At 43.0% G+C, this 144,179-nt stretch overlaps 3 protein-coding genes and 1 long non-coding RNA gene across 9 annotated transcripts in view; 2 read left to right on the top strand and 2 right to left on the bottom strand.

The window, feature by feature from the left end:
• The first annotated feature begins 7,816 nt into the window (after positions 1-7,816).
• On the top strand, positions 7,817-12,751 carry LOC310707592. The gene is made up of 3 exons (XR_014526605.1): positions 7,817-8,660; positions 9,159-9,459; positions 11,183-12,751. It is a non-coding gene; the product is annotated as an uncharacterized lncRNA (long non-coding RNA).
• Positions 12,752-58,118: 45,367 nt separating this feature from the next.
• Positions 58,119-72,033, bottom strand: ZNF365 (zinc finger protein 365). Of its 4 annotated transcripts, none has more exons than XM_083502778.1 (5): positions 71,780-72,033; positions 68,129-68,872; positions 62,658-62,838; positions 60,303-60,340; positions 58,119-60,180 (listed from the first exon to the last, which is right to left on the bottom strand). In XM_083502778.1, the coding sequence occupies exons 2-5, from the start codon at positions 68,857-68,859 to the stop codon at positions 59,928-59,930; spliced, it is 1,203 nt and encodes a 400-aa protein (XP_083358904.1). In that variant the 5' UTR covers positions 68,860-68,872; positions 71,780-72,033; the 3' UTR covers positions 58,119-59,927. The 4 variants fall into 4 exon arrangements, with proteins under 4 accessions (XP_083358904.1, XP_083358905.1, XP_083358906.1 ...); XM_083502779.1 differs by having other exon boundaries at positions 58,119-60,177; positions 71,780-72,031; XM_083502780.1 differs by having other exon boundaries at positions 60,037-60,180; positions 60,299-60,340; positions 71,780-72,031.
• A 16,855-nt stretch (positions 72,034-88,888) lies between these two features.
• On the top strand, positions 88,889-121,051 carry RTKN2 (rhotekin 2). Its single transcript, XM_083502656.1, is given in 14 exon segments — positions 88,889-89,696; positions 91,101-91,300; positions 93,334-93,392; positions 97,554-97,607; positions 98,689-98,806; positions 99,977-100,180; positions 104,723-104,817; positions 106,140-106,246; positions 108,603-108,672; positions 108,675-108,733; positions 113,205-113,370; positions 114,140-114,247; positions 115,845-116,289; positions 116,291-121,051. Coding segments are annotated over 14 exon segments (1,833 nt in total). The 5' UTR covers positions 88,889-89,639; the 3' UTR covers positions 116,382-121,051.
• An 11,984-nt stretch (positions 121,052-133,035) lies between these two features.
• Positions 133,036-144,179, bottom strand: part of ARID5B (AT-rich interaction domain 5B) — a 182,715-nt gene continuing 171,571 nt past the window's right edge. For all 3 annotated transcript variants that reach the window (XM_083502392.1, XM_083502393.1, XM_083502394.1), the window contains exon 10: positions 133,036-140,748. In XM_083502392.1, coding sequence (XP_083358518.1) covers positions 138,607-140,748 — 2,142 coding nt within the window. In that variant the 3' untranslated portion in view covers positions 133,036-138,606. The remainder of the gene's footprint in view (positions 140,749-144,179) is intronic.

Genomic DNA, 144,179 nt, shown 5'->3' with positions numbered 1-144,179 from the left:
AGAGCAGGCAGAGAGGAGGGGGGAAGAGGGAAGACAGAAGTAAGGGTCAAGGATGAGAGAGAGAGAGAGAGAGAGAGAGAGCCAAGCTTGTATGTCTGAAATGCACACAGGAAGCTGTGCTGTGCTTCACTGAACAGACCAAGATCTGCTGCCACGACAGGAAGTTTCAAGTTAATGTTTGTTGTTTGTTTGTAAGTTTTTTGTTGTTTTTTTAAAAAAGCATCCTCAAAGCAGTTGACAAAATTAGTGGCAGAAAGGCAGAGTAAGTCAGTGACTGATCCTGTAGAGGAGGGGCAATATAAGCAAATTCACGGGGTATAGGCCGGTAGAAAAACCTCCCTCACAGGGTTGTTGTGAGGATAAAATGAAGTGCAGTCAGAGAACCAAATACACCACCTTGAGCTCCTTAGAGGACAGGTGGGATAGAAATGTAACTAATAAATAAATAAAACCACCTACTTCCTGGAAGAACCTGCTGGGTAGGGTTGGGAATACAATGCTGAACTAGGTGAGACCCTTGGTCTGATCCTGCATCTCTCCTAGTGAAGCAGCAGTCTTTGTGGTTTTTCGAGGGAGAAGCCATGACTTAAGCAGAGCTTGTGCAGTCTGCAATAATAGTATTGCTGCCATTATTTAGACTTCCTACCTGTGCTTCGCTACGAGGTCCCAGGGCAGGTTAAAACCATTTAAGAAGACAATATCAAAATCCGTTAAAGACAAAGTACAGTGCGGAGAATAGGACAGGCCCTAGAATCACTCTCATGTGCCAGAGGCCAGGGCAAAGAGGCACCAGTTCACCATATGATGAAATTTACATAATGAAAGTGCTGGACGCTCGCCTAGAGAGGGATCTCCACAGATATGGGGCTGCCACAGGGGCTCCCAGAGCACCACCCCCCTGACCTTCTGAGGGCAGTGGAGGGTCTGCAGGGAGGGGAGAGAGTCTTCCAGATATTTTGAGAAATCACACAAGATCCATCATGGGAACTGGCCCTGCCTATGACACCGATCTTTTGCCGGCAGTGACTTAGCATCTCTGTCACTGTCCTCCGCCCCTTCCCTTGCTGCAGTCACTCAGTTCTCCAATCTGTTCTCAGAAGCTAAATTAATATTGTGACGGGTAAAGAGATCCATGTAAGGCACTTTTACTACCTTTAAAAATAATAAAAATCCTGGCAGTGGAATCAAACCTTAATCTGTCACAGAAGTAGTCAGCTGGGTGACAAATGCTCATTTCTGGAAGCTGAGCCAATCGGATTGGCTTGCCGCTTATGGGGATGTGCTCAGGGGAGGCGTTGTGTAATGAGTTCCGCTAGAAATTCCTGCTAGTTATATAAAATTGGCTATTAATAGCACATTATTTTAGTTAGGAAAGTGACATACTGTTCGCTGTGACAATGATAATGACATGGCGCTGATGGTTGACTTGCATAACGCTCCTTTGCCGCTTGAAATGGTTTCTTTGAAAGTCTGGTTATGCACTCAGAATCTCAGGTATTGACCTATACAGCCTATTTTCCGAGTGACTTTAAAGATTTAACCCAGACTGTTTTCACACAGAGTGCCATTGCAAGCAAAACTGCGAAAGGGCAAGTCCCACTGAACTCCGTGAAGCTTATTTGCTTCTGAGAGTAAACATGCTTTGGAGTGCAGTAAACAAAAACGTTTCTGAAGACTGCAGGAAGTGAGTTATATACTAAGTCTGACCATTAGGCCATCTGGCTCCCTGCAGTGGGCAGTATGGAAAGTGGTGGCACACACCTGACCTCCCAACAGCTGAGTCGCTGAAGCTTACTAGGAGGGGCAAGGTGTGGACAGGTTGGCACTGTGTAAACACGTCGGCAGAGCCAATGCAGCATCTGCAGCAAGTGAGAAGTTTGTTCTAACAAAAGCTGGAGGTTGCCTGAGGCCTTACGCCCCCCCCAGTCCAAATGACTGCTCCTAGATTCCATCCCCTCTGCCTAAGGCATGTGGCCTCTTAAAAGGACAGCATTTTATTATTATTATTCCAAATTGGACGGATGAAATGAAGAGAGCTTAGAAGGAAACCCTCCTGGGGGCAGGGTATATCAAAGTAGGTGTGGTCAAAGTGTAGAAGAGGGTGTCACCAGTTTGTTTTTTTTATAAGAGACAAACTTTGGGAGGTGTGGCGGCTGGGGAGACCCTCACAAAAACATTCAGCACCACAGCGTCACCTCAGAGGACCATCAGGAGTGGCCAATAATTTCTTTTAGCGTTTTTTTTTTTTAATGGGGAGATGGGGGAGGGCTTGTGGGGGCATAAAATGCCTTTTGGCAGTACATTCTGGGATTTAGGGGTTGTTAGTCAAAACTCTTTTTTTTAAGTTACTAAGAATTTAAAAATTAAATTAATAAAATAAAATATTTTTTTAAAACTTTGGGGATGCAATAAGCCACTTTCATTATTGTGGCATCTCAATGTGGGAGTCAGGGAAGCACTTGGGTTTTTTTAATGAAAATTTGGGGCGCCTGGTGGGGCTAAACAAACATTTTGAGGGCCAGATACAGCCCAGTGGCCTGGGGTAGCCCACTCTAACTTACACCCAGGGCTGATCCATGACTGCCTCAAGTGAAGGACCCTTTCCATATAAAAGAACCAGCCAGCCTGTCACTTGGATATGACATCAATGCGGGCAGCAGGATAGTGCCATCCAGTGCAGCTGACGGCAGCAGGCAGACAGGCCATGTGGCACACACCTCTCTGTTCTCCAGCACAAGGGTACGGCCAGGGGACTCTGGATGAGCAGCTGGAGGGGCTGCTGCTGCTGCTGCTGCTGCTGCTGCTGCTGCTGCTGCTGCCCCTCACATTTGCCAGCCGAGACAGGTCACCTCATTCTGCCTAATGTAGGACAGGCCTTGCCTGCACCCACAAGAAGGCATTACCGTGTGGTTTGGTGTGGCATGTAGAGATCAGCTCGGAGACATACTTCCCTAACTACCACCTGTGTCTCCTTAAGGAGTCTAGTAGCAACTCCACTCAGAGAACCTCACAGACCCTGGAGAATATTCTTATTTCAAAGGTGTATCATACCTAAACCTCGAGAGGACAAAATATCTACATCTGTCACTCCCATAACTAACTTGGATCAGAGTATTGATCAGCCCCAGTATATATTGTTTTCCAGGGAGAGGATGAGGTAGACAGGCTAATCCATTACTCGCAGCCATTTCTCAGTGGAAAGCAATAGTGCTAATGATACAGATTTCCAATAGCTGATTTATATGATCTGGAAGCAAATAAAAGCTGGTGGCATTGTCACTGCATCATTTAAAGGCAATGTGATTTGGGACAACAGGCCCCAATTCAGATCATCTCAAGCATAGTTAACTTATTTTTCAAGAAAAATCTACCCAAAAAAAGTGTCAGCAACACTTGCCATCTATACATACCTGGGGATCAATCCAAAACCTGAAATTTGTTGTGCGATTGCCAGTCAATAAGAGAAGGTAGGGGGTCAGTTTCTACAGTCTACAATCTAGAATACAAACGTTGCAGTTTGAATATACAGATGAATTCGACCCCTTCCATGTATATCATTGCCAGTTTGTAACTGTTGAAATCTTGTTTGTGGGCCCATTTGTGAATCTGTCTTCTTTTAATTTAAACGCTGAGGCCAAAAGAAAGAAGCTGAGGGTTGGGGAGAGAAGACAAGAGAGAGGGCGAGAACACAGAATATTGGGGTGGAGGGGAAAGAATGTTGATACATAAATCTTCTCACAAGACATCCATCTAAAAGCCCAACATTTTACACTTAAGAGCTTGCTAGATCAAGCCAATGGCCCATCTAGTCTCGTATCCTGTTCGCACAATGCAAGCAGCACCCAAGGGCAAGAGCGCTCTCCCTTCCTCCGGCTTCCAGCAACTGATATTCAGAAGCGTCAGTGTCATAGCATGGGTTGCCAGCACCCGGGGACCACGCGGAGTGGAAGAGAGAGGGAAACGGATGGAGTACACATGCACATTCAACTGCCTAATGGCATCCACATCACCCAGGAGATCACAGCCACAAAGATAAGAAAAGAAGAGTCGTTCCATTGTCTGGAGAAGTCACTTCCTGGTTCGCACGGAGAAGCCGTTTTCAATGGAGCCCAGCAATGGAAGTGCCCAGCTGTACTGAGGCCGCAACAGGTTCTGAAATGTGTGCTCAGCTTATATGGTTCAAACAGAAGAGGGATACAGACAAAGGAACAGGAAACAACCTTTCCTCCCTCCCTCTCCAAAGATGTGGGGGCGTGCCAAGCCTTCTCTAGAAATTTACAGCTCTGTGGTCCTTAACCCCTTTCTTTCTGGCAATTATGCACCGTTATGTCTGGCTCCTTAATCTCCCACACTTCACACCTTGAGTTTTTGCCTTGCTGAGATGTTTCCTTCAACTCTGATATTGCCTCTTGCTTGTCTTGGGTGGAGGACAGAGAGGGGTGCGCGAGTGGGTGTGGAAAGTAGCCTATTACAGAGAGGGGGGAATTACATCTCTTGCTCCGCCCACTTCTGATGCCGGTCCCCTCCACCACTGGCATGTGGCCCTTGGGAAATTGCCTAGAAGGGAAAGGGGCCTTGAGCTGAGAAAGGTTCCCTGGTCCTGCTTTGAGTGATGTTTTCCCTGTGTTTTCCAGCCCAACATGGTATAGACCAGCTTTTAGTGGCTGCCAAAGATCCCTTGACTGAAGGATCCATTAATTAAGAAACCCCTAATTTGTTGTTTAAATGATAAACCGTAATAGCTTCAGTGCAGCTGTTATAAACCACCAAGAAAATTATACCCAGCTGAAAGAGCCCATAATTAGGTATTTATATAGCAGATTGAAAGGACTTTGAGAGATAACAGATTTTCTAAGGTCTGCACTTTTTAAAAGGCAACATGACAGAGCCATGAAATCACAGGGTCATGGAAGCAAAGGTAGCTGCAGTGAGTGACATTTTTGAAGAGAAGGATTGTCACCATTTTGCCCCATTGCGTGACCAGGCGCCACAGCCCCCCACCGACTCAACTTTATGGAAAGAACCAGATAAGACAATAATTACTTTGGGTCACATCAGATGTAAGAGGTTTGGCATAAGTGTTGGGTACAACCATTGACTACTGGAAGTATACTTTTTTGGGTCAATCCAGCAGCGAAGAAGTCCTATGACTTATATCAAATAGTAGTGCCCCCACAGGATCACCACCTTGAGGAATGCTATGGCCCTAGCCCCTGCCTGGGCGTCCAGACAGAAGCAACTCCTCCCGGATCCCCTTAATGGGATACCCCTTACCTTTGAAGGGGCAGGTAGAGGCTACAACCTCCCCTCCAACCAGGACCAAGGTTCACCCAATGCTGAATGTAGAAATGACATTTTTGAAGAGAAGGCTTGTCGCCATTTTGCCCCATTGGCATTCATCATGTCAATAGGCCCCAAAAGGGACCCAAGTATTTACTTCTTTAGAGATTGACTTGAGCAACTGTAATCCTGGGCAGCTGGTAACACTGAACCTGGTCTACCAAGAGAGATGGGTGTGTGCATAAGCAGCCTTCTGAAAGAATATCTGCATGGGCTTCTGAGTGCACATCTCCATTGCAATGCACATCCAATCCCCATTGAACTGACTGCATGAAGTTTTCATTGGAATAGGAATGCACGCCTATCTTTGGGGCCAGTGTTTGTTACACAGAACTAGTTTCTAATACAGTAGCTACAACTGGAAAGCAAGTCAGAAATGCATGTCTGTGGGGAAGCTGTGAGGTGGAGAGGTCAAATGGATATTTGGGGTGCAGTTCCATCAGTAGGCTGTTGCCAACCAGATCAGACTCTCCTTCTTCCCATCCAGTTCCAGGAGGCAGTGGAGGTCTTGAGCCAGGTGAGAAGTGGACTGGATGTGGGTTAACAAAACAAGACTTCCAGACAGAGGTGCTTTTGCTCATTGGAAAGATGAGCACCTGAGATGATGTCTACAGCTTGTTTGGAATGGGGCACCATTCGCCTTGAAGGATCAGAGTCACAGCTTGGGAGCATTTCAGGAGGATCCAGCTTTGCTCCTGAATGGGTCAGCGTATGGCTTCTCCTGATGTGCTTGTTGTGCCCTTTCCTGAGAAAGGTAGTTGTCGCCACAGTCATGTACGCGTGAATCACATTCCAACTAGACTGCTGCAGTGTGCTCAGAGTGGGGCTGCCTTTGAAAAGCGCTCAGAAGAAGAAGAAGAGTTTGGATTTGATATCCCGCTTTAGCACTACCCGAAGGAGTCTCAAAGCAGCTAACATTCTCCTTTCCCTTCCTCCCCCACAACAAACACTCTGTGAGGTGAGTGGGGCTGAGAGACTTCAGAGAAGTGTGACTAGCCCAAGGTCACCCAGCAGCTGCATGTGGAGGAGAGGGGAAGTGAACCCGGTTCACCAGATTACGAGTCTACCACTCTTAACCACTACACCACACTGGCTCTCAGCAGAAACAGCAACTAGTGCAGAATGCTATGGCCAGAGGTTGATGGGAGCCTGCTTTCCAGAGCATGTTACTCTGAGTGGGATTCACTTATTGAGTCCTGTCAGCAGAACCTTCCCTTCCAATGTCTCTAAAACATCCCTTTTCCTACAGAGGCCTACCTTGATATCATGTGGGATTGTGTGGCCAGCGCATGCCTACCTCATGCAACTCCCCAGTAATGTCTAGGAAATAAATGGGTGCTGTGAGGTCATTGCGTTCAGGTCTCTCCCCACCCACAGCCCCCTGCAAGCAACCACTAATGTGTTGGGAAGCAGGGCAGGGAAATGCTCAACATGACGGTGTCACATTATACGTTTCTTTTGCCAAACATTGAAATACTGCTGTCCTTTGAGGGGAGCACAAATTCTCCAAGCTGGATGAATCATCCATTTGGCTATCAGTTCTGCATGCCTGATTCAGACAACTTGTGGCTCGAGAGAAACCTAAGTGGGCAGAACATAACAAACAAACAAGAGAAAATGCACATATTGCCCCTAAACCCAGGTTGATCCTCTTAGCATTCAAAGTCTTCTGTTGATTTCACATTTTCAATCACATGATCTCCCTCTGCGTGTTTTAAGCATTTCACTGAGTGTGAGGGAAATCAGATGCATTAAGTGTAACTTGGCTCAGATTTTTTATTCAAGCTTTTCTTTCCCTTCTCTCCCTTCCAGCTCCTGCTTGGAGAGGTTTTAATTCGTATGCAGATTTCTGCCTTGCGCAAAGGAGTTGCTTCTCCTCACTGAAGGTATTCGGACATCAAGGGTGGGGCAGTGAGTGGGAAGGAGCAAAACTCCCCCCCTCCCAGGAGGGGGCTTTCAACCTTTGTGGAAAATAATGATGTATGAGACAGGGATTCTTTTGGAACCCGAAGAGTACATGACAGATAGAATAATATGGGGGCCAAACACTGTCATCCCAATTGAGACGGATGGTCTCATCTCATCTCACGGTGATTGTGAGCGGCCCAAGCTGAGATGAGCTTTCTTACGAAGGACATCATTTGGTGGCAGGTAATGTCTGCCAAACACGTGGTCCCTCAGTGGTAGCTTTCCATCCAAAGGGCGAGATCTTGACAGGAGCCAAGGCAGCCTTTGTGCAGGCCTTCATAGTGGGGTCCCAAAATGCTTTTTGGGCATTATGATGCATGCTTGCCAGGAATGGCAAACCTTATACTAGGGTTGAGGGAACCCTCAGTGGCACAGCACACCATCAGCTTTATAAACCAACTTCAGTTTTCCCAGGCCTTCATTCGTTCAAGTCCTGCCCCACTTCCTTTTCTCTGTTTTTTAGTATTATGAGAAAAGGCTGTTCATTTGTATGTGGGAAGATGAAACGTTGGAATCAAGGAGAGGTGATCACAATGGGAATGAGCTGGGCCTTCTTCGTTCCAGTTTTAATGTCCGCGAACCTCAGACTCTGGTTCCCTTTGCTCCTTCCCCTCCCTGCCTTGCTGAGCAGGGACATGAAGATGGAGTCCTTTAAGTAGGACTATTTGCAGGAAGAGCCTATGACCGTGAGAGCTTCCAGGGCCAGGGATAAGAAAACTCTGCTTCTGAGAACAGGAAAAACAAACCAGCTGCATTAACTCCTTCTTTGGGGTCGTATATTTTAATCATAACAACCAAAGGTCTAAACTTCCTTTCTGAAAATGAGGAAATGACACAAGGCTTTGAATTGTAGAGTTTCGACTGCAACGCACTGAATGAGCAGTGTTGAAACGGCCCCACAGTACTTTCATTGTGCCATATCTCTGTATCCAAAGCTTTGGGAACTGTTTGTTATAAAGAAAGGGCAACATCAATCATTCACTGTTGAACAGGCGGCCAGATGGGCAAGAGGGGGAACTAGCACAAATTTATGGTGCAATCCTATGCACATCTAACTCTGAAGCCTTGCTCCCTGGTAAAGTGCCTTCAGCAACCTGCAGCCTTAGCCCATTCTTAAGACGAGATATTAAAATGCTAACTTCCCAACTCTGCAATTCTAAATCTGTGTCTCTCTTCTTCATAGGCTGGTCCACACATGCAGTTTATCACTTGGGAATGAAACACCCAGTGTTATTTTTCAGGTTGGATGAGGGATGATCGATCACGGACCACAAAATGTTCTTAGCATCTCAGGTGCAGAGGGCACTGGTTCACGCATTCAGCTGTGCCATCTTCGAGTCAGGAAAAATCAGGTCCTATATGATTTTTTTCAAATTGTCTTTATTTATTTATTTTTCAAAAATTGTCCACACTTCTACGAAGCTGACAATTAACAGAAATAGGCTGGTCTGTCTCCACATGACATTATTTTTGCTGTGATGTGCATTCAATTGTGCATCTACATTCTGCCGCAATTATTTCCCACTTCCAAGTAAATACCTTTTTTTAAAAAATGACTATAATTGGATCAAAGCGGTTAGTTTGTTTTGTATTATCTGTCTCTGTCTCCCTCTGAGAATTGCTCTTTTAAATACTTCTGCGAAATATTTCCTCCTTCTTGGAAAATCAAAAATTTTCCCTTCTCCACATGGGTCATACTGAAAAACATTAGGAAAAATGGTCATGGGCAGCAATGATAGTACCTTACAGATAGTGAGCATAATTAAAATTAGATGAAAGCTATTAACATCAACGTCCTGCCCTGGTTTATATGTTTTTTGTGTTTTCTTACCTTTTTTTTAAACAAATAGTATTGTCTCTATCAGTTTCAGATCAAATATATCTTTGCAAAGCTTTCCGTTTCTGGATGTGAAACTAGACAGATCTGGGACTGAACTTCTGAAGATTCTGTGAATCAAGAACCTAGAAACAAGGCAGCAATCTGAAGTCCTTGGGGTTTTTAAAACCACACCCCACCCCAGAAACCCCAACCTTCCTTAGGACATTCGAAAACATCATAAGAGTTCTGCTGGAAGAAACCAATGGGCCATCCAGTCCGTTTCAGACATCCATTGCACATGTATAGATGACAGCTCAGGGCAGGGATTGCAGGTAAAGGGAAACAAATCAGGTAATGGGCACTGGGTGAAAACACCCCTACCCTTTCTCTGGTGTGTGCAGTAAATGTAAAACTGTGGCTTGAACTGCAGCAGGGGGAAGTGACCTTTTAAACCACTGGCATGTATATCTCCTCGGTCCACAACAAACTGCCTTGTGGAAGTGGCCATGCCATCTGCCGCAAATGGAAGACACACTTCCTTCTGCACAGGATCAGGCTGACCATCTTATAAAACTTTGCTGGGATCATAAGAACGTTAGTCATGGTGTGTAGAAAGCCATGTGCATATTCAAATGTTGGTGTTTCAGTTCATAGTGCGATTGATTATATAAGCATGACATGGGAGGCTGTGGTTCATGGGCATTTAGCCAGATGGAGCCCTACATTGGACAATTTTTTTTTTAGAGTGACAAATATAAACTCCATAGGGAATATATACACTGGGGGAGAGGGGGACATTGGTGGCATACTAAAACATTATGGGATGAGGATGGCGCTGTGGTCTGAACCACTGATCCTCTTGGGCTTGCCGATCAGAAGGCCGGCGGTTTGAATCCCTGTAACAGAGTGAGCTCCCATTGCTTTATCCCAGCTTCTGCCAACCTAGCACTCCGAAAGCACGCCAATGCAAGTAGATAAATAGGCACTGCTGTGGTGGGAAGGTAAATGGTGTTTCCATGCACTCTGGTTTCTGTCACGGTGTTCCGTTGTGCCAGAAGCGGTCATGCTGGCCTCATGACCCGGAAAGCTGTCTGTGGACAAACGCTGGCTCCCTCAGACTGAAAGCAGGATGGGCGCCGCAACCCCATAGTCGCCTTTGGCTGGACTTAACTGTCCAGGGGACCTTTACTTTTACCTTTTTTACAGCCCAGGTACAAAAAATAATTCTGGTAATTCTGGGGCGTCTCGTCTCCCCGCTTTGCAAAAGGTTGCCAATTTTAAAAGTGAATTAATTCAGTGCCAAGCATTTACATACAGAGCAAAGCTGCTCTACAAACCTGGTTATACCTGGAGAGTCATCAGAAAGTATAACCTTGCCCACACTTCTCCCTGCTCTGAGTAAAATGGGAAGCGGTTGGCCTTTCTGAGTTTAAATACTACACATATGGTTGTCAAACAAACAAAAGACACACCTTAGATCAGGTGTGGGAAGCTTTGGCCCTTCAGATGTTACTGAACTATAAGTCCCATTACCCCTGTCCATCGGCCATGTGTGCTTGCGGGGGGTTGGGAGTTGTAGTTCAGCAACATCGCAAGGGCCAAGCTTTTCCACGCCTTAGATGAATACTTGAATGTTTTAATGTTATTTACAGTCAAAACAAAGGTCAATAATAGCAAAACAATTCCCTTGCATTAATCTTCCTTGGCCATTCTTCATTCTGTCCCGTCCCCCCCCCCTTAACTATGGACAGGATAGACATTCTGCCAGGGCCAGGGCTTTTTTTCTAAATGAAGCTAATCAGATATATTTTAACTCTTTATTCAATGAAAAAGTCACACTTTATTATGCTAGAAGCAATCATGCATTAAATGGCCAACAGAGCAATTCCAGACATGTCTCCTCAGCAGTAAATCCCATTGGATTAAATGGAGTTTATTCCCAGGTTAAAGGGTTGCTATCTTGTAAGTGTGCATAGGATTGAAGCCGAAACAGCCACTCTCACATCTGCCTAGTATTTTCTGAGCCCTGTCTAAGCACACTATTTGTTTTTCCAGACCACACTTTGCATTTTCCCAGACCACAAACCACATGGATTGTAGGCCTGCCTTGCCGTGTCAGGCAAGAGCCACGCCAGGAAAACGTCCACCCCACCCCTGCAATCTGTGTGACTCTAAAAGGTTTGGGAAGTCAACCTCCCAGTTTTTAAGTCTCCGGACAAGCTGACATCTCCTCAAAGCAAGGACATTCAAGGACTCCTTGAAGCCAGTCTATCAGTGGCTGGGACTGATGCCACGGCCACTCGGGTAAACCAAACAGTTTGCCTTTTGTAACAGGGGTTTTCTCCGACGAGGCAGCATTGGGGAAGAAAGCACAAATATTTGGTTTCACAATTCAAGCATTGTTTCAGATCACAGAAGTTCGCTGTACATTGTGAGCCAATGGCACGCAAACTATGAGAAATCTAGGCATCTATTTTTAAATATGCAGAAGGTCCCCGGGTCATTTTCTCCTGCTTCTGTTGCTAGCTTTCTACAAAAGGCCTAAGCAAACAAGGGGGTTAGCTTTAGGACAAGCTGTGTATTAAATAGGACTGTTTGACCACTGATTCTTGCACCTTCATTCTCTGAACACATCTGGCTATGTTTCTCAAGCCCTCTGGCTTGTAGTTTAACTTGGATCGCTTTCATCTGTCCGCTACTTATATTTTAAGGGAGCAGCACCCTCTTCTGGCAAACTGAAAGAATAACTGCCAGGCAGTCCTGATCTGAATTTGTGCATTACGCACAATGTTCTTGGCATCAAATTCCACCCTATAATTCAGTGCACGTCTAGGCAGAAAGTTCCTATGTCCATACCAAATCAGGAGCTTCGGGAGGAAGTTTCCATCACCGAGTAAGGATGAATAAAACATTGCTTTAATTAACAAATTAATTAAAAGGATCTTTTCCAAGGATCTCAAGGTGGTTTATGTAGAAGAAATAACAAATAGACAAGACGCAAAAGGAAAAGGGGAGGGGGAGGGAAGAGGAAAACAAGCAAACTCAGCCACCAGTTCTCCAAGTTCTAATATGAAGCTTGAATGAACGTTTCAGGGACAGGAGGAACAAAATGGAGCTGGTCTCCTGGCACTGGTGGAGTGATCCTACAGTCCACTTCTCCCTCTGCTGTAGCCGGATGGAATGGCTGCTGTGAGATGTCAGTGGATAGACAGAGAAGACAACTCAACAAACTGTTCTCTCAGCAAAATATGGTCCCTGTTCTTTTCTCTCCCTTTGCTACTGCCAGGTACAGACCACATTCCACCATGCAGAGCAGCAACCTTTGCCTCCAAGCGCCACACCCTTCATGTTAAGCCCCTCTTAGTGAAAGGTAGGAAAATAGCTCAACAGCTTTCAGGTTTTCTTTATGAAAAGCTGGACAATTTTGGGGGGTGTCCCAGTTTTTACTTTTTGAAATGTGGCAACCGTATGAAATGGGCCTTCTCAAATTTGCATGAGTAACGCCGAGTGAACATCCCATGGGAAGTGTTCCTCCTCTTCCCTCCTTTGAAGTGCCTGAGCATCTGCTTAATGGAGTCCTCCGCTGTGTACAGATTAGTCCCAGGTGCCCCTCGGGAAGCATCACCACGAGGAAGCATCACTTGAGCCCCTCAGGAAGCATCACTTACTTGAGCCATGAGGACATCTTAGCACTGCAGCAGAGGCTCTCATCACCTGGCAGAAGTTTCAAACTCAGCAAGTGTTGAGGAACTGGGGAGGGGGAGAATGAGGGGAGTGGCACCCAGAAAAGATAGAAATAAGTAAACTGGAATCCCTCATACCAGTCGTTGGCAAGATCTTCTGACACACACACACAGGTGGAACCATCTCACTGGAGAGTGCCTGAGCAAGTGCATTTTTCTCTTTTGGATGAACCACCACCAGAAAGGCTTTAAATCAGGAGTCAGCAACCTTTTTCAGCTGTGGGCTAGTCCACCGTCCCTCAGACCATGTGGTGGGCCGGACTATATTTTGAAGGGAAAAAATGAATGAACCCTTATGCCCCACAAATAACCCAGAGATGCATTTTAAATAAAAGGACACATTCTACTCATGTAAAAACACGCTGATTCCCAGACCGTCTGTGGGACGGACTGAGAAGGCGAATGGGCCGCATCCGGCCCCTGGGCCTTAGTTTGCCTACCCCTGCTTTACATGATATTCTTTGGACTGCAGGTCCTACCATCACCATTGGCCCATGCTGTCTAGGGCTGATGGGAGCTAGTCCAACAACTCCTGACATATATTAAATTAGATTTATTATATATATATATAAAACCACCCAGCCTGGGTAGATCAAGGTTAAGGCCTCTGTACAATCCTATATACACATACTCAGAAGGAATTCCACTGAATTCTGTGGGAATTATCCCCAGCAAGCTGTGTGCAGGACTGCAGTCTAAATTCCCACAAGGTGATATATTTTACTGATTGGTGTGCTTTGACTGGGAATTCCCACAAGAAAGTGATGGATGAAATGGGACATGCACACATGCACACACACTTACATTGCTTTTTTATTTTAGCACAGGGGGCTAACCATCCCAATGAGCCCACCTTGGCTTCCTTGCATGTTTCATGTTTGGCTAATCGTCTGCCATGCGCCTACCATTACCTCCTGTGACTTCCGGTCCTTGGGAGGATTCTTGCAGATTGTGCCGATCTGCCTCCATTGGACGTCTACAGGAACGCCGTGTCCTTAGCTGGAACTCCAGAAAAATAATATACAGTTGAGACACTATCTTCTAGAAGCAATCTTTCTTTAGGTTGTTGTTAAATGTCTAGATTCTTATCAATTTATTATTATTATTATTATTATTATTATTATTATTATTATTATTATTATTTAAGTTTAATAAGCTTCCCAGAGCTGTTTGAGAAGTTCTGGACAATAAATGTAAGCAAGATGAAAATAATGCCCCAGATTTGTTACATTTTCAAGTGGAATTGAGTTTTCCTTAGATAAAGAAACACTGTCACCAGCATTTTGGGTGGGGTTTTAAAACTGAATGGAGAGGTTTGCCTTCACCAGACCTTGGTATACCTGAAGGAGCATCTCCACCACCATCGTTCAGCCTGGACACTGAGGTCCAGCTCTGAGGACCTTCTGGCGGTTCCCTCCCTGCAAGACGTGAGGTTACAGGGAACCAGGCAGACGGCCTTCTCGGTAGTGGCGCCTGCCCTGTGGAATGCCCTCCCATCAGATGTCAAGGAAATAAACAACTATCCATCTTTTAGAAGACATCTGAAGGCAGCCCTGTTTAAGGAATTTTTTAATGTTTGATTTTTTTATTGTGTTTTTAATGTTCTGTTGGGAGCCGCCTAGAGTGGCTGGGGAAACCCGTGTTTCAATGACTCCCCTGGCCCTGGAGTAATAGAAGAAGCCGCTGCACAAGTATTTCATGTGTTCTTCTGGATTGCAGGGTGTGAGCTGGAATCGAAAGGTTGGTTCCAAAGGAAGGTTTATCTTCGTGGAAAGGGCAGGTAGGGATCCCAGAACATACTGAAACCAGCCAGATGTATGCTGGTTTGAGACGCGGACCGAAATTCAAAAAGCTATGGATCGGAGCACGTGTTCTGACAAAAGCAAACTCCTATGGCCTCAAGTGGGAGATTTGGATGCTCAAGCAATGCAGGGCCAGGTCCAAAACCTGATGAAAGGAGCACTCAGAGTTCGGAGGACAAAAAGCCCTCTGCTAGAACTGAAGGGTGTGGGAGGGGGAGGTCGCTAAACAGGAACAGTTCTGTGAGTTAAAAAACATATTCTTCTTTTTTCTTTTTTTAAAAGAGCAAATAGTGTTCCTCCTACACAGCTGGAAAAGAGCTTACAGGGAGGAAAACTGCTTTGCTGTGTAGTTGACTAGGTCAGATTGTCGGATGACCAGGGGTTGCAGAGGTTCAGCTGCAAGGTGTATAGGGTACATTACATCGCTCAGACATGGGAGCACTTCTGCATAAAGCTCTGTACATGATAGAGGAAAGATTGTGCAAATATTGCTGGCATTTGGGGCACAGTCTGTTGGGAATTAACACGTGGAGCAGGGTGGTAAAGTTTTCTCTGGCCTGTCTTGCTTTAGAAAGGTCTTTTTGGCTGCCTTCCCATGCAGGGCTGTTTTTAAATGGGCAGTTCAAAATGTCCCCTCCATCCCTACCAGACAGGTAACGTAGCTGGGGACCAGGGGGAGACCAATCTTGCAGTCTCTGGTACCACCTCTCCCATTGTTTAAAGTCAACCCAAAATGATAAATAGCTGAAGTGAGGCTTTGTTTTGGATCCAGACTGAAGCAAGAAGGCAGCCCAAGGCGCTGAACTGAAGTAACCCGCTATCCAAAGTGTCAAAACAGGTTCCAAAGATATTTTTCCACCTGCGTACATCCCTAGTAGTTCAGAACAATTATACCACTTGCAAGAGTTGTTAATTTAACTTTAGCCATTTCCAGCAAAGTTGCATAAACACACTGCGATCTTCATTTCAAGCCCAATGTGAAATGATATGAAAAAAGCCTGAGGTGCTATCACTTGAGGTAATATCAAGCAACAAGAGACTTATTTGATGTGGCATCTGTGAGGAGCAGAAAGAAAAGAAAAGAAGAAGAAGAAGAAGAAGAAGAAGAAGAAGAAGAAGAAGAAGAAGAAGAAGAGTAGTAGTAGTAGTAGTAGTAGTAGTAGTAGTAGTAGTAGTTTGGATTTGATATCCCACTTTATCACTACCTTAAGGAGTCTCAAAGCGCCTAACATTCTCCTTTCCCTTCCTCCCCCACAACAAACATTCTGTGAGGCGAGTGAGGCTGAGAGACTTCAGAGAAGTGTGACCAGTCCAAGGTCACCCAGCAGCTGCATATGGAGGAGCAGTCTACTGCTCTTAACCACTACACCACACAGAGCCAATTGACATCTACAAACTGTTGTTCTATACTGCAGTCTTCAAGTGCTGAATATTCCTTTGTGAGACAGGCACCTCTACTTCACCTCAGCATCTATAACCCATGAGCGGGAATCTGTAGCCCTCCAGATGTTGTTGGACTACAACTCCTAGCATCCCTGACCATTGGCCACATTGGCTGGGGCTCATGGGATTTAGAGTCCAACAATGTCTGGCGAGTTAGAGGCTCCCATCCCTGCAGAGTCAGTTTTAATAAACCGTGATTATCATTATAAAGTAGATGGAAGCTATACAATACTGTGCCTCTGTTCTAATATGTGTAGATCCTTTACAAGCTTTTGAATTTGTTGTTGATGTTTCAGTGTCATCATTCAGATTATATTGTGGTAATTGACATCATTGAGAAACATGCTTCAAATTCCCTTGTAATCTCACCAAAATGGTCTGCTTGCTTATCTGTACATTCTAGAAGCATTACTGGCCAAGTCATAAGAATTCTCTTTACTCTGCCCATTAACAAGCAGATATTAAGAGGTTTTCCCCCCAGAAGGGGACCACTATATAGAATAACTATTTTTATCCAATTTCATTTTGTCTATTTGCAAGTCAAAATGCTCCTCACCTGCATTATATCCTTAAAATATTGAGCTTTAATCCTTGTTCTTTTACGTTTCCACAGTTCTATATGACTTTAGAGTTAATTTGGCCTTAATTATTCTTTTGAAGCCGCCAAAAGCAAATGTAAATGTGAAAGGCTTTGCAGAGACTCTTCTTTCGTAGCTTAGTCTGGGTAGTACATTCTGTATTCTCATAGAAGTAACTGTAATTTTATGCCACTCTCTACTAATTTGGATTTTCAATTATTTAAACCCCTTGGAGCAAAACTTTTAAGTTCCATAATAAGAGTAACTGCATTACCCAATATTATTTCCATTTTCTCTTTCCATCTTTTGCTCAAATTTATATTCTTCAACCCAGTTAGTGACCATAACAAGGGATGTTTTAAAAGTGTATGTTACAATTTTTTTTCTGGTGAAGAATACTGAGATTGTCCAATTGCTTTTCAAGTCTGAGTCAGGGGGTAGTTAGCCTCATTATGATTCTTACACGAAGCAAATCTTGTTGCATAAAGCAGAACATGAATAAACAGTTATTAAGCCTTGTATGCTATTAGGTCTATTGTGCTTAAAGATAAAGCCTGGCGGATGTTTAGTTTTCCCCAAATCCTATTCCGTTAACATTTTTTTTCTCATTTCTTTGTCCTGAGAAATAATACTCTGGGATTTCTTTTCTGACTTTAAGTCTTCTGATTTTTTCTGGGGGGACGCAAGGGGTACGCATACCCCTAAATATTTTGTGAATCTAAGTATTTCAATATGAGTAGGAAAATGAGAGTACCCCTAAACATTTTTTTTTAGAAAAAAAGCATTGCTCCTCAGTACTTTTTATTATTTGTCTGTTTCCCTCCTCCCTCCACCGAGAAATTGGATTAATGTTTAAACTGAACCTACATTCCAGAATCCCGGTCTATAGACTTCCTCCTAGTGGATGAACCTGCCCATATATTATCATCAAAGGCTCTGCTGCTCTAGACACGGCCACCATCTTGAGAAGTTACGGGTGGGCATGAGAGACAAAGGCCATTCAGTTGTGGCACCTAAAGCGGGGGGAAGCCCTCTTGAGACAGAGCAGCCTATCCTCGTTGCTCATGGGTCTTTGGTGGAGCAGCAGCGAAGGCCTAGTGGTACCAGCAGGTGCTTAGCCATGAGTGTAAACTAATTCTGCACATAGCTGTTTCCTTGTGGTTTGGAATTTGAGGTAGATTTTTTGTCTATAATTATTGCTTCAGGGCTGCTTTCGTTGTTTTATGGTTAGCCACTTTGAAGGTTTTTGGAGGAAACGGTGGAATTAAGACGTTTTAATGAGGGAATGCATTTACACGCACAAAATGAGTAACTAGTCTTTCAGAGGCTCATGCTGAATAGAGGGTAAAGAATTGCTGGCCAGGTCCCTTCCCACTGACCTCAAGGTGGGCTGCCAATAATCCCGCAGCCACCATTTCCCCTCCACACTTCTACATTCCACAGATGGGGGAGGGTAGTGAAGTGAGATGTGCTTCAGGAGGTGGGTTTGGCCCTAGGATCTCCAGTTGTTGACCCTTAATTTACTCATAAACCCCAGACTTTGTGCTGACAAAATAATCCTGGACGCTGTGAGGACCTGCCTGAAAGTGCCAAAATTCCAGTTTTGAAGTCAGCAAAGCTAGTTCCTCTTATTTGTCACCTATATTCCTGGGTCCGTCATTGCCAAATAAATGGCACAATGCTCTTCATATTAATTCAGAAATTAGCTCCAGTGAGTTCAGTGGGTTTTGCTCTCAAATAATGATGTTCAGGATTAAATCTGGGGTGGGGAAGCTGGGGCCCTTCAGATGTTGCTGAGGTCCTCCTCCAAGGGTCTTCTGCTGGTTCCCTTTCTGCAAGAAGCAAAGTTACAGGGAACGAGGCAGAGGGCCTTCTCAGTGGTGGCACCCTCCCTGTGGAACACCCTTCCTTCAGACGTCAAGGAGATAAAGAACTATACAACTTTTAGATGACATCTGAAGGCAGCCCTGTATCAGGAAGTTTTTCATCTTTGATGCTATATTATGTTTTATATATTTTCTGTAAGCTGCCCAGATTGGCTGGGGAAACCCAGCAAGATGGGCAGGCTATAAATAAATTATTATTATTATTATTATTATTATTATTATTATTATTATTATTATTATTATTATTATTATCATCATCACTAAATTGCCCACCTATCTGTTGTTCCATTTACGGTACTATTAGTAAACAAATATTTTGGCTTTAGAATCTCCAGAAAGGGTAGTATTAATTATTATTCATTATTTATTACCCATTTGGGAGAGCAGCTGGCAGCTATGATTACAGTTTCTGTGATTCGTTTTAACATTTGCCAGCGAATTATCTGAGTGCACAGATTTAAAAGAGTGGTACCAATAATAATAATCCAAAATACCCCCAGGTTTCTTACAGAAAGCCTCCTGTTTTAGTATTGTGCATTGAGGGGAAAGATTATACCCTGGGGGACACTTTAAAAGGACAGATACCTTTTAAAAATAAGAATCCAGCTTCATAAATACATATTGGCTGCAATAAAACAAGCTGATGTTAGACGTCTCTCTCACAAAAGACTGCAATGCCTGCTTCCAAGTATCATAAGCTGACCTACCCTTGGCTCCCACACTTCACCGTGAAGGGGGGAGGGGGTCACATGTGTAATTATTTGCAGCTGTTTTCGTTCTTTCCACTCTCCATGTAAGCACTGGCAATTAGTGTGCAAACTGACTAGACTCTGGGCTAAGCTAGACGACTTCCTAGGAAAGATATATCCGGAGTTTGCAAATGTCTTGATTTTCTTTTCTTTCCCCCACTCCACCCTGATTTCTAGCCTTTTCTTCAGAGCAGAAAAGTACAGGGGACAGGGAGGCATTCACACCCACCGGATTTTTATTGGGGGGGGGGCAGTGGCTAAATAAATATCCCAGATAATGGCACCCAAGTTACGGCCTTGGTCCAGTATACCTGAAGGAGCGTCTCCACCCCCATCGTTCTGCCTGGACACTGAGGTCCAGCACCGAGGGCCTTCTAGCGGTTCCCTTGCTTCCAGTAGTCTTGGCGACCAAGCAGTGGAGAGGTCTCCCTAGACGTGGCCCCCAAGAAACTTGTCTGCCAGGCCCAGAGCTGTAGCTAGGTGATCTTGTGCCCCTGGCAGAACCGTCCAGATTGCGCCCCCTAGCCATGGACAAATTAGCTCTTCTTTCCCCCTCTTATCCAATCCCCCTTCCGCCCATTCAATTCACCCTCTATTTAAAACCATTTCTTATGAGGCAATAAGCAATATTTTTATTTATAGATATATCTATGGGCATATTTTTAAGCTGATTTTGCACCCCTTCCCCTTGCCTGTGCCACTGGCGGGGGCCCACCTCACCACCTCCTAGCTATGACCCTGGCCAGGCCGGCACCTCTGTTGATTCTTCATGTCCATCAGTGGCATCCAAATTACAGTGGTGCCCCGCAAGAGGAATGCCTCGCAAGACGGAAAACTCGCTAGACGAAAGAGTTTTCCGTTTTGGAGGTGCTTCGCAAAACGAATTTCCTATGGGCTTGCTTCGCAAGACGACAATGTCTTGCGAGTTCCTGCTGGTTTTTTCCCTCCCCCCCTTTTTCTAAGCCACTAAGCCGCTTATCAGCTGATCTGATCAGCAGATAAGCCGCTAAAAGCCGCTAATAGCGCTAATACCGCTAATCCGCTAATCCGTCAATGGGCTTGCTTCGCAAGACGAAAAAACCGCTAGACGAAGAGAATCACAGAACGGATTCCTTTCGTCTTGCGAGGCACCACTGTACACATTTTCACTTTCTACTGAAACTCTCAGTTCTTTCTCCCTGGCTCCCTTTACGTCCTCCATCCCTTAATTACTGTATTTTTCACCCCATAGGACGCACCGTCCTATAGGAAGCACCTAGGTTTTTTTGGGGGGGGAATAAAGAAAAAAAATTATTTCCCCCCCAAGGCACTGGTCTGGTGTGGGGGAAGCCCGGGCTTCCCCCAACCCCAGCCCCCAGAACAGCCTGCTACCCGCAAGCCTAGGGAGCCGCACCGGTCTCCCCAGGCTTGCGGACAGCTGTGCGAAGCCCAGACGCGCTTTTCAGCGCGCCTGAGGTTTCGGAATGCAGGCAGCTCTGCGCAACCCTCCAGAGCCCGGCACGGCTTGGCGCCGGGCTCCGGAGGGTTGCGCAGAGCTTCCTGAAGCCTGGAGAGCAAGAGCCTCTCGCTCTCCAGGCTTCAGCAAAAGCCTGTATTCGCCCCATAGGACGCACACACATTTCCCCTTCATTTTTGGAGGGGGAAAAGTGTGTCCTATAGGGCGAAAAATACAGTAATTGCAGTGCTGCTGTTATCAGCTTTACAGTCCCTTCCCTAAAACAACCCAGGACAACACAAAAGGACAGGGTAACAAAACTTCAGGGTTGTGAAGTTGATGTTTAACTACCGTTATAGCATTATGAGAGTGTTAGGCTGCATACACACCATACATTTAAAGCACATGACTTCATTAAAAAAAGGGGGGGAACCCAGGAACTGCAGTTTACCCACCACAGAGCTACAATTCCCAGCACCCTCGTTAAACTACAGTTCCCAGGATTCTTTGGGGAAATAGTATAATTTAAGTGTGATCTGATTGTATGCTGTGTACACAGCCAGAGAGTGAGAGGGAGTGCTTCTGATTTATACAAGCCACGGTTTTCCTTCCCTATCAATATAATTCCTCCCTCGCTTCGTTTAGTAAAAATATTATGCAGCAGGGAATATTGCTTGTTCCAAGATTTACTGAAGTAGTGGGCTCTGTGTTTCTCCACTTCCTGATGACGAGCACATGTTTTGAGTTCGGTTCAGCAGGCTGAGTCATCCAGGGAATGTGTCTGGTAATTATTTTGGGTTCTTCTTAAAGACATAAAAAAATTGTGTCTGGCCAAGGAAGAAGAAAAGAAAAAAAAGCACCGAAAACATAAATAGATTCTGATGCTGAGGTGCCTACTGCTGATTTTACATTGTGTTTAACATACAAATATATTTACAGAACTTGCTGGCTTGATTTACTGTCTGTTTCAACAATGAATTGAATTCTCGTGTGAACCCAGGAGAGATATGCCATTGGGTTTGCTGAGATGAGTTTACTGCATCTCTTTTCACATGAGAAACATTTAATTTGTATGCTCCCTTGTGGTGAAAGATGGGATTTAAGTTATGAGAATTTGTCCTTATATGCTGAGTATTCTTTTTTAAAGAATTGTTACAATGTGCTGAGCACTAAAGCTGAGTATATTTCCCCACTAACAAAAGTTCAGATTCCGTACTTGAAATTTCAGATTTCAACATGAACTTTTGATGTGAAATTCTGCTTCAACATTTGAAACTTGGGTGACATTTGACGGCATCTCTTGATTGTTTTAATTTGCTGATATATTATTATTATATTATAATATTATATAATATTATATTATATTATATTATATTATATTATATTATATTATATTATATTATATTATATTATATTATATTATATTATATTATATTATATTATATTATATTATTATAATATTTTATAATATAATATTAATTGTTAAGTCAGTGTGGCAGGCTTGTAGATTGATTCCCGATGACCTGATTGTTTTTACCTTCCATCTTGATTTGTTTGCCGCAAGATTAGATGACATTGGCTGTTTAATGAGCATTCAGTCTAAGTGGTTTGAGGGGAAGTTAGATGATGATGAATCAAAGCAAGTGTTATCTGACATTTTCCAGTGCATTCACCCCTTCACTTTGCTTATTGTGACGTTCAGATGACCCAACATATCCTGAAAGTGTCCTGGAAAAACAGGGACATCCTGTTTTCTCGCACAAGAGCATGGCAGCCATTTGGAGCACCATGATCTCATGTGACTTCATGCTGTAATCTCACCCCCAGAAAAAACACTTTTTCAGGGTTGCAATCTCTTGTGGCACCCCAAAACATGGGTTTTCTTTGCCGTGCAAGCATGTCCTCAAAAAAGCACATCTTTGGGACTCTGTGATCTCATGCAGGTCATGTGACTCACACGCAAATCCCAGTTTGGGGACTCAAGATGTTGGAGGGTCTGTCTATGAGGGCAACAGACCTTTTCCTGCACAGCCTTGGAGCCCCATAGTGTCCTGTGGCCAGGCATGGGCGCAGAGTCTCACCATCAGGGAGCCAATCTGGAACGGCCACTCCGGTTCCTCTGGGTGAGGCCTGGGAGCAGATCTGACCAGACCTCCTTGGTCAGGTCTGCTCCTAGGAGATAAAATGAGGCTCACCCCAGTTCTCCCTACCTTTGTTCATGAAGGCTTATCCACCCACACCTTTCCCTTGAACATAGTTCAGACCAGCAGAGTCCCTTTTCCTGGTGTGCCACCTTCCACATTTCTATGGATGTCAGTCAAATGCTGATTTTGGAGGCCAGGGAGAAATTTTTACCCAGAGACAGATTGGCTATGGTTTGGTGGGGGTTTCGCCTACCTCATAACAATAGCATGTGTTTGATTTTCTTCTTTATTTTTTTCTATTCTTCTCTATTCCATTCATGTCATGACTTGTAATGGCGGTAGACGCATTGGGCTGAATCCTGGGAAGGGATGGAGGGGGAGGAAGCCCCCTGCCCTATCCAAACAGGAAATCCCCTTAAGGGAAGGCATCTCTTTCTGTCCAGAAGCCCAGCTCGGGGGCTGATGGGCCACAGCACTCTCTACCAGGTTGCCTGAAAGGGACCACCTGATGAAGTTCCTGCCATGGTGGACCTTAACTTAACTGCAAGCTAACAAGGGCCTACTCTCTGTAATCCATAAAGTTGTGGCCTTATTTCAACCCAGAACTGAGCCTTGGTTGTTTTATTCTTGCTCCCCATCCCTGCCTCTCTGCTTGCCTGCCCACAAAATGTTCAATCTTCTGGGGAGGTGGGTTTGCTGTGGGTCAGCTATAATCACACAAACGGAATTTGTGACTGAACCCCACACCAAAACAGCAACAGTCCAGAAGCCCCAGTAGTAGAATTATCCATGAGGTAATTAATGCTGACGGCTGCACAATGCCTGTGTCATTTTGGGAATCTTTTGTTTTAATTAATTTATTTTTACCCATTGGGAGGCTGCGTTCTCCCACATTATACAACACCTGCCTGAGAGATCACATCTGACCAGGTTTTAAAACACCCACCCAGGAGTGCCAGCTTGGCCCGTGACCATGGGTGCCTGGGGCCATGGGTGCCATGCAGTGTGCATGGACCTGGCACCGAAATTTGGGGTCCCCGACCCCTTCATGGGGAATTTGGTGGGTGCTTGGGCACCCAGGGCCCGAGGGAATTGGCACCTATGCAACCAGCCATACGCCACACTAAGCAAAATACCACAAAGCAGGAAAGCTTATAACACTTGATTTCTTCTCATCTTGCTCTGATAAGTGTTTGCAGTGCTTTTTTTCTTTAAAAATGTTTAGGGGTACTCTCATTTTCCTACTCATATTGAAATACTGCCCCTCAATGAGGCCAAACTTAGATTCACAAAATGTTTAGGGGGGTGTGTACCTCCAGAAAAAAAGCACTGAGTGTTTGTATTGTGCATTTTTGAATCAGAGAAAGCAGTCTGCTTTTGGGGATCCTTTGCTTACTTCAGGAAGGAGGGGAGGATGCTGATTTTAGAAAACTGCTGAGCATCAAGCCTTGCCTTGATTATATATTTTTCCCTTAGCAAAAGAAGGAGCTTCTAATCCAGAGAATGATGCTACTGAAACTGATAGTCTAGTCACAAAAGGGGCTTTCCTGACTTCCTGTCTGTTTTTCCACAGAGTGTTTGTTTGTATTAATGTCTGAATTGGTTTTTCAACACTGACCTTGGGGGTGTTTCTTCCTGAAGAAACGTCTCCTTCAAAGCCATGGAGGGGGTGGACAAGAAAAAAAAAGTTCTGACATGGTTGTTTAAGTTACGCTGCGAGACTAAACCAAAAGAGAAAGTTTTTCACACGGGTGCCAAGACAGATGTGGCATGCTGCACACAGCGGACTAGTCGGAGGCAGACTTCGTTCTGGAAGACACCCTGAGCATGTTGGCTTTGTGGTTTGGAAAAGGCGTTTGGGGCTGAGGGGAAAAACAATGCTGAGGAGCTAAGTGGAGGCTCTTTAGATCAGGAGACAAAGTCCAATTATAACAAGAGAGCTTCCTTTTAAAGCAAGGGTGGGGAACCCAGGGCTCTCCAGATGTTATCATCAGCCCCAGACAGGATGGTCAGTCGTCAGGAATGATGGGAATTGTAGTCCAACGACATCCGAAGGGCCACAGGTGTCCTGGTTTAGAAGATGGGGGAGGAGGAACAAAGAATCACATTTTGAATTGCTTTGTGCATTAAACTATTATTTTTTTTAAAAAAAGAATTTTAGATCATGGCCATTGTTGTAAATATAGCTGCAACTTTTGACTCAATTTTTAATGCCTCTTGACCTGGGAAGTGGCATGGGAGGGTTTTGAGCAGAAAAACTAGGCGTGCGCACACGTACTACCATCTTTATCTATGTTATTTCCTTCAGAATAGAAGCTCCTTGAAATTGCTTTTTGTTTTTTAAAAGTCATGGCTTTATTACATGCATTTCTGTATAATGTGCTGTGCTATTTTTCTAGAAAGGTGCCAGAAACCCACCATGAATGCCTCCCTTGTGTTCTTATGATGGTGGCCATTTGAGAGGTGCCAGAACTGAGTTCCGGCGAGTTCCGGCTGAAAAGAAGCAGCAGCCGTGAACGTAGTTTGACCATCCAACAAAGCAGGTTCCTTTTGATTCAGACAATTGGGCTTTTTTTCAAACAAACAAACAAACAAACAAACAAACGATGTTCCTGCATTCAGCCACTACCAAGTGTATTCAAAAATAGTACTTCTGCTGTGTGGTACACTGATATTTTAATTAGTTAATCGGTTAAAAGCCAGGCAGCTTGGAAAAACAAAGGTTTGTGGGAAAGCATGAACAGAGGGGTAAGAAGAGAGGAAGCCTAGGTGACCTTCAGTGTCCTCTTGGACTTGGATTCTGCATCGGCCTTCTGACTATTCCTGCTCTCTGAGGTTTACTGTTGCGAGGAAAAATTCCAGACAGAATACTCAGTCATGGTGAAGTCTGTTGACCTGCTGTTGGATACAGGGAGAAACAGACTGGAAGCCAAAACACCAGACTTCAGTGAGCAGAATACCAGTGGTTTTACAGCCAACCTTCTCATTTCAAGGGACTAAAAATAATCTGTATGCTGTTTTGCCTTCTGAATCCTAAAGCCGTTTAATAAGGATGGGGAAGAAATTTGATTCAATTTACTTAAACGGCACATCTACCTAGTCTGCACTTCTTGAAACAATGTGCAGATGGAAACACTGCCACGCTTCGAAATCTTTACTTTGCTGAATTTTGCAGTGAAGTTCTCCAACCAAATAATGTATACAAACATGCTTTTCATGGCAAGCCTTATTAAATTATTTTATTTTCGGAAGGAAGGGGATGATGGATGGAACTGCCTAATGTACGACTCTAAACCAATGTTTTAAATTTATGGTGTACACAAACTCATTTTTTAAAAAACAAAAACAAAACCCATACCATTCTGTCTTCTTTTCTTTCTTTCACCATTCTGTCTCATCAGTTGTCTGTTCTGCTGAACAACTCAGAAATCTCATAGATTCAAAAATATAAAATGGCGTGTTTTAAAACTGAGAGGTTTCTGATTATCTAAAGGATAATCAGATTTGACAATGGAGGAACTCAGGACACACAATTTTGCTGGGATGGTGGAAGAAGAAGCATGATTAGATGAGTGGATGGATGGATAGATAGATAGATAGATAGATAGATAGATAGATAGATAGATATAGATATGATAGATGATAGATAGATAGATAGATAGATAGATAGATAGATAGATAGATAGACAGATAAGGGGTGGTCACCCATTAATCCCTGACCATCCCTCGCCAGTTTGGTGTAGTGGTTAAGAGCGGTAGTCTCGTAATCTGGGGAACCGGGTTCGCTTCCCTGCTCCTCCACATGCAGCTGCTGGGTGACCTTGGGCTAGTCACACTTCTCTGAAGTCTCTCAGCCTCACTCACTTCACACGGTGTTTGTTGTGGGGGAGGAAGGGAAAGGAGAATGTTAGCCGCTTTGAGACTCCTTCGGGTAGTGATAAAGCTGGATATCAAATCCAAACTCTTCTCTTCTTCCTCTTCTTCTTCTTCTTCTCTTGCCTGGTAGTCAAGAGACTTGGAATCCACCTAGTAGGGTTCCCATCTCTGTAGGAGAAGCAGAGTGATGAGGTTTTTTGGAGAAGGGCCGTTTCTGTTTCTTACACATTTGCTCTTGATCCTGAAATTGAATTACCTGGTTAATAGAATCTTGGCTGTCTCTTTATAGCTATATCTGTTATGCTCTCCTAGAGGCCTCTGTGCATTTTAAAATGTTCACTTAAGTAAATGGAACTATTGTCAAAGCCATTCAGCATCTTGATACATATACAGTACCGCTAATCTGTGATGTGTCAAACCACAATGGTTTTGGCCAGGCTTGTAGTAATCGCAAATGAAATAGAAGTCTATTGTATGCTTAACAACCTATCGTTTCATAAGTACTATAAATTGCCTTGGTAGGAACATTGACAATGAAGTGAGCCAAAACTTGGCTGAAATGGGGTTAATAAGACATATGCAGGCAAAGCTTGTCCAAGAGTGGACATTTTTCAAGTAATTTGAACAAAGCCTAAAGAACAGAGAAGTTGATAATTATCAAAATTAGCCTTACAGCTTTCAGCGTGCGGCAGACTGACTCAGCCTTACATCCAGCTGAATGGTAATTCGCCAGTATAAAGAGACAAATTAAGCATATAAGAAATAGTTTTTGCAAGTAATCAGACCTGCAATTTCTCGAAATAAGATCTTCTCAAAAGCATTTCAGTTCAAAAAGATCTCAAGGCAATGCGTGTTCCGAATCTGGGACATGCAAGTGTCTTTCAAAAGTGGATTCGAAATATTCAGGTGATGTTGGCCAACTGATTATTAGCAGTGAGGAACCCAATGGTACCTCCATGTTAAGAGGGAGTGTACCTTAGAATGGCAGAAACAAATTACAAGGCACAGCTATCTCATCCTGCCCTTCCTTGTCTGCTTCCCTTAAGCATCTGGCTGCTGTTGTACACAAAATGCTGGGCTGGTGTGATCCTTGGTGTGGAATAGCAAGACCATTGGTCTTCACCAGACTGTCAATATTTTGCAGGAGATATTCAAGTGCATCTGGGAAATTTAGATTTGTGGTGTTAAAGTGGATTAAAGCACTGTGTCACTCTACTGCAACAAATCCCCCTTTTTATTTTTAATGTACATAAAAAAAAATATTAAAGCTTTCTTGGTTTACAAAGGTATGCACAATGTCTCTTTTTTCAAGTTACATTTCCCATAATCAGTTTCATTTGTTGAGACATTAGGGTTACATTAGGAAGAAAAGGGGGGGAAGAGGTGGAGGGAGTGGGGTCGGGAGGCGATATTTCTATTTTGCTTAATGTACGTGTGGGTTTTTGTGTCAGCGTCGTTTGTGCAGGTCCTCTTTGCTATTTGCTTGTGTTCCTTTGGTGGTGAGGGAAATTGGGGTTGGCCTAGGGTGCGGTTGCTTGTTTGTGGTTGGCTGTGGTGAACTTTGTTTTCATGTGTGAGTGGGGTGGGTGGGTGTTTTTGAATCAGGTTAGCCATATTGATTCATATGCTGTTGGTGGATTCTTGTTGTTGTCTTGTTTTTGTTTTTTAATGGACTTTTCACAGTGGTTGGGAGACACACTGAGAAGTGTGGGTTCGGCAAATACCACACAAACAAAATCAGGATGAATGCGTGTATGCCCTCCCCACAAACAAATCAGAACGAATAATCAACAAAGACAAGGCGCAGTGTAAACTTTGTGTAGGGTTTGTACAAGCATATGCTCAATAAACAGGTCATCTGGAAGGGCCCGCTGAAGGGTTGGCATAATAGAACCATAGAATAGTAGAGTTGGAAGGGACCACAAGGGTCATCTAGTCCAGCCATCTGAAATGCAGGAATCTTTTAATGATCAATAATATTTGCCTTTGGGGGGGGGGGAAGAAGTGGATCTCCTTTGTGTTTCAGAAAGTGCAGGTTCAGTAAGTTCCCCTTTAAATGCAATTTGAATTGAATTTCTCCCGCACCGCTAACTGGAAGTGCCAGTACTACAGCTCCACTCCCAGTCGTCTACGTTAGCTTGGCTAACTTTGGAAAGGGTTTCATCCCTGGTCAATGATATCCTTTGCAAGGTTGATCCACTGCAACCATCCCTTGAGATCACTGGTGTTACTGATTTCACTGCGGCTAAAGTTTGGTCCACAAGTCTCCCTCTAAGCAAGGGAATCTGCATGTAGAAGCTTTATTTTGACTGTGGTGGCCTACAGCCTAAAGCCAGTGCAAGTGGTCATAGCTAGATAGTTTTCTTCTGTGGGAATGATTGTGGAATATGGATACAGTGGTACCTTGGTTCTCAAACAAGCCTTGGTACTCAAACAACTTGGAACTCAAACACTGCAAACCCGGAAGTAAGTGTTCAAGTTTGTGAACCTTTTTTGGAAGCTGAATGTGGTCCATTTTGAGTGCCACACTTCCGTTTTGAGTGTTACGCTGAGGTCTGTCTGTTTTTGCTATTTATTTTGCGTTTTTCTTTTTGTGGCTCTCTTTTATGTGTGTGACTGTGTGCAACCCAGTTCAGCTATTGATTGATTGATTGATTGATTGATTGATTGATTGTGTGACTGCAGTATATTGTTTATTATTTTCATTTTACAGATCAATGGTCTCATTAGATAGTAAAAAGCATGTTAAATTGCTGTTTTGGGGGTTGTTTTTAAAAGTCTGGAACAGGTCAATCCATTTTGCATTACTTTCTATGGGAAAGCGCGCCTTGGTTTTGGAATGCTTTGGTTTTGGAATGGACTTCCAGAACGGATTAAGTTTGAGAACCAAGGTACCACTGTATAAAATTTACAGCATGTTTTGGTCTAAGAGAAAATTATATGAAAATGATATATTGATGGTACCTAACACTGAGTAAATTGGCAAAAATGTATAAATCTAAATAAAACAAGTGTTGGAAATGTAAAGAGAAAGAAGATTCTTTTTACCATATGTGGTGGTCTTGTAGTAAGGTTAAAGCTTACTGGGAAGTGATATATAATGAATTGAAAAAGATGTTTAAAATAATGTTTGTAAAAAACAACAACCAGAAGCTTTCCTTTTGGGAATTATAGGGACAGAACTACCCGAACTGTATAGAAATTTATTAATGTATGTGACTACAGTGGCAAGAATGTTACCTGCCCAATAATGGAAAGAAGAAGTCCCAGCAAAAGAAGGATACAAAAACTTATGGAATATGCAGAAATGGCAAAACTTACTGGAAAAATAGGAAATCATGATAAGAAACTTTTTATAAAAGAATGGAAATGGTTTATTGAATATTTACAAACAAACTGTAAACAGATAAGAACATTGGTAGGATTATTGTAGTAACCTGCAGTTTTATAAGAGTGTAAAGTAGATGAATAAATGAACAAATAATTTGGATATGCAGAAAATATTAAAAATAAATTTAAGGAACCACAGCAAGAGGGGGAAGGAAGTCAAGTTTTGAAATGTTAAAATGACTGTAAAATTATTGAAATGTATTTTTTAAAAGTCCTAAATAAAATATATATTTTTTAAAAGCTAGATAGTTTTCTTCAGGCTTGGCCTCACTCCCAGAACCCCTCATTGCTGAACATTTGCACCAGGCATGGGCAAACTTGGCCCTCCAGATGTTTTGAGACTACAATTCCCATCATTCCTGACCACTAGTCTTGTTAGCTAGGAATTATGGGAGTTGTAGTCCCAAAACATCTGGAGGGCCGAGTTTGCCTATGCCTAATGTACGCTCATAGTATTGCCAGATAGATTTATTTGCCAGAGAAAGGAAGGAACTCGCTGCCTCCTTCTCATCTCTGGTATGGTGGTGTCTTCTTTTGCATTCTGCCCATGTGGAAAGAAACATGAGAAATCCTTATACATGCAGATACCATTTAAGGAATGGGTGTGTTGTTTAGTTTAGTTTTTAGCCTGCCCACTTAACTGACACTTAGGCCTAGCTAATTATATATCTGCTGTTACATTGGCCTCGGTTGAAATCCTTCAGCTGTGTTTCAAGTATCTGCGGTTTGAATTCCTAAAATAATAAATATATTCTATGCATCCCCCCAGCAAGTAGCAATATGATTTGTAACTCACAGACAGTATTTACAGACGTACACCATATATGAAAATAGGTACTCTGGTGTTGGGTTGGCACTTTTCAGTCAGACGGGCGGAAGATAAGGGATTGAGTGTGTGTCTAGAAAGGAGAAGGGGAACTCCATGGGGCCTGCTTCTGAGTAGACATATATAGGATTGCAATGTGAGGTAAACCGCAAAAATGTTTCAAAGGCAGATCTAAAATCTGCAGTTTTTACAACGGGGAATAGGTATACATCGAATTTCACAAATATTTTTCCATTTTTTTCCCTTAGCGTAACAATAAATGTATTTAACAAACAATGGAAGGAAGTACAATGAATCTTTTAAAACTTTAAACAGCAAGCACTGGGTGGGGGGCCAGGATCAACACTGGGAAGATTTAATTGCAAATGAAAATAATTCTGTACGTGTCTGTACGTGTCCTGCTAAAAGGATAGCATGGTATGGAAAATTTCATTGTTGCAGAAAGCCTAACGTGTTAATGATTAGTGAGAATGCATTTCTGCTGGCTCCCACAAGGTGTTTAACTTAGATCACATGAGGAATATTCAATTACAGGTCTCCATTTTAGGTGTGTTAGTAACTCTTTGTTCTGAAGCACCAAGGAGAAAGGATGTGCTAATGATTTTCTCTCCGGGAGAAGAACAGCCTCAGGCTGGAATGGAGAAGGGGCAGGGCTTTGCCTTTAGCTCTGGATGAAGAAATCCATATTTCTAGGATATTTTGCCTGTGCTGGGCTCAGCACATGATGTTATGCCACTATCTGAATGTAACCTTATTTGTTTCATTTTTGCTTTGGAGCAAGTTCTGGGAGCAAAGCTTTTGAATCATATTTTTGAACCGGGCAATTTTTATTTCAGGAAGGTTCCGTTTTTATTCATCCTATTGCTTCCAAAGGTGCAGTATTAATAACCACTATAAAAATGGGGTGCAAAGTGTTAAATCTAGGTCTTTCTTTCACAAAAAAATAGAAATCTGGGTAAGCCAGAGTTCACCAGCAATTGTGAATGCATTTCGTTCTCAGCCAGAACTGCTACTTGTTGAGAAAGCATTAGCAAATGGGCTCAAGAGAGAGAGAGATGTTTTACATCCTGCAAATGTTACATCAAGCAGTACACCTTGTAGGAGCATAGTTAAAATCCTAGGTAGGAGTTGGAAGCAGCAAGGGATGGGCATAGTTCAACATGCTCTTACTTCAAGAGGTACTTCTGCTTTGCGTCTCAGTAATCTAGCAGCCTACGGGATTTCTGAGCTTTCCTACACGTAATTACTACAATTTGAGGCATTGGGGGGGTGTTGCTCACTGATGCTAAATCAGCTGGTCCCAAGGAGGAAAAAAAATAGAAGCGAAGGGAATGAGAAGATGCACACTGTACATTTTCCGCATGTGAGATTATAGAAGCGATTATAAACACAAAGAAAGACATGTCTGTCATTGGATTTGAAACACAGAAAAACACCTTTCATTGTCAGTGACAGCACCTTTGTTGCTGTTCTCCAACTGGAGCGCTTGGAGGCCAGTGTTTCCCACTTGTCAGTGTTTATACTACATTTTTAATAGATTTGCCTTGAGAGAGTCTTTGAACCTCCTTTGTTGACCACCAGTATTACACATTCCGTTTTCAAGTGTGGAATAGAGTAGTTGCTTTGGAAGACGATAATCAGGCATCCACCCAACATGACCAGTCAAACGAAGTTGATGTTGAAGAGTCAACATTGATTGAACAGGAAGCCATATATAGCCATGTAAGAATGGTCATTTGGACGAACTAGAGTTGGGTGAAGAATCCACAATAGCATATGCATTTTCAATAGCCTTTAGCCCGCCTTTCCAATCCAAATTTCACACCATTGGCTGCTGACATGTTGGGACCACAGTGGCAGCAAGATCTCAGTGAAGAGGGATTGAAATGGTGGCTCCTCCCCCTCTTCCTTCCAAAACACATTGCTCAGCCATGCTTTCTGCTAAGACCGCCATGTGCCTTATTTTTCCAGTCGGTATTTATCTAACTTAAAAGCTTCCGCCCACTGGCTCTTTCTTATTTTTATGCCTAATTGGATCTTATTATGCCATTACATATAGAATAGTCATGAAAAAAAATGCACAAATTAAAGCCAGCTTTTGAATGACAGCCCATAAAACATTTCAGCACATCTGGTATCAATGTGTCATCCGCTTCCATCATCTTTGCAAAATAGCAATTATCTTGGGCATTCCATTAATTTCTTTTAACTGTTGTTATTGCTATTCCTCTGTTCCCTCATTGTCTGCCCTCTCACTCCCATTGCCCACTCCAGCTATGTCCCCTTATTTTCTTATAATGCATATGGTTCATGCTTCAGCTTTGACCTTCAAAATCTTTCCAACCAAACTCCTAAACTTAGTGTAGGATTTCTGTTTTTGGGCTATGTCATAATTACAGGATGTCAATTGTATTACTAATACTGAACAACAGAAGTATACCTTGAAAAAAAATCATCCAGTGACAAATAAGCTAAATACTTGTTATCTTATCTGGTATTAGCTATTTTTGGTGCACTAGGAGAAATATTAAAATGATGTTGGTGGATGAACACTTCTACATAAGTTGTAATGAAGAATGCATCTTGCACTGAAGAATTGATCTGTGGTGAAAGTTCTATATAATTGTGTTTTACAATTATATATATATATATAGAGAGAGAGAGAGAGAGAGAGAGAGAATTTTAGTGCTCAATATGTTAAAAACCTTTAATAAAATTGTTATTAAAACAATTTTAATGATGTGGCTTGTGTCCTCAGTAAACATTGCTCATGATTAATTTGGCAATGTGTCTTTAATAGGAGGTGAATAGATACCCTTATCACTTCTGCAGTTCCACATCACTGAGGTCTTTCTGCACAGATCCTAAACTGCTCCCATTAATCTGTGAGGAAAAACACAGGATGAAACGTTGTGGTGGTGGTGGTGGGGATTTAGAGAAAGATCCAGTCCGGTGGAGTGATTAGAGTGCTGGAGTATGACCTGGGAGACCCAGGTTCAAATCCCCACTTGGCCATAAAACTCACGTTGGGCCAGTCTCTGCCTCTCAGCCTAACCTCCCTCACAGGGTTGCTGTGGGAGGAGGAGTAGTTTGGATTTGATATTCCGCTTTATCACTACCCGAAGGAGTCTCAAAGCGGCTAACATTCTCCTTTCCCTTCCTCCCCCACAACAAACACTCTGTGAGGTGAGTGGGGCTGAGAGACTTCAAAGAAGTGTGACTGGCCCAAGGTCACCCAGCAGCAGCATGTGGAGGAGCAGAGATGCAAACCCAGTTCCCCAGATTACGAGTCTATCGCTCTGAACCACTACACCACACTGGCTCACACTGGGGATTAAATGAGTTGGGGAAGAACCATGGATGCTGCCTTGAGCTCCTTAGAGAGAAAGGGGGGATATAAATGCAAACAAACAAACAAACAAACAAACAAACAAATAGTAGGCCTCTTTCTCTTAATACTTCTCCAGTTTCATCAAGTCCCCCTCCCACCAACCCCCTGCTATTTTTGCCCTACAATATGTCATGACTGAAAACAACAGCAATTCTTCTGCTTGGATTCAAAGCTACATGAATGAGACATGCTATCACTCCTTTCACTTCCTGCCCTGCAAAAGCCATTCTAATTGAGTACACACTTCAGAGATTTGCAGAGTAACAGGTCACAGTAATGTGCAAGAGAGCTCTGTAGCTCATTCATCAGATTTCGGAGAAAACTGAATTGCATCTTGCTAGGTTACAAGTGGCTTGCATTAACCCACATGTTTTTGAGATACGCTTGGAACATAACTCAGGTTCCACACACACGGACATAATGTTTGATGGGTTATTCCCAAAGAAATGGTCCAGAAGGAGCTAATGCCTAACACAGACCAGATCGGGATGTTAGGCGGGAAAGAGAATTGCTGCATTTATACCAGTGACAGCAAACACTGGCCAACACACTGTATCTCTTGCCCCTGTCATTTAAGCCTCAGTATCACCTCGAATGAAGTAATGCAATATGCTCTAAGTTGAACATTATTTAGGAGCTGGCCAGTGGAATACAACAGGTACAGAATATAGAAGTATATTAATACCTCTGTCTGCTCAGCTATACTGGCTGCTAGATTTTCTATGTGGTGCTACCAATTTGGGACTTCCTTCCTGGGGATATATGCTTGGCTCTGCCACTCATGCTTTCAGCAGAGGGCAAACCTTTTGCATTTTAAAAACCCATGTGTTTTGAAGCTGTCTCAGGGCCTGGTATCTCCAGATCTTCATATTGTGTGAGAACCTGGCCATCGTTGCAGACAACCCTGAGCTAGATTGGGCTAGACTGACCAATCACTGAGATAGACTGATCAGCGCTCTGTCTGACACTTTGTACAAGCCCATTAGTGGCTCATGGTCCCTGGATCTGGTGAAGCTGCTTTGGGATTTCACTCCTGCAGCCTGGACGACTTTAACAAGGGAATTCATAGACCAATTCATAGAGGACCAGGTTATATTCTCCTCCTAGTGGTGCAGTATGTTGCCAAGCATCACAAGTTGGGAGAATGCTGTTGCGTTCTCTTGAAGGCTTCCTGTAGGCATCTGGTTGGCCACTGTGAGAACAGGATGCTGGACTAGATAGGTTTTTTGCCCTTAATGCACATGGGTGCATGTGTAGTCTTGTGGAATGAGTCATTTGGATTGTGATAAGTTCTCTAAGTTGTATCTAATTCTTCCCTCTTTGATTCTTGATTCTTGCCTGAATTCTACCATTGTGGCATGAGAGGCTGCCAGATCTTTTTGTGTGAAGGATTTGCTAATGTTGTTTCTGGCTGTCACATCCTCTACAAGGCTGTCGAGCGATACGTAGACTTTGAGTCCTCCGTTTATTCTTGAACTGATCTTAGATACATTTTCTTTAGAGCTATGCTTCAACCAAACAAGACGGGCTCTCCTCACCACTGCCCTGTTTCTACGGGGAAATGCTTTTAAAGGGGGATGATGATATGCACCACTGTTCTTTGGTACCCAGAATCCATCTTAATGTGACGTACATGACAAAAAGTCCCATGGACTCTTTAAGGATCTTAACTAGGGTGGCGGAGCCCTGTACCACTCTCACAAACTAGCCATTGTCCTTTGTCAGCGTCTACTGGGCCCCGTCTCATCAAGCAACTTTAGCCAGCGTGGATCCATTCATCCCATTCCTCAGTGAATAATTCATATGTCGGATTTTACCTCGGCAAAATATGCTTGCACTAAGCTGGGTTCATTCATGAAACAAAATGGTTATTCATTGCCTCAATGTGAACTATTAAATTGTGCCAGTTGGAACACTAGAATACGTCAAAGTCCCTCATTTGACATTTCTCTTAAACTCCTGAAAACGTTGGACATAACACAGAAATTTATGTCCTGATGAAGCTACCGCCTAAAACAGGGTTTCCCAAACTTGGGTCTCTAGCTGTTTTGGGACTACAGTTTCCATCATCCCTGACCACTGGTCCTGTTAGCTAGGAATGATGGGAGGTGTAGTCCAAAAACAGCTGGAGACCCAAGTTTGGGAAACTCTGGTCTAAACCAACTCTCATTGCTTCTGATAGTTATCCGATACACTGGAACATCAGCCCATTTCCAGATGAGCTGTATTTACTATGTGAATAGGAGCACAGTTTTAAATTCCCAGAAAGAATTGAAATGTGGGAAGACTCTAGAAGTGAGCATTTCGGATAAAGATGAGGAAGTTGTGTATATGCTCTCCAAGCAATACAGAGCCCAGGAAGCATGGGGGGGGGGTTAGAACCTCTTACAAATATTGCACTAAATGCACACATGTTGAGGGCAGGGCAAGCAGGTGCAGTCCCTCTTCTGCCTCTGTGTGTTGGGTGCACACTTGGGAGTGAGGGCGCGGAGAGGGGGGGAGGGAGAAGGGTAATAGTTGCTAACCTTTCCCCCTAATTCTTTACCATTTTCAGTAACTTTTCAGGACTGAGAACAACCAGGACACGACCCGGCTAAAGTTAAGCACATGAAACTCAGCAGGACTTACTTCTGAGTAAACATCCAATGCACTAGGAGGCATGCTTCAGCCCACAGGGTAGCTCGGTAGAGAATGAATCTCTTAATCTCAGGGTTGTGGGTTTGAGCCAAACGTCGGGCAAAAGATTCCTGCATTGTAGAGGGTTGGATGAGACGATCGCCGTGGTCCCTTCCAGCTCTACTATTCTATGATTCTCCCATCACTCTAGATGAAACCCACATTTACTTAATATTGGTTGAATCGCACTCTCCAAAACGTCTTTCTTTATGACAAGAACCCCTCGGTAGGTGGGAGATAACATGCTTTGCAGACAGAAGGTCTCCTGGTCAAGAAAGGCAAGCTTGATAAGCCTCCGGGGAGCTGCCTACAAAGCAATGCAGAGCTGGGTAAGGGCTGCACCCCTGAAAGTCTCATCTCTTGAAGAAGTGGGGTGAGCATAACGATATGATAACCATTTCCATTGCCTACCGCGCTTTTCATTTCTCATTTACACGTGTGTTTTCTTAGCAGAAGAAAATAATCCGTAGGCGCCCATCAGCTGAAAGCATCAAAAAGGTCCAGTTTCTAAGGAAACTAGATTTTTGTGTGTGTGACTTCGCTAAGACATGACTACAAAAGGCAGATCATCTTCCAGCAACAAACCTTTGAGTAACCTTTTAGTCGCAGCTCCAGAGCTGGGTAACCCAACATTGGCCAATCCAGGGGGATTTATTTTTATTACTGACCCTCACACCCATTTGTAGTAATGTCCCTCAGCCTCTCCATACGTGTGAGAAATCAGAGGGGCGAACTCAGTGTGGAGCTAACACAAATGTTCAGTCAGAGCAAGCCTTTCTTCTTGCCCACAGAACAAGCTCACCTCTCCTTTTGGGGGGGGAGCAAAGATGCATGGTGGGTGGGGGAGGGGAGAGGGAAGTCCTATTGCACTTAGTTGAATCCAGTCCTGAGTATTTTAAGGTCATGGAACCAGATCTATGTGTGTTTGTGCCTTAATAAATAAGAGAACTAGAGCATCTAAGAAGAAGAGGCCTGGTCAGATTTGGACATGATAGTCTGTTGGGAAAGATGGAGGGCACAAGGAGAAGGGGACGACAGAGGATGAGATGGTTGGACAGTGTTGTCGAAGCCACCAGCATGAGTTTGACCAAACTGCGGGAGGCAGTGGAAGACAGGAGTGTCTGGCGTGCTCTGGTCCATGGGGTCACGAAGAGTCGGACACGACTAAATGACTAAACAACAACAACAACAGTCTATTAATGCTCTACTAGAAGTGACAAGCACCCAGATAACTCTTAATAAATACGTACAGCTCTTCATTACAGAGAATCTGCTTAGACATTTATTATTTGTGCAATTTTGCGTTAATGGCACGGCAACAAGATTTATATCTGATGTATTGATTTCAATTGATTGCTAATTTTCCCCTTAGCAATCCATTGGCATTCAGTTATCACACATTAACTATCTTATTAAAACCAAATTAAATGCTATTCTGGTTTTAATTGTATTAAAATAAATGTTGGCAATGCTAATGAAATGCAAATAACACTTTCAATTATGAAGTTGCTTCAGTGAGTTCTGTTGTTGAATGTGGGTCCTGCAAGCCACATGGGCTGACCAGAAAGTCAGACACTGACTTGAGTGCCAAAAGTTTTCGGTGTGAGGATCAGATCAGTGACTGTTGCATGTACACATCTTTGAACATTATTTTATTTAATAAAACGTGTATCACATTTAATTGTCGAAACCTCTAAGTGGTTTACATAAAATATACCGTACTTTTCCGTGTATAAGACAAGGTTTTTTTTTACTATAAAATAATATTTAAAATCGGGGGTCATCTTACACACGGATAGTACATTTGGGGTGGGGGACTGGCGATTGATTGCAGTGGCGTAGCGTGGGTTGTCAGCACCCGGGGCAAGGCAAGTAATTTGCGCCCCCTAACCCGTGGATTTGCGCCCCCTAACCCGTGGATTTGTGCCCCCTAACCCTAACCCCCAGGTGTTGCGCCCGGTGCGGCCGCCCCCCCTGCACCCCCCACGCTACGCCACTGATTGATTGCAGCCGTGAGCAGGAGCTTTGGTGGGTGATTGGTGGCTGTGGCAAGGGCTGCTTTGGATTGGCTGCTGCTGCTGCGGCAATTGGGCATGTGATGGCCGGCTGCTGGGGGCGAGCGGGCAGACGCTTTGTGGCTTTGGTGACGCTTACAATTAGCAGCATTTGTAAGGGGCGGGTGAGTGATTTTTGGCACTCCCCTACAAAAAAAGCTCAAGAACTTTTGGCAATTCCCCCCCAAAAAGCTCAACAACTCTGAGCCATCTCCCCCCATTTTATTCAATTGGAGTCTACAAAAATAGGGGTTGTCTTATACACGGGGGCGTTCTATACACAGAAAAATGTGGTACATTGAACTGATCAACAAAAGTCTGAAGTGAACAAGCTGACCTAAAATCTCTTCCCAATAAAACCAGAAAATTACCTATTAAGATGCGTGTCAGGTTTACATATCTCAGTAGGCATGTCTAAAAGTGTCTACCTAATATCAATGGTGATGGAGCTTCAGAGTGGACGTGATGCCACACGGAAATATTGGTTCTTTCCAAGTGAGGGATGGACACAGCATGGTGCTTGTAAAAACTGCCCATTCTGCAGACTAAAGTGGTTTGGGAGATATTCTAAATGTACATGTTTACATACCCCAGAATCATTAGCTAGAAGGAGAAAGATGCCATGAAGTTCCTGTAGCTGGCGCCTTCCCCTGAGGTGGGATCCTCCATGCACACTCAGTCCACCTATTGACATACTTATTGAGCAACCACAATAAAAAATGTCACTAGAATAATACAGGTATGAGCAACTTGCTTCTCAGCAAGACTGCCGGCATAATCCAGAAAAAAATCAGAGAAAATTCATCGTCTGGTTCCCAAAGCTTTCTTTAAAAATAAACTTTAACGAGAGAGAAAAATCTTTCTTTGTTCAGACTTCTTCGTTAATCATTTGCACGGTTCTTTGACCCGAGGACTTCCAGGCTTTCTAAAGTGCTGCACATTGCCAATTTGTTAATTGCCCTGTATAACAAAGAAGCAATAAACAAAGCACTAAATATCGATGCATGAAGGGCTCAATTAATTTGATGTGAATTGTGATGTAGCGACTTGCTATAGCATATCAATATTCGAGTTTAGACATACTGATGTGGCTGGATTCAGCTGTAATGTGGCACGCTCTATTTCAGCTCATGATAGCAGAAGGGTTTTAGGGCTTGAAATAGCGGGGATGGGGTGGGGAGCAGGATAGAAGGAGAGGGGAGGCAAACAAACAAGGTTCAGAAAGCTAGAAGTCAAGCAATAAAACCTCACGAATCATTGCCAGCAACGGAGGCCTTAAATCAATAACCCCAAGGTGTGTTGGGCACTAACTATTGTGTCCAGTAACTGCTGCACATGTGCTGGTAGAAATACATTAAGGCTGCAATCCTATGCACATTTGTTGTTGTTGTTTAGTCGTTTAGTCGTGTCTGACTCTTCGTGACCCCATGGACCAGAGCACGCCAGGCACTCCTGTCTTCCACTGCCTCCCGCAGCTTGGTCAGACTCATGTTTGTAGCTTCGAGAACACTATCCAACCATCTCGTCCTCTGTCGTCCCCCTCTCCTTGTGCCCTCCATCTTTCCCAACATCAGGGTCTTTTCCAGGGAGTCTTCTCTTCTCATGAGGTGGCCAAAGTATTGGAGCCTCAGCTTCAGGATCTGTCCTTCCAGTGAGCACTCAGGGCTGATTTCCTTCAGAATGGAGAGGTTTGATCTTCTTGCAGTCCATGGGACTCTCAAGAGTCTCCTCCAGCACCATAATTCAAAAGCATCAATTCTTCGGCCAGCTCTTTATGGTCCAGCTCTCACTTCCATACATCACTACTGGGAAAACCATAGCTTTTACTATACGGACCTTTGTTGGCAAGGTGATCTCTCTGCTTTTTAAGATGCTGTCTATGCACATTTACCTGGCAGTAAATCCCATTAAACTCAGTAGGGTTGACTTCTCATTTAGATATGTACTGAATTTCAGCAGTGTAATGTGGGGGCCCTACAGGGGCAGTTAACCTGGGTTGCATAATTGTTAGGGGCCCAAAATTTCAATACCCGGTGTTGCCTCAATACAGCAGTGTGCTTCTGTCTCTGGGCTCTGTTGAAAACGGCTTCTCTATACGAACCCTGAAATGACCTCTCCAGACAACCAGGGGGCAAGGGGGACACATAGGCTGGCATTTTGAAGCCAACAATGTCATGTGGACGCTGAAAATTTTGCATATGTGTGAAGCATCCAACCCCCCCCCCAAACACCTGTTGGGAAACCTATGACCCCACTGTGGAAGGATGTGTGGATCCAGAATTGGCCTCCACAGTCACTTATGGACTCACTGTTAAGACCGTGTTCATGGAAGACAATCTTACTCGGCTATGAGTGATCAGAAAAGAAGAAGCTGTTTAGCTGCACACAGCCTCCTAAGGGGAAACCTTGTGGGCAGGCCCTGACAGCAGGCTGGCAAATTATGTGTCAAGGGGTGTGAACCATGCGAGGCCACTTCATCATGGTTGCAGTAGTTGTTGGTTGGTGCCTTCCCTGCCTGGCAAATGTGCCTCATCAATGTGCCTCATCGTGGTTGGTAGGTAATGGCAGAATTTTGAAGGGTGCTACAGGAGTGGCTGCTGGTGCTGCAATGTCCCGACAGCTGTTACTGTCTGCATTTGGATATAACTCTATTACACTGGTGTAAACCTTGGTGCAGCAGAAGCCCAGAATAGCAGTAAATTAAATCTGCTCATACGTCAGCGACTGATAAGACTTGTCAACCAGTTCTTCCAAAGTCTTCCTAATTTATAAAGCTCCAAAATACAGGCCAAAATAGAGCAGGTCTTGGGAAGAACGAGCCATACAATGGGCACCACCAGTGAAAAGGCCCTGCTCTGTGTAGCTCCTGCCCTGTCATTTAATAGGGTGCCCACTTGCCCTCCATCTTGACATGGAATGCTCTGCAGACATGGAATAACCACTGCAGTTAATAAGCTGTAAATTGTTTTGCTTTGCAAAATTATGCCCAAAATATAGATTAATACTATTTGGTACATTTAACAGTAACAAACTAATTAGTATGGCGTTTAGTATGTAATATTCATGCTGTGGATATTTGCTGTTTAGAATTCAGTACCATAAATGAACTTTGAACTCTATAGCCAGACTCCATGAACAGGAGGGAACTTGTCCTCCACTTGTGTTGCGGCCATTAAATCCAAGAAGAACCTTTGCATTTGGCAAAACAGGGATGGGGTGATATTTTATCAATATGTTAGTTGCATAGTAGATGTGGTAGAAGGCTTGTGTTAAATGCCACAGGACTGTTGTGAGAGCGGCTTCAGCTCTCATCTCACCAGTGGACCAGACTGCCTCCCTGATGTGTCTGTTACAAACCCATCCAGTCCTGCATGGATGTTCCATCGCAGTGATCTGTACTCGCTCTTTCACTGGGGAAATGCATGGCACACTTCTTCATTTGCTGCTAAAGCCTATAGCAAAAAAACATATCGAGAAAAAACACTGGGAAACACTTGACCATTCAAGAGTCACACTTGATTTATGACTGGGATGAGAATCTTAAATGCCTAGTTCCTGCTCCAGCTAAGGCAATCTTGCTGGATCAGGAACATACACGGGCACAAATCAGATATACACAAAAGTGTGGATGCTGCCTTTCTGCACTGCATTATTTAAAACTTGCATTTCCATCAATATTTTGAAACAACTAGTGATGCACAAATACCTTAGGAAAGCAAAAGATGTAATTTTTAGGGGATGAGGAGGAATTCAATTCCGTTCTCATTTAAAGGCAAATATATCATGTTAGGAGAAATTGCTTGCTGTGTGTGTGTGTGTGTGTGAGAGAGAGAGAGAGAGAGAGAGAGAGAGAGAGAGCGCTGTGTACAGAAGTGTGTTTATTAAAAGACATTTTCACTAAAATGCTGAAGGATTTTCATGAGGTTGTTTTTTGTTTTTTAGTTTTTTAGTCACAAATTGCTGCAGAAATGTGAAGAATCAAATCCAAAACTGGAAAAATGAGGAACTGAGAGAACCTAAATTGAGAGGTCCTTTTATCTCTAGTCATTTCTCATATCAGTCTTGATCAGAAGGCAAGCTGCACTGGCAGATTCAGGAGGAGAAGGTGGACAAACAGATTCACAGAAGGATGGCATATTTATAAGAGAAAGATTAGAAGCAATTATCCACTATATTTATATCATGAAACAGCTCCCCCCCACCCCATTTTCTTTCTGATGTAGGAATGTATCGTTCAGGCGATCCAGGTTCTTAGTCCATGCTAGCCCAGTACCAAAGCACAAGTTATGAAACATGTTGCAGCCACTTAACATACATCTGGTATGGGTCCTGCTCCTCAGGGATTTGTAAATGCAAGCCATCTAATTAGTCTGGCATTCATAAGAGTCTTCTGGCAGTTCTGAATTGACTGCAGATTCTCCATGTACCATTTTAATAGTTCTCTCTCATGCTGTTGGTACATAAGCAAGGTCGCTGTTGTCATGGGGAATCAAGGCTGAAGTACTTCAAGAAGCTTTGAGCTGCTGTTCTTTGCTATTTAAAGATTCCCCCAGCGAAGTGAGAAGTATACTCCACACACAGCAAAGTTCTCCGGTCACTGCTATATTGGCTGTAGTGGGGAGTGTCAACATCATTTCCTTCAATGCGTGGTTAAAGGAAAAGCTATATAAACAGGGAAAGTGAGGGACATTTTAGTCACTGGCAGAATTATGCATTGAACTTTATTGTTTGTTTGTTTGTTAAATTTGGATACCACCCTTCTTCTGAAGATCTCAGGGCAGTTCACAGCATCAAAATACAAAGTACACAATAAAAACAAGAACGAAACAAACCCATAACCTCTCCTTCCACAAATGCATTTTCAAAGGACAACGAATGATAAAGGCCTGGTGGAAGAGGAATGTATTTGCCTCACACCTAAAGATATGCAACAAAGGAACCAGGCGAGCCTCCCTGGGGAGAGCATTCCACAAATGGGGAGCCATTTTGGAAAAGACCCATTCTCATGTTGCCACCCTCCAGACCTCTCATGAAGGAAGTACAAGAAGAAGGGCCTCAGATGCTGATCACAGGGTCTGAGTCAGTTCATTGGGGAGAGGCAGTCCTTGAGGTATTGTGGTCTTGGGCCGTTTAAGATTTTATAGGTAAAACCGGCACTTTGAATTGGGCCGAAAAACGAATGGGCAGCCAGTACAGTCATGCCAGGATTGGTATTATATGCTCAAACCATCTTGAAACTGGTGAGTGACGTGGCCGTCAAACTCTGCAGCAGCTGAAGTTTCCGAACTGTCTTCAGAGGCAGCCCCACATATAACGTGTTGCAGTAATCCACCTTTCCTTCCTTGTAAGTCAACTATTTAAACACATAAATGCTTTTCGTTGCTGTGACTTGTTTTGCGATGATTGCTGCTTCCTCTATTGTTCAGCCAAGCTGACACCAATTTACTAAAAAGGTTTATAGGTAGGATCTTATTGGGTGTTGCAATGGAGTTGAGGAGCATTTTAGAGAGTGTGAATGGTTCTGTGGATGGAAGGTTGGCTGAGGAATGTCAACATTCAGTTTTAAGAGCTGGGTTATGTGATTTAGTGATCGGCTGTAGTGGAGGGCGGTGTGTTAGGGCAAATGGGACACTTTCCCCCCAACTTCAGTCTGCCAGCCCCCGCTTACCTGCCTTCTTAGTCACTCAGGTAGCCCTGAGTATCAGCTTCCTCCTCTTCCTTCGTCTCAGTGTTGCCCATGAAGAACTCAACAGAGAAGAGAACGGGAGACAAAATTAGAATTAGTTGGCTCTGTTTGCCATAGGCTCTGTCTCTGCATACACTCTGGGCTTCCTGCTTTCCACCTTACCAACCCAAATAGGTATCAGCTGCTGCTGATCAACCACCTCATCTGCCACTTAAAGGTAAAGGGACCCCTGACCATTATGTCCAGTCGTGGCTGACTCTGGGGTTGCGGCGCTCATCTCACTTTATTGGCCGAGGGAGCCGGTGTACAGCTTCCGGGTCATGTGGCCAGCATGACTAAGCTGCTTCTGGCAAACCAGAGCAGCGCACGGAAACGCCGTTTACCTTCCCGCCAGAGCGGTACCTATTTATCCACTTGCACTTTGATGTGCTTTCGAACTGCTAGGTTGCCAGGAGTAGGGACCGAGCAACGGGAGCTCACCCCGTCACGGGGATTCAAACCACCGACCTCCTGATTGGCAAGCCCTAGGCTCTGTGGTTTAACCCACAGCGCCACACACGTCCCTAAACCCGCCTTGGTGATATGTGAAATCAAAAGCTCGGCTTATGGCAAATGAGTCAGATGGTTCAGTTGCCATGACCAGGGAACAGATGTCTTGGGTGCTCTTGATTTTCTTGGGGTTTATATTTTCATCGCAAGCCACCTTGCGTTTCATTTTATCAGAGACAAGTGGAATCTAAATATCCAAATAAATCAATGCAGTCAGAAAGAAAACGTACTAGCAGCGGCAGCAGTGCCCGTCCCACAGGGTTGTAGTGGAATGAGCAAGATAAGAGATTGTCAAGTACAAGAACATCAATGTAGGAGGGACTGAAATATGCCTCCACAGTAGATTAATTGTGTTGCCGTCTTGCTTGCAAAAATAGCCTTTAAGGAAGGATTTCGAAAGGTCAAGCACTTGTGGATTCTATACTCAATGGCTGGATCTAGACACATCAAAGAAGCGTTTTAGTTTAAAGTGTTGTAAATCTGAACAGGGAAAACAGGTAGAGAAAAACAGGACTCCACATCGCCATCTGGGGGCACAATGTTATATAGCATATACAACACATATAAATCCCTTTTTCTTTACCAGTCTAGCCGAGTCCATATTTTACTCTTAAGATACATCTCAAAATATGGAGTTCGTGTAGATGTCAAACCTCACTCTTTGAACCACCACTCCAGGCCTTCCTTTCTGTCATCAATGTCGATCTCCAGGCAAGTGGGCTAATTTTGTAAATGTGATTCTTAACTGGCAAGTTCGAGAGATTCCGGTTCTGTTTGTTTCCTCTAATGCTGGAAAAAGTGGCTTTGCTTTCATAAATCTGGCAACCCTTTGTTCCAGCAACGTTTTGACATGACATACAGCATTTAAACTAAGCAAAGTCAGTATGGCAGTTCAAGTCATGTCTGTAGATAAGCCATGTGGTGGTTAGAACCTCAGGGTAGGAGCAGAAACTCCTTAGTCCAAACCTAGCCATGATGCTCACTTCATAGCTGTGTCTCAGTCAATATCCTTCATCCTAACCTACCTCAAAGGGTTGTTTTGAAGGTAAAATGGCAGGAGGGAAGAGAACCAGGTATGGTGTGTGGAGCTCTTTGGAGGAAAGATGGAATATAATTGTAATACATTAAAAAACAATATCGTCTCCCATATTGCAGATGGAAGAACAAGTAAGCAAGGGAGCAGAATCTAAACTTTGGTATAGCAGCATTTGAAAGCATTCATATCTGCAAACAAGATCATATTATAAAATCACTCACAAAGCTGGATCTCCCCCCACCACCACCACCATCGCGTTTGCAAAATTAAAATAATTGCCCTGAATGAATATAAACTGAATTAATATGAAACAGAATTTTTGCTGAGGATGTGGAACATATTTTAAAGGTGATCTCAATAAAATCACGTTGTTAACAGTCACAAGAAAAGCCCCCAGAGAATGTACCAAAAGGAAGCAGAAGGCTGATCTAAATTTTGTAACAGTTCATTATGTTTTATCATCCCCTAGTGGGGGAAAGAGAGAAAGAGCTAAACAAATACGCTGCTGCTACCTTGTATTACAATTAATTTTGTATTAGTATGGCGGGGTGGGGGAATCCCAGAATTTCCAGTAAGATAATCTTTACAACTGTTCATAATGTGTTGGATTATTGATTGTTAGCAAGGGTCGCTTGATATCGACTCTATTCAAGGTAGTTGCTTTGCATCTGATTGTGAGTGGAAATGATCTGAGAAAGGTATACCTCTCATTTCATATCAGTGAAGCTGATGTGGATTTGGTATGGCCTTTCAGAGACCCGTTATGTGCTTTTAATTACAACTTGGTTCACCAGTCCTGATTACTCTTACAAATAGGCATTAAGCAGAGGCTGAACATAGGGATAAAACAGATGCAGAACTGATCTAAAAACTGGAGAGCTTTACCTTTCTAACCTAAATTCAAATGCATTAAATTTATTTTAATTACTCTTTTAATTTGTACTACTTTTGAGTGCAGTGCTTGTGAATTGTGGATCTCCTCAGTGAGGGAACTGAAAGATGGCTAGACTTTATCAGTTACTGATCTTCCCTTACAATGCACATTCAGAGAGAGTGTCAGGTACATTCTCAGGTCATGCAGGTGATAGTGAAGCCCAAAGGATTAAGGATGGATAAATCTGTCCATTTCACTTTCTCCTTTTTCCAGTCTTAAGTTCATCTCCACATCAGTTTGCCGCTGCTGCTGCTGCTGCTGCTGCTGCTGCTGCTGCTTCTTCTTCTTCTTCTTCTTCTTCTTCTTCTTCTTCTTCTTCTTCTTCTTCTTCTTCCTCATGAGAATCTGTCGGCATTTTAGGCAATGTTTTTCCTAACATTTGCATTTTCGAATGCCATTTTTACTAATATACAAAAGCTTTGTTTCTTCTTTCTTCCTGGCTTCACCAATATTACAGATAAAATAGGAAAACACAAAGTTCTAAGTAGTGATTTGTATGAAGTTCAATGTGGGTGAATTTAGTCACATAGGGTGATATCCAGTGCACTCGTCCTATTAGCGCCAAGAGCTACACGTGCAGTACAAAACTCCCCCGTGCGTTCTCCTTTATGTTGAAGACAACATATGGTAGCAGGAGTGAAATATATTGAAGAAAGGTACTATGAAATATTGGACGCAGGTGGCGCTGTGGGTTAAACCACAGAGCCTAGGACTTGCCAATCAGAAGGTCGGCGGTTTGAATCCCCGCAACAGGGTGAGCTCCCGTTGCTCGGTCCCTGCTCCTGCCAACCAGGCAGTTCAAAAGCACACCAGTGCAAGTAGATAAATAGGTACTGCTCCAGCGGGAAAGTACATGGTGTTTCTGTGTGCTGCTCTGGTTCGCCAGAAGCGGCTTAGTCATGCTGGCCACATGACCTGGAAGCTGTACGCTGGCTCCCTCGGACAATAAAGCGAGATGAGCGCCGCAACCCCAGAGTCAGCCACAACTGGACCTAATGGTCAGCGGTCCCTTTACCTTTACCTTTACCTTACTGTGAAATATTTGATGATTCCCATCCTTTATCTTTCACACATGCGGCAGCTGAAGAATGGAAGAGGGGGGAGTTTAAAACAGCCCATTTCTTTTTCCTTTCAGTGTCTATCGCTTCTCACTGTACTGAAAAAAGGTAGATGTTTGAGCAAAGCAAGAGAGACACTGATGAAATATACTCAGAGTCACTGAGATGATTTATTGTTTGTTTAAAACTACGGCAGACATTTGTGTAAACCAGATTTAACAAGGACAAATAGCAGAGATGAGTACAACACAGAAGCTAACCCTGTAAAGCTAACACAACAAAGCCTTTCCCGATTCCTGCTGTACTCAGGGAGTGTTCCTACACCCTGCTCATTCTATTCACATTTCTGCCACTTTTCTCCTCTCATCCCTGCTTTATTCTAAGTTCTACTGTTGTTTAAAACTAATTTTTCCCTCCCAGTGTCCTTCCTCAACCACTTTACTCAAACTTCTACCATTGTTTAAAATAGCCACTTTCCCCCTTTAAGTGCCTCTTGCTTTCACTATACTCAAACATCTCCCTCTTCCATTTCTTAGCTGCCTTGTGTGAAAGAGATAGAAGGATGCAGAGCCCTCAGATATTCCATTGCATGGAGGTACTCTACTTCTGCTATTGTTTAAAGCCACATTTTTCCTCATTGTTCCCTCCATCCCTGCTTACTCACACTTCCCCCCTTGTATTAAACCTTCACTTTCCACCTGTCCGTGCACCTCCCTTCTCTTCCCAGGGCCACTGGTGTTGTGCAACCTGCCTTCACTCGCTCCTCTATTCCACCCTTGTTTCATTCAAATCCAGGATTGTGATGAGGCAGTACAAATCCTCCAATGAGGTCCGTGCGATGGCAGCCTTACATTTTTATGTCTATAGGAAGATAGTCTATGTCATTTGTATATTTCTATAGCTGCACATTTCTAATAACTTTATTTAAAAGGGAGGAACCAACTAAGGCAACTGGGAGTGTAGGGGACAGAGGACATTGATCAGCAATGAAATGTGAACATAGTGTTCATATCATAATAGCTTGTAAAATAAGAGCCTGATTGTCTTTATACAAGGAAATTTCTGAGTCTTTATTTTTAAAGCTGCTGCCACCACATATGTACGGTCTAAAATAAATACTAATCCAGGCACTTGAGACAGGAAGTTCAGAAATAATGAGCGTTAGACTGATGCAAGAACAAATGGCAGTCAATATTTGGTGATGCAAAGACAGAAATGAGATGGGCTCTGGCTTGAGTAGACTCAAGGAGTTCACTGCTATGAAGTGGGTGATTATAGCAGCCAAATTGGCAATTTGTTTGTTAGAAGATAGTAAGGGCTCTTATTGTGACCCATTTCCTTTACTTGAAATATCTGGGTTTAGCTGCTGACATAACATTGTACGTTAATGTTCCAATTTGCTGCGTGTGAGATGAACTTCCACAAATCATTCTGAATGTCATCGTGAAGGCATTTGTAATTGCTGCTTTTCGATCTAGGCCACAATCCTCTGGAATGTGCTCTCTCTCTCTCTCTCTCTCTCTCTCTCTCTCTCTCTCACACACACACACACACACACACACACCTTTAGTTATTGGCAGATTTCATTGTGCCCCTAAAGAAACCCTAACTCCTGATTGGACAAATGGGCAGGAACAAGAAGGATGCTTAAGCGGATGTCATAGCTGTCAACTTTTCCCTTTTCTTGTGAGGAATCCTATTCGGAATAAGGGAATTTCCCTTAAAAAAAGGGAAACGTTGACAGCTATGGCGGATGTGTTGCAGACTCACCAGTGCTGGCTGCTTCCCTTTTATGGCAAGACAAGCATTCAAAGCTTGGTCCTGCTGGATTTAACAGTAACTTACTGAAGAAAATGCTCCTCCAAGTTCCATTTCGAAGGCCGTAGTGCAAATTTTCACACATAGCAGTTGCAGAGTGACTCTGTATGGGCCAGTGGGCTGGCTGTGCCCAGGGGTGTATATGTGGAATATTTTTGGCACATCCATCTGCACTGGCTTACATTGAATTGTATTTGCCATTTTATTACTGCCCATTTACTCAGTTTGGAGAGGTCCTTTTGGAGCTCTCCACGGTCTCTCTTTGTTTTAACCCTGAAGAATTTAGTACCGTCAGCAAACTTGGCCCCCTCACTGCTCACCCTCAACTCTGGATCATACATATGTGAAAAAGTTTTTAAAAACCCACAGGTTAATCTTTGTGACAACTTCACTTTCTATATCTCTGTGTCTGGAGCATCATCCATTTATTCCTCCTCTCTGCTTCCAGCTACTTAACCAATTTCTGACCCATAAGAGGATTCTGCTCTTATTCCATGACTGCAAAGTTTACTACGAAGTGTTTGGGGAGGTACCTCATTGAAAGCTTTTTGAAAGCCCAAGTACACTTTGTCAACTGGATCACTTCTGTCTTTGTGCTTGTGAACACTCTCAAAGAACTCCAATAGGTTCGTGAGATGGGACTTGCCTCAACTTCAGCATGCTGGCTCTATTTGTTCATCTCTATCAGTGTTTCCCAAACTTGGGTCTCCAGCAGTTTTTGGACTACAACTCCCATCATCCCTAGCCAGCAGGATCAGTGGCCAAGAATGATGGGAATTGTAGTTCAAAAACAGCTGGAGACCCAAGTTTGGGAAACACTGTTTTATATGCTTATTTCATCTTTAACAATACTTTCCACCAGTTTTGCAAGTACAGACATTAAGCTAATGGGCCTTTAATTTCCAGAATCCCTCTTTAAAAATTGCTGTTACAATGGCTCCTTTCCAGTCCTAAGGTATGGAGAAATATCCTGATATAATCCTTGAAATAAATGCAGGGCCACCAACCTGTTGGAACCATTTTTAGGTTGGGCTTCTTTGGAGCTTGTGTGTGATGTCCAGGTAGGCTCAGTGGCCCCACCTGGATGCAGTTACTTGTGATACCTCTCACCCAAAGTTTCTTCTTTTCCTTGCCTCAGCCCCTCTGTCCACGTGGGGCAGATTGTTTGTGTGTAGAGGCTGGGAAGCTGGCGAGGAAGGGGACTGAGTGGAAGGGAAGCTTATTCATCTCCTCACCTCTCTTGCTTGCTTAGCAGTACCCATTGGCTCCACTTCCTTTTGGGTACACACAGTGATCATGTCTATACCACACAGGACACTTGCATTAGGCTGCATCTATACAGCTATAAGGGACGTGGGTGGCACTGTGGGTTAAACCACAGAGCCTAGGACTTGCTGATCAGAAGGTCGGCGGTTCGAATCCCCACAATGGGGTGAGCTCCCATTGCTCAGTCCCTGCTCCTGCCAACCTAGCAGTTCGAAAGCACGTCAAAGTGCAAGTAGATAAATAGGTACCACTCTGGCGGGAAGGTAAACGGCGTTCCCGTGCGCTGCTCTGGTTTGCCAGAAGCGGCTTAGTCATGCTGGCCACATGACCCGGAAGCTGTACACCGGCTCCCCCAGCCAATAAAGCGAGATGAGCGCCGCAACCCCAGAGTCGGTCACGACTGGACCTAATAGTCAGGGGTCCCTTTACCTTTATACAGCTATTAAAAAACACGGGGGGGGGGGAGGTTTTAAAGCTCACAATGGGAAATCTCATAGAGTTCAGATTTCAGCTCTACAGTGACATCTGGTGTCAGTTTTCAAACACTTTCATAACTTCATCTTTTTTAAACTAATGTAGCTGAGTCCCTAGATGAAGCTGTAATTCTAATTGTGGAGCTGGCTAGGTTATAAGAGGAAGCCGAAGCAGGAGCCCCCCCCCCCCATCTTTGAGCAGCAAGAGGGGCAAGTGGGGTGACAACCACCCAGAGAGATTCATCCCCATCTGCCTCTCTCATTGCACTGGGACTGCAGTAACTGTAACTGCCATGCAAATAGCACACAGGAGCCATGCTGCTTAAAAAGGACTAGACTACATTCAACTATTACATAGTCCACCAATACAACGATTCAGAAATATAGTCTTTATTAGATTTCTCTTTTTTTAACAGTAGACTAAAATGTCTTTTGTTTCCGGAGTTACAGTGCATTCCAACTGCTTTGTAACTGATTGATTCAGCATATGATGACTTGGCCAATTCAGGATCAGGGGGAAATGAAAACATGCAGCCTACAGTGCTTTTCTTTTGTTTAAATTTTATTTTCTTTAATGAAAAACAACTTAAAATGAGATGGGAACGAATCCTATCCATAGTGCCAACCCTCTTTTTCTGCTTCTTCTCGGTGATTAACAGCCATTAAGTAAAGTGTAGCTGAAGTAGTTAAGAAAGAGGAAGCTGCTACAGTCTCAGCTCAGGAAAGAGGCAGGTAACTGTACCGAGGGCACATTGTCAAAAGCACAGGTCAGCAGCCCCTTTTCAAGCTCCCAATTACTATTTGAAACATCTGCTTCAACTCGTCCTGTGTCCTGATGTCATTACGATGTATATTTTCCTCCCTTGCCAACCAGTGAGGCAAAGCAGGGGCACAGAAACGAGATTGTAAGGATGTCAGGACACACTCCAAGTTCATCTAGAAGTCACAATTGGGGAAGGGGAAACTATTTCTATAGCATCCCTGTGTCACACCCTTAGGGCCCCTCCAGACATCCTTTTTCATGTGCATTCATGATTATTTGTGCTCATGATAGTTATCAGGGAGGTTTCCCCTCTGCCTGAGAACACCCTGCTTTGTTTCCAATGATCACATGTCTCCTCGCTTCCTGCTGCAGTCCTGTAACTTTACATGCCGCAAATGTTTCAGGGCAGGGGGTTGTCCCACTTCTGTTGCACTATAACACCCCTCCGGACAGCAAGAATGCCATAAAAATTGAAAAAGCATGGAACAATATGTGGGCATTCCAGTATGAAAGCACCACTAACACACTATTATTGTATCAATGATAGAATATCCCCACACACACAAACACCCCTCGTCCGGTGGTGGCATTGTCGTTTTCTTTGACCATTTCAGGTGATAATTTCCCACACACCTTTCAAGAATGCGAGCGACGCACAAAGCCAAAGAAACACTCGTCTAGAGTTTGAGGCTGTTAGGATGGCAAAGGAAGTATCTCTCGCCACACAGCACCTGACAAAATAAGAACCCCAAAACACCTCTCTTCGTCAGCACGTTAACGTGTGCTCTGGCAAAGCATCCTGTACTAAATGAGGTACCTAAACAGATAGTAAAATCTAATGGCAACTGAGGGCTGTGGCTCAGCCGTGTGATGGCCCCTGTGCAAATCCCTTGAAATGGATGAGGGCAGATGGATGCATTATCAGGAACACAGAGCTGCTGTTGAAAGAAGGATCCACTTGACAGGTCTTCCCAGATGCAGTGTACACAGCTAGAGCAACAAACAGGAACATCTGCTGGGGACTGGGTAGCTGACATCACTTCCTGCTCCTTTCACCACAGCTGCTAGGAAGAGGCAGGAGTCACAAACAGCCCAAGGGAAACCATGCTGGGTGTGTATTGCGCTCACGGCCTGCTTGAAGGCTTCCCACAGTCATCTGGTCACTCAGTGTGGTAACAGGTTGCTGGACTAGATGGGCCCTTGGCCTGATCCAGCCAGCTCGTCTTAAGTTCTTATATTGGGCAGTATTCAAGTTTTACTTAGAGGAGACCCACAGAAGTGCCTGGACCTAGTTTAGGCTGCCCCCACACAGCAGTCTGTTTCATTTTCCTGACATTCCCCATAGCTGTTGATTTCCACTTGATATTTGAGCTTTCACACGACATAAAATGGACATGCAGTAGAGCGTCACACAGGTTTGGTTGCTCATTCCCATGTTATCTGCAAACAGAAGCAAAGAACATGGAAATGAGCACTAAGCAGGCACTATGTTCCTGGAGGTGGTTTATGCGACATGTGGAAGCTCAACTATAATGTGGAATTTAACCATTTAAGGACATGTTGGGGAAACGGAATAAACTGCCATGTTCTGCAGCCTTAGTTATGTTCATTCATTTCTGTGGGTTTACTCTGAGTAAACTTAGGTGAATACCACCCATTGGGCTGTATCCAACTATTATTGCAGCCTGCCTTGGAGTCTTCTGCTGAATAGCAGGTAAGAAATCCAATATTTTAAAAAAAGCAAGCCATACACCAAATAGATGTGCGAAAATCAATGGACTTGTTAATCGCGACTAAACTTAAGTAAGTTGATTACAGGGGGGGGCACTATGAGTTGGATACAACCCCTATGTTGTGTGGTCCTCATTTTCCTTGGTTGTGCTGCCATGGAGTCCTGTTGTCAGGCAGGAAAGAAATATTTCAATCAAGTAAATGTGCCCCATGTCCTGACATCATTGTGCTAAACACTCCTCTGTTCCTGCCAGAGTCAACTAATGATATGGGGTGCAAGGTAGGAGACACACATCCTATAATAATGTCAAGAAACAGCCTAGGATATAGTTGGGGGGGAGAGAATGGGTGCCCTCTAGATATGGTGGACTACAATACCCATCATCCCTGAGCATAGGCCATGCTGGATGGGGCTGACGGGAATTGCAGTCCAAAACATTTTGCGGGTGCCACGTTGGCTGCACCATATTCTGGAGGCAGACCCACATCCCTTGTAATCTGTATGAATTTATTTCACTGAAGTGCATTAGCCCAGAGCAGATGTGAGGTGATTTGAAAGCTCTGGTCTGTAAGTGTTAGATCTGTGATAACCTACCCGCCCATGGAAGTCATCACTTGATGTTGCAGTTATCAGTTGAAATAAATAAGGTTGGATGAACCAGCCTTGAAGCATAGGACTAACAACTCAAACAGCATTGGGAAAGTTGGACATATACAAAAAACAGTTCCATATACATTATATAAATAAAACAATAATTTAACAGATGGATTAATCACCAACTTCCATCTGGAGCTATTTATACAACAGCAAATATTCTTACCTGTATTTCACCTCAGTTAAATATATTGTAAACCCTGTTTTTATTGCCACAATCATACGTGTGTTTTTCAAATCAAATATTCACTGTGGTTTTAAAAAATAAATAAAATAAAAAGCGAAACATCGTCCACAAGTCTTAACACACTTACTGTAAACCCACTTCACGGAAATACATTGTACATCTCTTATAAGGAGCATTTTGAAATAAATTACATGTAGACACGGCTGAGCTATTTTCTTCCTTTCTCTGGAGAAAACTAGTTTTGCCTCTCAACATCGCTAGGACGCGAAGATTCCTGCAAATGAGGCGTGAAGGTTAGCGGCACCAAAACATGTCCACAAGAAGTGATGGAGAAGAACATTGCAATGGAAGCAGAATCCTTCTTCTTGGCAGAACCTAGTGGAATATCGTGCCTAACCTCCTTCGCCAATAATATCCCCGTTGGGTGTGCTGTACTGAGCTCTGTGGGCTTTGTATATGAAAGGATGCAAGGGGTGGCCAATTGGCAGCTCAGAGACCACATCAAGCCCCTCCCCTCCTAAACTTCCCTACTGGTAATGGGTCTAATCTGGGCCTTTCTGCTATCCCAGACTGGAGCTGGCGCCACAAAACACGGGATGAAACCACCCTTCTGCTTCCTCTTTGGCCAACATGAGAAGCAGGGCTTGGGATGTGGTGGGGTTTGTGCCACCCTGATCAGCCCCGGCACCCCCAGAAGGGAATTAGGATCGTTCCCTAAATTGATTTAGTAGTGGTGGCGGCGGGGCGGGTCAGTTGTAATAGGAGACGGCAATTTTTAATTAATCTGAGAATTATGGGCAAATTTATTTTTTGAGGGTATTTTGGTTCTGGTGTGTTAACTATTGCCATAGGAATTGCGAGGAGCACAAAATATGTTATGTTGGCTTTTATAAATTGTAAGCTTTCCTCATCGTTTATGATTCCTCACTTCCTTCAAGCAAGACACCTATAGTGAAGCTTTGGTAATATGCACATTTATTTACATTTAATCCACAAATGGATTAAAAGGCAGAGGCTTGTGTTTGTGGAACTGAACTTTTCCTTCCTCTCCCCTGCAGGCCTTCCTCCATGTGCACCCTCAGACTCAGCTCTGGAGGTTTGGGGACAATCTGGAGAAGACTGGGGCAGGGGCCACATGCAGAGAGAAGAGGAAATAGAAGTGCCCCTCTCCAGGAGCTGGTTTGGAAACAAGCCCAGGTTGTATCCCAGGCATAGGCAAACTCAGTCCTCCTGATGTTTTGGGACTACAACTCCCATCATTCCTAGCTAACAGGACCAGTGGTCAGGAATGATGTGAATTGTAGTCTCAAAACATCTGGAGGGCCGAATTTGCCTATGCCTATTGTATCCTCTATCAGTTGACAGCCCAATTTATTATGGATTGCCTCTTTCTGTAGTTTGCTATTTAAAAGTATAGTTTCGAACTACAGTGGTACCTCGGGTTACATACGCTTCAGGTTACATACGCTTCAGGTTACAGACTCCGCTAACCCAGAAATAGTGCTTCAGGTTAAGAACTTTGCTTCAGGATGAGAACAGAAATCATGCACCGGCGGCAGCAGGAGGCCCCATTAGCTAAAGTGGTGCTTCAGGTTAAGAACAGTTTCAGGTTAAGAACGGACCTCTGTAACGAATTAAGTACTTAACCCGAGGTACCACTGTACAAATTTAAGCACCGTATTTGGGTTTGCTATGCTATGATTTCATGTTTTGCCAACTCTTCTGGGGAGAAATCGGAACCGTTTGTGGCTGAAGAGGGTCATATACAAACTTTTTAAAATCTCCACCGGGTTTTGGTATTCCATTTAATGAGAGTTCATAGAATAGCAGCCAACAACAACTGCAGATACCGCAGGGGGGTAAATGAAACATAGGCATGGGGTGGTTAACCTGTGCTTGGACTGTACCACTCCAGACTGATTACATTCTACCCCAAACAAAAACTCCCTCCTCATAGAAATCAGGTGTCAGGAAGAAGGGATCTAGCCTTGCTTTGTCTCCAACATGCCAGTTTTCTATGTGATAAATCTTTTCTTTTCTTTTAATCTGTAGAGGACCATTCCATCACATGAGCTCCCACCTGCAGTTATAAAATGGTACAGCCTGGGCATAAGTCTACCACCTCAGGGAGAACTAGGCCACAATACCAACTGTGTAGCCAAGCCTTCCGCAAGCTGATGCTCTCCAGAAGTTTCAGACAGCAATGCCCATCCCACATGACTTTCCCAACACATCTGGAAAGTGCCACGTTCCCCAAGTTGAGGAAGGCTGCTGTCACCTTTGGATTCTGCTGTTAGCGAACTTCATTCACTGAGCCATGCACAAAGTCGTGAAGACCCTGAGGCCCCACAGCACTCAGAATGAGCAAGGAACGCCATCAAATGTTGCAAGCGAAGCATGTGGATGGTGCCATTATATGGTCAAGTCACTAGGTGGCAGTGGACTTAGTAAAGTCAGGAGTTTCCTGCTGTTGCTCTGTTCTCCTTGAAGAGAGATAACAATGCCCCCCCTCCCCGTCTAGCTTCAGGGGCTGATGTGTCTCTTAAGCCATGCATAGGCAAACTCGGCCCTCAAGATGTTGAGACTGTGACTCCCATCGTCCCTGACCACTGGTCCTGTTAGCTAGGGATGATGGGAGTTGTAGTCTCAACATCTGTCGGGCCAAGTTTGCCTATGCCTGCTCTAAGCCTTCCACTACCAGTGGTGTCCAAACTTTTTTCAAAAAGGGCCAGATGTGATGAAATAAAGGGCTGTGAGGGCCGCCCAAAGGGCCAACCACACTTGTTGAGCTTTTTTTAAGGTGTCAAGGTTTTTTTAGGATTTTACTCCAGGAAATAAACTGCCACAGGGGCCGGATTAGGCCCCCAAAACAAACTTTGGGCCAACTGCTACTCATGTCAGATTCTGCAAAACAGAATTACAGGCCATTTTTGGCTTGTGAGTCTTATGTTGCCCACACCTGTTCCAGTGGATGAATTAACTGACTATTTTGGCCAAACACAACACACCCCACTTATTTGGAAGTCCTGTGAGTGCTACCATTAAGGGAGGGCTGTTACTCTATGAAAGAAGTATGGCAGCTTATTATCACCCTTCCTTAGCCCGGCCTTCCTTAAGAAAGCTAAGAGCAGCTTACCTATGGCTCCAGCCACTGTCCAGACTGAGACCCGCTGCTTTGCCTTAACAGTGTAATGGCATTGTGCGGCCTCAGGCTTTTCTCCTGGGCAAGATGGTGGGCAACTTGACCACACACAGGGCTGCTTCAGGAAAGAGCAAGTTACGTGAAGCAAGCGTTTGAGCTTGGATCAAGTACGGCAAAACAAGCCACTCTATGTCATGCAGGGGCTCAATTGCTGTATTGTATTATTGCTCAAGAGTAAGAAAAGCCACTAGGAGCGTTATGGGCCTAGCGGTGGCCACGGTTTCCCTGGCCCCCCACTACTCCCCTGAGGCCTGGACCAGACAGACATGAGTTTGAACCCCTTACTCATGTGTAAAGCTCGTGGCATGAACTTGAGCCACTCTCCCTCAGCCCAAACCAGGAGGGCAAAACAGAACAACCCTCCCGTACGCTGTCCGGAGCTCCTTGAAGGAAAAGTGAGGTGCAGATACAATATAGGTAAATGGCTGCAGATGTGCTGACCTTCAAGGCACAAAACTAAGTCACTGTGGTGCCTTGCTGCAGCGCTTTCTGCACCTCTAAAGTAGCCATTCAGCTGCATGGAATAGGAAGTCGAGGGTGAGCCCTGAGCCTCCATCCTGCCTTAGCTACCCAGAAAAGGCAGTGCTGATAACCTCCCATTCCTCCCCCCACCCCCGCAGCTGGAGGGCATCTGCACTGTCTTCTCCCAGAAGGCAAGTGCAGGAATCAATCCCAACAGCTGCCCGTCTAGGCCACCAGCAGAACGCAGCTTACAGAGACCTCCAGATCACTCCTCCCTACTTCCTGTTCTAGGTAGTTGTAGGCAGGAGAGGGAGGTAGTCATCCAATCAGATTCCTGCCAGCTGCTTAGTCCTTGCAGAAGTGGCATGGTGAAGTTTGTGCCCTGGCGTCAAAGGAAGAACACTCGGCTCAGTGCATTTAGGGCTCCCACAAACCGTTTTCTAATTCTATTCCCGACCCTTCACTCTCACTAGATAAAGGGATTTATTAAGGTGCCAGGCAGAAGGAATTCTTCCAAACGTAAGTAAGCAAAACAGACTTAGGATGAGTGAAATGCCGGACTCAATTGAAAAGATGCTCTTGGGGAAAATAAAGTGCCACATCTACAATCAAAGTCCTGGAAATGAGGCAGTTAAATTATTCTATATATTTACGTATTTATATCATCTATTAAATATATCCTTGCCCAAATGAATAGGGAAATATATTGTGACTTAAGCGATGGGTGGGACCAACGGCGCAATCCTAGGCTTGTCTGTTCAGAAGGAAACCCCTCCAAGTTCGACAGAATTAAGCCTGCAACCCTAGGCCCACTGACCTGGGAGCAAGTCCTGTCAAACTCAGGGGACTGAATTTTGAGCAGGCAGGCGAAGGATTGTGCTATTAATCTCTATCTGTAGTAGCCCAAAGCTGCCAGATCTTGCATTATGCATTTATAAATAGATTAGGTTAGATACATACATAGATCTCTATATCGTATATGGGCTCTTAGTAGAGCTGTTTGCTTTTTTTACTGATCTTTGATTTCGCGTTAACCTTGCGGGAGGCGCCGACGGCGTCCCCTTTCTTCTGAGGTCTCCAAACGTCCCTCGCGCAGTCAACAGGTTCATAAAACAATTTAACTGGGTGGGCGCAGGATTTGTCCTCCTTGGCTTTCTTCAAGTGCATCCGTCCTTTCTGAAGAGAGTGAGGTTTCACATCAGGGGTGTTATAGTAACCGTGTTGGTTTCCTCGGCTGCTGCTGAGGCGAAGAAAAGGGGTCAGATTTAACAGAGAGAGCCCAGGAACAAGAGACGCACAATTTTAACAGCAACACATTTGTACGAAATCTTTTGTATTAAGAGTATGAAATAACATACATACAGGCATCTGGGTTTCTTGCTGGAGGATATATCTGTAAACTAAAACATACACGCTTGTTATTCAGATTGATGTGACATATGGAAATAGCTCGTTTTTATTCATTTATTTGCTGACTTACCAAAGTTACATACATAGACAAATGCAAAAAGCCAACAAGATCTTCCTAACAGCAAAGACAACCCAGGTCTCTTTGGTTCTGGGTCTGGCAGTCCCCCAACCTGTTGCACATCATCATATAGAGGCCTATAATCAGGAATGTGTGCAGCTTTGTGTTAAAATAATAATAATAAGTTTATATTCTGCTATTCAGATTTTGCGCTGACTGGCTGAACTCTGCAGCTTTTGTCTTGCAACCTGAATCTTTACTTAAAGTTCAATGGGGCTTGCTTCCAGGAATGAAAGCACTGCATTTCATCCCAAACTATGAGCAAACTATGAGTTATTTTGCACCTGTGATGTTTCCTATTTTGCATAATCTATCCAGGTCTTCCTATTCATGTGGCAGAATCAAAAAGTTATATGGGGCCTGAAGCTGAAAACTCTTGATTTCTGGAACCCTCTCTCAGCTACTTCTGGGCAGGCATAACCCATGTTTGTCCAAACTTATATTTGAAACCATAAGAACTAGAAACTCTTTTAAAAAAAATAAAAATAAAAACTGGAGTTTTCACAATGGTGGGGACTGACTATTTTCTGTCCTTCCAAGAAATTCTCCCTCTCTTTCTCTCTCCCTCTCTGTCACACACACACAAACACAAACACACACAACCTGCCTGTACTCAAAGCTTATATGTTGCAAAGGGGGGGGGGGGGGGAGGGAATGGCCAGAAGGAAGCTACAAACAGTTTTAACCCATAGTCTCTGTTCAGTCCAGCCCTTTGCCTGCCACAAGGTCATGAATTTTAATTTTCTGGCATACCTTTTAGATGTGTTGTACAACTAGTCCAATAAAAGATATCACTTTTCTTATTTCAATAACAGCTTTCAGGGCATTTACCTCTGACAAGCTTTTCATTTGCTATTTTGCGTCTCCTGAACAAATTAGCAGTCACAGCTCATTTGCAGCCGTGTGACTATACCAGCAGAATGCATGTGCACCCTCAATTATCACGTTTCCTTGTTTATGCTTGTTTACTGCTACCTTTTTTTAATAAAAAAGGGTGTGTGTGTCTGATGCTCAAGAAGAAATTCAAGCTGTGAACTGACATTTTTTCAGAGACTCAATGGAGGTATGATAAGAGTTATCATTGCCTGCAGGTACACATGCAGTCCCACAGTTGTCTCTGATTAAACAGACTTTTCTCATATTTGAAGCATTACCTTTTTTTAACCAGAAACCACGATGGGAGCTTAGATGGCTTTCTAAGACGGCTGGACAAATTCATGGAGGATAAAGCTATCAACGTCTGCAAGTCATGATGGCTATATGCCACCTTCAGTTTTACAGCACATGCCCTTGAATACCAGTTGCTACAGATAATGAACTGGGAAGGGCTACTGCCCTCATGCCCTGTTTGTGGGCTTCCCAGGGGCATCTGGTTGGCCACTGTGGGCAGGGGCAGACCAAGGCATTTTGCCGCCTGAGGTGAAAGACAAGATGGTGCCTCCCTGCATTCCATGTACCAAAGCTGATTCGCCTGGTAGTCTAATCTTACTTCATCACCCGGACAGCATCCTCCACTGCACCTGAATACACCTGACTTAGCTTAAGGTTTCAGGGCACACCAACACCTCATTGCTGCTGTCAATCCCTCAACACCTGCCGTCTGACGCACCACTTTTCCTAATGGCAGGGCCGGCCCTGAATGTGGAAAACATGACTCTAAGCTACTTAGGCATTTGGTCTGATCCAGCAGGATGCTTCTTATGAGATGGGGGGGGGGAGGGGATGAACGTATACACATAGGCAACAATAGCTCTATTTTGAATTGCAACCCAAGGATGAAAGATGTACTTTCAAAGGCTAAGGAGTAAACCCTACACAGATCTGCAGTGGAGTCCCTAAGATGGCGCCTTGTATGCCTCTTTCCAGCAACTCTTGCAGCCAAACTGGTGCCCAAAGTATAGCTTCGTTTTCCTTTGGACCACATCAGCAAAGCTGAGAGGGGGGTCTTGTCAACTGGGCAGGGGTCTGACCCCCAGAAGCACACTCCATTGTCTCTCGAGACAGATGCCAAACTGAACAAACAATAGAGCAGGAATTGCCACTGCAACCCCTGCTCCACTAGAAATAGCGCTTGGATCAGCCTCCCCACCCCACCCCGGTGCACCCTAGATGCTGTGGACTATAATTCCCATCAGTTCCACTTCCTGTTCAGGTCTAATGAAAGAACACCCCCCTCATTTTTTGCCTACCACATATTCATGGACATCGCTGTAGCTGCCCACGATCTGCTGATTCTGGTAGTACTCCAGTTGCTTTTCTGCCAGATCCACCCGCTGCAGGAGATTCTCAATGAAACGCTGGAGCCTGGCTTTGCCGCGAAGCTCCTTCTCAGCAGCTTCCTCCAGGAAGTGATTAAACGTAACGACTTCTCTGAAACGACAAAAGTGCAGCTCTGCTGGAATTTGGAAGAACACTGGTGTTCCCTCCTTTTTGCTAGAGAGCAGAAGGAAAGAACGGACGGGTGCTACTTTTTAATTTAGGGACACTCTTGCCTGTGCTGTGAATATACCGTATTTTTTGCACCATAACACTCACTTTTTTCCTCCTAGAAAGTAAGGGGAAATGTCTGTGTGTGTTATGGAGGGAATGCCTACGGGTGGCATGCCTACGGATTTTCCTCCTCTAAAAACTACGTGCGTGTTATGGTCGGGTGCGTGTTATAGAGCGAAAAATACGGTATTCAGTCCCAGGTGCACTGCTGACCTTCTCAGAACCACCTGCACACAGCCAAATAAATGGACATCACTGGTGCTGGGGAGCATCCTTTAGAGAGGACAGCCTTCTGTTTGAAGGGCTGTCTGGTTTAAAGATAAAGGCCTTGAAGTTGTCATCAACAGTAAGCAACTAGGCCACAGACCGAGCAACACACAAGCTCATCTGGTCTCAGTCTTCTGCAGTATGGTGAAACTTACCATGTTTTTATTTCAGTTAAAGTCATTGTTTCTAAATACGCATCCATACAGATATAGTGACATATGCAAATAATATGCAAATATCTCTTCTTTTGAGTGTGAGAGGCATTTCCTTTGGCGGGGGGCAATGAATAAGTGATCACCTTAATGCTTCTAGAAATAACAATAAATTGAAGGGCCTTTTCAGACAATAAGAAGCTTATTTATTTTGTGCCACAATAATTTGCCCCGTTTGAAAATGGGAAATACAACCTCTGGCACCTGAGAGGGATCTTAAGCCTGCAATTAGAGTTTTCCCATTCCAGAGGAGTTTCTCTTTGCTTTTCCTGCTGAATTTTGTGGAATCTGAATGCTTAAATGTGCACGGAAAGCCTCCTTAATGGGACCCAGGCATTCCTCTAGAATGGGGCCTTTCTTGAAGTGAGAGATGGTTTCAAAGAATTTTATGATGACATTATGCAGCTGTTTAGAGTGTGAGCATCATTAGCAAAAGCTGAACCAAGTAAGAGGTGCAACAATGAGAACCCAATTAATCAACAAAATCCATTCCAAGTGTTCAGCAATATCTTGATTCCTCTTCTAGAGAATTAGCAGGAGGTTCAGCAACAAAATCCAGCTGAAGTTAATAAGCATTCCCACTAGAATGCAAAACTGAACAAAAAACCCATTATGTATTGAAGAACCAAGAATTTACTCAAGCCACATTTGCACTATACATTTAAAGCACTGTGATACCACTTGAAACACTCATGGATCATTCCCCCAAAGAATTCTGGGAGCTGTAGGCTGTTATAGATACTGAGAGCTGTTAGGAGACTCCTATTCAGCCCCTAGAGTTGTAATTCTCATGAGTGGTTTAACAATCGATCCCTCTTCCTAGGGAACTCTGGGAACTGTAGTTCTGGGAAGGGAACAGGGGTTCCTAACAACTCTCAGCACCTTTAACATACTATAGTTCCCAAAATTCTTTGTGGGGAAGGCTGCTTAAAGTGGTATCACAGTGCTTTAAATGTGTTGTGGGAATGCGGCCTCAGTATGGTAGAAGAGATGTCTCTGAAAGACTGTTTTCCTTTTAAAAAGGGGGCTGGTGATTGATTGATTGATTGATTGATTGATTGATGTGTTTGTGTGTGTGTGTGTGTGTGTGTGTGTGTGTTAATACTGATCTTTGCAGTGATACATGGAAGAAAAAGTGAATTGTTTTGTAGCAATCCCAGAATGCACGCACAGACACTCAAGAGACCAATTTGCTTGGAGCAGAATTGACTTCTCTGTACCCTCATTGGGCAAATATGCCAGTAAACATGCCAGTTGTACAGAGACAGCCAAGCCATGCATATACAACTGAATGTGCAACTCTTTTTTTCTGCCTTTCTCCCTCCTGTCCTGTGTTGAACCGTAATCTCTCCAAAGGTTGGGAATGTAATTTGCTGACTGTAAGCTGCTTTGAGAGTGGCTGAGCGAGTGGCAGGGAAATGGCATGTAAATACAATAACAGTGATCATTATTACTATTTATCTGTCCAAAGGCCCACACATGTTGCTGCCACAATATAAAGGGCTTCGCTAGCATTCCCATTTGTTACCGTTCTTTCTTCTTATCTCAGCTGCACTCTATCTATCTTAGGCTGTTGGTTTCAACTCCCTCTTGCTCTTTTCAAGGCCTGTGACAAAAGATGAATGTGGCTCCAGCCTTATGCAATGCATTCTGGGATGTCGTATCCACACAACAAGCTGTTAGGAGTGGAGCTGCATGGGTTTTGGATTCTCCATGGGTTTCCTCACAGAGGGCAGTCCCAAAACACCAGCGCAGTGCAAGCACAAGGCAAGCAACCAAAGTCCAAAAGGGAATAAACAACCTTCATAGTACAGTTTGCTCAGCTTCATGAGTTTGCAGCATTCCCTGAGAAGAGAAACATATTGACTTCGTCTTCTCTTGTCCCCTGCAGGACTTTGTATGAAAAACAAGGCCATTCTTTAACACGTTAAGTGTGGGGAACCTCTGGCCCTCCTGATGTTCTTGGACTACAATTTCCATCATCCCTGACAGTTGGCCATGCTGACTAGGCCTGATGGGAATTGGAGTCCAGCAACATCTGAAGGCCCACATCTTCAGTTGAGGCAAACTGGGAAGAGGATGGAGAACTCCAATATAAGATTAAAAAATCAGGTTGGCTCTAGGTGTGCGTGGAAACTCATTCTGGTTGGTTGGTTGCTAGCTGTTTCTAAGAATTTTTCATGATGCTATATAAGATATCTTATGTCGTACCCTGTGCTGGTATTGGTACTAATGGAGGGCAAGCTAGGAATTTTTAAAATGAATAAAGAACACCCCCTTAAAAAAAAAGGAAACCAATACAGATTTTTGAGCTTTAATTGGCATAATAAGTATTAGAAATGTGAATCCTTTTACCTTCCCAGCAAAAAGCTCCCTAACCTATTTTTCTGCAATTTGTCAGGCTTATCTACTCTGAAGAGACACTGGTGGATTCCATCCACTTTGGCCAAAAGAGGGGGAATTTATGGACATTTTTAGATTCCCCCATTATAGTGAATGGGGCACATACAGCTTCGTTTTACAGAATGGCTCAGAGCATGAAGAATAAATCAAAGCACAGAGAGCACAGTGTGACTTGGAAGTATATTGGGATTTTTAAAATAGCACAGGTATCTTGGAGACCGTGAACGTCCCTAGTATTGCATATAGAACTGCAGCCTAACTTACTAGTTGGCACATTTAGGATCGCTGCCTTAAATGTCTGAGCTATAGGGCTAGCAAATTTTAACAACAGCAGCACCGTACATTTAATTTGAAAATATTCAGGTATTTTGAATTGCTTGAAGGGTGTCTAAGAGTGCTAACCGAGACCGCAGTCTTTCAACCATTTGCTCCATATTCCTTCTACTGGTGTTGATGAGGAACATCAGAGAGTGGGCAATCTGAAGACCGCAGTCTTAAGTAGTTCACATATAAATAATGTATTGGCAATTACTACATTTTTAATGAATGCAACATGAAAGTATTTTTAGAAGAGCTGGAACTGCCAAAATATCTTCGGTATCTGCTATGAAAGCCAGCAGGAAACCAGATTATGACTCCTTCCAAGAGACGATCCCATCTAATGCTGTTTGCACCACTTACTTTCCAATGAACTGAGGGTGGGAAGGGGGTACTTGAAAACAAAACATTTATGTCTTTACCTCCAGTTCTGAAGCTAAAGCACGTACCCTTATTTATAGAGTAGCACCTTCCTGTATAAGTAATCTTACCGGATGCCATGAGAGCATAAATGTCTTTACCCTTATTGCACAGCTTGTTTAAAAGATCCATCTAATAAATTTGGATTGCTTGAATGATGCATGAATTAGTATACCCTGATGCGTGCCTTCTTCACATCTCAAATCAATGGGTCTATGCTTCAAGGCAGAAATCGTATGCTTTCTAAAGAAGCTAGGTGCCCACTGGGTTGTGGAGAAAAGAAGACACAGGTGTGAAAGAGATGGGGAGCAGATATATAGTGAAACATTGGTGGGAAACCTGTGGCCCTCCTGAAGTTTTTGGACTTCAGTTCCCATCAGCCCCAGCCCGAATGGCCAATGGTCGGGTATAACGAAGAGTTGGAAATGCCAGCAATTTCAGGAGAGCTACAGGTTCCCTATCCATGACGGAAAGAATACATGGATTAGCCGATAGATATGTAAACAGCCAAATTCTGTGCATAAAGAAGTCCAGGTGTGATCTGCACTCCTAAGGGCTCTCATGCATATGTGAAGCACAACCTACACAGGAAGGTTCTTGCTCTCTTCTGTGTCACAAAAGATTATGTGTGTAGAATTTCTTGGTCGTTGGTAAGAAGGCAGGGAAGTGGGAGCTGTCTGAGGGCAGATGGAGGTCCATGGGCCAATGCCTCACTCACCCTAATGGAACAGACACCAGTGAATACTGGCCTTCCTCTACCATACCTTGCCTTGCCTGTCTTCCTACAACAACCTCACCCCAAACTCCTGTGACAGAAAGGAAAGACACGCATTATGCTGCTTCAGAGGTCAGGGGCCACACTGCGGTGCCCAGAGCAAAAGTGGGCAAAGCAATAAATGCATATTCTACCACTGTACAATAGGTGACCATACCTTCCAACATTCCTCCAATGAAAATAGGGATGTCCTATTTAATAATAATAATAATAGGACAACCCTATTATTATTAATCTTTTACTATTTATACCCCACCCATCTGACGGGATTGCCCCAGACACCCTGGGCGGCTTCCAACATATATAAAAATATAATAAAACATGAAGCATTAAAAAACTTCCCTATACAGGGCTGCCTTCAGATGGCTCAGTGGTCCGATAACTCCATACCCTCCAACATTTCTCCAATGAAACTAGGGAAATCCTAAGGAAAAGCAGGGCATTCTGGGATCAAATTAGAAACCGGGGTGGCTTCTGTAAATCCGGGGCTGTTCCTGTAAAATAGGGGCACTTGGAGGGTCTGGGTTACTTTCCACACACATTCACACAGCCCTCCCTATCCTCAATCGAGACACACAAGAAGCATTGTTCAAGGACCCAATCTAACCAAACGAAAACATTGGGGGAGTTTGCAAACCATGGCCAGTGAAGGGTGTGGCTCAGGAGGGTGTGTGGCTTGAGGAGGATTCTGAGGGCCAGCTAGTAAGGCCACATTTGACCTCCTAGGCCTGCGGTTCCCCCTCCCCGTCGTCCTTCTCCCCATCCTCCCACTTACTCTTCCTTCCTGTGGAGCTCCTCCTCTGACTCCGTCAGCCGCTGCTTCAGCACCGCGATCATCTCCACCGCCACGTCCACTTGCCTGTTGAGGGCCCTCTCCCGCCTCTGGACTTCCTGCTTCTTCTGAGAAAGCTGCACAAAAGCTGCCCGAACCTCCAAGAGCTCGGCCGTCTTTTGAGATAGCTCTTTGGTAAGCTTGTCGATCCTCTTCTCGATCGTTTTGTCCACCGCCTCCACCATCCGGTTGAACTTCTCTCTCACATGGGCCTCGAACGAGGCTTTCGAGTCACTTGTCGCCAACCCTGGCTTAGAAATCGGCTCGTCGACGGATTCCCCTGACGTGTAATTTGACCCCAGAGACGCAGGCCTTTCCGCTTCCGCCTCCAGCGGCTTCCTGTTCCTGGTGTTCTCCCGGGCCGTGTCGCAGAAGTTGAGATAGGACGTCTTTGGTTTCATGACACCGGTGCCATCGCCAAGCATCCCTGGCGTCAGGGGCTCGGAAGAAGAGATCAGGTCTGCGTCTCTGAGGGAAGAAAAGAGGTTGCATTTTGTCAGAAGGCTCCGATCTTCGTAACTGTGGCTGTATTCCAGATGGGCTCTCAAGGATGACAGGGTCCTGAATCTGGTGCGGTCCCCGCATCGTGGGCAACGGAACGGCATGCAGACGCTGACATTTTCAAACGACTCCTGCCAGGGGTATCTGCTTTCTTCAAAAGTGTTCTGTTGCATTACTTTCCAGATCCTAAAAGAAAGAGAATCAGAGAATCGTAGAATCTGGAAGGGGCCCTGAGCATCATCTAGTCCATCCCTCTGCATCGTACCAGGTTTCTTAGTCTCAAGTCCCATCGTTCTGCCCAGACACTGAGGTCCAGCTCTGAGGGCCTTCTGGAGGTTCCCTCGCTGCGAGAAGTGAGGTTACAGAGAACCAGGCCGAGGGCCTTCTTGGTAGTGGCGCCCACCCTGTGGAACGCCCTCCCATCAGATGTCAAGGAAATAAACAACTATCTGACTTTTAGAAGACCTCTGAAGGCAGCCCTGTTTAGGGAAGTTTTTAATGCCTGATGCTTTACTGTGTTTTTAATATTCTGTTGGGAGTCACCCAGAGTGGCTGGAGAAACCCAGCCAGATGGGCGGGGTATAAATATAGGTCTGCATCCCAATATAGCTGAAAGTTAAAAGGGTTTGGAACTCTGCATGGAACAATTCTGAATTCTGCATCTGGAAAACTCCCATTTCGGGGGAGGAAACTGAAGAAGCTGCCTTCTACCATTCCAGCTCAGTATAGACTACACCAACCAGCAGCAGTTTAGGGCAGACCTCTTTCCCAGCCCTCCATTCAAACAGGGATTGAGCATGCCTCCTTCTGCATGCAAAGCACATGCTCTGCAACTGAGCTTGAGGGAATCAGTTATGCAGATCCATGATATTTGCATACATTTATTTTCTCTCCCTAGCTGAAGTCAGCACTAGCTGAAGATTTGAGCTTATTTTCAGGATTTGGGGGCTAGAATGAGGCTTGAGAAAGAGAAGGGAGTGCATGGAGAGACAATGGTAGTGGTGGAATCAGCACAGCACAGTGGGAGCACATCTGCTGGGCATGCAGAAGGTCCCAGGCTCAACTGCTGGTTACAAGCATCTCAGGAAGTAGCACTGGAGCAACACCTAAGAGGCATCTGCTCCTCAAAGTAGAGAAGATTGAACCAGATGGACTCAGGCCCAGTCCAATGTACACTTACTTACAGTAAGCTTCATCATGCTCATTGGGACTTACTTCTGAGTAAACGTGCATAGGTTCGAGCTGCAATTGCATAACTCAGTGTAAGGCGCTTTTCAAGATCTCTAATGGACTGGAAGGAGAGTTGCATGTTCTCTCAAGAGAGAGTAGGTTCTTTATAGAGATAAGCACCCTGAAGGAGCTCAAGAAATGTTAGGGAGGAAAGGACACTTCTGAGACTCCTGGAAATTCCTTGCAGCACCTTCCTGCATTTTGGAGCCTTTCTCCATTAAAAGACATGGTACCCTTAATTTTTTTTTAAGGGAAATAGCAGCCCAGGGTAAGGTCTCCCAAAAGACTAGCAGGAAATGAGTGCAATAAGGATGACAACCTTTCAAGATCCTGAATAATATGTTACCACATTTCAGGATGGTTTTATGGGGTTTTGTTTTTATTATGGGACCTGAATGATTTGGGTTTTTTTTAGTGTCAGCCACCCTGAGCCTTGGATGAACATAACTGAAGCAATTTCATGCTAGGCAACTTGGTCACATGGCAGTGTGCATTCATAGACCTTCAGCTGTCAGTGCGTTTCCGGGATGTGGGCATGACTCACTTAAAGTTAAGCACTTTTCAAGCCTCATTGATTTTGGTGGGAGAGTTAAGCATCTGCTTAATGCTTCCACTTTGCTGTGCTCTTTACTGGTGTACTGTGCTGATTTGTCATAGGTGAGGAGGAAGGGCCTTAGCTCAGTGGGACAGAACAACTGTCTTGGATTCAGAAGGTCGCAGGTTCGATCCCTGGTGTCTCCTCTATGAAACCATGAAGAACTGCTCCCAGTCAAAGTAGACAACAGCAAGCTAGATGGACTGATTGTCTGGTTCAATATAAGGCAGATTCGGATATCCTGACATACCCATAGAAATAAATGGGACTGAAAGGTGCTTAACTTTGGATGGTGCCATTTACTTACTTGTGCATTTCTGCAAACACAAACCAAGCCTTGTGTGAGACATGCAAATCAAGCTCGGTGTCAAAATAGGTTTGGGAAATTAAACTGGTCGCCTTCAGATTTCAGCCCAGCAGCACAAAGTCATCGAATATCTGATTTGCAAGTCATTTTGAGGCCTCCTCTACATCAAAACCACAAACCCTGCTCATGAAATACTCATAATTATCGAGTACCTAGAAAACTAGGGCCTGCGAGGGATGCTGGAGAATTTTGGAAAAAGATAAAATCCTAGATTTACAAATCTTCCACGCAAGCTTGCTTTCTATTGGATGTGTCCTTTCGTAAGCATTGTGATATTGATATATCTGGGTCAAACGGCGAGGCTTTTTATATTAGTCAAGTTGGGCAACAGACAGCGAAATATTCCATTCCACCTCCTCCTTATCTTTGGCAAATCAACACCGCACACCACAGCACAGAGCACACAGCAAGGTGAAAGGAAGCTGAGCTCCGGCAATCTGCAGATAGGGGGATGGAGAGAGAGAGAGAGAGATGTGGGAAGTCTGGATGTGCGCGCGTGTGCTTTACAGTGAAGATCAAAAGGGATGCTGGCATTGGGAACAGGGGAGAGAGGACGGCAGAGATGCAGCCTGATACAGAGGAGCGGGTGGGAAGAAGGGGACCCGCATCTGTGGAGGACGGAGAAGCGCTGGCCACTATGCAGAAAGATGTCTGCAGCGAAGCGGGTTTGCTGAAAGCCACAGCCAGCGGTTCCTGCACGATTTAGGGGGTTTGCAGCCTGGCAGGGCGCCTGGCCGGGGATGCCTGCCTGCCTGCCTCTCTCTGGCCCAGGTCTCCAATGCATCTTGAGCCACCTGCATCGGGATCCTTCCCGGCCCCCTTGCGCCCTCCTTCCCTCCCCCCCCCGTGCGCCCCCGGCTCTCCCCGGGCTCCAGGCTGTGGCGCAGAGCGCAGCGCTTACCTGACTTGTTGCTGTGGCGGCGGCGGCGGCGGCGGCGGCGGCTGCCAGCGGTGCTGATGCTGCGGGGAAAAGCCGTTTTCAGCAAAGCCGTAAATCACGCCGAAGCCGGCGCGGTCACACCCCTCGCCCACTCATTCACACCCACCGAGGAGGAGGATGGCGAGGAGAGAGGCCTGCCTGGGTAGAGGCTGGAGAGCAGCGCAGAGATCCACGGGGAGAGAGGAAGGGAGGGATCCTGAAATATCCCACTGGAGGAGGAAGGGAGAGGAAAGCAAATGGGGGGGGGGGGAGAGACGCCGATGAGAGCAGATCGTCTGCCTTGCTTATTTTCCCCTCCAAAGGCGGAGTAAAAGGGACTAGGATCACAGGAGAAGCTTATGCATGTCACTTATAAGTCCTGCTGTGCTCAGAGGGGCTTAGTGCTCAGTAATGAGTTTAGGATTATTTTTATTTTATTTTTTTGTTTTATCCTACTAAATTTCTATGCCACCCACCATCCGAGGACCGCAAGGCTGTTTAAAATGTAAAAACCTAACATTACATAACATAGCACCAAATGGAAAACAAGCCCCCCTCTGTACGTGCACACGCACACATTAATTAGCAGCCTAAATGACTTAATGCACTCTGCTCATGCTCAGTGGCCCTTTCATCTCTTCTTACTTTGTAATTCCCAAGGTTTGAGCCTTGGCACTGAAACCCAAAACCCAGGGATGAGCCCTCTTCCAAATTAAGACCTGGGGCTGGAATATTTCTATCTCTTCTCCCAGTGCAGTTCACTCAGTGGCTGCTCGGGTACACGCTCAGGGTTATCATGCGGATAGGAATTTTAATACACTTTGTACACTTAAGTGTTAAAACAGTAATTCTTGACAGTCTTATGGCTGCTGTGATGAAATTCTGAAATGTGAGCAAGAGAAAGGGTCTATAAAACTTTGGGCACTGAAAATGCCACAGAATATATTTAACATGATCATACGACTCAGCTATTCTCTGTGTCAGCCTATGGAACAATAACCTTTCTGCTGTGGCACCACCTGGCGTAAGAATTTGCCTCACTGCAAAGTCTACCAGCGCATGAATCTTTCCACTAGATTATGATATTTTTAAAAATAATAATAATACAAAGTATTTTTAGTTCTTGAAAGCTCATTTGCTGCTTTTAATGCAGGTCCATTATTTATATTGTTGCTTTATAGCTGCTCATCTTTTTGTTTTTTTAAGAGAAAATTTTTATTGTTCTAAACATTTTCGATCATCGCTTTCTTGAACTTTCTAGGATGTCACCTCAATCTTTTAATGGAAAAGCATTCTGTAAATAAAATAACTCTTGCCAATAAAGCAGAGTGGATGCTGTTGTGGAAATTAACAGCAGTCAGGATTCAGACAAGGAGGAGAGGAAAGCTGGTCCCAGACCCGAGTGGCTGCTGTCACCTGCCGAGGTGTGGGACCCAAAACAGCTGGGAGCTTTTAGAGCAGTCTTCCTCAACCTGGTGCCCTCCTCCAGATGTTTTGCTGGTGGGAGATGTAGTCTAAAATATCTAGAAGGCTCCAGGTTGGGGAAGCCTGATTTAGAGCCCAAGATCCTTGGACTCAGGGGTAGTTCTACCTGAGCAAAATATCCTCAAGGAAATTTCTTTTAAAGCGGAGCTTTTTATTATTTAATAAAGCAGATCATAATCAATTTTGTCATTTTAATTTAAGGAACATGTGCTTTGACAGAAACGTGCCCAGGTATGTTCTGAAGCAGTCACTTTGGGGTTTTAGTTGTGCCACTCAGTGGAGTACCCAGCCATAACAAGTAATCAATAGTATTAGCTGGCATTAAGGTGTTCGTGGTAACTGACTTTGGTAGTTATTGTCAACTTCTGCAAGACCAGTTTTCTCCCTCTCTCCTTCAAAACCACTGTGTGATATTACAATATTCACAAGCTGATTTGTATTTCGGTATGGTAACTGAAAAGTGCTCAAGTATATCTGGTTGTGAACTCTTTTACACTCCATTGTATTATTATGTAGTAATTGTTTATTTACCTATTTTGTATTTATGGTTTTAGGAATAATTGGATTAGAGTTACCTTAGCAATATAAAAATGTACTTATGTATGTGACCCCTGCTGCTAAAATGTTATACGCCCAAAGATGGAAAGAAGAAAATGTCCTGACAAAAGAAGAATGGTTAAAGAAATTAATGGACTATGCAGAAATGGCGAAACTCAAAAGAAGAATAAGAAATCAAGAAGATCAAGTTTTTAAGAAGGAATGGAACTCATTTGGAGGGCAACCAAAATTGTCAAAGGCCTGGAAACGATGCCTTATGAGGAACGGCTAAGGGAGCTGGGCATGTTTAGCCTGGAGAAGAGGAGGTTAAGGGGTGATATGATAGCCATGTTCAAATATATAAAAGGATGTCACATAGAGGAGGGAGAAAGGTTGTTTTCTGCTGCTCCAGAGAAGCGGACACGGAGCAATGGATCCAAACTACAAGAAAGAAGATTCCACCTGAACATTAGGAAGAACTTCCTGACAGTAAGAGCTGTTTGACAGTGGAATTTGCTGCCAAGGAGTGTGGTGGCGTCTCCTTCTTTGGAGGTCTTAAACAGAGGCTTGACAACCATATGTCAGGAGTGCTCTGATGGTGTTTCCTGCTTGGCAGGGGGTTGGACTTGATGGCCCTTGTGGTCTCTTCCAACTCTATGATTCTATGATTTATAGTATATTTCCATAGTTATTGTAAACAAATTAAGATGTTAGCAGGGTTAATGTAAACAACCTGCAGTAAGAAGAACCACCACCAACAACAACAACATATAAGTAACATAGAGGGTAAATAACAAATTGGTGTAGTTTGGATATGCAGTAAATTAAAATACAAACAAGGAACCGCAGAAAGAGGAGGAGGGGTGTCTGAATGAGAGAATGATTTTATGTGATTTAAATTTTTTTTTGTATATTGTAAAAGCACATATAACACACACACACACACACACACACACATAATGTATTTATGGCTGTATGTTAAAAAAATGTTTTCTTGTGCTCACCATTCACCCCAGACTGCTGGTGTGTCCACCTTCCTGGCTATCAAAGGGCTCTGCCTTCTCCAAGACTAAACAGGCATCATAACAGAAGAAAAAGTCCTGTCGTGCAGATGAAATGTATCATAGGAAGGGAATACACAGCAGGCCTTCTATGATTGATCTTAACAGTCATTCAGGGCTATGGGGAAGGAGATGCTTCCTAATGTTGGCTGATCCCAGACTGTGTATGGCTTAAAAAGTTAAAAACCAACCAACCAACCATCACCTTAAATGAAATCCAGCAGGCAGTGTTGTACTTGCAGCTCAGTGCAGTGTGACTCTGGTAGCTCGTGTGAATTGCAAGATTATGGTTTTGGGGGGGTGTTTTTTCTACTTGTCGTAGGTAAGGTCCCCCATGGAGCTCATCAGCAATCAAGCCTGGAAAAGCGGGGGAGAGCTTTGCCAAATCCTCATCTCTCTGGGGATGGCCTCAGTAGTCAAATCCATAAACTGGGTCCATGGGATAACTCCAGAACTGCAACTTAATGTAACATTGTGGTAGTGGAGTGGCACCAAACAAAGTGAATAGCTAGGAGCAGTTGCTCCCAAACTGCACGCTACTTTACATTAGACAACGGGAGAGAGAACTATTGAAGAGTTTTTTAAAGAGTGGTGTAGTATATCAGGTGAGTAACATATATAGGCCGCATACCTTGGCTGAAAAACAGGAAGATGCTGATAAAGGGGCCTTTGATGTGATTAAGGCTACCTCCAATAAATGATTCACCAGAAAGCCACATCAAAGGAAGAGGTTTGGACTGCATCTTAGAACTTACTCTAATCTCTCAAGTGTAGGGAGCTATGAGCCATCTTTCAGATGAATCACCTCAGTGTACTGCTGATAAGGCAAAGAAATAAATAATAGGTTGGACATCTAATAAGGTACTGATTAACTCTTTATGCACATCTCTGTAAAAACAAAAAGAATAAGATCAAAATAGCCGGTGTGCTGTATTGTGGTTTGAGTGTCAGATTAGCACCTGGGAGAAACCAGGGTTCAAATCTCTCACAGGGTGGGGGTGGAGCTTTTATCCAGCTGCTTTCATGTGAATCAATTACAGAAAGCAAGCTAGTGGTGGCTAAATTCAGCTGCTGCCAATGGGCAAATGTCCTAGGCCAGGCCTGTGCGAAGATGGAGGCAAAACCAGCTGGGAATCACGAAGTGTTGGAGGTCACAAAGCATAGAGAAAAACTCTGATGCATCTATACAATTGGTTGTATAAAACACCTTCCTGAGCTCTATCTGTTAAATTTGGATTGTGTATGATTAGATGCTTGCTGATACACCCTTTCCTGTGCAAGGAATATCTCTTGCAGTCATTCTTAGCATGGTCTGAGTGGTTTTCTGGGGCTCCAGGTGATTCTAGAGACCATGGTGAAGACAATAGTGAGGATTGCTGGAGAGCCAAATGTTTACTTGATGTTTCCATTGCATGCTGAAGAGGCTATCCACTTGACAGTTTTGTATTTGGAAGTTCAACTGAATACCAGCTTGACTTTTCAGCAGCACAAATTGCCATACAGTGGTACCTTGGGTTACATACGCTTCAGGTTACATATGCTTCAGGTTACACACTCCGCTAACCCAGAAATAGAACCTCAGGTTAAGAACTTTGCTTCAGGATGAGGACAGAAATCGTGCAGCAGCGGCGCAGCAGCAGCGGGAGGCCCCATTAGCTAAAGTGGTGCTTCAGGTTAAGAACAGTTTCAGGTTAAGAACGGACCTCCGGAACGAATTAAGTCCTTAACCCGAGGTACCACTGTAATGGACAGTTCTCTCCCAAGCAGAAAGTGGAGGGGAGGCAGCTGTCTATTTTTTTTTAAGCCTTCAATCACCTTCCCATGTGATCGCCGCAAGGAGAAAATGTGATGGTCCACAACAGGTAAACCAACTAGAAGGAAACAAAGTTTCAGAATTGCTGCTCTTATGCTTTCATTTTTTCCACAATACTTTCCCTCTCAAAATAGTTCGAATGAAGGTGAGAGAATCAGCTTGAATAACTACAGGTGGGAATATACTTGTATGTGTTTGGATCCCTCCTGTCATTCAGAGCTGTTTGGCTAAACGTGGCCCGTTTTTATATATATATATATCAAAGGAGAGGGAACTGTTGTGGATTTGCATTAATTGTTTATATACCTATAAAAGCTCATATAGTACATCTCAATTTTCAAGCCAATTTACTAAATGGGGATGGGGATGGGGGGAGCAGAGGAAGAAGCAGCCTTCTTTTCTAAATTATTTCGGTTGTCAAGACAACAAAAATGTAGCACACGGAAAGAGCATTATTAATCTAGTGGCGTTATGTCGGTTCAAGTACATCAGCAGCATTCAGACTTTCTTCGCCATCTAGGAATAACAATGACTTCTCATAGGTAACTGTTTGCCACAGTAAAACTGCTTTGTTACAGACATTTAATATCCTTTTTAACAACAACAACAACAACAAAATATTAACGGGGGGAGGGGGGAGGGGGTGCCAAGAACAAACCATTTATGAAGGCCTTGTTTAAATGTTTCGTTACTTCTTTGGCATATTTACCAAGCTGTACTAGAGTTGGGATATAGAAAAGCTTGCTACGGTTGATGGAGGCTGTGGCTGAGTAAAGAGCACAGAACACCCTCAAAACAGAACTGGCAATGCAGAGTAGTTACCCACCCCTCAACACTCCCCTTTTACTCGCATTCTCAACCATTTAAAAGTAATTTTCAACCCACCTACCCCCAGCTGAATCCGGAGAGATCTCAGCTGATCGGCTTAACCTTGAGAACGGAGCTGCAAGTTTAAACAAACAAACAAACAAACAGTTTTCCTCCACTAGATGGTTCCACATACAGTGGTACCTTGGGTTAAGTACTTAATTCGTTCCGGAGGTCCATTCTTAACCTGAAACTGTTCTTAACCTGAAGCACCACTTTAGCTAATGGGGCCTCCTGCTGCCGCTGCGTCGCCGGAGCACGATATCTGTTCTCATCCTGAAGCAAAGTTCTTAACCTGAGGTACTATTTCTGGGTTAGCGGAGTCTGTAACCTGAAGCCTATGTAACCTGAAGCGTATGTAACCCGAGGTATCACTGTACTACATCCTGGTCTGTTGACTAGCATCACCCAGCTCTATATAATGTGTGGTGTTTGTAAAGAGTTCAGAGTCGTTGAGTTGTATCTAGCGAAGTCATACTGGGAGCAGACCCATCAAAGTCAATGGAGTCGGGACAAATTGCACCATGGCTAGACAACCCGCCAGGCTGTTCTCCGCAGAGCAACCCCTACCCATTACTGTCAAACAATCTGTTCCACTGTCAATCAACCTTCAAGAAACTCTTCTCAATGTCCAGTCCTCCCCCCCCCCCGCCCCTTGTCGTTTGACCTCAGTGGTTTGCACCTTGTCCTCTCGAGCAATAGAAAATAAAATTGGTCTGTCATCTATGCAGCTGCCCTTCAAATGTTCGAGGATAGTTGACCTCTTACTCCAAAGGTCATTTGGAAAGCAGAAGCCTTGACCTGGCTATGAAAACAAACTCCTCTTCTGCTGACATTCTAAAGCTTGGGGCCATGATGAAAAGGCCCTGCTTCTCACAGAGGCAAACCTGGCCTCCATGTGAGATAACATTTAAATGCAGGGCCTCTCTTGCAGATCTTACTGCAATGAGGCCCCCTCTGGAATATTATTTGGATACAGTGGTACCTCAGGTTACAGACGCTTCAGGTTACAGACACTTCAGGTTACAGACTCCACTAACCCAGAAATAGTACCTCGGGTTAAGAACTTTGCTTCAGGATGAGAACAGAAATCACACAGCAGCAGCGGGAGGGCCCATTAGCTAAAGTGGTATCTCAGGTTAAGAACAGTTTCAGGTTAAGAACGGACCTCCAGAACAAATTACGTTCTTAATCCAAGGTGCCACTGTACTGTCATATGGGCTGGACCTGAGGTGGCCATGGACTTAGGGTAGAGTTAGCTGTTTCTTCTCTTCTGCTGTTGTCTAAGAGGGATGGTAAAGTTCTTGTTAAGGTTCCTGGCTGTTGTGTCCTCTAAGCCCGCCATGTTTCCTGGTATAATCAGGCCCTTTAGCCTGTGATCATATACACACTTACCTAAGATTAAGTCCCATTGAACTCAGTAGGGACTACATCTGAGTAGACACGGATATGGTTGCACTGTTACAGCTTTATCCTGCTTTTGATTACAGGTTCAGTGCTCATCATCTCCAGGTCGGGCTGGGAGAAACCCAGGTCTGAAATCCTTGAGAGTGGCTGCCAGTCAGTGTAGACAATACAGAGCTGGATGGGCCAATGGTCTGACTCCAGAAGTTTCATATATTCTGACAGTTTAGGTCCAGAAATAATTTGGCTGCTTGGAATTCATTTTTACATAGCACTCATTCTGGATATGAGGTTCTAATATCCTGTGATAAATGTGGCATGTTGTCATTAGTACTAGCAGTTGGGATTGTCAACTTTTTTCCTAGAAAGGCACCTGTACTGTTAACTTAATGGCTGCAAAGCAGCAGGAAATTCAGCACAGGAGTTTTCTTCACCTCTGTATCTGCATACCACAAAATGCTTCACCTACTAATTTATGCATGTCATACAATAATAAAAAAGCAGAGAAGTCCTACCAGTATTGCTGTTTTTTGTACCACACTGTAGCTTGCGTAAAACCTTGGCCATCCACAGAACCTTTCCTTTGTTCTATTTCCCTCGTACCAGCCAAGAGATAAAGCTCACAACCTGACAGATCCATTAATCTTATTCTTTCCTTTGATCATGTTACGATTTTGCCTATTTCTTTGACTAGTAAGTCTAATTTAAGACCCATACCATTATTTAAGCTTAAACAGCAGCTTTACGTTCCAGATAGCTAAAAACGATAAATGCAATGGCCACAATCAAACACAGAGTTGAGTGTGATGAAACCCTTGAATGCATATATAAATTATAACTAAAATGGAATCAAATTTTTAAAACTTCACAAAGTTCCACCATTCAGTTCACCCAGAAATTACAGAAACTACTTTCAGGTGAGAAGAACAGAGGGACTACTATGTATCAGCTCCAGAAAAGTCACAGGTGCCACACACCATTTTCTCCCATTTTCTCTATCTCTTTCCTCAGAAGGCCTGCGTTTTTATAAATACAATATTAGGTTAAGGACTGGTGAACTACAATAACATTTTTTTTTGTAATGCATACTTTTTTTTGCTGTTCTGTTTTGTTTTCTACATGGGTACCATTTCTTTTCTTTTCTTTTTTGTGTCTTACCTTACTCAGTTCACTTGTAATTTTGTACTTTTTATATTTCCATAAAGAATATAAAAAAAAAGAAACCCTGCCTTTTGATATGAAAGGCTATTCATTTTGCCTCAAAGCATATCAATTTAAATTTGATTTGATTTAAGTTTTATATTAATTATGTTAGGTTGTAGGTCAGTGGGGAGGGGACCTCTTTCAGATCACAGGCAATGAGATGGACATACAACGCGATACCCTAAAACACACACACACACATCATAGGATCATAGAATTGGAAAGGACCCTGAGGGTCATCTAGTCCAACCCCCTGCAATGAAGGAATCTCAACTAAAGCATCCATGACAGATGGCCATCCAACCTCTGCCACCTCCCAAGGGAGTCCATTGCACTGTCAAACAGCTCTTAACTGTGTCTTCAGCTCTGCTGTTTGGTTGTTGTTCCTGGTGCAACTTTTTAATGCTGCGGAGCTGGCTGAGACTGGCATTAGTGCTCAACATTTAAGAGTACATGCAACCGAGGAAAAAAGTTAGGCCAAGGGAACAGGAAGCTTCCTCTGCAGCGAATAAAAACTTCCATTATTTCCAGTAAAATCAGGACCGTTACCGTATTTTTCGCTCTATAACACGCACCCGACCATAACACGCACGTAGTTTTTAGAGGAGGAAAATCCGTAGGCATGCCACCCGTAGGCATTCCCTCCATAACACGCACAGACATTTGTTATGAGTGTTATGGTGCAAAAAATACGGTATTTATGATGCATAAAGATCATGGCAGACAGAATCAAAACAACTGAAGGGCAGGAGGGTGGAATTTACTTCTGTCTAGGCAGGGGTCAATTAGAGGTCCACACATACAATATATATCCAACTTAAGCCTCCAAAAAGCTGAAAGGAGTTCTAAAAAGTGGTGTGTGAGCCTTGCATTGATTCCCTGCCCTGGCATACATTTCACCCAATTACCCACTGAACAATATTTCTTTTTGACAGCCTGTTCCCGTATCTCCCCCTGCCATACACGCCCTGCACGCAAACTTGCAGTCTTCAGGCAGTTCTCTGATTCCAACAGGATTGCTAGTGTAAGATTTATAGCACTGCAACCCCAAAACCTCCAGATGACAACAAAATTCTGTGTTGCTGAGAAGTTACTTGCGGATAAATGCAATGCAGGATTGATCTCTTACAGTGCAATCTCTACACCAGGAGCCTTCAACATATTCAGAAGCAGGATCTACCTTTAACCCAAGCATGCGCTGAGGGACTCGCTTCTTTTCTCTTTTTCTAACCATGTATTTGTATGGTGAGTGAAAGAAATCTAAGGCACTACCTGCCAGTGGGTCTGGACTCACCAACTGGAGACCAAAATTCTATGTGTCCGCTCAAAAGCAACCCCCTTCAGGTCAGTGGGAATTATTCCTGACTAAGTGGGTGCAGGATTTCAGCCTGGCAAAGCAATGCAAAGAGGGCCCAGGGAGGCATGGGAGGCTGGCACAGCAGAGGAGCCAGGTCTCACCCCTTACCAGGAAAAGGATCAACTCAGGATCTAGTGGAAAGTCTTGTTATGGTTTAATATGGAGGAATGGTTGCTGAAGAAACTGGAGACGAAGCTGATATTCGATGAGAGGATAACTATTGCTGACATTTGTTAAGAAGAAGAAGAAGAAGAAGAAGAAGAAGAAGAAGAAGAAGAAGAAGAAGAAGAAGAAGAAGAAGAAGAAGAAAACTCCCTTTGGACTTTTTCTGTAAAAAGAAAACTGAATTAACCCATTTCAGTTGGAAGATTGGGGAAATATTGCCTAATGGAAAGTAGATGAGTTGAGAGTCGTTTTAGAGTGAATAGTTTCTTTTCTGTGATTGTTTCTCTTTATCCCTTTGCTTTTATTTTTATTTAGATGAGTTTCTTTTATTTCATTCAAGTATGAAAAAGTTTTAATATAATTTAATTTTTTTAAAAGAGGATCCAGTGCATTCATGGTCAGCCTTGTTCCTCCTCCTCAAAGCCAGCCTGAGATGCTTTGCCACTGTAGGCAAAACACTCTGATACTACCTCTGTACTCACAATGTGTGCCCCTTCCTGCCCCTGCTGCCACACCTCTGCTGCCACCAGCCCTGCCACCACAACTGCACGCTTACCTGCAGCTGTGGCTACACTTCCACCACAAGGGCGCAGCTGGCGCAGTGGTGAGTGTTAAGTTGTGGGTGAACATATCAGATGACATAGCAATTCTTCAAACAGCTCTTGTTTATTCACAGGCCTGAACAGAACTGGGCTGAAGGGTTCAGCCAACCTGCTTATATAGAGCTCAACTACAAAGCAACAGTAACAACTTTCTGTAACTATCCAATCACTGTATGTCACTTTCAATTCCTTATTTGCATATGCGGACCTGAGTGAAAACTATCTACAGTATCCCCCTGCTGGCCCAGGGTGAGAACTTCAGTACATAACAGTGAGGGCAATGGTGCTGTGGCAGTGGTGGTAGCACCAAGGTGGAGAGGGGGTCAAACCTGCTGCCTGAGGCAAATGGCTTCCCCTTGCCTCATTTTGGGTTCATACGCTGGCCACTACTGGCAGAAGCACCCCACCAACAGAGCCGGATAACACTTCTGCCTCATCCTAATTCCCTCCAGCAATGTGGATTTTAGGAGTTTAATGTTGCACTGTTAGCCACCTCCAGTTTTTCAGACTCGTTCCTCTTTATTTATTGACTTCCATTGACGAATGGCTTCTGATAAAACGCCTCTGACCAATTATGCCAAATATTTTTGCTTCTACACTTTTAGGTATTTGCATTGCAATCAACTGGGTCCCTTTAGGCAGTTGCAATGGAAAAATCAATAAAATAATCATCCATAAGCACTGAAAGCAATTGATATATGAAAGCAGCACCGTACAAGTTTAGTGGGAAAAATATATGAGTACTATAGACGTACCCAAGCGTTTGCCCTCACAGTGCAACGTAAACGCATCCTGGTGGTTTTCGTTAGCATTCTTTTTTTGGCATCTGCTTTGCTGCCGTTTGATCTGATTCACTCTTACAGTTTCATGTGAAAATATGTCCTGGGAAAACATCAGCAGATGCTGTCAACCGGCATCTCTCCTTTTACTGCGCAGAGCAAATTCCTTTCCAAAAAAAGGTTCAAAGAGCTGGAAATGCATTCCTGCTTAGAAAGGCGTAGTGATGCAATTAAATATTAAAGACTTCAAATACCATTAAAAAACACCCACTAAAAGCAGGAGGCGATTCCCCCCCCCCCCACAAAAATCTGACATGAATTCAAGTGAACTCCACATTTCAGCCAGTTAATTGAACAGGAATTTCTGAAGAAATCTTTGTTCTGATCAGGGACGGTCATTTTGCTTCTTCTCTGTCCCTTGCTCCCTAGTGAGGATACTGGAGCGCAGAATTTTCTGCTCCGCAATCAAGTCCGTATGTTGCCAGATTCATTTCCACAATAAACAGAGATGTTTGGGCAGCTACCTTTTGTGTATTTTGCAGTGTGCTGGGGGGGAGTAAAAAAGGGGGGGACACAGAAATTCAAAGGAAGACACGTTTGATTAGCCACATCTGGCTACTCATGCGACTTAGGAGATTAAGAACTCCATATACCCGATGGTATAGAAGGGACGCGGGTGGCGCTGTGGGTAAAAGCCTCAGCGCCTAGGGCTTGCCGATCGAAAGGTCGGCGGTTCGAATCCCCGCGGCGGGGTGCGCTCCCGCTGCTCGGTCCCAGCGCCTGCCAACCTAGCAGTTCGAAAGCACCCCCGGGTGCAAGTAGATAAATAGGTACCGCTTATCAGCGGGAAGCTAAACGGCGTTCCGTGTGCTGCGCTGGCTCGCCAGATGCAGCTTTGTCACACTGGCCACGTGACCCGGAAGTGTCTCCGGACAGCGCTGGCCCCCGGCCTATAGATGTGAGATGGGCGCACAAACCCCAGAGTCTGTCAAGACTGGCCCGTTAGGGCAGGGGTACCTTTACCTTTACCTTTATACCCGATGGTCTGCTGGTTTGGCTCTATTTCCTCCTGTATTTCCTTACAACTCAAAGCTTGTTGCCTTTGCTGTAATCTAGGCTCCCTTGAGAACCAAGGGGGAGAAAAGCAAAATGGAAAGATTGCATCAAAATGTGCTTTGCTCTCATAGCTGCGTCTTCATAATGGATGATTAACCGCCGCAGCCACAAACCATAGCTGTCAACTTACAGATTTGGAAATAAGGGACCAGCAGCCTCGAAAATAAGGAATCAGTAGCCAAAATAAGGGATTTTCCAAGGGGCACAGGTATGTTCAACTTCTGAGCCCCTTCGAGCCAAAGGCAGAAACCCCGGCTAGCAGCCAAACAAAGTCTCAAGCGGTGGTTCCCACAGCGCAGCAACCCGGCAAAGGGGATGCAGCAAGGAAATAATAATGATAATAATAAATTTTATTTATATCCCGCCCTCCCCAGTCGAAGCCGGGCTCAGGGCAACTAACAACAATAAAACAGTACAACAGTACAAACCACCGTCACCTCTCCGCTGGGAAGCGCTGAGCAAAGGTGACTCCCCAGGCAACACGGCTGATTTGATAGGCACAAGGCATGCAAGCTCCACCCCCCAGTTGTTCTTAGACTCCTTATTGGGTGAGCAACGCAGCCAAGCAACACAGTTGGAGTTACTTCCGGGTTTTGCCACTCACGCATGCGAAGATGGTAAAAATGACATCACGCGCATGTGCAGAAGCGGGAAATTGTGACCCATGGACGTGGGTTGTGTTCGCTTCTGGATGCGAAAGGGGCTCCGGAATGGATCCTATTCGCAACCAGAGGTACCACTGTATTGTTATGTACTGAGCTGAATCTTAGAACAATAGGATCCAGAATGCAGCAGTCTGATTGGTCTGCAGGAGCCACCCAATCCAGCTCCAGGTGGAAGTGAATCAGCAACCTGATTGGCCTGCAGGAGCAGCCCAGAATTAGCCAATCATGCAGGGCCCATTGTGTAAATAATGTATATATAGCTAGATGTTTGGGGGAAAGTTTTATTCATTGCTACTATGAGCTGAATAAAGAGCAGGAAATTCACACTCGACTCCGAGTATATTTCAATTATCTTTGGTGATTGCCCCTCAGCTTCACAGTTCTGCTCCTCTGATTCATCAAAAGCAGAATGTGGCCATCTACTGTACTAAAAGTGGTGTAGGTCACCTTTGTTCAGATTGGGTTTGGGTGGCTGGAGATTAGGGAGGAGCAGAGATGTGAAGACCTGGGGATTGGGAAGATTCAATGGATGGGTGGGGGAACAGCTCCACTCCACCCACATCTTTTCAGAAACAAATAGGGAGAGAAGAAACATGGGGGAGGCAGTGGTTTTCTCACCTATTTTTCAATTTTTTCCCCAGGCCTTCACATCTGTAGAAGAATAAAGCAACAAGTGGGATTAATATTTTGTAATTGGACTTTTAAGCATTAATATTGTTATCCACCCTGGGCCATTGAGATGGTGCTTAATATTTTGTAACTGGAGTTTTTAAAATTAATATTGTTATCCACCCTAGGCCCTTGAGACAATGCTTAATATTTTGTAATTGGACTTCAAAAATTAATATTGTTATCCACCCTGGGCCCTTGACATGATGCAGGTTATACAATAAATAATAAGTAATTATCTAACTTATAAAATATACATTATCAATTGGGGCAGGTGTGAGGAGAATGAAGGATCTTCAAATGTTTTTGTACTGTTGTTTTTTTGCTCTTATGTGTGCAGATCACTGGGGTTGCCAGCTCCTGAACACTGGTGACTTCAGCAGCTCCAGCGCAGGAAAATATTATCCATTAAAATCAGTAGTTTGGAGGGAAGAGCAGGAGACTCTTCTCCCATAGGGCAAGCACAGAGACATCGTTAAAGTAACTAGTGATGTATCTGCGTTCAGAATGAGTAAACACAAACCACAGATTGTAAATAAGACTAACATTTGGGCATCAATATCGCAGCAAGTGTTTTTATTATGCAGAAATCAAGATGTCCAGAAATGCCATTCTTAAAAAATGCCAGTTATTTTTATGATTCAGAATCCATCTACTTGGAATAAAGTATTATTGGCTTACAGTGCAATCAGTAAAGCCACACTGAATTCAATGGGAGTCATCCACAGGTCAGGTGAGGCTGCAATCATGTACCCCACTTAATGGTAAACACCATTGAACTCAGTGAGATGTACTTTTGAGTAGACATGCATACAACTGCACTAGCAATGTCTCCTTAATGAAGGCCTGGCATTGCATGTTCACTTTGGGGTGTATGTTGTCTCGTTATGGCATTCCCACTACACAAATGTACAAAGCATCGTATTATGCCTTTATTCACAACACACATCAGTTTATAGAAGCAGCCAAAGAACAGTCCTGTGGCATTTTAATAAGGCAGGAAGCAAAAACAAAATTCAAAAAAACCTGGAGTTTTTCAGCAACAAAATAAACGGTTGTAAATTTTAATACTGGTTTTCTCTATACTGTTCCTATCTTCTGACAGCTTCTCAACAGCTTCTAGATAAATGTACCCTGGGGAAAATACAAAGCAATGAAAGTTTGCCTGATTGAGTACTGATGGATTAATAATGAGAAAATAAATTTCCTTGTACATATGGCTGTCATTACAATTAAAAAAATTCTTTAGTAATGATTTATTACTCTCTTTTGACAAATTTTTGATAACGCCCACAGAGTTATGCTTGTCTATTTCTGCTCTCTCCGCGTTCCATCTTTCCCATGAAAAAGGGCTGGTCTTTTTGCGTCTAATCCTCAGGAGGCTGAAATTAGTTTTCTGGAGCAGTCATAAGAACCCAGAAGTGTCCTACAGGATGAGACCTGAGGCCTATCCAGTCCAGCCTCCTGCTTCTTCTAGTGGCCAATTAGATGCCTCTGGGAAGCGCACAAACAGGACATGGGGCAACTGCCCTCTCCCGCCATTGTTCCCCAATGTCTTTTATTCAGAAGCGCTACACCTCCCATCAAAGAGAAAGGGCGTGTTTGTTGGTGTTTGAGAGACAGTGCCTGCTGTAGCTGCAGAGATCTAGGGCGCAAGCCTGACAGGCCCAAGTTGCCCTGCCCTCACATGAAGTCTTGGGTTTGCAATTTTGGGAGAGGGGAGACTGCCCGCTGGGGAGCAGGCTGGCTGGCGAGGCCCCCTAGATTTAGAGGCCCTAGACTTCAGCCTACTTAGCCTATACATACCGTAAATCCAGCACTGAAGCCAGCACTGAAGTGTGTATGGAGGTCCCTCACCATAATGACTAGTAGCCATTCCCTCTTAAAGCCACTGAAGATTGTTGCCATCACAGTATATAGATTTGTTGCCCTGGAAATATATAGATAGATTTGACTGCTCTGTTTAACTGAGCTCAATTTTTAATCAAGCTAAATGTTTAAAGATCAGAAAAGTTAATATGACACAGAAACGTTTGAACAATATTTACCTTTGTGACCCACACAGCACCCACAGTTCTATATACCGTAACAAATTTTACAGAGTGTTATGGACAAACAGGTTGTGATTTTTCAGTTTCAGTGCCTTTTCTCTCTTCTGTTTGGTGCGGTTAATAAACTGCCTTCTCATAAATTGCCTTATTAGATGTACCAGGTTTCCCAGGCTTATTTCCCAGGATCTTTTTTTATTACTGATGTTTGCTTCAAGCTCCAACAACGCAGTATGTGTGGCTGCTGGTGTGTGTGTGTGTGTGTGTGTGTGTGTGTGTGTGTGTGTGTGTGTGTAAGAATATCAGTTTGCTATATACCAGTAGTACCTGGCCAAAACTTTAGTCAAATGATTTACTATGTTTCACTTGATCCTATATGTTTATTTGCAAATAGGTCACACTGACTTCAGTAAGCATAGCTCCCAGCTTAGGGAAGTTTAGATCTGCAGTCCTAAAAACATTCAAGCCCTCTCAATATCTTCATATTGTATTTCTAATCAAAAAGATGGCACGGTTAAGATTGCTGAAAAGTGCAACTGTGCTCTATTGGTCTTACTCCTGTGTAAATGTGCATAGGATGACAGCCAAAGTGGCTATTTTTTGTGACAAGGCTTTAGTGTGTCAAACAGCTCTATGGAGAAGTATATATTAGGCAGATGAGCCTTTTCTCATTGCAATACCTCCTAAACCAGATACAGCTCACAACTGTATTTGGGGGTCTCCAAAGGTGCAATGGGTCAAGGAAAATCTGTGGTACAGTGCAGCACACTCACAGTTAAAATATGTTTTCTGTACTGCCCTTCAGCAAAAAAACCCCTCAAAAACATTGCATAACAAATTGCATTAAGCATGCAATAATAAAACGACAAAGATCGGTGAGGTAACATCCAAAGGCAATCCCAATGGAATCCTTGTAGAAGCTAAAACTCCATCAGATGGTAAGTGGTGATAAAATCTGGCGAAATGAAAAAGTTATTCGCCCAGCCCCTAAAAGACATCAGATTGGTGGCCAAACTGGCCTCAGGGGAAACAGGAACCTAGAAGACTAACTTGTCTCATTTCAGATGCCAAAGGGACTAGAAGGGTCTCTGGATGATAGCAGTGCATGGCTGCACACAGGCTTATGTGTATATAAGCAGTTCCTCAGGTCCCAAGCCCTTTAGGGGCTTTAAACACAAGGATTGGCACTGTGAATTGCACTCAGAAAAGGGAATGAAAACCAGTATGTGGGTATTGGCTACATTTATAACCTGCCTTCTAAGGAGTCCAAGGCAGTGTACCTGGCTCTCCCTTTTATCCACACATCCTGGGAGATAGGTTAGGTCTGGGGGCCCTTCAGACGTTTTGGACAACTCCCACCCACCCCTGATCACTGGCAATGCTGGCTGGGACTTTTGGAAACTAGTTCACAACATCTGGAGGGCACCAGGCAACACAGTGCCATTCATTGAGCCCTGGCAAGCTGTGCTCCTGAAGCGAAGTCCCAGGCAGTACTAGCCGAGCTGAAGGCAGCCCCGTATCGCTTTTTAATGTGTGACGTTTTATTATGCTTTTATACTGTGTAAGCCGCCCAGAGTGGCTGGGGCAACCCAGTGAAGTGGACGAGGAAAACATAATTTGAAATGATTATGATTATAGCTAGCAGTGGCACGGCGGCTACTTCGTGGCGCTGGTTGGAGGAAGAACATTCTGCACATGCTCCGCGGCGCCCTCTCTTCATTGTTTCCCACAACCTATTTCAGTCAAGAGAGCTGAACGTGAGCGAACAGGGCTTCTAGGTACGGAGGTCAGTCCTGGCTATAAAGCAAAGCGGGGGCTGTTGGCTGAACAGGCGCCTGAGCAACAACGCGATGCTAGGCAGCCATTCGCCTCAAGGGCCGCCAAGCGAGCGCAGCCTTCTGACGAGGAGCCGCGGCCGAGGCGGGACGAGGAGAAGGAGGCGGAGGAAAAGGCGGGCCCCGCGCTGCCGTTGGGCCGGAGCAGCGGCGAAGGAGGCGGAGCGGGAAGTTTGAACTGCGGCGGCTCTGAGGCGGCGGCGGCGGCGGCGGCCATAGCCGAGGCGGGAAAGGCGATGAGGCGGTGCCGAGGAGGCCGCGCTGCCGACGAGCAGCAGGTGAAGGAGGGCCAGGTGAGCAGCAGAGGCCGTTCGCCTCCCCGCCTTTTGGGGGGGGGCGGAGAGCAAACGCGCGTTGCTGTTATTTTGGAGGTTTGTCTCTCTTTCTCTCTCCTTCCCGTCCTCCTTGCATGCTGTATCAAGTACAGTGGTACCTCGGGTTAAGAACTTAATTCGTTCCGGAGGTCCGTTCTTAACCTGAAACTGTTCGTAACCTGAAGCACCACTTTAGCTAATGGGGCCTCCCGCTGCTGCTGCACGATTTCTGTCCTCATCCTGAAGCAAAGTTCTTAACCTGAAGCACTATTTCTGGGTTAGTGGAGTCTGTAACCTGAAGCGTATGTAACCTGAAGCGTATGTAACCCGAGGTATCACTGTAAATACTAAGCAGGGGAGGAGAGAAGAAGGCGACATGGATTCCCGCCCCCTCCCCTCCTTCGTCTCTAAAGCGCCAAGAGAAGGCAGGGACCGGGCGCCCATCGCCCTTTTCGCCCCGGGAGCTAAACATTTGGAAACGGACTAGGGATGAGGTATTAAAGTTCAACTCTCCCCGCTTTGGAGACTCTCTAGGATTTTGGCTTTGGGCAGGTTTTCTTCAAGGACACCCCCACACCACTTTTTGCCCCCTTTCAGTGGTGTAGCGGAGCAGGGACGGGGAAGGGATGAAGGGTCCCCTCCTGCGACCCTCTTTTTTTTTTTGCCAGCCCAGTGTCCGCCAGATACAGGAAAGCCCCTCCGTAGACCGACCAGAATGCCACCCAATAGCGAGCAGTCCCATCATTTTACTCTTCGGCAGGCTGCACCTTAAGCAAAGCTGCCTTACTTAGTGCTGAAACTCTCATCGATGAAAAGAAAGCCACCTTTTTTTGCAGGGTACAGTCTTTGAAGGGTTGTCAGGAAGGGCACCTGCCCCTCAGAATTTACGGCACCCAAGTAGTCCTCAAAGGATCCCTTGAGCCATGGCATAGTCTCACTGTGTGATGTTGGCTCTGTAGTTTTAGGACTCTGGTCACCCCTTGCACTCTAGCCAGGCCTTTTGGGCTGAGAGTCTTAACGCAGCCAATGGGCAGTTGGCAAATTGCCTTTTAGAGAAGTATGTCCCCTCATGGTCCGTCTTCTCCAGGATCCTTGGAATGTAGACTGAAAACATCTTTCTCTAACCCCATTGCAGAACTGAATATGAAATAAAAATCTACACCTCCTAGTGTAAGGATAAGTTAACTTGATACCCTACAGGTGTTGATGAACTACACTAGTTCCCACCATACTTTACTGTTGGCTAAGGAGGCTGGGGGCTGATGAGGGTTGTAGTTCCTGGCATCTGTTGTTCCTGGTTTAGCCAACTTTATTCCCCTCCAATAAATCATAAATCTGTCATTTGATATTTATCTGACAACTCCATTGTGTTTTGGTGTTTAGGGTGGCAGCATTCAAGAGAAAATTGACTTTGAAACGAGAATGCGAGAAGGAATTTGTAAGCTGCTTGCTGTGAGCACACAAAAGGACCAAATATTGCATGCAGTTAAGAATCTGATGGTTTGCAATGCTCGCATCCTTGCCTACAGGACAGAATTACAGAAACAGACAGGAGACTCAACCATGAAGAGAACCACAGTGCGGTCAGTAGTAATCTCAAGAGTTTTCTTGCAAGCATTCCCTATTAATCACTCATTATTACAGTAATGGCCTGTAATTCAGCATGGGGTAACTACTCACCAACCAATGTTCTTCAAACATTGGGTTTTTAATGAAAATATTACTGACTTAATTGCTGTGATGCAACAGATGCTCACAAATGTGTCTGCCGCTGAAGTTGAAAGACAGGTGCAACTTCTGCAAGCAGCAGATGATCAGTGTGGCCTTAGTCTCATTCAGGGTCTAAGAACAGTTTCAGCTGCCGCTCTTGGTGGTAAGAAAAGTAGAGGGTTGAAAGAGCAGAGAATTCTTATGAAGGAGATCCAGGAGTCATGGAGATTTTGAGATTGGTCTAGTGACAAGAAACACCATCCTCTGTGGGAGCCACTTCGGGTTTGGAGGAGTGACTCCCATATGGCTAGGATAACCTGGTCTCCTACATCAGCTTCTAATGAAGAAACACAGGAAGGAGCAGGTGATAATGTGTAAATTTTCTGTAAACAATAGGAACTAGCTCTGTGACCCTCAGAAGCAAAGTATTCTCAGGGCAGTTGTGACCTTTAAAGTGTTTTGAGCCTTACAGTTGCATTTCTTATCTAAAGATGCCATATCAAATGTTAGATGACACAGAAAAGCTTGAGCATATATTTATAATATCTTCCCTGTACACCCCCCCATAAAATAAAATAAAATGATTAATTGGTGCCATCTGCTGGTCAATGTTGATAACTACATCAACCAAGAAAGGAAATAAAATACCTGTCCTCAGGCCAACTAGAAAAAGATGGTTTAGGATTTTAAAATACTGATTTTAATTATTATTATGCTTCACTGTAGCTTTGGCCACTTGCTTATTTTTGGAATAACATTTTTAATATATTCATTCATTCATTGCTTTTTACACAAAATTGTCAAAGTAACTTAGAAAAACAAGAAATATGAAAACCAAATATATGAACAGAATCTAAAACGCTAATCCACAAATATATATATAAAGGACAAATTTATTCCACTAAAAGGATGAGCACAAAAGAGGAAGTAGTCTGCCAAAAGGAGGACAGGGTACCACTGAATTTCTATGCTGGGTGTAGAAAAGAGTGTTTCGCAGCTGGGGTAGGGACAGCCTAGGTTTCTGTGCTAGGCAGCATGTATATACTACATTCTCTCTGCCTAGCACAGAAACCAAAAGAGGTTGCCACTGATGGCTCAGAGCACTTCATGTCTCCTCCAGCAGCCTATTACATTTTCTTACTGGACATCCAGGAGGTGAAGCTTCCTATTTAACGTCCCGCATAGAAACGAAGGGGTTGGCAGCAGCTGCTCCTTCCTTCCACCACCATCCTGTTGTGTTTTTGTGCTAGACATGCAGTAGAAAAGCACCTGCTTGTCTAGCATACAAACACAGCAGGCTGATGGCAGAGGAATTGCACAATCTGTAACTCCAGCACTATTCTACTTTGTTTTTATGCTGGACAGGGCATTGTCTCTTGCATGTCTAGTGAAGAGACGTAGTGGGTTCATGGCAAAAGGACCGAGTGATCATGCCTCTGCAAGGACTTTTCCTGTGTGTCCAGTACAGAAGCAAAGGAGGAAGTAAATTGTTTTACTTTGTTGCTCTGTCCATCTTGCACCAGTTCCTGTTATGAGAAAAGAGGATACCTAGAGAAATTTGCCCAAGACACAAGGTACTAGTTATGTTCAAATGTCATTGAAAGATGGGAAGTTGCAGAAGAGCACAAATGTGGTTTGCCAGATTTTGGAGGGAGGAGGGTGTTAATGTGCACAGTTATGAATGTGCTACAGTGTCCTAGAAAATGCAAAAAATGTGTCATTTTTGAACCCTAAGTGGCTTAATTTTAATGGGTTGGTTAGAGTTACAATACTTTGATGTGTGGATCCCTCTTGAGCATAACTGAATACACAATAATCTGACCTCAGACAAATTTATTTTGAAAGAAAAGAAGTGGATAGAAATTCATTTCTTTATCTAATTATAATCTTTATTTTGTTTTGTCAGATGTTCAGATTTTGCAGCTAAAGACCGTGAAGCTTGTGGAGGCAGACTTGCCATATCAGGTATTATTATGTGCTGAAAGCCTTCCGTTGGTGTGCTTGAAAATTTGCTGATGCAATATAAATTGCAATGCAGTGTCTTTTCACTGAAATGCATGCTCTCTGTGTGAAATGGCTAGCCTTGGGTAACTCTGTAACTAAATCCATTTGGAAAGTAAATGCATTCATTGCATTTAAGATAATATTCAAGGCCTTATCACCCTTACTGTGTAACTGTCTTGTACAAAGGATACATTTCCAGCTTCATCACTGGAGGATATAACTGCATAAGAACCAAGCAGGAGTAGTTTTGAAAATTACTTCTGATGTGGCATAAGCAGTGAAATTACAAGTATTGCATTCTAAATTGTACTTCTATGTCTTGGTCCTAAACTGGCATATTCCGAAAATAAGGCTCATTAATTTAAACAGAATGCAAGGTGCATTTAACTGGCGAGTAGGATCACAGTCTTAGTTTTTCAAAAAGGTGAGTGAGGAGAGGGGGTCTGTGACGTTCTCTCTTTTAAACTGATCATCCTCACCCATCTGAAGGCCTCCTGTTTTAATGACTTGCCCCTCACTACTGCTTATGCCTTGAATTTGCTCCCCAAACAGCTTTAGTCATTGAAGCCCTTCTCAAGGCCCACTTCATCCATGACCCCTTTGGCTTACCTCCTTAGTTCCAAATTGAAAGCCTAAATATATGTATTTGTATCTTCAAAGATTGTTCCAATTACGTTTGCCTCATCTTTGTTGTAGACACCTCTCCTAGTGTCTAAATCTAGATTGTTAACTCAATTGGACAGGGACCTTGTTGTTATTTACATAACACCACCATTGTGCATGGTATTTTACCGATTACAGAAGGATAGGTCCTTTCCTCAAGCTTAGGAGGAGCTATGAGACTGTGCCAAGGCCATGTAGCTGTTCAGCACGGTGGATGGTAGCATTATTAATGGATTCAGAATAGCACATAGGGAGTTCAGACCTTGGGGAGAAAGATGAGCAGTTGCATCTTGGACATACTGAGTTTGAAACAAGAGTTTGAAAAAACAACTTGCAAGTACAAATATCAGGTGGCTGGAGATGTAGGATTGCAGGGAGAACAGCTCAGGAGGAGAGAAAGAAAGCATAGCTGTCAACTTACAGATTTGAAAATAAGGGACCAGCAGCCAAAATAAGGGACCTGCAGCCTCACCTGTTCCAGGCACTCCAGTCTTCCTGTCCTCCTGCAGTCTGGTCAAACTCATGCTGGTAGCTTCGAGAACACTGTCCAACCAACTTTGTAACCAGAGGTTCAACTGAATAGAATCTGAATCACATGCACCACAAGGCCTATGAAGCCTCAAACTTAAGATGGCTCCCCGGCCTGGCTTTGCACTGCAAAGTTTGCAGCAGCATGTGCAACAAAATGGCGTCCAGCATTCAAAAAACCCCTCAGCTTGCATTAACTAGCCACACACAAGGCATGCAAGCTCCACCCCCCAGTCGTTCTTAGACTTCTTATTGGGTGAGCAACACAGCCAAGCAACACAGTTGGAGCCTCCCTGGCCAGCAGGGAGGGAGGGAGAGGAGCTGCTCCTTTGAAATTTAAGGGACATCCATCAATAAGGGACAACAGCGGGACATGGCGCTGGAATAAGGGACTGTCCCTTCAAATAAGGGACACTTGACAGCTATGGAAAGAAAGAGCTGGGTGTTATCTCCCTGCAGGGGATACAGAAAGCCATAGTATTACAGATTTGATGAGGTCTCCCAGGAATAATGTGCAGTGGCAGAAAAGCAGGGATCCTGGAACAGATCCCTGAGGAACCCAAGAACCCAAGATCCCCCAACAGAGGAAAAGCATAAGAAGAGCTTCCACCTATGGAAATATTGAAAGAACTATTAGACAGATCAGAAGAGAATCAATGAAAGGCAAAATTATAGAGACCCAGAACATAAAAGTGAATTGTGTAGGGGGAAAATAGCAGCAGCAGCAGCACTAATTTTCCAACTTGCCAGGCTAAACTACAAAACCTTTGCCTGTGTGCCATAATATAATTATATAAAGTGATTAGTTGGTCTGATCAGTAATTGTTTTCTGGTGAAGCTCTGAAGAAAATAACCTTCTGCCTTTATTGAAAATAAATATATTATTGCCAGCTTTTTATCTGTTTAGTTTAAGTTCTATTTTATTCTTGCCTCAGTGTTGGATTTTGTTACATTAATGTGACTCCAAGAAACGGATAGCCAATTAAATGCTATGAAAGCTTTGAAGCAGAGTCTCATGAGAATACATTGCCAGTGGGATTTATTGCTGAAATAGCAGGCTTCGATAATGTGCACCATAGGCCAAAGAATGTCTGCTTATGAAATTGATTGAGATGTAATCTTCTTTGACATGAAGCTGTTCACTTCTGCCATTCCACATTTCCCTGCATGGTTCAAACCCTTTATTGAAGCATCATTTGAAAGCCAAGTTACTTTGATTTTTACTCATAACTGGAATGAGTGATTCTAATAAATTGCTATTCCAGTTTTAGTAAACAGTGTAAAACATGGCTTCTCAACTCTTTTTCTGTGATTATTGGATGCTTCTCTTCCTTTTAAAGCCAAATTTATCCTAATTTTTTCCAAAGGTGTTGGAAAAACATGCAGCTTGTCAGTGTCTCCTAATATCTACCTCTTGTGTTCAAATCATTTTGCTTATTAGTTGGCAACACAAAGGTAAAATATTCCATACAAAATTTTCCTGTGATTTCAAAATATAGTGTGGTGCATCTTCCTCGAAGATAGCAGGAGCTGTCATATTCAAGGGTCCACATAATTTGGCCTTGGTATCCAGTCAAAATTTGTGGCTGCCGCTAACCATGTGATGATGCCGTGTTAGATTTCAGATCCACTCCTGTGCCTCTGAAGCACACCACAACTGTGGCAGCAAACCTCTAACCAAATCCCCTACCTCTAAGCTGTAAGTGCTGAGCTGTGGAGATATTTGCAAAGTGGCTAGGCTCTTGTGACTTTGCAAGCTTCTCTGGAAGAAGAAGGAGAGTTTGGATTTGATATCCCGCTTTATCACCACCCTAAGGAGTCTCAAAGTGGCTAACAATCTCCTTTCCCTTCCTCCCCCACAACAAACACTCTGTGAGGTGAGTGAGGCTGAGAGACTTCAGAGACGTGTGACTAGCCCAAAGTCACCCAGCAGCTGCATGTGGAGGAGCGGAGAATTGAACCTGGTTCACCAGATTACAAGTCCACCACTCTTAACCACTACACCACACTGGCTAAAGGAACCCCCCCCTTTTTTTTGAGACTTGGGAGAAGAATGGAAGAATCTTCTTGAGCTTTATCCAAACCGAACCAAATCTAGCCGAATGAATGATTTCACTGTTTTGCAAGCATCCTTGAGACGTGGTGGAAGGAGTGGGAGATTCTGAATAAAAGTGCTTTCTTACGTTGAGCTAGCCAAGTGCCTTTATGGACTTGTTCTTACAGAATCAGACTGCTGGTTCTTCCAGCCTAGGGCTGTTTACTCTCTGTGGCAGTAGCTCACCAAGCTTTTGGACAAAGTTCTTCTGCGTCACTGATGCCCATGGTCCTTTAGAAGAACCTGGCACACTGAAATAAACATCTGTCACTGAGATATTCCCAAGCTAAATCAGCACTATTGACTGAATAATGGACTAACTTAAATAAATAAAAGCTCCTAACTTCCAAGTAAAGTGGTACCTCCCGAACAAATCGGCTCCCAAAAGCCGCAAACCTGGAAGTGAGTGTTCCGGTTTGCGAATGTTTTTTGGAAGTCAAGCGTCTGATGTGGCTTCCATGGCTTCCAGTTGAGTGCTGGAAGCCAATTGGAAGTCACGCCTTGGTTTTCGAATGGTTTCGGGAGTTGAGTGGACTCCTGGAACAGATTAAGTTCAAGAACCAAGGTACCACTGTATTTTTAGGAACATTTGGGTAAAATTCTAAACTTTTCTTAACTGAAAATGCCCTTTCAGTTGATGTTCTTCTGAAATTCTGCCAAAGGGAAGTCTATGATAATTGAACAGTATCATTGATGATTGATTAGGCAGGCTGCTGGATACAGTGTGCTTGACTTTTGCCGCAGATAAGGATTAAAAGAAACAATTCTGAATTTTTGGATTGTATTGGGATAGCATCATGATGTCACCACGTTTAATTTTTCCTGCTTGCTTTTAGATCTCCGAATCCCATTAATGTGGAAAGGCTCTGATCACTTCAGCAGCAGAGACAGTAAGTATGTTTGTTTTGTAAAATGGTTTTGTACAACTAAACAGGAGGGCTCAATCTCTTATTGAGCAAGCGGGCATTGTGCAGCATTTACTTCTTACTTGGCATGTAATGTGACCTCGCAATAGACCTAGCATAGTTATTTGAAATAGGCTGACTTGAAATCTATAGTTCTTAAAATATGCAATGCTTGGAAGAGTGTAGAGTGACAGAAGTGTATGATGCTATCACATATTCAGTAGTAGGAGAGCTGAAATATCTGATAAAGATACAGAAAGTAATCCTGCTAGTTGAAACATTGAAACATTGAAACATTGAAATGTATCTAAATGAAACTTTGTCTCCTGTTGGATGGATTATTGACTTGGCTTCGTGCAGGCATGCAGTTTGCTGTGTCATGGAGATTAACTCCTGAGTCTTTTCAAACTGTCTCTTCCCCCATCCCCAAAGATTTCACTTTGAATTTCCGTAAGGTCAGAGAGGCTCAGTATGGCAAAATACTCTTATCCTTCATTGTGCATTCTTTAATGCAAGTTCTTTAATGTGAGTTTGTAAAAGAAAGAAAAAAAGAAGTAGGTTTATCAGAAAAAATAACTTCCATGAGTTTTAAAGAAACAAAGATAATGTGTTGGTCCAGGTATAAACATTTTTGTTATAGAAACTGCTATATTGTGTAAATTCTTAAAGGTTTACCTGCAAAGGTTCTGCTGAATATATAGATATGGACACTAAAGACGAGATCCAGTGACCTGCTGAATCTTCCCCTCCTTTGCATCTTTCTGCTGCATGCAAAAAAAATAAATAAATCCCCCCTCATAAAATTTTCATCTTGTACTGGTCTATCTTTTTTTAATAGAAATAATTTGATATTGTGCAATATGCCTGCCAGGCATATGCAAACAACTAAGGAAAAACATTTTCTGTAATATTTAGCTGCTGAAGTGTTTTAGTTTTTGTGTGATTTTTATTGTATTATAGTTGTCGTAAACACCTTCAATTCTTTATTTAATTGCAATAAACAATTTAAAAAAATAAATAAATATAGCAAGTCTTTTAAAAGTATTTTTGGATTTTCTTTTTTCAGGAACCCAACGTTACTCAGTATTTTGCTTACTCAAAGCAGGAACTCAGGTTTTTGATACAGACTTGCTTATTGTAGATAAAGCAATCACAGATATATGTTTTGAAGGTGCAACCATATTGTAAGTATCTCTGGATCAATGTAGAGTTGCAGGGCCTCACCAAGTTGCAAGTTTAAAAAGAATGAAAGAATCTTCTGAAGACAAAAATCCAAAAACAATCACACAACCCTTCTATTACACCGAAGGCAAAATGGGAAAAGTAGAACATTCAACTTGTCAAATCAAAGGCTTAAAGAAATTGCATTATGAATACTGCTTGGAATATTTGAAAATATTTGAAAATTTGAAATTCTGTGCATTGCTGAAAGACTTGAGGAAATAGAAGGATGGAAGATTGGCCAAAACCAGAACAGGGTCCTGGATGCTATGCCTTCAGGTGATCAAATGTGGGTAACTGACCTGATCTGAACTTGCCATTTGGTGAGGAGCTGCTGGTGCTCTCCCCTCTCCCCACTGTGCTGCTTAGTTAGAGCTTGTAGCCTGTGTATATACATGCTTATATACATGTGTTTACATGAATATGCACAGGTGTTCAGATGCATCTGTTCAGGGAGGCAAAAAGCATTGCAGATACCTATTGAAACTATCACTCTAGCTGTTAATTAATTCCATTGGTTTAGAAATCCTGATTCAGTGTCCATTGTCTCAGCAAATGACCTTGTATTAAAGCCTGAAAACTTGGGTACATACAATGGGTTCAATTTTTAGGCATCTATTCTTGTCCTCTTTAGCTGTACAAAGTATTTTTTTTCCATTGGAGAGCATCAGATTGCTGAATGTGTTCAAAACCACTTAATTTTGTTATTAGCTGATGCTGGTTGAAGAGTTGTCTTTTTCCCCACAAGCCTTCACGAACCCTTTCCCCATTATGAAAAAGCCACCTGAGGTTAGACGCAGGGTCACCAAAGAGGGTTTCTTTTTCTTGTTGTGATTTCTTCCCCAGAGACGTTTGCTTGCCCCCAGTGCTTATGCCTTTTCCGTGCTAGGCAATTAATTTTTTTATACACCTGGGCGTTTTTAACATGTTTTATAACAGTTTTTAGAATCTGGTTTTGTGACTGTACTTTGATTTATTGTTTTGTTTTAAATTTCACTCTGGCATGGGAGGCATTCACTGGAGAGTAGCTGAGACATAAAATAAATAAATAGCCGTAATTTTGTTTTACAGTATTCTAAATTTTTGTTTGAACATTGTACTTATCCTAAAAGCTGTGAAACAATTGTTTCTAGTGAGGAAGCTGGCCCAGCCTTCCAGCTGAAGATTGAAGTCTACAGTTGCTGCTGTACTGAAGAATCTTCAACTATAACAAACACTCCTAAGAAGCTAGTAAAGAAGTTGAAAACCTCAATTGGGAAAGCTGCTGGGAAAAAACTCAGTCCTGTGTTGGATGACAACAACCCTGAATCCTTGTTGCTTGCTGAAGCAGCTGTAGTGTGAGTGAATTGTTCTTTAATTTAAACCTAGGGTTGGGGGGGGGGTTGGGAGCAGTTGGTCTTTATTTAAAAGTGTATGGGAATAGAGTCCATGCCTATGTACCAAGTGCTAAGAGACTGACATCTTAACAGCTCCTAAAAATCTGAATTTCCTGGGAGTTTCCTTTCCTGCTCCTGCCTGTCCCCTGAGCCACAGGATAAGGCAATTTGGCTACTCTAGTGTAGCGCAGCACATAATGCATCTGGACTGCCTATCTCTCAGCAGCAGAAGAGACATCTTGGCAATTGTTCAATCAGATCTTTGCAATTGTTTGGTCTGACCTTCTAGCCTGGGGGGAGTGGTATGTGCAGCCCTGTAGCTGCAGCCACCTTCCCGAATTAGAAAAGAGGAAAGTGCCAGGGGCTGCCAGTTTGTCCACAGGATGCCTGTTTCCATTAGCCAAGACACGTTTCCCCTATATTTGTCTGGGATGTGAGTAAGGGATTGATTTGTGCCAGTTTATCAGAGCTGCTTTCTCACCTGAATCAGAATGTTGGGCTGAGAGGGGTGAATGAATAGGGACACATACAAATACCTTATGCTAGGTCAAATTATCTGACCATCCAGTCCAGTCTTGTCTCTTCTTGGCTGGCAGCAGCTCTCTCGGACCTCTGGAAAGAAAGTGTTTCACATTACCTACTACAGTACCTGATCCTTTTAAGTGGGAATAACAGGGACTGAACCTAGGAGCTTCTGCATTCAAAACCTGTGCTTTGCCACTAATCTATGGTTCCCTCCTCCAAAGGATGGAAGAGGAGGGACTAATGAGACCAAAAATATTGTCATGGAATAATTTTGATTATTTATACACTGCTTTTCCATCACAAGCTGTGCCCAAATCAGTTTACAATTACATGTAACATGGGGGGGGGGATAGTTTGTTACCAAGCACATCATCAAGTTCAAATAAGATAAATGTCAGCAAGCACAGTTACAAAGACTTTGATTTTGGTCTTTATGTATATTAAGGGGCAAAAAAGAACAGCTAATCTACACTTTAAGTGCTGTTATTGCAGCACTTCAAGGTCCACAGCAGCCTGGCTTAAATATAAATCAGAACACGGGCTAGATAGTTCACAGCTGGTTCCCCTGTATCTCCACCAGAGGAGGCTAAGAGCAGCAAAAGGGAAGTGCAGGGGAGTCTCAGACATTCCAGATACTCATGCTAATATTGCTACATCAGGAGTGGAGTGATAGTGTCTCCTTTGCATGCAGAAGGTACTGCCACTCAGAGCTACTGCCACTCAGTGTAGACAACACTGAATTAGAGGGACCCATTTTCTGACTTGGTATAAGGAAGCTTCCTGTGTTTCCTACACCAGGATAAACTAAAGTTATGCCTTTTAGTAGACATCTATTATCCTGATATGTTCATTGTATCATTGTGTGGTGTTTCTCTGGTACATCCTGCCACTCTATTCTTATACACGTTTATATGTCTGGTATAGTTGTATAATATAGTGAGTTCTCAAGCCTTCAGTGAGTTAGGGACTACCTCTGCGTGGCTTTAGCAGATTGAGTGGATGAGACCAACAGGGGGTCCAACAGTCAAGAAGGCGGTTTCTGCAAATGCTGTAGAGGGAAGTGAGGGGCAGGTGGGGCTCAGCAACCTGGGAAGGTAGTCCATCTAGGAGAAGGAAACCTCTGATCCTAAACCTCCACTGCATTGAGGGATACTTTTAGAAGAAAAGGCTAAGGACTAAATCCTACACAAATCCAGAATGGAGTCTCTCTTTAAGACAGTTGGATAGCACCTTATACACCTCCTTCCAGCAACTCCTGCAGCCAAGCTGGTGCCAAATGCATTGCCCTGCTTTCCTTTGGACCACATCAGCCAGACCAAGAGTAGGGGCTTGTCATCTGGGCAGCCCAGGACCCCCATACACACTGTCCAGACATGTACTGTGGAATCTCACTTCGGTGCTGCTATCGCAGTTATTTGACTTCACCCCCAGAGGTGCACGCCATTGTCTCTCAAGACAGAGGGATGTCAATAACAATAAATAGTTGCAATCGCAGCATCAGATAATGATATATGATTTTTTTATGACCTAATGAATGAAAGCATTTGTATGCTGAATGAGTAGCATTAATGATATGCAAAATGCTTTTAAATTTAGGAAAAGTGGGTCAAATGAATCAGCTGATAAGGCTTGGATGTATCACATTAAAGGAATATTCTGGAACACACTTTTTTGTAGCAGGAATAACTGAGTAACTTACATATATGCTGCAGATGGTATTGTTAGTAAGTGTGGTTGAGGTTTTGTATCAAATGTGCTGATAAGAACAGGCTGCCATTCTACTGAAGACAGAGCCAGGAAAAGAATCATAAGTTTTAATGTATAGATAGCAAAACACTTTGAAAACATCTTGTAGAAAGAGCTTTGGAAGTACAAAATATTCTAATGCAAGCAAGTGTGGTTGGCTAGTTTCTGCAAAGATACTTCCATTTAAGGCAATAATCTAATTCAAACATTTAGGCAAAACATTGCTAGCAGTGCTAATTAGCCTGTTAAATTTGAAAACTGATAAAAATTTGAAAGATGAAGAAATTGGCAACTGATAACAATTTTGGAAATGAGACAATGAAGTTAGCCAAAAAAAGAGAGAATCTCATGTTTTAGATGGAAAATGTTACTATGAAACATATTTCAATAGTGAAGTAGTCTGTTTTCTTTGGCAAACCTTGTACTATATAAATAGTAAGGATCTCTAACTTGAACATTCAGCACAAAAAGATTTTCATCTGTAATAAGAAACTCAGCTATTTAAAATGGAACAAAAATGTTCAATTACAGATGGCTTTTATGTGTTTGCCTAGTGATTGAGAATCTTTTGGTTGGAATCCATTTATAACCAGCACCTTGTTTTCAGCTGTTCAAAGATTTTTCCCCTTGATGTGCTAATGGAAATTGTACTGCAATGGTATTTATCCTGTGTAATGAGTGAAACAAATGTAATCATTATCCTATGACAACAACTCTTGGGGTGGGAGGGGGAGACCTTAGAGGTGCAAAAACAGATTACTGAGCTGTTCAGAGGAAGTGGAGCTTTTTCAGCTGTTACCCAAATTATACTGTTGCTAAGACAAACCACAAAGCACTTTAAAACTTAAAGCAGCCTCTTTGTATGGATATCAAATGAGAGGAGGCAATGAAATTTAAATGTTCATTGGGTTAGCAAATATAATTACCTAAAATTAGACAATGATAGAAAGGTGATTGCCACCCTGGGCTCCTTTGGGACGAAGGGTGGGGTACACGTCAATTAACTAACTATTATTATTTAAAAATAATATTGTTATCTGCAGCTACCTCCAAAAGCTGTACATAAGCTATGGCTGCCACCTGATATTTGTGGAGTATGTATAGGTGCCAAGGGCCAAACTATTTTATTAAATAGGTTTGTGTTGTGTAATTATTTTTTGTTTGACAAATAGTGTGTGAGAGTGTGACTGTCTCATGGGGCGAGGGCTTTAACACTTGCCCTGCTGCAGTCCTGGTCAGAATTTTTTCCATGCCCAGTATTTACAATGGAAGGAAAACTCCCATACCCTTCAACATTTCTCCAATGAAAACAGGGCCATCCCATTCCATAATGATCATTTTATTGTTTATACCCCACACATCTTACTGGGTTGCTCCAGCCGCTCTGGGCAGCTTCCAACATAGATAAAGCCATAATTAAACATAAAAACTTCCCTATACAGGATTGCCTTCAGACGGCTTGGGGGTTGGATAACTCCATATCCTCCAACATTTCTCCAGTGAAAATAGGGACATCCTAAGGAAAAGTTGCACATTCCGGGATTAAATCAGAAACCTGGACGGCGTCTCTAAATCAGGGATGTCCCTGGAAAATAGAGATACTTGGAAGGTCTGAACTCCTTTGGGTGTAACCAGGAGCTTTTCTCTCAATGAACCAGAAGGTGTGAGGCCCCTTGATTCCCACCCTACACCACAGTTCCAGCCTTGATTGCCCCCCATCTCTGCCCCCCCATCCCCGGACAAGCCAGCTATTTATTAATCAAAAAACAGATATGCCACACAAATATATGTGCTGAAAGCCATGTCTAGTGTGTTCCTAAAAGGGGAATTCCCTTCAGAGCAAAGTAGGATGAAACCTATAACCTTGCAGCAGCATATAGGGAGAGCTGGAGTGTATAATGGGCTCAAACAGCAGCCAAAGTGAAAGGAAAAAACAGGCTTCTTGTAAGGCAATCAGTGTTTATAGCTGTAAGAAATACATTTCTAATTGAAATAGTGGTGGGCCCAGGGGCCTTCAGAAGTTAAAGAAACCAAACTCCATTCCAGAAAGGGGGCACCCAGTTCACACAATGGAGCAATGTTACTACATGTATGCACCCAAGTCTAGTGAGCACAGTTTCCAAAATGTACTTTAAATATAATATGGAGCAAAGATCAAAAATACAGCTGCTTTTGAATTAACTGAACTTTGATGTTTTGTGCACAATACTGAAATAAACCTATCTTTACCAGGGGTGCAAAATACAATTTGCTGGCACATACATCTTTGGGATTGGAGAGTGTCAACAACAATTTCAGGACCCACAACCTTACTGCCGTGGGAGATGGTAAGTTCAGAGTCAACAAGATAAATGATGTATGAGTAGAATATTCCAACTTGATTTCAAAGTACTCAAATGTAGCGATTGTTTTCCTTGCCTCATGTTCTGCCAAACCTTACAAACTGTATGAAGATAGCTTTTCTCCCTGCTATCTTAGCAGCATTTGGAAGGAAAGAATTTGCACTTTTGATGGATAGTCCCTCCTGCCTCCTGAACTACCGCTTGTAATTTTCCCAAATCTCTGTCCAATGCACATTCACTCAAAACTAAGTCCCACTTTGCTAAGTAGACAGTGTTGCAGTTGAAGGCAAGTGAGTAGGAGGTCCAGAACCTGGAACGAGTTGTAAAAGCAGCATTTATATGGGGCAGACAGATGCTACTAGGAAAGGTGAGATAAATGCCCATGCCACCACCCCCTGTGTTTTTATGTACCGTATTTTTCGCTCTATAACACACACCCGACCATAACACGCACATAGTTTTTAGAGGAGGAAAATCCGTAGGCATGCCACCCGTAGGCATTCCCTCCATAACACGCACAGACATTTCCCCTTACTTTCTAGGAGGAAAAAAGTGAGTGTTATGGTGCAAAAAATACGGTATATAATTCTCCTGCAGTAGATGAAACCTGTTTACATGGTGTGTGTTTTTAAAAATATATATTGGCATTTCTAGTCATGTATACTGGATGAAAGTGCCACTGAAAATATAACCCATGTGAGTTCTGGTTCACAGTCTTAGAACAATTGTGGACATGCATAACAAATTACTCCGGATTCCTGTACAGCAGAACAGTGCCCTTGCAATCTAACACACTTATTAAGCCACAAAATTCTTCCTTTTTTCCTTCTGTTTTTTATTTTGGATGCCTAAGTCAGCTTCTACATTCAGCAGCTTCTACATTCAGCAGCTGACCAGCAACTCACTCTCGAGCTGACTTTTGTATGAGGAGGTGGAAGGAATGAGAATTTGTTTGGTAAATGAAATGTATGATGAGGTGATGATCGCTTAAGATCATGTTGAAGAAACAAGAGGATAAACTGAAGGTGGATTCAGCTGTGCTGTTTTTGTCATGTTGTTGGATGCACTAGGCAATTGACCTTCTCTTTGCTGTTTTTGGCAAAGAAATCTTTGTTGTCCAAAGCGGTCTACTGTTCTTTGGTTCTCTCTAGTCCTGTGCGATGGAGATCTCATCCTGTAGTGTAATAAATTCAAATGCTGGCTCCAGTCTTTGCTCCATGTCTTGTAATCAACTATTGGTAAAAAAATAATTCCTATTGAGTAATGACTAATCTAACAATATGCAATGGTCATGACTTTCTTTTTAGAGGAATCTTCTTTTTGGCTTCCATTGTATGGCAGCCTGTGTTGTCGTCTAATTGCCCAACCATACTGCATGACCAAGGATATGATGACTGGATTTCTTAGTCAACAGGTAAATTGTATTTTTATTTTATACACACACACACACACACACACACACACACGGTTGATGTAAACATACAAAAGGTTAAAAATTGAAATGTAATGTTCAGTTTTAGCTAGGCAAACTTGTAATGCATTGTATCAGTCTTTTAAGTTGAAGCTGCATCCCCCCCGCCATAAAATATTGGTTAGAACATGCACAGATACAAAAATTCACCTCAAGAGCTAAAGGTCTCTTGCATCGCCCTAGGGAACAGTACAACCCTGTAAAATGTTGAAGGCAGCCTTGAACACAAAATGTAAATGAATTTTAGCATGATTTAAAATAAACACCACAAGCATGGGCAATAATATCCCTATAGGAAAATGATTATGCTAAAATAAAATGCAGAAGCAAAAATGGCCCCTGACTTACTGGTGTCAGTTGGCAATTGTGTCATTGTTGAGGTTGAGACTGGAAGATTGAAAGGAAAATTTGTTAGCCAGGTGATGCAGTATTATATTCATTAATGTGAAATCCTCTTTTTTTTAAAAAAAAATGGGGACTTCTGTGACATGATAACTACAATGATAAACACTGGGTTGAAAAGAAACAAATCATTAGGGTGTTGCCATTGCTAAGTGTACATTACCTTGAATAATACATCTTCCCATGTGGACTTGATGCTGGCCAGTATCACATGCACAGGGTCTTACTTTGGAGGAATTTATGTTTGTGTGTATATCAATGAATTGTTACATGCAACATGTGCTATGTTATGTTGGACACAGGTCATTTCCCTATTCTTCACAGTTTCCAATAAACATCACCATAAGCTTGACACTTGCACATAAAATGTTAGCTCTTTATGTGTATCGCTGTAGATGGAAAAATGTTTTGATACATACTTTTAAAGAAAACATTTACCCGAGTTACAGATAAATTCTTGAGGTTGCAAAACTGTTACATGTTTTGAAATGCAATAACAAAAAAGCATTTAAACATGCACCTTGATTACAGTACTTTTGTAGGGAAGATCAAGGCAGTTAACTAACAAATAGTTTAATGTTAACAAGAGTTAAATAATATTGACTAAAACGCAAAATACTATGTAAAGAAGCTTAGAATCGTTACAGTGGTCACTACGGAATTACCCTTCCTATAGGTAATGCATAAAAATATAGTTAGCCCCAGAAGCAGCTGTACTCACCCCCTGCACAGTGGAGTGTATCATCATCATCGTCGTTGTTATTATTATTATTATTATTATTATTATTTATTATGCAAAGAATCTTGGGAGCCCATGGAGACTGGGGAAGATAGATTATTCTCTGATCTTAATAATCAGAGCTCTAGTGAACAGAGCAGAAGTGTGACTGGCAAATTGAGGAAGGAATATCTGTGACTATAAAAACAGTGGCCTATTCTACCCAGAATCAATTTGCTGCCCAACATTATTGGGTAGGCAAGGGCATTTAACCATTTGGGAATCTTAAATATGTCCAATTAATGGATGTTTCATGGGCTTATTTACAGAAGTGTCTGTTCCTTTTACGACTTCTTGTTGCCACAAGTAACATTTGTGTTTACTTCCCTCTCTCATGTTTTTATACTAACTTTGTTTAGGGGGGATATTACTGCTTCTCAATTCTGAAGATCTCTTAATGGAATAAAAGTTGTTGCATCTTTATTGCCATTCAGTATTGTCTGTGAAAATTCCTAGTTGCCTAGTTTTTTTAAACAAGCTATTTTACCTAAATTATTAAGACATAAGCTAATGAGTAATCTCCAGCTGTTAAAATGCCTTGTGAATGGATGTTGGAACTTAGATACACAATGCATAAGAGCAGACTGGATTGATTGATAAATAACATAAAATGGAAATGTGTATATATAATTTATTTATAGAAAGAAGCTGCATCTAGACACATCAAAGAAGTGTTTCAGTTTAAAGCGTTGTAAATTTAAACAGGGAAAACAGGTAGAGAAAAACAGGAGTCCACTTCGCCATCAGGTGGCACAATGTTATATTGCATATACAATGCATATACAGTAAATCACTTTTTCGTTACCACTCTAGCTGAGTCCAGAGAAAGCTAAATCATGTCATTAACAGTGGTAGATTTGCATCTAAACAGTTATTTGCATAATTGATACTGTTGAGATCATTACGAAATATCACGAGATGACTAGGTAAGTCTTTAGTGATATTTGCTTTAGCCCTTGTGTGAAATTTTCTTCTCAAATTATTATATGGACAACTCCGCAATCTGAGCAGCTGAGAGGTCTCTTCTTAATGCATATTGTGTACCATTCATTATTCCCCCAAGAAAATATAGTTCGTTGGGAAGTAAAACTTATGCTAAACGTGTTTGCTTTCTTACAGCAAAAGATAGGGAATGTGACTGGATGGAGGAAACTATACTGTGTACTGAGAGGTGGCAAACTCCTTTGTTATTGACACCAGAAGAAATAGAAGCTAAAGTGGAGCCGACTTTGACAGTTTCTGTCAACAAGGTAAAATATAACATCTGCTACTCAAGCTAAGTTACAGTGCTCCTTTTGTATGTTGTTAAGCTGAACTGGAAATGCTATTTGTGTCTCAGGTGATGGAGTTCCTTCCATACCAGGTGTGGGAGCTAAGGGTAGCATTGCATGAAAGCTTCAGGGGCACAGTTTCTGAGTCTCTAATTGGAACCTCAGTTACCAATAACTGCAGCTCTTTTTGACAGTTCGTTTTGTGTTTTTTCTGCTACTAATGCAAAGATGCTTTTTAGGTCGTTGATAGTACAGCCATATACAAGTTTTGCTTTTTTGATCCATGGGGAGAGTGCCCCCTGTCATAAAGGCTCCAAATATTTTATATAAATCCATGGTTCCCAATGTAGGGAACATGCCCCACGGGGGGGGGGGGCAATTTGATTTTTAAGGGCGACAATTTGAGAATGAGTTATTAACATTAAATGGCCTTTTAGGCTTCCTCCACGTGAACAGGAGTTCACTTTTGGAATAATAAGAGTTATATATCACCGGGGTGTGTGTGTCAGGATTTTGGAGATGCTTAGGTGGGGCATGGCAAAAAAAAGGTTGGGAACCACTGATAAAAGTATATGCAAAAGACAAATGAGGAAGATTCTCTACTGTCTCCATGTCACATATGCTTAAGTACAGAATTTAAAACCTAGTTTTTGGCTCAGTTCTTTCTTTCTTTCTTTCTTTCTTTCTTTCTTTCTTTCTTTCTTTTTCTTTTTCTTTTTCTTTTTCTTTTTCTTTTTCTTTTTCTTTTTCTTTTTCTTTTTCTTTTTCTTTTTCTCATACACCAGTAACCAACAGGATACTGGAAGGCATCATACATATCTATTCATGTGTATCTAGGAGAGATGATTTAGATAGGAATGGGGCACACTACATGCATGCTTCCTTCCTTCACTAATTGTGGGAAAGAACTGTGCAGTTGGTTCACTCGTGTGGTTTCTATATTCAACCTGTCCTAAAGTGCTATAGGAAGAGGTTTCAGGGAAGCAGCACCCATACTACTGCTAGGTAAGTGTGAATGGTAGGACTTGAACACAGCAACTTTCCAGTACTGAGGTGGTATAATTGGAAACCTCTGTGCTAGAATATCCTGCCTGAGTGAACCATGTGAGGACAGATAACTAAACTATAGATTGAGCAACATCTTTCAAGATGTTTAATCCAAGGAGCTAACAAGTTATTGACTTCCATAAATTTTGCATAGTACTGGTTGATCAAATCTATTCACGTTTCTTCAGAAGCAAGTCCACTTTGTTCAATGGGGCTTACTCCCCAGTCAGTGAGTTTAGGATTGCAACCTCAGTCTCCACTTAATTGAAAGACCTAGCATACACTGCCACACCTTAAGCTGTTTGTTTAGTCTCTGGGAGACAAGTGTATTCACTATTTCTTAGTCAAAAGTGGGGACAGTACTGTGTCAAAGGACTGACAGTACATTTAGACCTGCATGTTATGCTGGAGAGAGCTTGTGGGCACTTTAAATAGCATGCTTAATATGCAGTTCCTTGGATACATCCCATCTGTTGCATAATGTATTACCGCTTCAGAAACATACCGACCTATTACTGCTGAAGTTAGCATCTTCCATCACTTAAATAATCAAATGAAGTATAAAATGTCTCTTACTTGAGAATCACTTTTGTTTTATAAATGCATTTGCGGCATAAGATACATAGCAAACACTAAATGAACTTATGTCACTGGGTTGCTTCAAGTTCTAACCTGTCAAATGTAAATCTATTTGACTTAATTTTATACTGGTATCTATGGTTACCTGCATTAATAGGACACAGCATTTATGGATGAATTACTTAATCTCCTATTTTTAGAATGAAAAATTTAAATGAGCAAATTCATCAGATATGCTACAAACAGCTGTGTTTGTATTTCAAACAGCTCCTCCGGTATTTTTTAAAATGTACCCCATCAATAATATTTTGCAGATTTTTCAAAGACTTGTCAGCCCTGGAATTCCGCACCCCTACCCCCATGACAATATATGCGACTTACTTTTCCTAGTTACATATTTAATCTTTACTGGTGTGAACTGACAGACATTCCACAGAAAAGGGGATGTGTAGATGTGTGTTTGAAGTGAAATGGGATTAAATAAGAACAGAGAAGTCCTCCTGTCTATATAACTACAGTAGTAGGTTTCTTGGCTTTATAAAGAGATGGGTTTAACGTCTGTTTTCTTGTGAAGAAGGTTTATTTTTGTTTTGCAATGGTGAGATAGTTGGATGACATGAATTACCAAAAAAAAAAAATTGTATGTGGCTGAGATAATTAGGTTGCAGTCTTGTTCAATTCAATGTGGTAAATTTGATTGCAATCAATGGGGTATTGGGCACATGAAACCATTTGTGGAATTGCAACCTAATTTTAAATAGGTCTCAAAGCATGCATCACTTAATCAGAATAACTATTGTTGGCATTCGTGCGTCTCAAGAGACAATGGAGTGTGCCCCTGGGGGTGAAGTCCAACCGTGCATTAGCAGCACTGAAGTGAACTCCCTGGGGTGTAAGCCTGAGCAGTGTGCTTGGAGGTCCTGGCCTGCCCATGTGACAAGACCCACCCCTCACCCTCACTGATGTGGTCCAAAGGAAAGTAGAGCAATATAGTTGGCACCAGCTTGGCTGCAGGAGTTGTCTTTTAAAGGTGTGTTCTTAACTGAATGTGAAGGTCACACTGGCTGCATAAGAGCACTGCCTTTCTGTGAGAATCTTGGCTAATGTTTAAATGGCCCAGCTGCGTGGGCAAGGTCTGATCATGTTGGCCCAGACCACAAAATCAATGCAGACTCCAGGGTTGGGGTCCATATTATCAGCTCTCACCTGCATGACTAGGGTGGTGGGTTGTTTTTTTAATTCAGGTAATTCTATTTTAGCCTTCATCTGTGCCACCACACAGCTATTCCCAGAGCAGCTCACAGATCAAAGATTAAAAAATATTGTAACCAGAAATACACTAACTAATGGTAAAATAGCAAAACCAGAGCCAAGTACAAGTAAAAGCTGCTAGTTCAAACAACATCTAAAAAGCCTGCATACATAAAAAGATATTTTACCTGGTACTGAAAGAGCAATAGGAACTGCCAGGCAATATGCCAAGAGAGGCACTCTGAAGATGGAGGCGAATCACTGAAAGGCCCCACCTGCCTTGCCTCTGACAGTAGGAGAACTCACAATGGAACCCTTGGAGAACACCTGGGCAGGTCCAAGTGGGAGCAAACAGTTCTTGTAGTACATTGTAAAGAGCATTATCACAGATGGTGTTCCAGTTGTAAAGGAGCGGGTAATGGAAAATGTGTCCAGGCAAGCAGGGTAACTTCTGTGGGAAAATGTTTTATAGCTTTAAACAATCTGTGACCCTCCAAGTGTTGTCAGACTCCAGTATGGGCAATGGTTGGGGATGATAGGAGTTGTAGTTCAGCAGCATCTGGAGGGCTACAGGTTAGCCACTCCTGCTCTAAACAGTGACTGAAATCCAGAGTGCAAACGGAGCTGCCCCTGCTCTACTCACATCCTCAAGAGTGGCTTTTCAGGCGATGGAATGAGCTGCGGAAGAAATGGATAAAGCAGTAAACTTAACTGTGCAAATGGACTCTCCCCGCCCCCCCCAATGCTTCTCTGGATACTACTCAGTTTATGTACCTCTTTGAATTTGGTCAGTTTCTCTTGAATAAATCTGTCATTGCAAAATGTAACTGATTGCAAAGAAGGGGGGAAGAGGAGCTCTAATTGACATCTCAAAATCTCTTGGTTGACAGACTTTAGGAAATCACAGAAAATTTGGTTGCAACAATGCAGTTAGACTGTAGGTGTACTGGGCAGTTTAAAGAGCTCCAGTTTCTCCATTGTTGCTGCAAATATATGTTTAAAATAGTGCTGAAGCCAGTTCAGGAGGTGAAACTGGTATTGGTGTTCTTAACAAGTACAAGACATGAAGACAGAGTAGTTCAAGGATATGCCAGTGAGTAGATGGGAACATCGTACAGGTTACTTGGGAAAAGTTTGTCCATATGATAATTCAATCAGGTCAGCAACAGATATCACTTTAATTGATACCGAATGATTTCTCTTACTCTCTTAATTTAACTGATGTGAAATATGCCTCAATTTTCTGAATCTCAGCAATCTAAAAAGCAATCCCGTTTAGAACCATCCAAATGATGTCTCCTCCTGCCCATTATGAAATATGTTCTAAATATGCCTACTTTAATGCATACCTTTTTAATTTGAGTTCTTCTTTAAGCAGAATTAATTTCCATATAACATCACCTTGAAAATTGCAGTCATGGAACTAAATAGTACCTAGCTGACAACTGTCAAGTAACCTATGATTTTTCTATTTGATTAAAGTTGTGTGTGTGTGTGTGTGTGAGAGAGAGAGAGAGAGAGAGAGAGAGAGAGAGAACATTATAGTTTCACTCTGTATTTATATAACATTTAGGAAACCAGAATTCGTGCTGTGGATAAAGATACCCCGATAAACTCCAATAACTTTTCTGTTATCAACCCTGAGGCTGGTGAAACTGTGACTCAGATTTTTGCAGTTGAAAGCCGGGAAGACCTTTATAACTGGATGGAAGCTTTCTGGCAGCACTTCTATGACTTCAGTAAGTAGCACCGTCTCCTTTTGTACAGGAGTGCCTATGTATGTTCAAAGAATGCACTGAACATTTTGAACTCACATTGCATAACAATCCTGTCATTTGCAAGTAGAATAAAATAAAAAAGCTCTCTGTTCTCCAGCACATTAGGTAGTATGTTCTTCAGAGGAAGAGCAGGAAATCTTTTAACTTTGATAATCTGATCCTTCATTGCTTTATTCCCTTGATATTCTGGAGGCTTGGAAAGAAGACAATTGGGAAACCATCTATTGGGGAAATGTTTCAGCGGGGTGGTATAAAAGTTTCCTATGTGTTCCTCCCTCCCCCAAATACATCTCATAACTGTTTATACTGCTGAGCAGAGCCTTCTACTGAGGTTTCAGTGCGCCTCTTCTTCCCCTTCCATCACAGTGATTTGCAATAAAATAAATGAATATTTATGTCAAGCTGAAATATCTGACAGTAACAGTATTAAGGTATAAATTGTAAAGATTGGGACTTGGTCATGCTGTGAGAATTGATTGTCTTGTTCCCATGTTGGAAGCCTGAGAAATCCTAGCTTATTTTGCCACTGCAAAGGTATAGTACTTGCTTGAGAGATTATGGCATTATTGGAAGCGTCCAGATCTTCGTCAGCTAGCAATCTGGAGTAATTGTGAAAGAGTTAATGCAGCATTTATGAAACAGTTCCCGATTTGGGGCATTATTAACCAGATAAAATTACAAAAAGTGGAGTATTTTGACTTCCTCTCATTGCTTTCTGATTTCCTTTTAGGCCAGTGGAAACACTGTTGTGAAGAATTCATGAAAATTGAGATTATGTCACCACGGAAACCACCATTGTTCTTGACGAAAGAGGCTACTTCAGTTTACCAAGATATGAGTAAGTGGGAGATAGCAGGGTATTTGAAGCAACACTGGACACAACCTATTGTGCCTCTGTTTTATAATCTGTGTGGAGGTTGAATCAATTTCTGTTCTTGCATAACTCTCATCCCCCCCCCCCAGTGAAGGAGGAATCCAACCTTTTTCCCCCACCTGAGCCCTCTACATGTTTCCAAAATCTGTTCTCATGGGGTTCTCCAAACCTTGGGAGCAGATTTTGTGGCTGCACACAGGGCTGCCCCACTCAGTTCAACCCTGTGCACAATTAACTGACAGTAAGTCCTGTTGTTCTTAGGCTGGATAACTGTTTGGCAGTAACTGATAATTTTGCATGATATCTGCAGTTTGGTAAATTTCTTGTTCTCTAGTTTACTATGTATAATGTTTCGACTGGTAAGATCCATCTTGACCAAGCAGAGTGGCTAAGATGCTGTGCAATAAATTGGGGGTTCCTGGTTTGAATTCCAAGTCCGCCTTCACTCATACAATCACAGAGTTGTAGAGTTGGAGGGGATCCCAAGGGCCGTCTGGTCCAAACTCCTCAATGCAGAAATCACAGGTAAAGAATCCCAGACAGATGGCCATCCAATCTCTGTTTAAAAACTTCCAGTGAAGGAGGATCCACCACCTTCTAAGGTAAACTGTTCCACTGGTGAACAGCTCTTAATGCTAGAAAGTTCTTCCTAATGTTTAGTTGGAATCTCCTTTCTTATCATTCGAATCCTCACTGGGGTGTTGTAGGCAAGGCATTCTCTCCCATTGTCTGATCCCTCATTTGGGTTGTTATATACATGTGAAGTAGTATTATTGTTTCTGGATGCTTCTGTTCCAGCTATATTATAAGAACACCCCATTTGCCTCTGCTGGTAAGAGGATTGGAACCATCTTTCTGATCAGTCTAAAATTACCTGACTCTTCTAGGACATGTTATGAATAAAATTGACTTTGCAGCTGACTAGCAGTAGAAAATAATGGTTTGCTCCCAAGCCCAGCAACAGTTTGTTGACCCCCTGCCCTTGAGGCTGTAAAAATGGTTATATTGATTACTGTGCTGTGCATTGAAACAGTCTAGAAGCAGACTAATATTTGAACAGTGTTTTAAGTGGCCACAAGTAAATCAAGAGTCAAATATGGAGGTACAGCATGAAAGTTGCATTGTAGTTTTTAAAGAAAACGAGTAATAAACCACATTTATACTCTTCAAAATGAAAGGAGGTTCTTGGGTAGGCACTGGCATTCAATATAATCTCCTTGCTCCCTGGACAGTGCTAAGAATTCAGTAAAAATTAATGAAGATCCACAATAGTTTAACCTCCTGCTGCTGATGTTACAAGGTAAAGTATTCCACCTAATGAAGCCTGCTGTACAGTGAACAGTAAAGCCATAATTGGCTGCGTTCATAATATTATGGTGTGTGTTTTGTTGATGTGTAAAAGTACAGGACTTTCTGCTGCCCAGGACAATTTTAGGGTCTTGTTTTCCATAAAGGAGTGCATGTTTTTATATCGTCGTGGTAAGGTTTAAACACTGGGCTCAACAATGCAGCTAAGTATCAATGTAATAAGAATTTTATATTGTCTTTTAAAATGTGATAGGCATTGATTCCCCAGTAAAACACGAAGCGTTCCCTGATACAGTGCAACGAAAAGTTGAGGAAGTCAATGGGGAGCTGCCGATTGGCCAACAAGAACATTTGCCACCTTCATGGGCAGCCATGTTTGACGGTTCTCACCACATGCTTGTGCAGAAAAGCCTGCTTCCAGGAGCAAAAGAAGAGGCCATAAGCCCTAGTGAAGGGAAGGGCAAGAAGAGAAGAGCACCCCTTCCACCATCTGATAAGCCGCCATATACCACAGGAGCACAGACAATGCCAGATCAATTGGGCAAGGAAAACATCTGGAATAATTCTCATAAGAACAGTTCTCCTGATTCCATCTCGTCTTCTGTTCCTCACTTCAAACAACCTATTGCAGCTCCCCGCAGACCAACTCCTTGGCAGAAAGGTACCTTCGCTGACAGTGAAAATCCTGCCAATTCAGGTTGATAATAGCGACAAACCCATTCCTGCTCCTAGGCAGAAGTTGGTCAAAGAGATGCTTGAGCCTAGAATCTGTTTTCATTCGCAGGTGTAGGACTGATGCTTGGTTTTCTCCGAATTACGGGGGCAAAGGGAGTGTTGGCCATGTTCACTGTCTGTCTTTCACCAGAGTTCCTGAAGTGTTAACATATTTATTTTCAACACACAGCCAGGTGATTGAGATTATAGCATCCTGTCCCCAAATTGTGCTCTGCTTGACATCGCCAGTGTGTAAAGAGATTCCTCAACAAAGATACAAATCAGCAGGGTTGTTTTTTTAATGATGGAGAACCTTCTGATAGACTTAAACTGTTCTCCCCCCCCCCCCAAAATATGTATGATCTTTAATAACTCAACACATACATCTCCCCCAGATTGCATTTCAAATATCCTATCTCAAATTTACGACAGGTTTTTGAGCAGGCACTTAACTTGAGGAGAATAAAATTATTCCTTGTGTTGTCAGTATTAACCACAGATGCTGTTGGCCTCTGCCCATAGAAGTCTATGGGACCAGTCTCTAGACCCTCACAGTAATAGGAATGTCTCTTCATGAATGGTCTTACAAAAGAGTTTAAAGAAAATAAAGTACCTGTAGGCCTGCTTGTTTACTACCCCATCCTCCTGTGAAGCTCTTTTGTTCTTGCCCCCTTCCTCTAGCTTTAACCCTCCCCTGCCCAAGTGACACACAGCTAGAGTTTGTAAGGCGTTTCCCATAGTGCTTCCAAAGTCAGGTGAATTGTGCAGTGTCAGATGCGATTTGAAATCCCTGTGGGAGCGACCTGTAATAAAACTCATTCCCTTGCCCATTCCCCCAGGGCACTGTACTACAGTTCTAGTCAGTCAGGATTTCCCAGGTTCTGTAGCTGGGCTTACCTGGTAATTTAAGCATATGCAGAATCTTCTAGTCTTTCATTTAAAAAACAACAACAACCTTTTATTGCTTTATTAGCACAGTGAACAAGTATCTCTTAGACTTACATTTCTTAGATATATTCTCTTTATTTTCCTGGTTTTGTTTGTGCAATAGTAATCCTGAATATGAGGTAGCTGTGTACGCGTAAGTGCTGGGCTGAGACAGTAGTCAAGTCCACTGTTCTTAGACATTTGAAGACCCCCAATGCCAGTTTGGGCTGTTAATGTTTTCTGTTGTATTCTAAAATGACAGCATCAGAATTCACTCCTCATTGACGGATGGGAGAGAAACTTCTTTCTTTAGTATTTTAGATAATAACATTTAGATAACAACCCTACCATTCTGTGATCTATGTCTGAATTGTAGAAAGCAACACACATTCATATCTGCAGGAAAAGAGATTCTGCATTGCAAGCAGAAACTAGGTAGAGGAAATGAACACACATTTTCAGATAAAATTGATTTCCCCGCCCCAGAACAATAAGCTTAAACTGAAACTGAGGGTGTGTATAAATTTGAAAGGTGTTTTAAAATTTCTAAATATATCTTGGCCTGTTTAAAATCCTAATGTTTTCCTCTTCAAGTGTTTGAATTTGAATGCAAAAATGGCAGCTTCTTTTTAGTTAGACTGGATTGTATGAGTTATGTTAGGTTACAAGATTTTACTGTGTGTTAACGTCTTAATGAAATCTGATCTGGTACGGTTTTAACCTATGTATTAGTTCATTGCATTGTGAAGTTGTGTAACATAGAAAGTACATTATATAGTTTGGAGGAGCTATAATTTCAGGATCACCTGTTTTATTTTTTAGCTACTCTTAGAGGAACAGAATAAAGATAATGTAGCAGAGGGTTAGTATGACATTAATGCTCTCTAATCCCTTAATGAGTATAGCAGAATCCTTTTAATTGGCATATTTCTGTTAGCAGTAGGGGAGTGCCAATTAAGCAATCTTCTCAATTTTAAGACTCTCAGGAATATGCTGAGCTTATTGATATTTGCTTTTTATTCCATGCCTTGAACTACAGATTAGTAATGTGCAAAGCATTCCAAATTCCTACATCTTTATTTGATTAGCAAGCCACACTAGCACAGTGAAGCTCCATGAAATATGTCCATAGAGGATGCCTTGATTTAGCAAATGCAGTTCTAAAGCATTTGTGACTGTGACTGAACTTGCAAGACAGCTCTTAGCCACAGAGTTTATCCTCTGAAGTTAATTAAATTGAATTTTTATCCACATTGTCAAACCATTGTATCTTCCTATCAGGGGAGGGGCAGCTCCTCATGCAGAAACTGTACAAAATTCGTAGGGAGGAAATCACCGTTCCTTCTTGATGTATTTTCAGAACCTCAAAACATGGCTGAATGGGAGCAAAATAATTGGCTCCCATTCTTCTTCTTTGGCCATTTGACATGTACACCATCTTGAAAAAAGCAATAGCTTCCCTAAGATTTATAAACATTTAGATCTTTGGAAGTAGCTGGTCCCATTAGATAATTAAGGAACAATCTGGGGTGGTGTTACAGTGGCACAATCTAAGCAAAGGGGAGGCGCTGGTGCTCTCATTGCAATCCCTGAAGCTCTATGGACTTCTGGGGCACAGATGATGGGGCAGACTTGCATTTAAAGGCACAGATCTGCCTGTGTAGCTTGGTCCTCAGACGTTACTGTGGGGAGAGCTCAAGTGGTAAGCTTGAATCTGCCACCTCGAACCCTTTTGTAATAGGGAGAGGAGCATCTGATCTAGACTGTGACATCTTTATTTAACCATTGGGATCTCTGTGACCCCTCGGACCGATTCTTGGAAAAAAATGTGAGATTTGGATGCAGCATTTGGGGTGCAGGGAGAGAAAAGAAGAAACCCTTGCAACACGGTTTGAATCAGATGTGACCCCTTCCCTGTGGTGAGGCACTAGGTATGGGGTGCATATGTGCTGGGATCTCATGCTGGGATCTCTGCCTGATAAATAGCAGTCTCCACAGGCCTACAGAGAGCTTCATGCAAGTGGCATCTTGCTCATGGACCTCAATAGCAAGGAGAGAACAGAGTCCCCAGAATGGCTGGGATCGGAGCTATTCTTCCTCAATTAGAGATGCAATAAACACCCTTAGGTATTGCACTTCTCATCCAGCTGCCTCCTTGAGGCAGAAAGAATGCCACAGTACCCTTTCTGTACCTGGGAAAGATTGATGTAGCTCCATTAAGGCTGCAAGAGGTAGCGACTACCTTCACTTCTCAGGACAAAGGGTGTGTGGATGCAGTTGCAGTTGCGACTGTTGGTCCTTAAAGTGCTAGGTGAGATCACAGCAAAAAAATCCTTTCCTGGTACTTTGCGCTTCCCAGGAACTGAGTGGTGCATCACTGTCATTTCTCTAGAATCAAGAGTGGGAGAAGTTCAAGCACGGTTGTAGTAGGCAGAAGGGAGGTTTCAGATGTGATTTGCAGGGCTGGTATGAGTCATGTGTGCTTTTGGGCATAGTCTAGTTCATAGCATAAGAAATCAAATTCAATAAATTTCCCTGTAGTGGAATTCTAGTAATTCTTATTCACCATGAGACATGTTCAGATGGAAAACTGACGGTGCATTTTTGCCTGGAAGAGGGATACCCTGGATTTATTTTCATGCCTTTCTATATCTATCAGCCAATGTCCAGCAAGAAGTGCCAGGGAAGCAAAGTAGTGCCGCCAACTTCTTCGCGCTTTATTATTTTCCCAAACAGCTAATGCCTACAGGTATGATATTGGCTCCAGGGTAGCCTCATTTTGCCCATGTACAGTTGAGCCAGGGTGGGGTGTGTGTGTGTGTGTGTGTGTGTGTGTGTGTGTGTGTATGACTTGGATTGCAGGGAATCTCACTTCAAATCTGTGCTCACCCATGAAGCACAATGGGTGAGGTGAGCCCAGTCTCTCTCTCCAAACTTATCTTCACAGGGCTGTTGTGAGAATAAATGGGATGATCCTCAAACACACAACTGCAAGATCATTGGAGAGAGAATGGAATAAAAAAAAATGATAGATAGCAATGCTGTCTAATAATCTCTCATACCGTATTGAAAGTTCCTCAATTTGTCCCCCTGCCCCCTTTGATCAAGCTCTAAAGGAATAATTTTACATACGCATGTCCATCACTCACAATCTTACCCCGCAGTGGCTTACTGCATGATGACAGCTGAACATGTGAACTGCCCCCATTTCAAAAAGAGACACTCCTCCATTGTCTCTCGAGACAGGCGGATACCAACCACAACAATATTTGAGATGATTTTATATGAAGGCTTACTCTGCGGGGTTTGATCTGTGTCTTGTTGCTTGATGTTGCACTTGAGCTGAATGTGCATCTCTTAAGTCTCTCTAATTGCAATCAACTTTGAAGTAAGGGGAGGGCAAACGACATTAGCTGTGGAAGTGGAACCTCACCCTGCCTAGAACTTGCAGTTAATCATGCCTCATCACTATTGCATGTGCAAACTGTTAATAATGCCTTGGGTGCTCTGTTAAAGGTTCAACGATGTAGGTGGAGTTACTATTTGTGTGAGGCTTTTTAAAAAACTTATTTAATTTGTTTACATGTTTTAATTATGTTTGGGAGTAATATGCTTCCATTTCCCACTAATGCTAAGTGGATAGTTTTGTACTTGAAATGCCTGTGAATGACCTGGTAGATACTGGTTTTGCTGCTAAATGTGTATTGTTTTTTTATTCCAAGGTATGTCAGACTTAAAAAAAAAAGAATTATGACAAATGTAGAAACTTAAATGTTGTATAAAACAAGTATGAACAATAAACTTCTGTGTTTTTTATAAGACTGACTGCTGTGTTTCATTGAGCACATGGATTGATAATATGGACAGATTAGCTACATACGAATGAATTGCATGTCGACGCAAAATAAGAATGGATAAATATGAAGAAATCTGGAACAAATATTTAAGCAATAAGGCGGATAGTGGTAGGAAGTGGGGAGGAGAGAGACGTGAGAAAATATTGTTAAAAAAGGTGTAGTCATAGGTATGTTATTATTGTTATTGTGGTTTTTGTTGTATGTGTCTTTTGCAGTTGATGTTTGTATCAAAAAAATGATTAAATTTTATATATATATATATATATATATATATATATATATATATATATATATATATATATATATATATACACATATACTGACTGACTGCTGTGTTGGTCTCTAAGAAAGAGGGAACAGGGAGATCTAAAATGGTGCTCTTTTCTTGGAGTAATTGTGTTGGTGGAGCAAGGCTTTTTTTTAATTTTTAAAGTATCCCAGCTTTCCTAATCAATGCAGTTGGCCCAATAAAATACATCATTTTGACTCTGACCTATGGTTTTGTTTTGTTTTCAAGTACATTTATAGAATTATAAGTCATGCTTCCCTGACCTTTTATGAAATAAAAGAACTATTTTGGGCTTAGCTAATTTCTTAAACTGTACAATCTGCTGAGTAGATCCCCTGGGCTAGAACTGAAGAGTAAACAGTATGTTGGCCTCGCTGTAACAACAAGGCAAAGAGATAAAGCTATCCAATAGTAAATGTTAATTACATTTCTAATAGTCTGACTATAAGCCATTATGGTGCTAAAAAAAGGAAATATTCATAAAAGTAATTGGACATATTATGTAAACTGACATTCATTTCACTTTAGCATACTTCAGTGAGCACAATATTCTCTGGCTGTTCTGCTGTTTTCTAAATTCTCCAAGGTACGCAAAGGGGCATTGAACAAATAAGCATTTCATATAATTTAGCCAGGGTTTTAAATTTTTATCCTGCCTTTTAGATTTGCTACAATTGAATGGTTAAGTGTGGGGTGTGTGTGTTTGTGTGTATCCCTGAAGAATATATATATATATATATATATATATATATATATATATATATATATATATCCCCCTGAAGATGATGGGCTTGGGTCTGGATGGTTCTTGTGCTCAGAAAAAGTTAAACAGCTATAATAATTTGGGATACTTAATCTTTTGCTGAGCAAACACCACTGCATGTGCATCAGTTGCGTTTCCTGCATAACATGTTTAGTTGCCCCAAATCAGGATTCCCAGATACATAGATGTTTGTGTGTGTGTGTGTGTGTGTGTGTGTGTGTGTGTGTGTGTGTGTGTTATTGCTGCATATTTGTTGCAGAAAATCCTGGCATACACACAGGAAATACATTTGCCACCTAACATGTGAGCGCTAGCTCAGTGAGTCAGGCAATTAGAACAGGCACCTGAGCACTTCTTTGGGGGGTAGGGAGTTGTCAACAGCGAACTATGATCCCCCCCCCGTTAATTTTCTTGGACTCAAAGGGCAGAAACTACTGTTTGCCTTGTGAAATAACTTCAAATGCCTCTGCTCTTTTAAAGCCAAACACAGACATAGTATATTTTTGCCCAATTATCATCAACGAACTGTAATAAACTGTTACAAGTAGCTTGGCAGATACTTCAATCTTGGGGAAACTTGATTGATTTATGAGTTTATGAAGAATGCTGAAGTATGATGGATTGATTTTTTAAAAAAAAAATAGTGCTCTGGAAGTCAGTGCAGATGAGTGATTTAATGAAAATCACATTGCTAGCAAAGTTGCGGCAGTTTGCTTCAAGGGATTATATTGAAACAAGATAGGATAATATCTTAATATAACCATTACCAAATGGACATAATTGAGATTTCCCATATGCGCAATATGCGCATGAAGATCTGTCTGTGAAACATCGCCATAAATTTCTTTTACTCCATGAAAAATAATCTTTGAACATTTTTTTTAATATCAAGACAGCTATCAAAATGTTTATATACCTTCAAAAGAAAAATAACCCTACCAATGAGGACAACATGTCTGCTTCTAAAAGCTGGTATTTGCTATTGACCTGATGATAAAGCAAGATTCTGAAACTCTTGATTTAAGGTAGATCAAAGTTATACCTGTCTTGACTACCTGGCATAGGGTGTGCTAGAAAACTGAATGGAGGCCGTTGCTTTACACATTACCGTAAAAGGCAACAAGGCTTCAAGATGTAGTAAAGTATGTGCCCACACTACATACGCCAGAGAAACAGGCTGTGAGCAACTGTGTCCACTTGTATCTTTTCATAGATCACCTGTGGTGAGCAACTGTGCCCACAGTATCTTTTCATTGATCACCTGTGGTGAGAAGCAACTAGCTACCTCACAGGCAAAATCAGACACACAGATTCCACGGTGTATTCTTTTTGCTGGAGCCATTAAGCATCTTAAATCATAATCACAAGCTTTGATTTATTCTCTAAAGCTTTAGTTTCTGCCTGAGCCACCTACTTCAGAGCCAATCTCATGCATGTCTGTTTGGAAGCAAACTCCATTGAATTCAATGAGGCTTACACTTACATAACTGTAATGGACCCTAGTTTCTATTTGATAGAATAAAATTTCCACATTCACTGCCTTCATTAAAAACACACACATCAAATTACGAGTTTTATTTATTTATTTTTATTTACTGCAATTTTTATTTATTTATTTATTTTTATTTACTGCAATTTATTTAAGACTGCCCAGTAACATTGTTTAAAGCTGTGTTTATGTTATATTACCAGCTGGACCAAAGACTCACATGTATCATTAGCAGTGCCCTGACAGCTCGGAAGGTAACTCCCAGTCTATATAATCACCAGGGCTACAGAATTCCTTTGTATGGTGAAAGACTATGCATGCCAGGTCCTTGTAGCGTACATTACAGGAAGTTGTGGTGGAGGAGGGACACGTGGGCTTCTTCCTACATGAAGGGACTTCCTAGTCCTGTAGGAGCTGATCAGATGCAAGCCCAGCCACCCCAATTCCATGGTAGCACCTCCAGAAGGGAGGAAATTCATGGGGCAATGGGAAATGTTTTGTGGGCTTCTCTTGTCCCCCAGTCAGATAAACTGACGAGGACTTGCAATGGCACGGACTTATGGCTCTCATCAGCACTAATATTGCAAGACCCAGCATTTACAGGTCTCGCAAGATTTTGAAGCAAGATTTCTGGGACCTTATAAACGGCCTCACACATGGTAAGCCTCAATTGGGCTTCCACAAGTAAAGCACGATACCAATAGCATCTCCCTCCCTCCCTCCCCACCCCCATTTTACTACCTTTTTATATGGCAATGTTCTGATCAATTCTCTGGAAATCTAACGAAGTTGTGGCTATTTTGCTCCAGCACTGTGGCCTCCTTATTTGTCATCTGTACAGTGTCTGTGTGTTATGTCTGGTTCAAACAGAATATGCAAATGATGTATGTTCTACGTTGTGGTGACCGTACTTTTGTTTTTCTCAAGCCCTTGGGATGACATAGAGTAAAAAAAAATATCAATAAGCCTTGACTACCTTAACAACAGCACAAATGCAGGCTGCTCGTGCTCCTGTTTATCATGTTAAGGCTAAGAGGAAGGATTTGAACCCAGTTCCGTTGTCTTCAGATATGTATTTGTACAACATCCTTGGCCATCTGTGTTTCTTACAGGCTAATGAAAATCCCTGGGAGCTGTTGAATGCTATTCTTAGACAAAACCTCATTATCTGGATTTCTGTACCATTGAAAGCATACAGATCACCCTGGAGAAGCTAATGGATGTAAATAAATCCACACCAATTAAGATGGTAAAAGAAAGAAAGTAATATGAAAGATCTTGTGTTCTCAAATGTGCTCTGTAACTGAATAGGGTTTTTTCAAATAGGCTACATTGTTAAAGGAGTAATGCCATAATATAGCTCCACTGTGCCATTGCAAAGGAAATCAAAAACAATATAGCACGAAATAAGGTGTAATGGACCTCTTCTGTTAACAAGGACCTAATACAATTATTTTTCCCACAGGCATCATTGGCAAGCCACACCTTTGTTCTCAATTGCTTCTCCCTAGTTATGCATGTTATGGAGAAAATGGCTAGCAGAGAGGTTTTTCTCCCTATCTCATAGACTAGAACCCAGGACCATCTAATACAGCTGAAGGTTGGAAGATTCAGGACAGGTAAGAGGAAGTACTTCTTCATAACTAAACTATAGAATTAGTTCCTTCCAGATGTAGTGACAAACATCAAGTTGGATAGCTTTGAAAGAGAATTGGACTAATTCATGAACTAATTCTAGGCATAACAGCTGTGTTCCCAGTATGCTGGGAATCACGTGGAGAGATGTGCTGTTGCATTCAGGCCCTGTTTGTGGGCTTCCCAAACCAACTGGTTGGCCAATGCGCCCATGAGGTTGGGTGAAGCAGCCGCCTGAGGTGTTGGACAATGCAAGAGGCAACCTCTCCACTGGTGCTATGCCCATTCCACTGCTTCCGCTGCCACCAGAGAAGCAATCCAGGTAAGGGAGGTTTCGGCTGTAGTAGAGAGGCACAGTATTCTGCCACTTAGCTTTGCCCTGCTGGTCTCTCTGCGCCCCTAGCGGCAGAGGGAGACCACCAGCAAAGTTCTCTGGAATGCCTCCCTCTTGCCGAGCTGGTGTTCCAGGCGCCCTTGCTCCGCCACCTCCCAGTGGTGAGCTTGTATTTCCTTGAGGGAAAGGTACCAAACCATCTCTGGCCGCCCCTGTCAATGTGAGAACAGGGTGGCCTTAATGGTTTTTGGCTTGATCCAGCAGCGATATTCTTATTTTCTTATTACTTTAGGATACAACTCATAAGTAGTCCTGCAGGGGACATTGGGGCCAGAAAATATCATATAAATATGAAAAATATTGCAGGTGACACAGTTTGTGGAAGTCTGGGGTAGAAAGTCTTTTGAAGTCTCTTTCTCGTGGTCTTTGAAACCCAGAAATATAGCCCACTCCCTGCTTGCCTAGTCCCTGACTCAGTCCAACTCTACACCACAGGTACACATATGTGGGCAACTGTTTTCTGGGCAAATACATTGGTTTTATTTATAGGCAAAGCGGGCAAGAATTGGCACTCAATAAACAAAGAGAAGAGGAAATGGCCATCGGGCAACAGCTTTTTCTACCAGCCCTAGGAGCCTTCAGAACAGAGCTGCAGCCATGGGCATTATGTGTGTGTGTCTCTTTTGGTGAACTGAGTGGAAGACTATGAACCACAGGAATTCAACAGTGCTTTATTTTCCGTTGTAAGATTGCTAAAGTTGTCAATATTGCTTTGTGGATTATGAGTGCTGTAATACTTTGTGAATCTTATGAAACGACTTTCTTGTGGTCGTGCTGTTTAGCTTATTCTTTTCATTGTTTAGTTAATAGTGTTTACAGTGTTTTATAGAAGGTTGTTTTATTGGTGATTTGCAGTGCAAATCTGATGTGAACCCCATTGACTTCAGTGGGGCTTCCTTTCTGCAGGGGAGCGGGTATATGATCCCAGCCCAAGTTCCATTGATCTTGGAAAAACTTACCGTATTTTTTGCTCTATAAGACGCACCAGACCATAAGACGCACCTAGTTTTTGGAGGAGGAAAACAAGAAAAAAAATATTCTGAATCTCAGAAACCAGAACAACAAGAGGGATCGCAGCAGCAATCCCTCTTGCTGTTCTGGCTTCTGGGATAGCTGTGCAGCCTGCATTCGCTCCATAAGACGCACACACATTTCCCCTTACTTTTTAGGAGGGAAAAAGTGAGACTTATAGAGCAAAAAATACGGTAAGCACATGGGACTGGTTTTGTGCCTTATTTTGTGTGCTCATCCTGCTCCACAGCACCATCTTATATCACAGCAAAGTTTTCCTTTCCTTTCCCCACTTCCATGCTGTATATAAGAAGCAATTGCTCAGCTGCTTGGAATGATGGGCTGTGCATTTTTCAAAGGCATTACTTAACTCAGAAGAGGTACAGTTTAAGTATCTTTATGGATATCTCATTTCTTATGAATTTTTCAATAGGAGATAAAATGAGGTAATGTGCAATGGAGAGAGGAAGCTGTGGGCTTTTTTGTTGTTGCTGTTACTTCTCCCTTTTCAAATGGTTTTGTTTTGTTTTTTAAAATCTGTCATTTGCAGGAAAAACACCATGTTTAATATACAAAATCCTGTGGCTTGAAAGAACCTTTTCTTCCCCTCTCAAACTCTATTTTGTTCTGCCTATGTAACCCGGGAATTTGGATAATTTCAACCTTGGTTAAAGCCCTTGTAGCTAACTAAAATGAAGCTTGTTAAGAGGTCAGCAATGATAAAAGGGGATAATGGTCACATGTTATTTACTAAACAGATTCCTGTGTACACATTACTGCTTGCTCTGGCTCCATTCTGCTCCCAGCACTGGTGCTTGAAGCCAAGGTACACTTGCCGTTAGCCACAATCCGTAGGTATCCTGTAGCTTCTGGAGAATCTTTCCTGTTTGATGGGCTTTCTTTCCCTCAAAGGAGCTTCCATCCAATTAGAAAATGGAAGCCATTGTTGAACTGGGGTGCATACATTTCAGGCAGCTGATACGCAAGTGCAGATGACAACTTCAGTCACCTGAAGTTTGGTGCGGGGAAACAAAGCGGTTAATGTGCATCAGGTGGTGACATCCCTGCCCCCCGTCTGGTTCTACAACCACTTGATTTAGCCTGGCAAATAAAAGTGAACCTTCCCTCTAGGATGCTTGGGTCGTCTTCTGCACCAGGGTGGAGCTCCTCTTCACTCCAAATGTATCACAAGTGCATCAAATTGCCGTTTTGTGGGCAATATGGTGTCCATCCTTTTTTTTTTTTTTTTTTGGAAGCTTCAGTGGTACTTCATTCTTTCTGAAAGGTTTTGTTGTGCTGTTTTGTTGCATGCTTCCTTTGACTTACTGGAATATGAATGCTGAACATTCCACCCATACCTTGAGTTTTGAGTGTAGCACATAAAATGAATAGCCCTCAAGAGAGGAGTGACAGTAATACAGCTGCCTTTGTGAGATGGGCAAAAAGCACACTGTTCAACCAAGCACCACTTGACCAGTTTCTTACATTTCGTGGGAACTGTTCTAACCATTGATATGGGACTGAGAGGCATACTAAGAGGTTCGTGGCTCTCTCCTCTGCTGCACACTTCTGTGTGTGTGGCAGGACCCGTTACTTTTCGATGTCAGCCCTGCCCATCTGCAGTATGGGGGTGATGGGCTACGTTTACTAAATTGCTGTTACATATTTTCAGAATTGCTGTGTTCCTGGATGGAGGATATGCTAAACTTTTATTAGGTAGCCTCCTTCCAATAGTTAGCATAATAACTGGGAAGACAGAAAGTACTAGATTTCGTCTATATATACCTCCAGGTGTGTAGCTATGCTTTCTAGATGGGGTGAAAACTCTTTTCATTTTAAGTTCTTACTGCACTTTTTAAAAACTCAGCTCAGATTAATTATCTGTACAGAGGAGAAGCAAATATATCTAGGGCCTGGGTTGGCAAACTAAGGCCCAAGGGCTGGATCTGGCCCAATCACCTTCTCAATCTGGCCCGCGGACAGTCCGGGAATCAGCGTGTTTTTACATGAGTAGAATGCATCTCTGGGTTATTTGTGGGGCATAGGAATTTATTCATATCCCCCCCCCAATATAGTCCAGCCCCCCACAAGGTCCGAGGGACAGTGGACCGGCCCCCTGCTGAAAAAGTTTGCTGACCCCTGATCTCAGGGTTATACATGCAAAATGTTCCCATTTCCTTCGGAGGTATTGCAGTGCTTTTAAATGTGTGTGTGTGTCCTTATCGTCATTATTATGGTGGTAATAAGGCTGCCATGAATGCAAGGTTAAAACTTGCTCTAAAGAGAGAATGGTTTGCGCCAATCACCAACTCTCCCTTTGAACAAGCTTGTTTAAGACAGAGTTTGTCTCAAAACAGTTTTCCTTCTTCCTCTGCATTTTCTTGATTGAGATCTTCACAGCACTTAAGGAGCATTCACATGATTGATTGCAGTGGCTGAGCAACATAAATATCTACTTGAAATGTCATTGTGTCTTAATGCAATATCAGCCTTTGCAGGGTTGGGGAATAATCATTCCCTGCAACGCACACATTGTCAAATGGATGAATTAATTAAACTGGAATCACAATGTTCCAAGAATATATATATATATAAATACAAGCGTGTTAAGGATTACCTTGTTGTTTAATCGCTACATATATTGCTGCATTGAATGAGTTCAGTGAGGTCGTCTCCTAGGGACCATATATCAGATCTGCTGTTTTGAGTAGTCCTCAGTCTATTGTGAAAAATATTTGTATTTCTAGCAATATCATTCACATTTTTGGGGGTCACTTTAGTTTTATTTAGGTGTGTTATACATCCCTGAGATATGACTAAAGTCTTGAGGGGCACGTTATGGTTTAAAGAAATGCAGACTATTGCTTAAGCAAAAATAAATAAATTGGGAGACAGATTTCGCTTGAGCTGTATGGTGCAGTCGTGAAGAGTGAGACTATGAGTGTGACCTAGGAAGTCTGCACCAGTTCCTGGTTTTGTGTGGCCTGGGGCCAAGAAGCTGTTGCGGGGGGACGGACGGACACCTCCTTCTCTGGGGTGCTTGACTCCAAACACACGCACAGCACAGCACAATTACTTCCTTCTCCTTTGCAGGTCTTGAAGCCTGTTTCAGGCAACTTTTTCTTTAAAAGATACCGAGATCCTACTGCTATTATTAGCTGTGTTTGAGAGGTTTTTTATTTTATTTTTAAGGGTTAGCTAGTTTTAAATATTTTAGCACATGATTCCTTGAGTATAAGTAGAGCTTCCCATGTAAGCTGATATTTGCTAGTAAAAGCCTGTCAAAAATTAATGTCAAGATTTATGGTCTGAAATGTTATCTGTCAGTTTGTAGCCGTTCATTTTTTGTTTTTTTATTTTGGCTGGTTCCCTCAAAGAAATAGGGCACAGCAGCTGGACAAAGACTGGGCTCTTCCTGGGTTCAGTGTTTATGCTCCAACCGTCTCCCTTATGCAGTCAGTCAATAACTGCGCTGGCCAACTTTCTATTTTCTATCAATAAACATTGCGGTGCACAAAGAGCTCGATCCTATGATATCTTCTCTGAATAATAAAAGTGTCTTTTCCTAATGGCAACCATCAGCCCCGGGGCTTGTCGGAGAGCATCTCCAAATCCTGCAACAAAAGCATTTGCTGGAATGTGAAATCCCTACAGAGGGCAGATGCTGTAAGGCGTTTTCTTTTTTTTTAAAAGGCACAGAAATTTTTACATTAGTTCCTAATCTGTGCAGCAAAGGAAGCTCTCTCTCAAGCAAAACTGCAATTGTAGCAGTTTCTGTTTATAGACGGTTTTGATTCTCCATTTGGGAATTACTGGACAACAGAGAAAGAGAGATTTGGCTGCTGTGCAGTCATTAGGAGCTGCTGTTCCTTGAACAGACTTCCACTTATTCATCACATTTGGCACTGCACTGCTAAAATAACCCTGACCAGGAGTCTCATCTTCAAATTAGGGCACGGGCGGTGGGGGAAGGGGATGCATGCTGAACGGGCTGGCTAGGACAGGAGGAGGGACACAGCAGCCATTCCCCCCCCACACACTTCCGAATGGGCCTTTGGTCTGATCCATCAGAGCTACTCGTGTGTTCCTAAAAAGTAAGAAACAAAAGGGGATGGGGATGCAGCTAGGCTCTTGCTTCTGCAATGGAACATAATGAGTGCCTGTCCCTGAGCTGCAAAAACATACTCTGCATTTAATGCCCCCCCAATCCTGGGAATTGTAGCTCTGTGAGCGGTAAACAGTAGTTTACTCCTCACAGAGCTACAATTCCCAAACAACACCGCCTGTTTCTTTTCACAGAATGATTCGCTATTTTAAATACCAGCCCCTCCTCCCCTTGTTAAAAGGCTTTTAAAACAACGCTTTGTGGACAAATGAATGTTTAGGTGTGCAATAATGCAGCGGTTGCTTTTTAAGCACATGCATGCTGTCTCTTCTGCCTTTAATGGTTAAACAGGCCAGCTCTTGCCCATTCAGAAATCTCTAAAAGGACTGGCTGTGGGCCAGCTCCAGATGTGAGCGAAACAAACCGTGTACACCAACGGGTGGCTCTGGGTACAGGGATGTGCATCCAGTCATATCAATGAGGCCTGAATGAGCATTGTGAGATGGGCTGGGGAATGTGCCCACAGCTGTGCAGTGGCATCCAGATGTGCTGCTTGTGCACATGGATTTCCCTCGCCAGATTGAGGTGTTCTTTACATTTTAAAACGTGTCTGGGGAATCAAACATTCTGAAAAGGATTACAGGTTTCAGAAAAGAAGTGGTAAAAGTCTTTCTCCAAAAGCTGTCTGGCTGGCTGGTGTTTTTGTTGGTCACAGGGCAAAAAATGTGCATGATGCCATCTTGTGGCCAAACGTTTCCACTTTTTATGCACCAGAATAGCCACAATCCAGCAACCAGTGAGGTCTTTCAGCCTAATCTGCAGCATAGCATTGTTTTGAAGATGATAAAAAAAGAGAAAAGATTGATGCAGGAGGAAAGGGAAGTAGATCCATATGCTTGGCAGAAAGGTAGGGCATCAAATGTAGTGAATTAAAAAAAAAAAAAAGACAAATAATTTGGGGGCCCATTGATGTGATCAGACTGCATGGCCCAAAATCATTAGATGGTTTAATCTTACTGCAGTACTGTACTGAGTTTATTAACATGAAAGGCCTAGGAAAACAGTAATTCTGTAACTACTTAAATTTTGCTGATCGCCTTGAAATGATGTTTTTTAGGATGCATTTTCTGACATTGTTTTGGGCATGGCTTGCTGTTGGAGTAGCAAATACCTGGAAACTAATCGAGGTGAGATTCCACTGTGTTTTTTTTCTTGAGAATAAGTTATTGATACTGTAATGGCAGGGGTTTTTTATTGCTTTGTTTTTAACAATAATGTGCTTAGTAATTATTTTTGTTAAGCCCTGCAATTGAGACAATGAAGATTTGATTTGGGGTTGTTATCCGACAGCGTGCTGTCAGGCTGGTCAATATTTTGTGTGTGTAGCGCACTGATTGACTCATGATGTGAGATAATGTTCTCTTTTATCTTAGCCTTACTGGTCCTTGGTAAATCCAGGTTACTCAAGCATCAGTTTGACTGCCTGTACATACTTGTGTAATATTTACCATGTTATTTCAGAGCCTTTGATGGAAGGCATTGCGTAAGAACAAAGCCTCGTTTGTTTCTTAAAAGACTAGATCCACACTCACATGGTGCTGCGTAGCAGGCAGGGAATCCTGCCATTTGCCTTTGGGAATGCTCTGAGGATCCCCTTGTACCCAGTAAAGGGTACGACCCGCATTACAGCTTACATGTAGCTCTTTGTAAACTTAGCCAGCTAAGCTTTAAAACAAATTAGATCCCCCTTTCCATTATTAAAGGAGGATCATTCTAATGCCTCTGAAAGCATGAAAATCTCTTCTTCAACCTGAAGTTATCAATGGAGGTCAGCTTCTTATCCGTTGACTTCCATCAAAGAATACCAAGTACAGTATCTCCCCACAACTGTCAACACCAGAATAAGTTATGCGAAGTAATTCTATGGAATCTATGGATTATGCAAATATGTGTGAATTGTGTTGCAGAATGTTTATAGGTTGCAGAATTTCACTTTTCTAGTCATAAAATTGAAGCTATCTTTGGGCTAGAGGTTATCTTTCGTTTTCAATGCACACAGATCTCTCCAGCCCCATTCCTCCATCTATGAAGATGACTATATGTAAACAAATTTCTCTCTCCCGATAAACTGCGACCTTGCCTTTCTTTCATCTGACTCTCGGCATGGGGACCGAGCTGTCCCCAGACTGCTGTTGCTGAGAGGTTAAAAGGGTTGAATACAGAAATCCCTTGGGTGATAAAAAAACTGTTTACAAATGTATTAAACATAAAAGGAAACAGATAGTAACATTTTTTATTAAATATTACAGTGGATCAAAAAGTACAAAATATCTTTGCTTGCTATGTGATTGGGAAACTATTGGCACATAATACAGTATCAAAAGCATTAATACATACAATTTGGAAAACATACAAAAATTGAGTGTTTATAGTTGGCTCAGCTTTTTTTTCTTTCTTTCTTTCTGGTAGTGTTTAAACTTACTTAATTTGAAAGGTTACTCAGTAACCCTTTTATTCTTTTAAAAAATGGGAAAACTATATAATATTACTGGGCCATTTTTTTTCTATATACAAATAATCACCTTACAGAGCATATAAGCTACAATAACTTGAATCACAAGAATGTATACACTATTTACAACAAAAGAACGCTCAAAACAAAGTATAAACAGCTAGTAGATTATGCTGCCTTTGTTAGACCATATTTAAAACTATGGGAGGGGAGGAATACATGTAAAATATCAAATACATTTACAGCTAACACCGGTTAAGTGCTCAATAATGATAGTTTCAATACTGCAGACCTCATTATCAGTGAAATATTTTCCCACTATAAGCATTACGAATTGTGAAATGGGGCCAGGCTTGACTACGCTCATTGCTGTACAATCGGATCACATGGAATAACGAGTGAGTAGAAGCCAACCTCTCCCTTTAAAGGCACACACCACACAACCTATTTCTGTGGCCATCTACTGGCTTCTGTGAGCCACACAACAGATAGGACAGAGCTTGAACATATGGGGACTAGTCAAGAAAACAGTGAGACAGAAGTGACTTTGGCTCTCTTTAACTCTTGCATGGCTGCTGCCTCTCTGGTTGCTCCTGTGCCACCCCCAGTTAGGGCTGCTTACACAATTAGGCATCACCCGAGAGACATTTCCCTGAGTGGCGGAGGAACAACTACACTATCACACCATTCCAGCTAACGTGTAAAATGGGGCCAAAATTACTCTCAGCTTTTCTTGATACAGAAGTTACCTGGAGTGGAATAACCATGGAAACAGTAACAATCCCATTACTCCAGGTACTATATTAAACAGGGTTCAAGTCACAGGTTTCATTGGCTTGCGGCCTGCGTGCTTAAGGGTTCATGGAGCAGTTCAACAAGCCAGGAACACTTCATAGCTTTATGTTGGGCTTCAGATGGAATTGGGAAACTCCTCTGATTACTAAAGTGAGAATCCGGTTGCAAAAGGCCTCACACAACACAAACCCCTCCCCATGTCAATGGCTTCTAAAAAGACAATTCTATCAAGGGGAGGGAAAGGCTTTCTTTGTCTTTAATCTCATCAACCTTCAGAATCTTTAATGAATCCTGAACAGAGTGCGTTGGAATTGCAACATTTCTTGGGACCAACTCATGGTAAATAGATTTATCACTCTGTTGCCAATTATACTGTTTTCTTTACCAATCTACCAATAACAAAAAAACTTGTGCAATTTCATTCAATAAGGCCCCTTGAACTCAAACAAAGCAAACAAAGCCCCATTTAAGTCACAGAAAGTAGTCTTCTGCCAGTGGAAAATGCAATACTTAATAGAAATCATGGATTTTTAAAAAGCATTCTTAGGCAACCCATCCCACCAATGGTATGAGCTATGTCCTCATTGCTCTTCATTTACCCTCATCTTGGCCAATGCATCATGAGCTTTCTAAAAATAAGCCAATCTTCCTATTGAAAAAAGCAAGAGGAACACACACAAAGGGGGGGGGGGAATCAATTAACCCTGCACTGTGATCTGTCCGAACAACTTTCAAAACAATGCATGAAACTGAAATTGGAGACTTACAAAATAAGCACACGAGGTTAAGATTTAACAGTATGGTTACCAAATCAAACTTTAAAAAATGAGTCATCCTAGGGTTGTGGGATTTGGAATAAATGGACAGTCAAGTACCCTCATATGCACGCATAGCTCCTGTGCAGGAGGGCAGCCCCATTCCTTTCAAGAGGGTGGGGAGCTAAGTATGTGCCAGAGGATTTGTGCACAGTGCGACCCTCTCTACTGGAGGGAAAGGGGTAGGATAGGGGCGTACCACTGTAAGCAATGTGGAGCTACCTCTGCATGCAGTAAATGACTTGCTAAGGGTGTGCTGTTCCAAAACGAGGGACAATCCTTTTAAAACAAGGGACATCCCTTACTGTAAGGGGGATCAGGCAACCCTACATGCAGATTATCCCAAACAAATCAGAGATGCATTACATCCTGGATTACCAAACCAGGCACATAATTCTAACAGTCATTGCAGGCTTATACAACCCTGCCAACTTCCCTTCCCCCTCCCCACCTTGATTATTATATTAGTCAGGTTTAGTGCAATTTTTTTGTATACTAATAATGCCCTCTATGGCATCTGATCGACTTAGAATGTGATTGTTGTTTTTTTTTTTTTTAATGCTCCGAGCACAGCAGGAAAAAGAAAAGCAAACGTCGGCGTTGGCACATTTATCTTCTAAAGTCTACTAGCCTGCTTATGCATCATCAGTTCATATAATTTTACCACAAGAACATAAAAGCGTTAAATTGAAGATAACATCGATCTTTAACAGTAGATGTCTATTATTTTGTTGTTTTTTTCCACCATTGTATATTAAATAGGTTACATTATATATTGCAGTTGGCTTCATATCACAGGAAATTTCAATATAGGATGTTTGGCATGCATGCACGATGTTGCTTAAGTAGTTTCCACTAGTTTCCAGTAGTTTTGATTATTACTGTATTTGAATTGCAATCTGGGATGGGTTCAGCTCACAACCTATTTTCACATTGTAAAATGCCTCAAAAAGTTCAGCCTCTCTGGGTGGCTGTCCATACTTCCAGACCCAGCACAGAAAGGTTCCTCCAAATAAATCCACATCGTTGTAGGTCGATTTTCCCCATGGACAAAACCCAATCCCACCAGCTTCACTTACGGACTTGTCACTCTTCAAATTACGCCTTGTGACTGGGGTGGGGGGCTGCATTTTAGCCTCATGGGGAGGACCTGCCCCACCACCAACTCAAGCTGATCGCTGTTGAGCCAAGTGCTCAGTGGGCTGCCGTGACCAGGCTGTGTGGCCAGCGATGATGCCAGAGAGGTATGGGGCAGCCTCAACAGATTTGGCTGCCTTTGATGCTTCCTGAATGGGAGGTGGAAACTCAGCAAATCCATGAGAGACACTGGAACCAAAACGAGTGGACGCTGGCATTGTTTCTTGGATTTGAACAAAGCCAGCTTCACGGCAGCACCTGACATTTCCTCCCTCTCTGGTGGGAAACATCACTTGTGCTGGTACACGGTGTCAGAGAGGAATATGAGATGGGGGCAGAGCACACAGTCCTTGGGGCTTCCTACCTTAGCACCAGCTTTCAAGTGTTCTGATTACACACATTGGGTGCTTGCTCTCTACACCAAGGTTCTGTCCCTGCGTGAACAGCAATGGAAGCTTCAGCAAAGGCCTCCTAGAAAGCCCTCAGCTGCTCACTCCAAGCCGCTGACAAAGGGCTCTTCGAACGCCTTTCCCTCCCAAGAGGAACAGCAATACAGGCTGAATGAAACCTTCCCTTTTGCACCTCAGGTGCTCATGCACAAGCCAAGGCTGAAGCAAATGAGAGTGAGCAGCCAGCTGCAGTCTATAAGGGTAGGACTCTTACTCTTGCTGTTCCCATGGGTGTGTAAGGGGTGTGTGCATGCACTAAAAGGGCCCTTGACTGCTCCTCTAAGGCCTCCAAGCTTGCACAGTAGCAAGTCAGTGGGTGGAGCCATGCCTGCCAGCTCTTTGAGCCTTTCCTCACATCAAAATATATCCCCTTTTATACTTCAGCTGCTGCCCTTTGTGCTGCAGTCCTGACCCTGCAATGATCTGAGCACCCTAGCCCATTCCAGCAAAAGATCTCAAGGCAATTTTTAGCTTTCAGCAGGAAGACTCTCATGAGAGTCAACAGGGTACTCTGGCTCAGGCTTCAGAAATGCCACTGGCATGGAACTTTTGTTCAATAGGACCAGAGAGTCAAAGTCAAGTAAAACCGGGCTTAAGTGGTTTGTAGATTAAGCTGCCATTTTTGTTTTGAGTCCAAGCCACATGGTCAGAATACTTTGCTGGAAGAAGGTGGGATGTTCAGCACTTTGTAGGAGGACTCCACCAAGCAAGAGTTCAACCAGTTCATAGCCCAAAGGTGACCCTCAAAAGACTGACTTCCAGATTTGGAACGGCTTCTTGCTATTATCTTTCTCAGAACGTTTATACGTTCTCACCCATCTCACTCCAGCAGCACAGAATCCAGACCCTCTTTAACTAAAATGCTTCACCTTCTTTCTCTCCTAACGGCTGAAATTCTTGAAATAGCTTAACAGCCCACAATAAAGGTTCTTTAGAACTCCAATGTTATTGAGTAACTTGTTGCCAGCACAGTCTCCTAAGCATGTTTCCTTTCTGGTATGCAGGACAGTTTCACAGCCTAGATAAGGTTAAGTACAATTCTTAACAAATTCACAGACCATGATACAGGAAAACCAGATCCCAGTGGCCAGTAAAACAGCAAAGTATGAACAATTAGAGAACCATTTTGATGGGTGAGGGGAACGCTCAGCACCTTTGAAGGATCTGGTCGCTTGAGAAGGAACTGATGTTTGGACTCAGCTGCAATTGTGTGATCTACAGTATGCTTCTCTCTCCGTTGGAAAGGTTCATTGAAAATGGATGCTTTTGTTTTGTAAACAATGACATTACCACCCAAAAAGCTGCTCTAAAAACATAAGCAGAAAGGGGGAAAGGAAGGGGGAAAATATAAACACATTTAAAAAAGAAGCCCTCAATAACCAGCGCCTTTTTTTCTTTTACCAAAAAGAGGTTGCAAATGAAAAGAGACTGTTCTTTTAAATTAAACAGAGCACAGGATAAGTTGAAAATAACTTGCATAAATTATACAAATGAACTTGACGCTGGAGATTCTTTTGTTTTGTTTCTGAAGCAGATATGTAAAGTGTAATTGAACAGTGTTTACTTTTCCTGTTTTGATAGTGTTAAGATGAAATGCTATTAAGTTTCTGCTATACATTGCATTGATTTGAAATCTGAAAAGTCAGAAAACAAAATGGTACCAAAAGAAGCAATATCCGTAGATCATTTGCTTGTTCCACTTTCTCTCTCATCAGACCTGCCTCTTTTTCTACTTGAAATGCTCCAAAACCCACTCTTTTTTAAGGGGGGGGGACACAAACAAACAAACACCTTTTTTCTCCTCCAAGATAAGGGGGGTGGAGCCTAATGTTCCCCCTGCTCTTCTCTGACACTTGTTTTCCGCATGATACAGATACTTTTGCGAACCTTCTTTGCAATGTGAAATGACCACGGAGGAGTAGATGCAGGAGCCCAAAGTAAAAAAACAAAGCCCAGGCGAATCGACTGTCTTGCTTGACCCTCGATCAACTCTGAAGCCTTCAGCAATGAGGGACAAAACTGCTTATTGGTTAACACAAACAATCGGCTTTTTGTTTAAATTTTGCAAGACATCACAGGCTAAAAGGAATGTAGTTGTTTGTTGTTGTTTTCCAAGGGAGGATTTACAGTTTTGTGCTCGGATGTACAGAAGACAACTGAGAAGGCGGGAAAGCAGCCTGAGGATTGATAGCAGCCAAAGGATAAATGTTGTTGTGCAAAAGGTCGCCATATGAACTTCCTACAGGTGTGGCTGCAGCTAAGTGCCTGTAAAGCTGCTGTGAGTTTCCAGGGGACGTAAGGAACTGTCTTTGCACCATGAACGAGTGGAGAGCCAAAGGCTGCATTAGCGGAGAAAGCACTGCCTGATTTTTCAAGTATTGTAGAGGATGAGAATACCCAGCTGGGATGCGGTTGCTCAGGCTGCTGCACAATGTCCCTGGGTACAAGCCTGTGAAGATGGGGCTGGAGAGGGGAAACTTGTGGCCCTCCAGCATGCCGCCGGGAGGGAGGACGTGTGCTGATTTGCTGCCCTCGGCCTCTTGCTCGAGACCCTTGTCTTTTGCAGGGGCTTCCTTTGGTAAGCGCAGGGGCGAGACGGCTCGGATCTTCTTTTCCGAAATGGCTTTGTCCAAATCCTCCAGGCTGCGCTTCAGAGGCCGAGCTGCCCCAATGGTTTGAGCATTGGTTTTGTGGCTTAGGATGGGGTGGACCATGCCCTCCATCTTCCTTGGGGTCTGCTGTTTGTTGGTCCTGAGAAGAGGCTCGCCGTGCTTCTTGGGGGCCGACACCGTCATTGGAGAAACACGACAAGCTTTGGGGTTGCAGTCTATGCTCAGAGGCTGGCCGCTCAAGGCTTGGAACTGGGATATGCTTTTGCTCTCCACCGAAGCATGCAAGAGGGAAGATGACCCCAGAGCTTTTGCAGTCTGTTTGGGAGTACTTTTAGGAAGACTCAGATCTGTCGGCTGATCATCAGAAGAGGCTTCCATGGGGCTCTTTTTCTCTGGCTGATGTAGAGGCGGGTGATAGCTTAGGCTTCGCTTGTCTTGGTGCTTGTGTTGAGGGAACATGGAAAGGGCTTCCGTATCTCTATACATGTCTCGGTGGAGGTACTTTGACGTCTGTTCATTATTAAGGTGGTGTTCGGTGTGCCTGTAAAGGCTGTGCAGGTGAGGAGATGAGTAAAAGTCTGCCAAGAAAGCAGGCATGTGGGAGTGGTGCAGCGCCCTTTTTTCATTCATTCTATCTTTCATGTCCTGGATTTCCGACTTTAGTGCATAGGATTCGGCCAGAGCACTCAGGTGTTGTTTGGTGAAATCACAACATTCAGAATCAGTTTTCTTGAGTAGCAGTTCGTGCCTGTAGGCTTCACTAGCAGACTTCCTCTCGTCCGAGTTCTTGGGTTTGAAACTCTGTACGTGTTGGATCACAGATGGCCTGCTGAGTGCCGCAGCATCCATCCCAGAGGCATGGGAAGCCTGTGGCATGCTTGACAACAGGTCCTCTTTGCTGCTTAATTTCTTCTTGCTGATCAAAGGTGGTGGTGAGCCGTAAGGGTAGCTGCAGGAGAGGGTTGCCCCACTGACTTGTGACAAGAGCTTCTTCTTTGCCAGAGGTGACATGATGCCCGGGTTGCCTTTGGAGTAGAGCAGTGGTGTGCAGCTGAAACCAGGCTCACCATTAAGGGAACTCGGCACTTCTTTCTCTTTGAACATGTCAAAATTCTGTACTACAAGGACTTTGGGACTCTGTTTCAGTGCATTGTGTATGTCCTCATTTCCTAACTGATCCACTTTAACCGTGCAGTTGGCAATGTAGTCCGCCATCTCTGGGAGTTTGTCATCTTCCATCTCACTTTGACTTGGAAGTGGGAGTTGGATAGTGGGGAAGTTGTTAAATGGAATTTCTTGGGCACTACTTTCTAGGTCGTCTGTGAGACAGTGAACTCTTTGTTCCTGCTTTGGCTCATCTGGATCCTCTGCCAGACTGGGGATTTTCCCGACTGTGGAATTCAAGACCTCATCTTCTTCTGGGGACACCAAAGCACTTGAGACAGAATCTTTGCATGACATCTCCTCCTTGACTTCCTCACTGTTTGAGCTGACCTCTTCAAAGTCTGTCTTTTCCAATGATGGCATCCCAGTTACATCTAGTGGAGAAACCTGGGACTCTTCTACAGGCAGCTTCATCTCCTCTGCGACAGTTAGCTCAGATGAGCTTTTCTGGTCTGGACATTCTTGAACTTTCTCTTGTTCCGATGATGCCTAATAAAACATTTTAATGGAGAAGTGTAAGAAAGCACTGTAGCATGAAAGGCATAAAATTCTCAACCAAGACATAGTGGCATCTCTCGGAAACAAACTTGTCCATCATGTTGAGCACCAAACGCTTTAATAGCCACTATCACATTTCAACACAGACATCTACCCTGGAAGTATTGTAAACATAAAAGTATAATTACAAATGTCTTAATAAGTCATAGGCGATTCTTTGTTTTATTTTGTTACCAGGCAGCATAAAATAGGCTCCACTGATATGCTGACCAGGCAGCGTTTATGCTGAGGCCATTTTTTTAGTTAAGAGGACCACCACTGTGTTGACAATGGCATTTAGAAAGATCTAAGATTTGTTTTCCATATTTAAAACACGCACTCCCAAGCATGCTTGACTTGACTTTTATTTATTATTTATTAAAAAGTATTTCTAAGCTACTTAGGATTTTAAAATGGTGCATGCACAAAGTATAAACCAACATGAACACTGTAAAACAACATCATAAAAACAGAGATAACAAATAGATCTCTCTTATTTTAGACCTGATCTCTTGGCACTACTAAAACCAGTGCTTACCAAATGAATCCCCCCCCCCCCTATTAAAATATATAAAATGAAGTCTGTGGGTGGGCGGGAAGCAAAGCTTCGCTGACGCGTTCTGAAACAATTGGCGTTGTGGCTCATTCGGGCTTCTTTTATTTAGAGATTAGAATAAAGTTGTCAACATGCAGCAAGAGCATTTTTGCCCTCTTCCAGATATAGCTTTCCTGAGTTATAGCCAATGAGGCTCCATCTCTTTATGCTCCTTCATTAATAAAGCTTGTGCACTCAGTTCTCCCTATTCATTCCATTATGTAGACGAATGAACTGTGACCTTGAAGGTCATTAGAGTGCTCCATCTGTGATACAGCTGACTGACAACCCTTTTCAAAATTACTGTCATTCTCTTGCGGCATGCCTCTTAGTAGAAGGCAGTCATAAAGCAGCGACGTTGTCTGAGCTCTTCTATTATTATTGTTAACACCCCCCCACCCCACCCGCTTCTCTCTTTCTCAGCTGTAAAGAGGAGGCATTGGGAAAGTTATTATCTAAATGCTGTATTAAAGGGCGGCATGTGAGAGATGGATGCAAGGCAGCCAATGCATCACAATCTTCTCCAAGATTTACGTCTTTGCAGCTGCTTTTAAATTTTCCTATGTGTTGGGTTTTTCTATTTCCTATTAGTTAAAGTGTCCGTTACTCATTGTGACTGCTTCTATAATTTTTTCCGCAAAGAAACTCAAAGTAAAAGATGCCTTTTGCAGTCCAAATATCATCATTAGCCCTTTTGCGAAAATTCTAACATTGGCCTCCAGAGCTTATACAATTACAGGAAAATACCAGACAGATGAGCAAAGCAGACGGAGAAAAACTGATAGTTAATAACTGGTTCTTTCTCTCTCTCCCTGGTTGGGCAACACTTTGATAGGAGCTTACAGTTGTGCTAGAGCAGCATGTACGAGGGGAATAATAATATTTCATCTTGTACTCAGTTACAGCCATCGTAACAAAACAGAGTCAAATGTAATGCTAAACTGAACTGTAACCAATTAACAGCGTGCTCACACAAACAGTTATGAGTCATTACAAGATAGCTTTCTCCCTCATTGTTCACACTGAAAAACATTTCTTGAAAAATATTTGAAAGTGCATATTTCTCAGGATGTGTCAAGTTAAAAATCTTACCACTTGGAGTACTTTTACAGGATTATTTTAAATGGGAACTATTCACATATTTGCAGAAACATGAAGCCTGAAGGCAGATCATAATCAAGAGAGATGTATGGTTATTATTTCAACATGCACAGTGGGTTCTTTTGACTGTTTTCAGCCTAATAAAAACTTCACGCACAGCACTGAAAACTGATTTCAAAACCTAGGGCAGTTAAGATGGATAAGTTACAATTTCATAGATTGATGGGCCGGGGCATGGCATTTTGGGTTACTTGAAATGACTGGTGGCCACTGTGGATGGGGGCTCAGCTTACATTTGCCACCTCTGAAAACCACCTGAGGAGGGCGTTGCAGGGAAGCTGCTTCATGGCGGTGTGGCTGGTGAGAGGCCCTTCAGCCAGTCCACAACCTGGTTGGTTACTGGTGCCAGGCCTGGGATTGCCGCCTGCTAAGTTTGAAAACAGCCTTAGCGATTCAGGCTTTCACAAGACACAAAAGCTATTACTACGTACAGGTAGTCCAGCTTCCTGGTAAACTGGTATGCTGAAGCTGGTTAGATAGGGCAGAGCTGCAGGATGTTGGATGTATGCATCACAAATTCACACAAACACACACAAATGGTAGGACTGCAATGATCAGCGAGTAGCTTAGATCAGGCATGTCCAATTCCCAAGAGACTGTGATCTACTCCCAGTATAAAAAAACTGGCAGTGATCTACCCATTGTCACTGGAGGGAGAGGAGCGTCCGTGGGGTGGGTGGATTGCCCAGAGTTGTTGAGCGCTTTTGGGGAGGACGATTGCACAGAGTTTTTTAGCTTTTCCCCTGTAACTTTTTGTGCACGATAAGGATCCTGCGATCTACCAGGATCAGCCAGGGATCTACCAGTAGATCACAATCTACTGGTTGGACACCCCTGGCTTAGACGAAGTGGCCAAAAATGTGTCCCTGGCTAATCAGGAAAGGCAGTTTTTATTACGCTAATAATTAATTGAATTTTCATAAATTTGTTATGTTTCTGAAGAAACATAGAATATTCTTCTTCCCCTTAGATGATACATGCATGTTTGTATGCAGCAGGGCATCATCTTATAAGAGGCATTCCATATGAGTGAGAAGGGGGGATTGTTTCTTCCGAGCTGACAGTTTGTTCAACTAGTTGATTACGATTAAGAGCCTGGGACCACTGGTATATTGGAATGTATACTGGGGGGAGGGGTGCAAGGTGCCTGCGCTTCAACTTTCTGCATATCATATGGGTGGAAGGGCTTGAGAAAGATTGTGTGTAGGGGGGAAGGAAGTGGGAACCAGCAAGTGAAATGGTTGTTTCTAAGTGTCAGTATGATTAATAGGCATCTTGAGGCCAAAGATTTTCAGAGTGTGCCTATAAGTAGTTGCAACTAAGGCCTTGTCCACACTGGAGAAACGTGTGGATTTTCCTGTCTCCCCATTAAGGTAAAGGGACCCCTGACCATTAGGTCGCGGACCAAATGACGTCCTCCCCATCCCAGCGTTGCCTCTAACATTTCTCCCTTTGAATGCAGGGCTTTTCAGTCCCCTGAAAGTCCAAAATGGCCAAGATGGGGGGGGGAAACCCGCATTTGAAGTGGGGGGGGGGAAGGTGTGATTCCACATTTGCCCCAGTGTGGGCAAGTCCTAAGTCCCCGTGAAAGCAATAAGTGGATTGTGACTAACTTAAGTCTCAGGGA

This window comes from Podarcis liolepis (genome assembly GCF_965112155.1).
Source record: "Podarcis liolepis genome assembly, chromosome: 5".
NCBI classification, from domain to species: Eukaryota; Metazoa; Chordata; class Lepidosauria; order Squamata; family Lacertidae; genus Podarcis; species Podarcis liolepis.
Note: the sequence above shows the minus strand (reverse complement) of the source record. Positions and strands in the feature narration are given on the sequence as shown.

What these genes read in the sequence shown, in the direction of transcription:
- ZNF365 (XM_083502778.1), bottom strand. Translation starts at nt 68,859, where the DNA reads ATGCAACAGAACACTTTTGAAGAAAGCAGATACCCCTGGCAGGAGTCG. An exon ending in GAGCTCCACAGGAAGGAAGA is followed by an intron (nt 62,839 to 68,128) that starts GTAAGTGGGAGG and finishes TTGTCGTTTCAG; the next exon opens with AGAAGTCGTTACGTTTAATC. An exon ending in GCGATGTCCATGAATATGTG is followed by an intron (nt 60,341 to 62,657) that starts GTAGGCAAAAAA and finishes TGTATGTTTTAG; the next exon opens with TTTACAGATATATCCTCCAG.